This window comes from Bos grunniens, chromosome 9 (assembly GCF_055505025.1).
Source record: "Bos grunniens cultivar Pamir isolate PY7600 chromosome 9, Bosgru_T2T1.0, whole genome shotgun sequence".
Taxonomy (NCBI): Eukaryota; Metazoa; Chordata; class Mammalia; order Artiodactyla; family Bovidae; genus Bos; species Bos grunniens.
Genome location: NC_141173.1, coordinates 19,624,299 through 19,768,477, shown reverse-complemented (window position 1 = coordinate 19,768,477; position 144,179 = coordinate 19,624,299). Strand labels below are relative to the sequence as shown.

General features: G+C 40.7%; 1 protein-coding gene, 3 long non-coding RNA genes, 1 other non-coding gene and 1 pseudogene across 15 annotated transcripts; 2 read left to right on the top strand and 4 right to left on the bottom strand.

Moving 5' to 3' along the window:
* Window positions 1-23,259: 23,259 nt before the first annotated feature.
* Window positions 23,260-34,468, bottom strand: LOC147365651 (uncharacterized). Of its 2 annotated transcripts, XR_015132627.1 has the most exons (3): window positions 34,270-34,468; window positions 30,852-31,158; window positions 23,260-25,479 (listed from the first exon to the last, which is right to left on the bottom strand). It is a non-coding gene; the product is annotated as an uncharacterized LOC147365651 (long non-coding RNA). The 2 variants fall into 2 exon arrangements; XR_015132626.1 differs by lacking the exon at window positions 23,260-25,479 and having other exon boundaries at window positions 27,645-31,158.
* A 145-nt stretch (window positions 34,469-34,613) lies between these two features.
* Window positions 34,614-70,614, top strand: HMGN3 (high mobility group nucleosomal binding domain 3). 9 transcript variants are annotated; one of them, XR_015132624.1, is made up of 7 exons: window positions 34,614-34,754; window positions 58,054-58,104; window positions 63,946-63,975; window positions 67,225-67,275; window positions 69,176-69,583; window positions 69,704-69,803; window positions 70,131-70,614. XR_015132624.1 is itself a non-coding variant. In XM_086316902.1 (7 exons), the coding sequence occupies exons 1-7, from the start codon at window positions 34,740-34,742 to the stop codon at window positions 70,142-70,144; spliced, it is 378 nt and encodes a 125-aa protein (XP_086173028.1). In that variant the 5' UTR covers window positions 34,614-34,739; the 3' UTR covers window positions 70,145-70,614. The 9 variants fall into 9 exon arrangements, 6 of the variants coding, with proteins under 6 accessions (XP_086173028.1, XP_086173030.1, XP_086173031.1 ...); XM_086316902.1 differs by having other exon boundaries at window positions 69,467-69,583; XR_015132623.1 differs by lacking the exon at window positions 69,704-69,803.
* LOC147365650 (uncharacterized) lies at window positions 34,969-36,023 on the top strand. Its single transcript, XR_015132628.1, has 2 exons — window positions 34,969-35,094; window positions 35,609-36,023. It is a non-coding gene; the product is annotated as an uncharacterized LOC147365650 (long non-coding RNA).
* A 27,581-nt stretch (window positions 70,615-98,195) lies between the features above and the next one.
* On the bottom strand, window positions 98,196-99,318 carry LOC147365648 (histone-lysine N-methyltransferase SETMAR pseudogene; annotated as a pseudogene).
* Window positions 99,319-102,663: 3,345 nt separating this feature from the next.
* On the bottom strand, window positions 102,664-143,259 carry LOC147365646 (uncharacterized). 2 transcript variants are annotated; one of them, XR_015132621.1, is made up of 5 exons: window positions 143,114-143,259; window positions 142,620-142,733; window positions 124,075-124,252; window positions 104,920-104,976; window positions 102,664-104,806 (listed from the first exon to the last, which is right to left on the bottom strand). It is a non-coding gene; the product is annotated as an uncharacterized LOC147365646 (long non-coding RNA). The 2 variants fall into 2 exon arrangements; XR_015132622.1 differs by lacking the exons at window positions 102,664-104,806; window positions 104,920-104,976 and adding an exon at window positions 109,158-109,832.
* TRNAR-CCU (transfer RNA arginine (anticodon CCU)) lies at window positions 119,037-119,109 on the bottom strand. The gene has a single exon. It is a non-coding gene; the product is annotated as a tRNA-Arg (tRNA).
* Window positions 143,260-144,179: the final 920 nt, after the last annotated feature.

The following is a 144,179-nucleotide window of genomic DNA, read 5'->3' as shown; positions in this document are numbered from 1 at the left end:
TAAATGCTTTCTCAACACTGTCCTAGACATTGAGAAGAAGTCAAAAGAATTTTACAGTACAACTAAGGGTAATGAGAAGTTTAAGACACATGCAATAAATGACAGTCAACCTAAGACCATAGTAGCAAATCAGATAAATCCTTAAATAGGCCCTTGAAACTGACAAAATTCCTCCTATATCCCTCCAGTCAACGTATGCTCCTGCTCTCCAGTGAGCGGGCCAGCCTTCTGCACTCTCCTTAGGCTCCTGGTCCCGGGCTGCCGCGGCCGCAGTCACAAAGCTCACTTGTGCTCCAGGCACCTCCCCCACCCTCAGTGTGACCTTGACTCCTACCTCACAAGAGAGAAGAAAACACAGAAGCCCTCAGCAACTTCCTCATTCTCCTGAAGCCAAACGTATTAACCCACCCCCTTCCCTTTCACTCCATTCTGATATAGTAAAAGGCCTGCCCCTTCTCAGTGTAAGAGCAATCCTTCCACAGTGTGACGGACCTCTCCTCCTTCCTTCTTTCTCAGAATTCTTAAATAGAGATGCCTATTCTTTCTTACATTTTTCTTCACCATTTCCTCACTCCCTCCATCAGCATTTCCCATCAGAATAAAACCAGAATGGGTTCTTAAACATTTTAAACAATACAAAGTTTTAAATATTTAAAAGTGACTTCTTTTGATGCTAATCAAAATTACAAGGAGCTATCGCCTCACAACGTCATAATGGTCATCATTAAAAAGTCTACAAATAACAAGTGCTGGAAAGGGTGTAGATAAAAGGAAGTACTCCTACAGTGTTGGTGGAATGTAAACTGGTGCAGCCACTATGGAAAACAGTATGGAGGTTCCTTAAAAAACTGAAAGTAGAGTTGCCATATGGTCCTGAAATCCCCCTGCTGGGCATAGATCTGAAAAAAACTCGAATTTGAAAAGATACATGCAGCCCAATGCTCATTATATCACTGTGCACAATTTCACAAGGACATGGAAGCAACCTAAATGTCCATCGACAGAGGAATGGATGAAGATGTGGTACATATACACAATGGAATGTTACTCAGCCATAGAAAAAAATGAAAAAATGCTATTTGTAGAGGTGTGGATGGACCTAGAGATGATCAAACTGAGGTAAGTCAGAATGAGAAAGACAAACATCATATGATATCACTTGTATGTGGAGTCTAAAATATGACACATACGAGCTTATCTACAAAACAGCAACACACTCACAGACAAAGAACAGGTTGTGGTTGCCAAGGGGAAGAAGGGGAAGGGGAGGAATAAAATGGGAGTTTGGGGTTAGCAGATGCAAACTATTATATATAGAATGGATAAATAACAAGGTCCCACTTTATAGCATAGGGAACTATATTCAATATTCTATGATAAACCATAATGGAAAAGAATATGAAAAAGAATGTTTATATATATATATATATTTATGAATATATATATAAGGGCTTCCCTGGTAGCTCAGCTGGTAAAGAATCTGCCTGCAATGCAGGAGACCTGGCTTTGATCCCTGGGCTGGGAAGATCCCCTGGAGGAGGGCATGACAACCCACTCCAGTACTCTTGCCTGGTGAATCCCCATGGACAGAGGAGCCTGGTGGGCTACAGTCCATGGGGTTGCAAAGAGTCAGACACAACTGAGCAAATAAGCACAGCAAATATGTGTGTGTGTGTGTGTGTGTGTATAACTGAATCACTTACTGTACAGCAGAAATTAACATAACATTGTAAGTCAACTATACTTCAGAAAAATAATTAAAAAAAAAAAACTACTCTCAACTCCCACTTCCCCTTAGAGACTGTGCTATCTTTCTCTCCCCCCTTCATAGGCATGTTTTGTAAAAGAGTAGTTCACACCTGCAGTCTCTACCTCCTCAATTTTCATTCACTCATCAACCCAGTATGGCTTCTGCTCCATCACTCTGCCTAAAGGGTTCTTGAATATGTTAATCAATTCTCAGGTGTTTCCAGAGAGCTTCAGTTATCACTTGTGTGAGTGCTGCTCAGTTGTTTCAGTTGTGTCTGACTCTGCAACCCGAAGCCCGCCAGGCTCCTCTATCCACGGGATTCTCCAGGCAAGAATACTGGAGTGGATCACCATGCCCTCCTCCAGGGGATCTTCCCGACCGGAGGATCAAACCTGCATCTAATGCATTGGCATTAAAGGTGGATTCTTCACTCACTAAGCCACCAGGGAAGCCCCTCAATCATCCCTTACATGATACTAATTCAAGCTCTATCTGTGAAAGGTGATCCCAACTCTGAGGCCAGACATGAGTTATAGCTCTACTATTTAATGCTTCTGTACCTCAGAGAAGTGACTGAACCTTTCAATGCCATGATTTCCTCATATTAAAAAAAAAAATGTATATAGGTAATGGCTTTGGTTTTTCCAGTAGTCATGTATGGATGTGAGAGTTGGAATATAAAGAAAGCTGAGTGCCGAAGAATTGATGCTTTTGAACTGTGGTGTTGGAGAAGACTCTTGAGAGTCCCTGGGACTGCAAGGAGATCCAACCAGTCCATCCTAAAGAAAATCAGTCCTGGGTGTTCATTGGAAGGACTGATGTAGTTGAAACTCCAGTACTTTGGCCACCTGATGCAAAGAGCTGACTCATTTGAAAAGACCTTGATGCTGGGAAAGATTGAGGGTAGGAGGAGAAGGGGATGACAGAGAATGAGATGGTTGGATGGCATCACCGACTCAATGGACATGAGTTTGGGTGGACTCCGGGAGTTGGTGGTGGACAGGGAGGCCTGGTGTGCTGTGGTTCATGGGGTCGCAAAGAGTCAGACACGACTGAGCGACTGAACTGAACTGAACTGAACCTCAAGGACCTGTAGGTACTAAATGCATTAATTCTCTCACATGCCTATATAGCCAGATTAGAGCCAAGGAATCACCTTTCTTTTGAACCCTGTACTCACCATATTGAACTGCATACTAGACATTAGTAGTTCAGTGTCTCATAGATACTATATTAGCTTTCTATTGTTTCTGTAATAAAGTACTATAAATTTAGTGATTTAAAAACAACTTAAGTTTATTACCCTATACTTCCAAAGGTTAGTTTGATACAGGCTAAACTCTGGAGGAGGAAATGACAACCCGCTCCAGTTTTCTTGCCTAGAAAATCCCATGGACAGAGAAGCCTGGCAGCTACAGTCCATGGGGTCATAAAGAGACAGACGCAACCAAGCTCACACAGATGTCCAAAATCAAGGTGAAGGTAGGGCTAATTTCCTTTACGGAAGCCCAAGAAGGAAATCTGTTTCCCGGCCTTTTCCAGCTTCCAAAGTCTACCACCTGTATTCCTTGGGTCACGGTCCCCTCTCCATCTGCAAAGCCAGTAACATTGCCGCTCTTTCTCTGACTCTCTTCTGCCTCCTTCTTCACTTATTAAAAAAATTGAGATGTAATTCTATATCATTAAATTCACTATTTTAAAATTGAAAAGTCAGTGGTTGTTAGTATATTTACAAAGTTGTGTAAGTATTACCCTTAATTCCAAAATTTTTCCATCACCTCCAAAAGATGTCCTACTGCTCTCAGCAGAGATTCTTTATTTCTCCCTTCCGCAGCACTGAACACCACTGATTTACTCCGGATTAGTAGTAGCTAATCTATGGATTTGCCTATTATGAATATTTCATATAAATGAAAACATACAATATATGGCTTTTTGGTTCTGGCTTCTTTCACTTAGCTCATCCATGTGGTAGCGTGTATCAGTCTTTTACCATGAACTATAATATTAGCTGTCGGAGAAGGCAATGGCACCCCACTCCAGTACTCTTGCCTGGAAAATCCCATGGATGGAGGAGCCTGGTGGGCTGCAGTCCATGGGGTCACCAAGAGTCGGACACGACTGAGCAACTTCACTTTCACTTTTCCCTTTCATGCATTGGAGAAGGAAATGGCAACCCACTCCAGTGTTCTTGCCTGGAGAATCCCAGGGACGGGGGAGCCTGGTGGGCTGCTGTCTATGGGGTCACACAGAGTCGGACACGACTGAAGTGACTTAGCAGCAGCAGCAGCATAATATTAGCTGTAGTTTTTTCACAGATGCCCTTTACTAGTTGGAGGAAATTCCTTTCTGCCCCTAGTTGGTTTTGTATTTTTGTCACGAAAAATATTTCGGTTAAATGCTTTTGGGTTTTTCTTTGTTTGTTTTTTTTTTTGCTTCTGTTGAAATGATCATGGGAGGTTTTTTCTTCTATGTATATTTCATTGATTCATTTTTGTATATCGAAATAACTTTGGATTCCTAGAATAAATCCCCTTTGGTCATGGTGTATATTCCTTTTTATATGTTGTTGGCTTAGTTTACTAGTGAAGATTCATAAGAGATATTGGTCTGTAATTTTCTTACAATGTTCTTATTTGGCTTTGGTATCAAGGTAATATTGGCCTTATAGAATGAGTTATATAGTGTTCCTTTCTCTTCTATTTTTGGCAAGGGTTGGTGATGGATTGGCGCTAATTATTGTAAAATACTTGGTAGAATTCACAAGTGAAGCCATCTGGTCCTGGGCTTTGCTTTGATGAAAGGTTTACTGATTCAATCACCTTCCTTGTTATAAATCATACATATTTTCTATTTCTGATTGAGTCAGTGTTGGTAATTCATGTCTTCACTTCACACAATGAAATATGGCCATTTCATCTAGATGATCTATGACATGATTATTTATACCATTTCATTATAAGCCTTTTTATTTCTATAAGGTTGGTAATAATGATACCTTTTTTCATTCCCCCTATTAGTAACTGAATCTTCTCTCTTTTTACCATATTTAATCTACCAAAAATTTTGTCAATTTTGTTGATCTCTTCAGAGAACCAATTCTGGTCTGTTTCATTTCCTGTATTATTTTTCTACTCTCTATTTTTATTATTTCACCTTTAATCTTTATTACTTCCACCCTTCTGATTGCTTTGGGTTTAGTTCTTTTTATTTTTTTCTTTTATATCCTAAAGTAGAAGTTTAGGTTATTGATTTGAGATATTCCTTCTTTTGTAAATGTAGATACTTCAAGCTATAAATTTCCTTAGTGTAACAGGGATACAAAGGATTTACTATTTTTGTATCCCATAAGTTTTGGTATTCATTCATATCAAAGTATTTTCTAATTTCCCTTGTGGTTTCTTCTTTGTATCATTGGTTCTTTAGATGTGGGTTGTTTAATTCTCCCATATGTGTGAATTTTCAAATTTTCCTTTTGTTTTTTATTTCCTTCCATTGTGGTTGAAAGGACATATTTTATACGACTTCAATCCTTTTAAATTTATTGAGACTTAATGGCTTAACATATGGTTTATCCTGGTGAACATTTCATGAGTACTTGAGAAGAATGTGTATTATGTTGTTTTTGCGTGGAGTGCTCTACAGATGTCTATTAGATCTAACTGGTTGATAGTGTCAACCAGTTCAAATCTATTTCCTTGCTCACCTTCCATCTACTCAACTATTCATTATGGCAAGTAGGACATTAAAGTCTGACTATCAAAGTGTTATTAAAGTATTAAATTAAAATATTACTGTGTTGACTATTTCCCTGTTTACCTTTGTCAGCTTTTGCTTCATATATATTGAGTTTCTGGGAGGTACATGTATGTTTGCATTTATGATATCTTCCTGGTAGATTGACCTCTTATCACTATAAGATATCCATCTTTGTCTCTAGTAATACTTTTTGTCTTTGAGTCTGTTTTGTATAGTTTTAGTCTCAGTTGATTATTTTTTGCAGTTATCTCTTGTCCACCCTTTTATTTTCAACCTATTTAATATCTGGATCTAAAGGCAGTCTCTTTAGGCAGCATATTGTTGGTTTATATCTTTTAAAAATGTATCTGCCAATCTCTGCCTTTAAATTAGATTAAATGAAAGTATTTAATTTACATAATGCAATTATTGCTAAGATAGAATTTATTGTCTATAGATGTCTAATACTCTATGCATAGTAAAATCTTTCTGTTCTGCTATTTGTTTTCTATATGTCTTGGCATTTCTTAATTCCTCCATTACTGCCTTCTTTTGTGCCAAATAGATATTTTCTAGTGTAGTATTAAAATCTCCTTGTGTACTTATCTTTTACTATATATTTCTGAGTTTTCTTAGTGGTTTTTCTGGGGATTATCATTGATATCTTTTTGGTTTTGTTTGTTTGCTTTTTGTTATTTGCCCATGCTATGCTGCACAGCATGTGAAATCTTAGATCCCCCACCAGGAATTGAACCCATGCCCCCTGAAGTGGAAGCACAGAGGTGTAACCGCTGGACTACTAGGGAAGCCCCTACCATTAATATCTTAAGGTCAGCTAATTAACAACCTTAATTCCACCTGTAACTTTAATTCCTCTTTGCCATGTAACATCATTTATTCATAGGTTCCAGAGGTTTGAATGTGGAAATTTTGAGATCATTAGTCTATCTACCACTGAAAATCAATATATCCAAGACCTTTTCATTAAATGTATGCCCACAAACATATACACTAATAGACTCCACAAAATAAGCAACTAGATGACAAATTCCTGGTGTTCTTCCAATGCTTCCCAATCAAGTGGCTAGCTGAATCACCTATGTTGTTGTGTAAACTAGACCTTCCCCTCGCTCCCTCTTCAATCCTATCATTGAATCCTAGAGATTCCCCATCCCCCAATTTTCTGTATTTCTGCATTTCTACTTTCATCACCATAATCTAAACCATTTTTATTAACTTTTACTTTATTATTATGTTTCAAGAAGACCTTTTAGACATTTTTTCTAATTTTTTCCTATTGTCCCACCCATGAAATGTAAATGCCACAAATATACAGGACAGCTGTGATTTATATATAAAAAGAGTAATTCCAAAGCTTACTCTTTATATTCAGTAGAGGATTAAGAATGGCTAAGAAAAATGTCCAAGTTAAAAGGTCAGAAGGGCTATCATCCAAAAATCAGCAAACCAGAAAGTTTGCAAATAATAAACGCTGTAGAGTGTGGAGAAAAGGGAACCCTCCTACATAGTTGATGGGAATGTAAACTGGTGCAGCCACAATGGAAAACAGTGTGGAGGTTCCTTAAAAAACTCAAACTAGAACTACCAAGTGACCCACCAATCCCACTCATGGACATATTCCCAGAGAAAACCATCATTCAAAAAGACACATGTATCCCAATGTTCATAGCAGCATTATTTTCAATAGTTAGGACATGAAAGCAATGTAAGTGTCCATCAACAGATGAATGAATGAAAAGGATGTGAGATTACACACACACACACACACACACACACACACACAGGGGAATATTCCTCAGTCATAAAAAGGAATGAAATAATGTCATTTGAAGCAACATGGATGGACCTAGAGATTATCATACTAAGTAAAGTCAGTCAGACACTTGATATCACTTACATGTGGAATCTAAAAAAATGAGAAAAATGAACTTATTTACAAAACAGAAATAGACTCACATAGAAAATGAACTTATGGATAATCTCTTATTGTGCCTATTTTATATATTAATCTTTATCATAGGTATGTATGTATAGGAAAAAACTTAGCATATATAGGGCTCAGTACAATCTTAGATTTCAGGTATCCACCGGGGGTGTTGGAATACAGTCCCATCAATAAGGGGGGTGGGGGGTCTACTGTACCTCCTTCTTGCCTCTCCGATCTGTTCTCTCCTCACAGTATAGAATGATTTTCCAAAACATAAACCTTGATCACCCCACCTCCTTCAAGGCTTTCAACAGCCCTCAGAATAAAGCCAAGATGCCTAACACTGCCTATAAATAATTCATGACCTGGTCTTAATTCACGTCAGTCTAACAGCTTCCAAACTTGTCGGCACTTCAGCAACACTGATCTTCATTTCACTGAACCACCCTCTTGCCACAGGGCCTTTGCACATGCTGTGCTGCCTGAAAGACCCTTCTCTGCTTTTTTCACTTATTTAAAGGCTATTTTTTCAAACTTTGTTTAATCATCCCTTCCTCAAGACACCCTTTTCTGTTATCCCCAATTTCATCAAATCTGCCTTTAATAAACTGTGATATCACCATACCCTCCCTTAAGAAGCACTCATCAATTGGTAATTTTATACTTACTTGTAATATAAGTTCTATAGTCTCTACATTTTATGTCTGTTTTTTTTGCCAGTATCTAGCATAAATCTGCCCCATAGTAAATGCTCCATGAACATATTAAATGAATGCATAAATGATAAATTAATTATTTTAATGAACTCAGTAGTTCAAAGAAGTAAAAAAAAAACAAAATCAAGGAAAGCCATACCATAATAGTCAACAAAGTCTTGATGAGGCAAAAGCAAAACTATTATAACAAGTATAAACTATAAAAACAAGCATTATGACTGTAGGCCTTTAGTCTTCATTTAAATTGTATTCCAGAAGTCTTCAAGTCCAATTAAACAACTGTGTTTGGTTGTTGAGTTGCCATATTGTCACCTTAGAATGCTATCATATGTAGTAAATGCTACAACTGTTCCAAATATAATAACTCGTTGATCCTGCACATTGCATCCTGGAGACCTGCAGTGCCTTGCGGACATCATTTGCGAACCACTATCATCACAGCACAACTCAGCAGTCACGGACAACGCTAGCTTTTTTCCAGGGATCTGTGAAAAATGCTGCAGCAGTATTTTGCTTCGCAGTCTTCTGCTGTGTCTGGGCTGACGACTGTGCCCTGGACTACAAGCTCAAGCAGAAGTAGCTCTCACATGCCTTAGGCGGTGAAGACAGCCACTAACCTCCACCCACAGAAAATGACCTCTGTGCCATTTACGGCACAGCATTTAATGCTGTCCACTCTGAGGACAGCACTAATGAAAAGAATGACAGGTTTTAGTTAGAAATTGGGAACTTAGTCCTGCCTCTGTCATTAACCAGTTGCATGACCTTGGAAAATGCATTTGACCTCTTTAGACCTCTGTAGAATGTTAAACCAGATAAACAGTTGAAACATTTTCACTACTGAGCTCGTCTGCTAATAATTTTTAACCATGAACTTTGTGTTCCAAAATATTGTGTCTAGAAAAATCACTTAGTGAACAATAATTAAATGTTTCATTTTCTGTTTTTTGTTTTTTGTTTTTTTTTAATTCTGACAAACCTCTAAGGGGAATTAGAAACAGTGGTGACGCAAAAACGGGTGAAACGGTAAGAGGCACAGGGTAAGGCAGGTAACTGGGCCAGAAGGACATGTCAATTTCATCAGGTAATTAAGCAACAATTTGATGTCCTGTTTTTATGGAAGAAAGACCTATAAAACTGTGCACATTGTGGGGAGGGAAAGCCCAGCAATAGTATGATTGCATTTTGCAATATCGAAAATAGCTCATGACATCCATTAACTACTTTTGTAATTATTTAAAGATCAAAGGCTAGATAGACCTCACTGCACAAGGTGATCCCCGAAGTACCCAGGAAAAGCGTGCTCCAAAATGAAATTTTATTAAATGAGTTTTTGGATCACTGACTTTTGTAATCAACTTAGGGAAAACGTTTTTAGAGGGGGGCAATTTATCCCTTATGCATATAAAACTACATATAAGAAGTCAAAATATTTTAAATTATACAATTCAAGGGGAAATATGTCTTTCTTGCAAATATTCATTTTGTAAATATTTTCTATGAGTGGTGTAAGGGCTTCTCAAGTGGCATAGTTGTTTATGTTTGTTCCTCATGCTTTTGTATGTGAATTGGACTTTCAGAATTAAGTAAAAATACTTTCTCTTTCATTATTTAACTTGACAAAAATTGTGTGATACAATTTTAATGATGTCAAGTGCTGAAAAGAAAAATGTCAACAATCTTGTCATGAATATCCAGCAACTAAATTAAAAGTTATATTTTCATATCAAGCAAAAGTCTAAGGTTAATTTTAAACAGCTTAGGAAAATACAGTCCAAGCAAGAATACTGGAGTGGGTTGCCATTTCCTTTTCCACATTATTTTATAATAACATTAAATGGAGCATAATCTATAAAAGTAGTGAATCACTACATTGTATACCTGAAACTAATGTAATATTACAAATCAACTATATTTCAATAACAAACTTAAATATTAGAAAACATTAAGTTAATGGGGGAAGGGATAGTTAGGGAGTTTGGGATGGACATGTACAAACTGCTATATTGAAAATGAATAACCAATAAAGACCTACTATATAGCACATGGCGGAGAAGGCAATGGCAACTCACTCAGTACTCTTGCCTGGAAAATCCATGGACAGAGGAGCCTGGTAGGCTGCAGTCCATGGGGTCGCTAAGAGTCGGACACGACTGAGCAACTTCACTTTCACTTTTCACTTTCATGCATTGAAGAAGGAAATGGCAACCCACTCCAGTGTTCTTGCCTGGAGAATCCCAGGGGCAGTGGAGCCTGGTGGGCTGCCGTCTATGGGGTCGCACAGAGTCCGACACGACTGAAGTGACTTAGCAGCAGCAGCAGCATATAGCACGTGGAACTGTGCTCAATGTTAGGTGGCAGCCTGGATGAGAGGGGAGTTTGGGAGAGAATAGATACATATACATGTATATGGATGAGTCTCTTCACTCTTCACCTGAAGCCGTCACAACATTGTATGTTAGTCAGCTATACCCCAATACAAAATAAAAAGTTTAAAAAAAAGTTTACTAAATAATTAAGAAATAATTTTTCAATAGCGCTTTTTTTTTGCTAGAAAAATAACACTTTTGGGTGATTTAAAAAATATTCAGTTACATTGCTCTTATCATTATGTACATAGAATATATATTATTACATATATATATATATATATATATATACACACACACACATACATACACACACACACACACATATGTATGGGCTTCCCGGGTGGCACAGGGGTAAAAAATTTACTTGCCAATGCAGGAGATGCAGGAGATGTGGGTTCAGTCCCTGGGTTGAGAAGATCCCCTGGAGAAGGGAATGACTACCCGCTCCAGTATTCTGGCCTGGAGAATCCCAGGGACAGAGGAGCCTAGCAGGCTACAGCCCATGGGGTTACAGAGAGTCAGACACAACTGAGCCACTGAGCATACACATGCACACACACACATGTACACACAGACACACACATATATATACACACACATATGTATACATTACATATACATATTTAGGATCTGTCCCCTCTATGGAATTTAGTTTGTTTAAACTTCTTTGCACTCAACAACCATTTATCTTTTTAAAATGATTTTCTTAGTTTATCTAAATTTTTTCTCTTTAAAGATGAAAGTGATTTTTGTCACAACTTTCAACATCCTATCTGGAGCAAAATGCCATTTATTTTAATTTTGCCAGGGAAAAGGGGAAAAAAATAAATGGTATCCAGGGATTTTATGTTCAATTTAAGCCTTTAAGGCAGGAGGGGCATGCCAGCATCTGAGGTGAGGATTACTTCTCCAGGCTAGTAACACACTAGGAAGGTTACTCTGAAAGGGGTCTTGGGACATGGAAGTATCCAAAATGAAATATTTATAAATGGGTTACAGAGGGAGGGGATATGTGTATACATATAGCTGGTTCCCAGATGGCGCTAGTGGTAAAGAACCTGTCTGCCAATGCAGGTTCTTTATAAGAGATGCAGGTTCAATCCAAGGGTCAGGAAGGTCCCCTGGAGAAGAAAATGGCAACCCACGTGAATACTCTTGCCTGGGAAATCCCATGGATGGAGGATCCTGGAAAGCTACAGTCCACAAGGTCACAAAGAGTCAGATACAACTGAAGCAATTTAGCACACATGCATAGATGATTCACCTTGTTGTACAGCACAAACTAATACAACATTGTAAAGCAATTATGAAAAGTGAAAGTGAAAGTAACTCAATCTTGTCCGACTCTTTGTGACCAGGCCAGAATACTGGAGTGGGTAGCCTTTCCCTTCTCCAGGGGATCTTCCCAACCCAGGGATTGAACCCAGGTCTCCCACATTGCAGGTGGATTCTTTACCAGCTCAGCCACAAGGGGAACCCAAGAATACTAGAGTGGGGTAGCCTATCCCTTCTCCAGAGGATCTTCCCAACCCAGGAATTGAACCAGGGTCTCCTGCATTGGAGGCAGATTATAGCCCAATAAAAATATTAAATGAAATAATAAATGAAAAAAAATGGGTTACAACACTGGGAACCACAGTGATGCTCAGACTGTGGGGCAAAAGATCTTCAAATCCTTCTTACATAAAGTCACTTGATCCTCAGCTTATAACTACCATTTCCCATGGTTTCCTCTTAGAGCAGACATGAAGCCTTTTGAGAGCCTTTTCTCTTTGGTCTAGTAAGAGATGTTGGTCGAAAGAGTGTAAAATGTCAGAGTAGATTAAAGATCTCAAAAGGGGTTTCTAATGTCCCTACTGGGTGGCCCTGAGTGGAGCACAGGTTATAAAGGCCCAGAGTTAGGGAGGAGACTTGGGAAGTGGTGTGATCATTTCCCTGAAGTGATGCATTCTTGTACTCCAAGTAAAGAAAGTGATGAGTTAACTGAAAACTGAGTTTAAAAAACTCTGAATAGGAAAAAAATACATAATCGTTTTGCCATATAAATAAGATTTGATTTATTTATAACCTCATTCACACTAAAGCTTTAAAAATTTTGTCGGGAACTGTTGGGGGCCAGAGTGAGGTACTCCGCCCATGGCAAAGGTCATGAGGAAGGAGGCTCGACATACGCAAAGGCGGGATCGAGCCTCAGGAGTCCCCCTGGAAATTCTCGAGCATCTACCCCCATAACCAGAGCCTGCCTACTTTACTACTTTGTGCTCTCACCTACACCTGTGACTTTATGGGGGGCTGTCCCCCACCACCTCTTTCGGAGAAGGAGTTAACTTAGAGCTCCTGTTAATAATAAGTCCTGGGCGTGATAGGAGTGTTTCAACCTACAAACTCCTCTGAAGGTTCTCTAGCCTACCTGACAGGCTTGTCCAGCCACATGTGATTGCTCACAGCCTCCCAACCATGAGAGGCACGAGATGCTTTAAACCTTCTAAAAACAGGTTCCTTAGAAAAGTTAGAAACCTATTAGTATAAGTATAATGGGCTGATTAGAAATTGTGTTGGTGAAGGGTTTTTCATTTGTTGAGCCAATGTTTGTTGCTAAGTCTCCATATCCCCTGCCCTTACACACATTAATGAATATATAGAAGAAATAAGTATTAACCTTTGGTATTAATCACGTTAGACCTTAGGCTAAGTAAATTCTTTCCTTAACTAAAACCCACTACACCCTCACCCTATAGGAATGTAACTTTATTTGAGTGACGTCTGTTTTAAGAATAATCACCCTTGGAGAAAAAAGTGTTCTGGTTGACTGACCACTGTCACAAGGAGAGGGTCATAAATTGTCAGCAGGCCTCCTGGCCAGAAGATGATGTAACACCCCTAAGACCTCTGTATACATTTGTATGAAGCACCTGACTTTAATAAAAGTCAGGACTGCTGACCCTGCGTGACTTTTGCATAACATCTCAGTGTATAAAAGTAGACCATGGAAAATAAAGAATTGGGATCAGTTCCTCGAAATACTGGTCTCCCCATGTCGCTCTCTCTCTCACTCTGGCTGAGTCTCCATCTGGAGCGCGGAACCCGCCATGCTTACTAATTATGCCTGGGCTTCTAAGATCCGACCGGGGAGGCCTCAGTGTCTCCTCTCCTTCGGGAGAACGGAAGGACGCCTGCGGCCTACGTAAGTGGTGCAAACTTCTTGTCTTGAAGTTTTATTGGTCTCCTGCGTAAACCAAGCTACTCAGCCTCTTTTCTCCACTGAATTTTCCTACTGAGCTATCCTCATTCTATTACTCTTTACATCTCTAATTAATATCTAATTGAAGCTATTGTATCCTGACCCTCGCCGACACCGTCCCCGCTTCGAATACCCTGGATCAGCCAGGGCTGGACCCCGGCAGGGAACCACTGTTCATTTCTCAAAGCTTCCCTTCAAGACCAGTGGCATAAGTAAAGTTCTACAAGCTCCTATCCCCAATACTTTAGGAAACGGAAGCCGAATGAAACTCCCATTTTGTTTAGGGTCCAAAATACAAAAAGTCCTTCTCAGTTCAGTCCCTCAGTCATGTCCAACTCTTATGATCCCATGGAATACAGCACGCCAGGCTTCCCTGTCCATCACCAACTCCCAGAGCTTGCTCAAACTCATGTCCATTGAACTGGTGATGCCATCCAACCATCTTGTCTTCTGTCGTCCCCTTCTCCTGCCTTCAATTTTTCCCTGCATCAGGGTCTTTTCAAATGAGTCAGTTCTTTGTTCGCATCAGGTGGCCCAAGTATTGGAGCTTCAGCTTCAGCATCAGTCCTTCCAATGAATATTCAGGACTAATTTCCTTTAGGATTGACTGGCTTGATCTCCTTGCAGTCCAAGGGACTCTGAAGAGTCTTCTCTAACACCACAGTTCAAAAGCATCAATTCTTTGGCACTCAGCTCTATATGGTCCAACTCTCACATCCATACATGACTACTGGAAAAACCATAGCTTTGATTAGACGGACCTTTGTTGGTAAGCTAATGTCTCTGCTTTTTAATATGCTGTCTAGATTTGTCATAGCTTTCCTTTCAAGGAGCCAGCATCTTTTAATTTCATGGCTGCAGTCACCATCGGCAGTGATTTTGGAGCCCAAGAAAATAAAGTCTATCACTGTTTCCATTGTTTCCCCATCTATTTGCCATGAAGTGATGGGACAGGATGCCATGATCTTCGTTTTTTGAATGTTGAGTTTTAAATCAGGTTTTAAAAAAAATCACCCTCCTTTTTCACTTTCATCAAGAGGCTCTTTAGTTCCTCTTTGCTCTTTGCCATAAGGGTGGTGTCATCAGCATATCTGAGGTTATTGATATTTCTCCTGGCAATCTTGATTACAGCTTGTGCTTCATCTAGCCTGGCATTTCACATGATGTACTCTGCATATAAGTTAAATAAGCAGGGTGACAATATACAGCCTTGATATACTCCTTTCACAATTTGGAACCAGTCCACTGTTCCATGTCTGATTCTAACTGTTGTTTCTTGATCTGCATACAGATTTCTCAGGAGGCAGCTAAGGTGCTCTGGTATTCCCATCTCTTGAAGAATTGTCCACAGTTTGTTGTGATCCACACTGTTAAAGGCTTTAGCGTAGTCAATGAAGCAGAAGAGATGTTTTTCTGGAATTCTCTTGCTTTTTTATGATCCAGTGGATGTTGGCAACTTGATCCCTGTTTCCTCTGCCTCTTCTAAATCCAGTTTGAACATCTGGAAGTTCTTGGTTCATGTACTGTTGAAGCCTGGCTTGGAGAATTTTGAGCATTACTTTGCTAGTGTGTGAGATGAGCACAATTGTAAGGTAGTTTGAACATTCTTTGGCATTGCCTTTCTTTGGGATTGGAATGAAATTGACCTTTCCCAGTCCTGTGGCCACTGCTGAGTTTTCCAAATTTCCTGGCATAATGAGTGCAGCACTTTAACAGCATCATCTTTGGGGATTTGAAATAGCTCAGCTGGAATTCCATCACCTCCACTAGCTTTGTTCGGAGTGATGCTTTCTAAGGCCTACTTGACTTTGCACTCCAGGATGTGTGGCTCTGAGTGATCACACCATCATTGTTATCTGCATCATTGAGGTCTTTTTATATAGTTCTCTGTATTCTTGCCACCTCTTCTTAATATCTTCTGCTTCTGTTAGGTCCATACCGTTTCTGTCCTTTATTGTGCCCATCTTTGCATGAAATTCCTGTGAGATCTCTAGTCTTTAGTATTCTATTGTTTTCCTCTATTTCTTTGCATTGATCACTGAGGAAGGCTTTCTTGTTTCTCCTTGCTATTCTTTGGAACTCTACATCCAGATGGATTTATCTTTCCTTTTCTCCTTTGACTTTCACTTCTCTTTCCTCAGCTCTTTGTAAGGCCTCCTCAGACAACCATTTTGCCTTTTTGCATTTTTTCTTCTTGGGAATGGTTTTGATCACTGCCTATGGGCTTCCCTAATAGCTCAGTTAATAAAGAATCCACCTGCAGTGCAGGAGAAAGTGAAAGTCGCTCGGTTGCATCCAACTCTTTGCGACCCCATGGAATTCTCCAGGCCAGAATACTGGAGTGGGTAGCCTTTCCCTTCTCCAGGGGATCTTTCTGACTCAGGGATCGAACCCAGGTCTCCCACATTGCAGGCGGATTCTTTACCAGCTGAGCCACAAGGGAAGCCCAAGAATACTGGTGGGTAGCCTATTCCTTCTTCAGCGGATCTTCCCAACCCAGGAATCAAACTGGGGTCTCCTGCACTGCAGGCAGATTCTTTACCAACTGAGCTACCAGGGAAGGACCCACTCCAGTATTCTGGCCTGGAGAATTCCATGAACTGTATAGTCCATGGGGTCGCAAAGAGTCAGACACGACTGAGCGACTTTCACTGTCCCTTTCTTTCACTTTCCTGTAAAATGTTATGCATCTCAGTCCATAGTTCTTCAGGCACTCTGTGTATCAGATCTAATCCCTTGAATCCCTTGGAATTTGTCACTTCCACTGTATAATCATAAGGGATTTGATTTAGGTCATATCTGAATATCTAGTGGTTTTCCCTACTTTCTTCAATTTAAGTTTGAATTTTGCAATAAGGAGCTCATGATCTGAGCTACAGATCATGTTTTTGCTGACTGTATAGAGCTTTTCCATCTTTGGCTGCAACAAATATAATCAATCTGTTTTTAGTATTGAGCATCTGGTGATGTCCATGTGTAGAGTCATCTCTTGTGTTGTTGGAAGAGGGTGTTTGCTATGACCAGTTCCTTCTCTTGGCAAAACTGTTAGCCTTTGCCCTGCTTCATTTTGTACTCCAAGGCCAAACTTGCCTGTTACTACAGGTATCACAACTAGGCGTTCTTTTTTGCTTTGGCTCAGCCTCTTCATTCTTTCTGGAGGTATTTCTCCACAGCATATTGGGCACCTATCAACCTGGGGAGTTAATTTTTCAGTGTTCTATCTTTTTGTCTTTTCATACTTTTCATGGGGTTCTCAAGGGAAGAACGCTGAAGTGGTTTACCATTCCCTTCTCCAGTGGACTACGTTTTGTCAGAACCCTCCACCATGACTCGTCCATCTTGGGTGGCCCTACACAGCATGGCTTATAGTTGAATTGAATTAGACAAGGCTGTGATCCAAGTGATCAATTTGGTTAGTTTTCTATAATTGTGGTTTCCATTCTGTTTTCCCTCTGATGAATAAGGATAAGAGGCCTGTGAAAGCTTCCTCATGGGAGGGACTGGCAGTGAGGGAAAGTGGGCCTTTGATGGGCGGGGTCATGCTCAGTAAATCTTTAATCACATTTTCTGTTAATGGGTGGGGCTGTGTTCCCACCCATAATTTTGGCCTGAGGCCAAACTACGGTAGGGGTAATGGCAGTAACAGGGACCTCCTTAAGAAGGGCTTATGCCAGGATGGTTGTATTCAGTGCCTCTGACCCCACTGCAGGCCACTGCTGACCCACACCTCTGCTGGGGACTCCTGGACACTCACAGGCAAGTCTGGCTCAGTCTCTTGTGGGATCACTGTTCCTTTCTCCTGGGTCCTGGTACACACAAAATTTTGCTTGTGCCCTCCAAGAGTGTTTCCCCAGTGCTGTGGAAGTTCTGTAACAAATCCCACTGGCCTTCAAAGTCAAATCCCCTGGTGGTTCTCAGGACTTTTGCCAGATCCCTGGTTGGGAAATCACTGTGGACCATAGAACTTCTGCAACAGTGGAAGAACTTTGGTACAACTCTTCTCCAGTTTGCGGGTTGTCTACTCAACCACTCTATGGTGGGTAACACTGTGTGACCCAGGTCTGCTGCAGCCAGAGCCCCTGTCCCCGTGGCAGGCCACTGCTGTCCCATGCCTCTGTAGGAGACACTCAAACACTCAAAGGCAGGTCTGGTTCAGTCTCTTGTGGGGTCCCTAGGTCCTGGAGTGCACTACGTTTGAGCCCTCTGAGCATTTCTGGACAGTATGGAGTTTGATTCTAAACGTGATTTTGCCCCTTGTACTGTCTTATTGGGGCTTCTCCTTTGCCATTGGACATGGGGTATCTTTTTTTGGTGGAATCCAATGTTCTCCTGTCAATGGTTGTACAGTGGTTAGTTGTAATTTTGGAGTTCTCACAGGAGAAGAGTGCACATCCTTCTACTCCGCCATCTTGAATCGATTACAAAAGTCCTTCTGAACTTAACCCAAGTGTTCAAGGCTTTCTCCATCATTGAGAGAAGCCAAAAGCTTGTTATACTGTATCTAGTATTACATGGTTGGACCTGATATTAAGGAACTCTCCTGGCATCTGGTCCCCTTGGCAGTCAGAATGATGTATTTGTGTGACAGTTGGCCACGGTGAAGGTCACTGTGGCTCTTATACCTCAGTTTTGGAGAACTTTGTAAACTAGGAAGCACACTGTCTAGCTTCCATGAGGTCAACAATTAAAGCAAAACCCATCAGGGTCTTTGGGAAGCTGCCAGGCACAGCCCAACACCTCTGTTTCCTTATGCCCAATGAATTAATAATCTTAAGGTTTGAAGAATAATCTTAGTAGTAGTTTAGTGGCTAAGTCATGTCTAACTCTTGGGACTCCATGTACTGTAGCCTGCCAGGCTCCTCTGTCCATGGAATTCTCTAGGCAAGAATACTGGAGAAGGTTGTCATTTCCTTCTTCAGGGGATCTTCCTGACCCAGGGATTGAACCTGGGTCTCCTGCATTGCAGGCAGGTTCTTTATCCACTGAGCTACAAGGGTAGCCCTAAAGAATAATCTTGAGGCTTAATAATTATATCTAGACACATCTGGCTATTGTTAATTGCCAATGGAATCAACTGAAAGTAAATAAATGCCTATCAAGCATTTGGGAGAAATAGATTGTCAAAGAAAGAGCAAACTTAGAAAACCTCAAACTGTTTAATCTGCAGAGCAATCCTTGGGCACTCAAACCCATGCCAAGAAGAGGTGGGATACCAGTTTATTGTTGTTGTTGTTCACTCACTAAGTCATGTCTGACTCTTGTGACACCATGGACTTCAACACACAGGCTTCCCTGTCCTACACTATTTCCCAAAATTTGCCAAAGTTCATGTCTGTTGAGTCTATGATGCCATCCAACCATCTTATCCTCTGTTGCCACTTCTCCTCCTGTTCTCTATCTTTCCCAGCATCAGGGTCTTTTCCAGTGAGTCAGTTCTTTGCATCAGATGGCCAAAGTATTGGAGCTTCAGCATCAGTTCTTCCAATGAATATTCAGGGCTGATTTCCTAAGGAAATCAACTGGTTTGATCTCCTTGCTGTTCAAGAGACTCTCAAGAGTCTTCTCCAGCACCGCAATTCAAAAGCCGCAGTTCCTTCCTGCTCAGCCTTCTTAATAGTCCAACACTCACATCCATACACGACTAGTGGAAAGACCATAGCTTTGACTATACAGCCCTTTGTCAGCAAAATGATGTCTTTGCTTTTATACTGAAGTTTAGCGGCTTTCAAATGGTATGAGCTCTTCAATGCCCACATAATGTTGGCCCTGGAAGACGTAGCACAAGGAAGACCTTTTCCGAGGGCAGAGTCAGGAAGTACGTAGAGAAAGTGGGCATGGGAGAGCCTTCTGGATATGAGACTTTGCCATCAAGGCTGCCAGATGAATTAGTCAAAGAACTTAGGTGCTAGAGAATGAGCCCTGTCTACCAGTAGGTGTTCGGGAAGCAGGTAACTTGGCTACATCCAGACTTGATGGAGAGGACTGAATAGCTCTGGGAGTCTTGGACTTTGAGCTGACAATGTAAATGGAAGAGATGGATGGAATTTGAGAGGTTTCTCCTAGAAGGTGAATCTGTTTTGTGTGTGAAGAAAAGACTGGACACGGCTGTTTGGGTGGCCCAAAGAGGGCATTGTGGCTGAGAAGCCAGTGTGTTCAATATCTATTGTTGCTGTAACAAAGTACCATAAGTTTACTGGCTAAAGACAAGGAGATTATGATCCTACAGTCAGGTCAGAAGTCCAACATGTCTTGCCACTGCACTAAGGTTAAGGTGTTCCTTTTGAAGGCTCTGGGGGAAAATCTATTCCCTTGGTTTTTCCAGTTTCTAGAGGCCACCTCCATTCCCTAGCTCATGGTATCCTTCTTCTTCAAAGCCTGTATGGACTTTCTGACCTGCCTTCTAACCACAGCCAGGAAAAGTTCTCTGCCTCTTTTTTAAAACAATAATTTTACTTACTTATTTATTTTTTGACAGTGTTGGGTCTTCATTGCTGCAAGGGCTTTTCTCTAGTTGTGGCGAGCAGGGCTATCGTCTAGGTGCTGTGCGCGGGCGTCTCATTGCAGTGGCTTCTCTCGTTGCAGAGCATGGGCTCTAGGGCAGTCTGGCTTCGCTGGTTGTGGCATGTGGGCTCAGTAGCTATGGCTCCCACGCTCTAGAGCACAGGCTCAGTAGTTACGGCACACAGGCTTAGCTGCTCCGTGGCATGTGGGATCGTCTTGGATCAGGGATAGAACCCGTGTCTCCTGCATTGGCAGGCAGACTCTTTACCATTGGGCCAACAGGGAAGCCCAAGTTCTCCATTTTTAAGAGTCTATGTGATTATATTGGGCCCACTTGGATGATCCAGGAGAATCTCCGCATCTTAAGGTTCCTACTGAAACGTCATTTCTCCATAAACAGTAACATATGCACAGGAACACCCTGAGAACTAGGATGTGGGTATCTTTGGGGGATAATTATTCTGTCTACCACAGGCATAATACCTCAATATCTATTTTCCACTTCTTCAGAAGTAAGACCCCCATGTTATTACCAAAGGCATGGAATATCACTGCCCAGAGCAGAGATCATGTTGCCCAGTTTCCTCTGCTATGTTTGACATGACTGAATTCTACCATGTGATGGAAGTGGAAGTGATATGTGCAACTTCTGGAAGCTGCCTTAAAGAGAGAGGGCGTGTCTTTCCCTTTCTTTTTATCCTTTCTGCTGGCCAAAACGCACACGAGGAATGAAGCTGGATCAGGCATTGTGGAATATGACAGAGAAGGTGCATAATGAGGATGACAGAGTCATGGGAGACTGCGTCCCAATGGATTGTGAGCTATCACATTGACCCTATGTCATTAATGCAAGTGGCGGGGAGGTGGGGGGGGGGGGTGGGGGGGGTGGGGGCGGGGAGGAATTAACATCTATCTTCTTAGCTTCTCTTATCAGGCGGTTTGGATGCTCAATCAAACCTGCTCCCATCAAATACACAGGATGCAAAACCTGCCAAACCAAAGTATAGGAAACGAGATAAATGAAAAGGAAATGAGAAAAAGGGATTTGAAATTTCTCCAGGCTTCGGCCAGCTGAAGAAAAAGTCATGAGTATGAAAAAAACAAAACAAAACCTCCAGAGGAAAGTGTAACTGAAGAGATACAACAGAAGAACAGGGTTCAAATGAAGTTACATTGGGGGGACCTCTGATCAATGTCTCTCTCTGCAAACTTTGCAGGAGTTAAATTTTCATTTTAAAAGTTAAAACCTTATCAGTTTTCACGGGGGGAAAAAGGACCCCAAGATCTTAGTGCCTTAAAACAACAAAGGCTTATTTCTTGTTCACTGCACATGTTCAATGTGGGCCAGCATGGAGCACCACTCATTTTAATAACTCAGGGACTCAGGCTGAGAAACGCTCATCTTAACATGTGCCTTTTTGCTTGTCACAGTAGGAAAAGGGGCTCTTAAAAATGGTGCTCAGCAAATCAGCACTATTCGCAACAGTCAAGAGGTGGAAGCAACCCAAACACCCATTGATGGATGGATGAATAAACAAAATGCGAGAGACACACACCATGGAATACTATTCATCCTTTAAAAGGGAAGCTATCTTGTCACATGCAACAATGTGGTGAACCATGAGAACACTGTGCTAAGTAAAAGAAGCAGTCACAAAAGACGAATACTGTACGCTTGATTCCAGTTACGTGAGTTAGCCAGAGCAGTCAAATTTATAGAGAGGGAAAGCAGAATGGTGGCTATATGCGCCTGAAAGGAAGGGAGGATGAGGAGTCGCTGTTTAATGGGCATAGAGTTTCAGTTTTGCAAGATGGAAAAGTTCTTGAGACCTGTTTTACAGACATTCCCATGAGTATGCTTCACACTACAGACATGTACACTTCAAAACGGCTACGATGGTAAACTATACACTACCGGGTGTTTAACCACAACTTAAAAAATGTTGCTTAGGAAAGGTGTGGCTTCTGTTCACAGTTAATTAGCAAAGTCAAGGCTGTATATTATTACCCCGCTTATTTAACTTACATGCAGAGTACATCATGAGAAACGCTGGACTGGAAGAAGCACAAGCTGGAATCAAGATTGCCGGGAGAAATATCAATAACCTCAGATATGCAGATGACACCACCCTTATGGCAGAAAGTGAAGAGGAACTAAAAAGCCTCTTGATGAAAGTGAAAGTGGAGAGTGAAAAAGTTGGCTTAAAGCTCAACATTCAGAAAATGAAGATCATGGCATCTGGTCCCATCACTTCATGGGAAATAGATGGGGAAACAGTGTCAGACTTTATTTTTTGGGGCTCCAAAATCACTGCAGATGGTGACTGCAGCCATGAAATTAAAAGACACCTACTCCTTGGAAGGAAAGTTATGACCAACCTAGATAGCATATTCAAAAGTAGAGACATTACTTTGCCAACAAAGGTTCGTCTAGTCAAAGCTATGGTTTTTCCTGTGGTATGGATGGATGTGAGAGTTGGACTGTGAAGAAGGCTGAGCGCCGAAGAATTGATGCTTTTGAACTGTGGTGTTGGAGAAGACTCTTGAGAGTCCCTTGGACTGCAAGGAGATCCAACCAGTCCATTCTGAAGGAGATCAGCCCTGGGATTTCTTTGGAAGGAATGATGCTGAAGCTGAAACTCCAGTACTTTGGCCACCTCATGCGAAGAGTTGACTCATTGGAAAAGACTCTGATGCTGGGAGGGATTGGGGGCAGGAGGAGAAGGGGACGACAGAGGATGAGATGGCTGGATGGCATCACTGACTCGATGGACGTGGGTCTGGGTGAACTCCAGGAGTTGGCGATGGACAGTGCGTGTCCATCGTGTGCTGCGATTCATGGGGTCTTGAAGAGTCGGACACGACTGAGCGACTGAACTGAACTGAACTGAACTGAAAGTTACAGTAGCTGCGCCTGACTTTAACAGTAGGGGGAGGGGCAGTATAAACCTATCATGGGCCCATTAGCAGTAACGCAAATCCATTTGGTGAAGTTATTTTTAAAATAATTTTATTTATTTTTGGCTGTGCTGGATCTTCGTTGCTTCACAGGCTCTTCTCTAGTTACAGCAAGTGGGGGCTACTCTGGTGGCGTGCACGGCTTCTCCTGTGGCACTCAGCAGCTGCAGCTTCAGTTGTCTACAGTACAGGCTCAATAGTTCTGGCACATGGGCTTAGTTGCTCCGAAGCATGTGGGATCTTCCTGGACCAGAGATCGAACCTATATCTCCTGCATTGGCAGGCAGATTCTTTACTACTGAGCGACCAGGGAAGCACTGGTGAACAGTATTAATTATTATCACAAGCTCTTCTTCTGGGTATGAAATAATTCTTCTACCCTCCTTCCTGCATGTAAGATGCATTCATTCACTCGCTTTCCAGGAAGTCCCAGTGATGACATCAAGCTCAAAGCCCAGGGTCTCTGGGTGATGCCTGGGAGTTTGTATCAGAGAGGAACGTGCAACCAGCCTCTCACAGGGCCAAGTGCAGCTCCTCTTGATGCACAGACCCAAGCCTCCCCTAACACACACACACACACAGACACACACACACACAGACTCCAGTGGTAGAGCAGGATCAGGATAACTGTAATAAGCTTTACTGACACTCCCCTCGTGGTCCAGCGGCTAAGAGAACTAGATCCTGTGTGCCACTACCAAGACCTGGTGCAGCCAAATAAACAAACGATGTTTCAAAAACTCAAAGTAAAAATAAGAAAGATGGAAAACACACGGCAGTCACTGGCCTATGACAATCCGGATATTAGTCTGCACCGAAGGTGTAGGACCCCCCGGCAGGGTGAGGAACTTTCCCTGAAGAGGCTTCATTTGAGTTTCCTAGGAGGGAGTCCCCTGTCTGTGGATCTCCATGGGGCCTTGGATTTTCCTTTTGGGAGGCTCTTCCCTTTCCATAATTCTTCTTCTTGGCCTTGTCTGAAGTAGGTATTGAAAAATACAGTCAGCCCTCCATACCTGGGGGTTCCGCATCCGAGGGCTACAGGTACCACACCATTTTATACAAGGGATTTGATCATGTGGAGTTTGGTATCCACAGGAGTTGTGGAACCAGTCGCCCAGTGGATACCCAGGGTCAACGATTTTATCTATTGTAGAGGTTGAGCTGTCTTGTCAGCATACTTCTTACCCATTTTGATAGGAATCAAGGATCATTTTAAGTTTCAAGAAGCTCCAACTGCCTTTAATCCAAGTTGGTGCCTCTTTTAACAGTAAAACTGATTTTCAGATTAAACCTTGTTTGACTTCTTAGCCCCATGTTTCCTTTCTAGACATATTTCTTTGCCATATTTCCCTGCTCTCTCTCCCTCTTTCTCCGCCTCCCTCCCTAATTGTGGGTTGCTTGAGCTCAGCAGTGAGAGCAGTATCTCTTCCCCTGAACCGTGTTTAAGTCATGGCCATTTGGTCCAACGGAAGGGGATATCAGCCACCTCGCCCTAATCCATGTTCACTGTTCTGATCCTCACTGCAAAGCTGGGTTTTAATAGACTTCATGGCTCAAAGTATCAGTTTTATCTTTTATTGTTTGGGTTGAGAAGCCGTTGCCTTTCCAACCTTGTAAGTCCTTGAATTTGCAAACTCTCTTATCTCTTTTATGCATCTTTACCAAAACTGACCAATCTTCTCCTCATATCTCTTTCTTGCAATATCTTGTCACATGCAGTCAATAGCAAGCAAATAAACAGTAACAATAATAATTTGCTTTCAGTCTCTTCCCTAAAGTTAGGTATGCCTTCTACTTTCCAGTTGACTGCTGGCAACACTTTACCAACTTTTTGCCCACTAGAGAACATGGATTTCTAGGGATTTCTGTGGTGGCCCAGTGGTTAGTACTCCATGCATTGACTGCAGGGGGCAAGGGAAAAACTTATTTAAAAAAAAAAAAAAAACATGGATAGATTTTCAGTCCTTCAAGAATAGTTACCTTGATTCCTTTGACCAGTGGTTAAGCCAAATGCCACGTAATTTAGGATTTATTATTAAAGCAGCAGCTCACTCTTCCAAATTCTGTCACTTCAGGATAAGATAATCCCATGGTGACAAACTTACCCCCCAATATCAACAGCTTAAATAAGAGGTTTCTTTTCTATTGTGTCCCATGTCCATTGGAGGGGCCTTGAGAAGATTCTGCTCAAGGTGGTCACTCAGGGACACACATGGCCAGTCTTCGTCTCGACAACTGCTCCCTTAAGCCGAGATCTGGGGGAGAGAGGGCGCCTCTTAGAGCTGGCAATATTTGGTAAGCAGCAATCCGCCTGCCAGAGCAGGAGGTGCAAGTGACATGGGTTCGATCCCTGGGTCAGGAAGATCCCTTGGAGTGGGAAACGGCACCCCACTCCAGTATTCTTGCCTGGGAAATCCCACGGACAGAGGAGCCTGGAGGGCTACAGTCCACGGAGTCACAAAAAAATCGGAACACGACTGAGCACACATACACAAGAATAGGAGCTCTACAGCTCAGAGTTCAGATGCAGGGAACAGAACCCACTGTATCTAATTCAAGGAGGAAGAGAGAGATTCAAAAATTCAGTGGTTCGTGGACAAGTGGAGCAATAAAGAAATAGATTGTAGGCTGAGCTTTCAGAAAAGTCTCCCAAAGTCACACCCCAGAACCAGGTCATCAACGGAGCTGTGTCTCCCCTGCAATCAGGAGTCCACTAGCATCAGGACTCCTTGAGGATGAAAACTCTCTCTCTCCGTCAGGAAACCAGCATTGCCACTAGTTCCAGACCACACCACACCTGGCACCATCTAGGTCCACAGGCTGGGTGCCAGGAAGCCCGCCTCTCAGAACCCACAGAACTGGTGCCTGGTATCTCTGCTGATACTGTCACAAGACAAGAGAAAGTAGCAGACAGGACAGACAGACACAAGCGTGGCCTTCTTGTCTCGACTTTCTAAATCCAAGCTAGTGCATCTGATTGGCCAGATTCAAAGCATACCCAGAACCCAAGCTGCAGTGGGCTCTGGAATCTGGTTTTTAGACTCTAGCATCTATACGCATGGAGGCCCACTGCAGCGAAGATGAGATTGTTAGGCAACACATCCATCCTTTACGACTCAGCAGCAGGCCACAGGTAGGGCAGCAAGTGCTATAGCAACAATAAAGCTTGTTTATAATTTTCACATACCCCCAGGCCCCACCTACTTTAATTTTAAGAGGTTTACACTGAACATCCAAAGTCAGGCCCTTAGGGATTCTGGAAAAATTAAAAAAATTTTTGTGTTATCTTTTACAATCTATGGGGGAAGATAATATACTTTAAAAAAAAAAAACAGATTTTTGCTTTGACCTAATGTCTTTATTGAATTTGTTACAATATTGCTTCTATTTTTGTTCTGGCTTTTTGGGCATGTGGGATCTTATCTCCCCAACAAAAGATCAAACTGCTGTCCTCCTCCCATCATTGGAAGGCAAAGTCCTAACGACTGGGCCAGGGAAGACCTGATAATACAGTTTCATCAAACACAATATGTTAAGGACTGTGCTTCAGGCTTTTATGCATTCTCATAGTTTAGTCTCCAATTCTGACACCAATTCTATGAGGTTGTGTATCAGTGAGGGATTGTGTTTAGCTGTATGTCACAGGCACCCAGCTATAGCGGCTTGAACAAGCAAAGTGCGAATTTTCCATATGTAATAAGCAGTCTCTATGTGTGTATGCTCAGTCATGTCTGACTCTTTGGCATCCTGTGGACTATATAGCCCACCAGGCTCCTCTGTCCATGGGATTATCCCAGGCAAGAATACTGGAGTGCGTTGCCATTTCCTACTCCAGGGGATCTTCCTGATGCAGAGATTGAACCCTCATCTCCCATGTCTCCTGCATTGGTGGATTCTTTACCACTGAGTCACTTGGGAAGTCCCAGTAAGCAGTCTGCAGGAGAGCAAGCCAGGACTAATACAGAGTGCTAGCTGCCTTTCTTTTCTTTAGTTCTAAACTGGCTCTGATCCTCACGGACATAAGACCACCTCCAGACATTACTAGCAACTTCCAGAATGGAAAGGGGAGGTTCAAAGGCAGAAGGCAGCAGTGGGGCTAGGTCCACCCAGTTACAGGTGGTGTTTACACTACAACCTCTTGACTTCCCCACACATCTCATTTCCAAAACAGTGTTACATAGCAACCTCTCTCTTCTGGAGAACTGGGGGACTAAAGGTTTTGTTTTGGTGACAGCTATTACCAAAATCAGAATTCTGTTAGTAGGAAAGAAAACCACTTTGAATATTGGGCAGGTAACTGGTAGTGTCCGGCTCAGATAAACATTATTTTCATTCTACCACAAGGAAACCAGGGTTCAAAGAGGTTGAGTAACATGATCATAGCTCAATGACTTGGGAATTCAAGCTCTGTAAGTGCAAATTCAGGGCTTTCTGATAAGAATTTATTTATTTGGCAGGAGGAATTTTTTTTATTGAAGTATAGTAAATCCGATGGACAGAGAAGCCTGGCAGGCTATAGTCCATGGGATCGAAAAAGAGTCGCACACGACTTAATGACTGAACAATTAACATAGTTAATTTACAATGTTGTGTTAGTTTCAAGTGTACAGCAAAGTGATTCAGTTGTACATATACATACATATTTTCTTTTTCAGATTATTTTCCATTATGCTTTATTACAAGATACTGAGAATAGTTCCCTGTGCTGTACAGTGGGACCTTGTTGTTTACTTATTTTATATTTAGTAGGGTATATCTGTTAATCTCAAACTCCTGATTTATCTATCCCCTCCCCCACAGTTTCTTTGGTAACTATGTTTCCCATGTCTGTGAAAGAATTTACTTTTAAAATAGTTAAATCAAAAATATTTTGACCTATTAAGGGATAAACTGAATTATTCAGAAAACAAACAAACAAAAAAGAAAAAATTTGCTAAAAATTCTGGAGAAGTGAAAGTAGGAATGAGAAAGGATGAGATTTTTGGTGGGAATAGCACAATCTCATACTTAAACAATAAAAACAACAATGATAAAAACCCTCCATGCTTAAAAGCAACCTTAAAGATTATGGCACATTTTCAGGCTAGTTTCCCACTGTGGGTAAAAAAATTCATTGCCTTGTGGCTAGAACTCATTCTGACCTGGCAAAGTCATTTTATTGCCTCTATTAACTCTAACCTAATGCCTGAGAATTAGAGCAGCTCTTAACCAAGCTAGGAGAAGGCAATGGCACCCCACTCCAGTATTCTTGCCTGGAAAATCCCATGGATGGAGGAGCCTGGAAGGCTGCAGTCCATGGGGTCACTGAGAGTCGGACACGACTGAGTGACTTCACTTTCACTTTCACTTTCATGCTTTGGAGAAGGAAATGGCAACCCACTCCAGTGTTCTTGCCTGGAGAATCCCAGGGATGGGGCAGCCTGGTGGGCTGCCGTCTCTGGGGTCGCACAGAGTCGGACACGACTGAAGTGACTTAGTAGTAGTAGTAGTAGTAGTATAACCAAGCTAACCTGAAGACCATCTCCAGTTGCTCTATGGTGTTTTCCAGAATGATTCATTTGAGTCTCATTTCCCTAAACCTAGATATTTTTATTTCTTGGATGGTGTTTTTGTTTTGTTTTTGCTACCATTGAGGAAAGGAAATGGTTTGATCTGCCCTAAAAGACGGGGGCCCTGTGAGTAGTGATGGGGGTGGAGCTATTGGATGTTTTGTACAAGCTCGCAAGGATATTGAGATTTAAAGAAAATGCAGAAGACATCAGAAATGGGTACCAAGATCCCAGCTGGGAGGGCAGAGGTGGGTCTGTTTGAGAGTGCATTGCCCTGGCCATAGTTTGCAAGAATGTGCAACACAAGGGACTTCCCTGGCAGCCCAGGGGGTAAGACTCTGCAATTGCAATGCAGGAGGACGCGGGCTGGATCCTTGGTTGGGAACCAAGATCCTGCACGCTTCACAGTGAGGCCAAAACAATAAATAAATAAAAATTAAAAGACACCAATTAAAAAAAAAAGTACAACTCTGCCTGGGAGCCTGACAACAACCCCTAGCTGGCCTTGGGCACCTGGCAGGCTGTGGCTTCTGCCTTAAAGGGATAAGATGTGTCCTGACTTGACTGTGTCCTTGCCTTGAACCTTGGGATTCCCCACTTTCACCACCTTGAACTTGGCTGGCTTCTGGCACAGGACACGTGGACAATCCAAGCCGAAAGGGACGGCTGAACAAATGCAGCCCAATCCTTGGTTCTAGTTACAGAGCATGGCTAATTTCTGCCCAAATAGTCTTTGGAGAACTACAAAGAGCAAATTAATTACACTCCTGTGAGTTTAAGCAGCAGCAAGAAGAAGAAGGAGAGGTAAATAACACAGAGATTGAACCTGAAAAGGACTGGGGGGTGGGGGGAGGTTGGGAAAACTGTGTAAACCACATTTGTTGAAGGCTGAGAAAACAAAAAGGGGGTTACTGTTGGAAGATCACAGAACACCCTGGGCCTCCTCGTTAATGCAGTTACAAGGTGTGCTTGTCCAGATGCTGAAATAATAGAGCCTTGGAGGCATGGCTTGTGGGGTTTTGCTAAGGTTGGGTACCCTTTCAGGGTGCGAGGCCACGGAATTTAACCTTGCCAGAGGCTGAGGAGCTGCCTGGGAAGCTGGGATGAGATGCTTTTCTAAGATCTCAAGGTGGGACGTTTTTACTCTCCTTGCAACTAGAGAAGAAAGTAGGTAGTGCCTGGCAAAACTGGAACTGAGCAGGGATGAAGCCCGAGCACAAGATGAGGTCTGGCAGGGAAACTTTCGCCCACAGAATGAAGGTCCTACTTTGGAAGTGTGTTAATTTTAGAGGCTTTCACAGATATACAGTCTAAGTACCAGCATTCAGGCCCAGACTAGAATTCTCAAATTCTAGTATAAAAAACAATACAAGAAGCTTGTTTGAAACGTACGTTCCCAAATCCAGCCATAAAAGATTCTGATTCAGTAAACTGGGGTTAGAGTGACGGAACCCCACAGACGTCACAAAGAACTCCCAACTCTTTGTGACCCAGGAACTGTTGCCCACCAGGCTCCTCTGTCCCTGGAATTTTCCAGGCAAGAATATTGGAGCAGGTTGCCCTTTCCTACTCCAGGGGATCGAGCTTGAGTCTCTTGCACCTCCGGCATTGGCAGGCGGGTTCTTTACCACTGCATCACCTGGGAAGCTATGGACTGTTCTAGTTACTTTCTAAAAACTGTGGTCTCTTCAAAAAAAAGCACTCAGTCCAATTAGAGACCTGACTGATAACAATACCACCACCACCAACAAAGGAGTACTCTTTTGCCACCTCTTGTTCATTTACTTCTGGAATTCTTTGGCCTATTTACTGAAGAACAGTAACTTATCCAGGAATTAGAGATGTCAGGAGCAACAAAATATGATTCTGCTTCTGATTTCTCCACAGCTGCCATTACTTCGAGCAAAACCTGCCTGTGCCTGCCTGAAAGAGGGAAGGAAGGACAGAAAAAGGAGGTGACCCCTCCCTTTCAAATTTTGTTTCCAAGACTTGAAGATGAAGCATCTTTCCTCCAGAGGAAGAAATTGCTGGAGCCCCCAGAACCACAAGATTCATTAGGGCTAAGATTGTTCACTCACTCAGCTGTGCCCAGCTCTTTGCGACCCCATGGACTGCAGCAGGCCAGGCTTCCCTGTCCTTCACCATCTCCCGGAGTTTGCTCAAACTCATGTCCATTGAGTCAGTGATGCCATTGAACCATCTCATCCTCTGTCATCCCCTTCTCCTTCTCCCTTTAATCCTTCCCAGCATCAGGGTCTTTTCCAATGAGTTGGCTCTTCACATCAGGTGGCCCAAGTGTTGGAGCTTCAGCTTCAGCATGAGTCCTTCCAATGAATATTTATTAGGGCTGTGCAGTAGCTTCAAGGTTTTTCACCAAGACCCCTCCTAAAAATAAATTTCAAGTCACAACCTAGAACACACACACACAGACACACTCCACATGTATGTATCTAAGTGTGACATGTGTTTATGTGGAAACATGGAAAATGGAAACACTTTCTAAAACATGACTTGCCTTTATCATGTGACATACAGTCTAGTATTTTCTACTTTTCACTTTCATGCATTGGAGAAGGAAATGGCAACCCACTCCAGTGTTCTTGCCTGGAGAATCCCAGGGACGGGGAGCCTGGTGGGCTGCCGTCTCTAGGGTCGCACAGAGTCGGACACAACTGAAGAGACTTAGCAGCAGCAGCAGCAGCAGCCCTTTTTTCTTTTCCCTTCTCCCTCCCCTATCTTCTTTAATCACAGTCATGGTACCACATATGGTTTCACCTTGGTGTTTGAAAAGTGCTGGGGTCCATGTAAGATTCCAACCATTATGGGAAGGAAAGAAGGGGAAAGGAGCTGGAATTGGAAAAGAGGTCTGTTCACTCATTTTTCCTTCTTCCTCCGGCAGTAACCCCCTTCATTTATCCTTTGTCTATCTTGGCTAAAACAGCATCCACAGCCTACAGAGAAGACTTTACAGTCTTAGAGGTTGATTGGTCAAGGAATTTACTGATAAACCAAGGAGTCTCTTCTTACCAGGTTGGCCTTCTCACTGTCTTGCAGAGGGCATACTCACTTCTGCTTGGCTGTCTTTACCTCCTAATCTGGAATCGCAGCTACCTGCAAAATTATCCTCCTTGCCTGCCTCCTCACCCCTAGGTCTGCCAGTGAAGCCTATTGAAGGCACAGGGTGAGCCTTCCTTCCCTAACATCCTGCTCAGGCAGGTACAAGGGCCTTCAAAGTAAAAAGAACCAATGCTGTTATTTATTTTTACAACTAAAGCCATTATTCTCATCACTTGGAAATGAATTCTGGGGCTCAAAGGACCCAAGGTCCCCACAATCAACCCTCTTTATCCAATTAGCAATGCTCATTTTCATTGAATGGCTATCCACTCCAGTATTCGGGCTTGGAGAATTCCATAAACCAGTTCCACTATTTAATTATATGCAGTAAAAACAGTCACAATTGTGTTTGCTGTTGTTGGTTGAGTGGTTAGTCTTGACAAACATCAGCTAAAGCAGCCAACTTCATGAATCACTTTTCATCACAGAGGGGGAAAAAGAAATCACTCCAGTCCCACCTTTGTTGTGACATCATTTTATCTCCATAAAGAAAAACAATTCAAGCCAGATTTCAAGAGCTACTCAGCATCCTTCCCACACATACCTTATTTTAAAATGTTTTCATTGGGTTAAAATGCACTTTGCAAGGACTTCCCTGACAGTACAGTGGATAAGACTCTGTGCTTCCAATGCAGAGCTTGATCCCTGGTCAGGGAACTGAGACCCTACATGCTGTGTGGTTCGGCCAAAACAAAAATTTTTAACTGAAAAAATAAAAATAAAAAGCACTTTGCAAGTTAACTGTCTTTCAAAACAATTTCATTATAAATTACTTGCCATGGTAAAATTATAAACAAATTTCATCCAGTGCTGAAGCAAAGAACTGGTTTTATCTCAGTTCTTTTGAGTGTATCGTGATCCACTGAACACCCGAAAATAAGGAGTCTATCAAAAACAATTGGGATCATGTCAAAAGTATACAAGTAGTAATTTGAAAAAAGTCTCTCACATTGGAGCAATATGAGTATCAAAAAAAGTAATAATGGCTACAGGTTGAAGCATGCCAAAAAAATATCCATGCCCAAAAATCCATGTGTTCCTAAAGATATTACAAAAAAGAAAGTCATTGATCACTTCTGTAGTTTTCTAGGATACTAATTCATTATTGTGAAAATTAACAAAGAAAAATGTCAAGCATTAAAATTAATTACTTGATGATGCTATTTAATATATATTTGTAGCCTTTGTGTAACTAAAGTGGATTTGGCCATATTTGTAGTGTAAGGTCTCATTAGTGTTTTCCTATAATGTGAACTTTTGCCTTCCAACATGATTATAAAACTGTGTAATTTTGCTTTAAAAATTTTCATGTAAGTGGAATTATTCAGTATGGTCTTTTATACTTGCCTCTTTCACAAAGCATTTTGTTTTTGACATTCATCCAGGTAGGAATATTTTATTCCTCTTCATCAAGTTGAGTAGTATTCTATTGTATATAGTTACTAAAGTTTGTTTAACCATTCACCAGTGCTTTTCCTGTATCTGTTGAAAAACTGTTTTTTCTTTCCTTTATTCTATTAATAAAGAATACTACTTTATTATTATAATACTACTATTTATTATTCAAAGAATAACTACTTTGATTGACTTTCAGATGTTAAACCAATTTTGCATTCCCAGGATAAACTTCACTGGTCATGAAGGCTTATCCTCTTAAATGTTGCTGGATTTGACTTCCTAAAAAGAACTTTTTTTAATTGAGGTAAAGCTGATGTAGAAAATTATATAGATTCCAAGTATTCAACATAAAGGTGATTCACAATTTTTAAAATTTACATTTCATTTACAGTTATTTAATTTACTAAAATATTATTCAAGATTTCATGTCTGTGTTTATGAAGGAAACTGATCTCTAGTTCTCTCTACTTTTGAGGTTTTATCACTGGTTATGGTATCTGGATAAGAATAATTTCATAAAATAAATCCAGAGTGTTTATTTTATATTAAAATACTTTCTATTTTATTTTATATATTTTATATTTAATCCAGGCATCCATTGGATGCCTTGCAAAACTTTGAGAAACATTAAATTGTGCATATTTGAATTGTCATTTAAATATGTTTCAAAAAATAAAATAATCTTATCTGATCTTGTTCAGTCTTTTCTAATTTCCATAGTAAACACACCCTATTCACCTTCAAGCTTAGTTTGCTGGTGACTGAATTTGTAAGCAATATGAAATCAGATTTTAGGAAATTATTCCTAAGCAGTTTTAGGGTTTACTGTCACTAGAAATCTAGAAGGGGAAACTGAGACCCTTAGAGACTGCCAGACTGTCTCAGAGCAGAGTACCTTCCCACTTTCAAAGCTCTGCACCACACAGCACTCATTACAAGCTTTTACAGGAAACACAAAATGCTTGCCGCGTATACATTTACCTTATAAAGTTAATGTGTCCATCCTTACTCTTTTTCCTTCTTACGAAGGCCCACACTTCCTACTGATAACGATCCAAATAGGGAGCAACAAAACAATGAAACTCCAGGATCCCGTGGCTTGCGGGGGTTACTAGTTGAACTGGGCATGCTCAGTCGCCAGGCAGATTTTTCGGTGAAGTGGAAACTACAACAGCGCGTACCGTGCGCGCGGAGGTGGGCGTGCCCTCGTGGAATTTAGAACGTTGCCGCAGCCAATGGGGCCTCGCGGCCGGCTGCCGGGGCTCCCTATTGGAGGAGCGGGGAGACCAGCGAGTAGAGGGCCCCTGGAGGGAGCCGCCGAGGTTGAGGTCCCGGAGGCCGGGCTACGCCAAGACCTGCGCGTGAGCAGCTGCGGCGGCGGCAGCATCCAGCGGCGGTGCCAGTAGTTCCAGCCCGTTGCTTTACTTTTAAGCTGCACGAATACAGTCATTATGCCGAAGAGAAAGGTAAGTCTTACCCCCAAAAGATTTCAAAGGCCTTCAGACTGTGAGAAGAGCAGATCTTGCCATTGCTATGGATGGCGCGGAATGCACTCGGTAGTAACTCGGGGGCGGCGATTCTCTTTGCTCCTTCAGGCTTGTTTTCAGGTGCCTGTTGCAGATCTTGCTGCCTCCCTCTGTCCTCATTGATCTCTGGATGTTACTTTCTTTGCGGCGACGCGACTTCCTTTCTTTTCGAACTCATTCTAGCCGGAATGGTTTCTACCTCGAACAAGACGCAAAAGCGCTTTGCACCCCCCCCGCTTCCAGAAAGGGAGTTTTCTGTTTCCAAAACTGCCAGATTGAGGTTAGTGTGCAGGAAAAAGCAGCGAGACCGGGGGCGGGGGGAGCGGGCGGAGGGGAGGAGTAACAAGTAACACGCACAGGGAGATCGAAAATGAATCCAGTAAGTCGGGCAGATGTCGGGGTTATTCCCTTGTGGGCCATGCCCACGCCGGTGCGCCGCGAAGGCGCTCAGGCCACGGGAGAGGGAAAGCCATGTTTTAACATAGTGCTCACCCCGCTGCCGCCCCCGCTGCAGACCCGTATGTACCCAGTCCAGTGTCGGGCAGGGCCGGGCGGCTGGACCTGCGTGCAGTTGGCGGCGGGGACTCGCGGAGTTGGCCCTGCGCAGGAACGGGACGCCGCCGGGGGCGCGCGCAACTGTGTTTGCAAAGGGCAGGGGTCACCGGGTCCGATTCGGCGACCCAAACCCACACTCGGTCCGGGAAGGCGGGCTCCGCGTGCTCTCGCACCCCTGGGTGCGGAGGGGGGACCTGGGGTCCCTCCTGCAGGACTATTATGTGTCCCCTTCCGCGCAGGCCCGGGACACCCAAGTGACTCGCACCGGGGACGCACGTTTCCCTTTGAGTCCGGCTGCGACTTGTCATTGTCCCAGGGAAGCGAGGGAAGGCTTTCTTTCACCCCGAGGAGAAACTGCAGTGTGGCGGCTGTTGCTGAGAAAATACTTTGCACCCTCCCACCGCCTGGCCTCGCGTGTCCAACAGTGTTAAGCAGTGAGGATATTAAATTGGAAGCAAAAAGGCAAATAGTATGTTGCTGTATCAGTTAAAGATGGTGGAATGATTTGTGTTTGTAAGTGATCTCATTTTCAAAATCTTGAAGCTTTAAAAATACAGAGGCTTTTGACTTTTTATCTGTCTTTAGAAGTTGATGGAAAACTTGTCTCCTCCATTTGGAAAAATAAATATTATAATTAAAAGTTTAAAAAAAAAATCTAAGAGTTTATTGTGCACATACTATATGCCTCATACTGTGGGCGGAGTTTGATTTAACGTCTTATTTGAACCTCAGAACTCCTTGAGAGATGGTGGTACTGCCATTGAACTGGGGCTTTAAGACAGGAATTACCTAAGGGTGTCAGCTACCAATAACTAGTACCAAAGGTTTAATTAGATGCTGTAGGTAAAGGCCTTACTTCCAGACATTGTTTACTCATTCTCTTTATTTACTCACTCATGGGCGGTGAAGAGGAATTTGAAATGCAAAGAAACGCCCAGCCTGAGAAGATGGATGAGTACTAATACTTCGGATTCATTAGTTAAACTTAATTATTATGAAAGTACGGTTTTTCCAGTACTACAATGAGGACATTAGAATGATGCCACCATTTTCGGCATTTTATCTTTGGTTTAATGATGAGGTTGGGAATTCTAGTAGAGTCACCAAGAACTGGGTTCCAGAGTGAGTTGATATCATCTCCATTCTGGGAATTATTAACAAATGTAGACAAATAGATTGTACAAATTCTTTATTATAAGAGATCCTCATGTGCTGGAATCCTGTTGTCCAGGAGTCAGAGTTAGTGAAACCATTACTCTTCACTTTTTCTCACTGCCCTCCTCTCTCAAGGGAACAGAAGGGAAGAACAGAAGAACAGTAGAGAAACTGGCTTTTGATTATTGTTTTATTTCCCTAGAAAGCAGAGAAGAAGCTAGCCAGGCATCCTGGGACCAAGGGCCGACCTGTGTGTTGGCACCTGTGTGTCAGTCTTCTTCCGAGATAGGAAACCTCTCCTCGATTAATAGAAATTCTTTTCATTTATACATACGGCTCAAAGACCTGGGTTGTTACTTGGATAGGAGCAACCACAAATTAAACGTGGCTCCCATGGCCATTGTGTTCACCAGGCAAACCTTGATGCCGCCCCATAGAACCCCGGAACTGCCTCATGGAGCCCTGGGGTTCCCTGAAACTTACATAGGAAACTATAGTCATTAGATAAAGCCTGCCTAGGTGCAGAGAAGAGAACTAGAGACAATCTGTGCTGTGCTCTTCGAGATCTGTAAAGCTGGGGTATCTGCCAAAGCATTTACATACTACTCCGTGGTATTTTTCTTAGCTAAAGCACTGCCTGTTTTACATTGTAAGTTTTCAAAGTGCCCTCACAATACTTTTTTTTTTTTTTTAACCTTCTTGGCCCCTGTTTTTCAACTTTTTCCAGAAATCAAGAAATGTTATTTAATGAGCACTGTTGAGGCTGCAGAGGAAGAAATGGCACTAACAAAGTCAGTAGAAGCATCTGGAACCCTAGTACTGCTTGAATGCCATAGGAATACAAAGTTTGCCCTCATGGAGCTTATGTTTAATTTGATGAGTAATGGGCACAAAACAATTAAATAATATTAAACCTGTATACAGGTCCCAGAATATATAGTATAGATTCCAAAAACTGTAGGATAGATAAGGAAAGAGGTTGAATTGGGGCCAGTCTTGAAAGTGTATGTGTGTGGGGGAGACTCATATATACAAAGAAAAAAAATCAGTCATTTTGTGTTTTCAGGCATTTGAATAGCCTCTTCTGATTGTATCTAACATGACCCGGCCTCATGTATATGCCTTAAAGGCCATAGTGTCCACATTAATATAAAACGTTTTTATGGCATTTCTTTTTTTAAAATACAATTATTAAAAAAATTTTTTATCGTTATAAAGGTTATGTTCCATTTACAGTTAATGCAAAATATTATTTGTAGTCCCTGTGTTGTGCAGTACCTCCTGAGCCTCTCTTACCTTTATGAGTTTTCTCTGTATCTTTGTATGGTAGTCATAGCTACATGAAAGCAAGTGGTTTTTGGAACTGCAGTAGTATTTTTCGATGAGTATAGCACTCAGGAGTAACGGGTTCTTCAGTTAGTGTTACATGTGTTCCTGAGTCAGTGAGATTTAAATAAAGTTGTGTTTCCTGTATTCATTACCTGATGGGTAGGGAGTGACCACCCACTAATAGTGGATGGAGCAGCAGGGAAAATGGTAGTGTTCCTGGACTCAGGTGGTGGTGGGACAGTGAGTGACTGAGTTCTAGACTGTTCCGGGCAGACATCCACGAATGCCTGATCACGTTGAATGCAGTGATCACGTTGTTAGGGAATGACCTGATGGTCTCCAAAGAGGCCTCAGCCAGTGAGCCCTCTAGCCATGGTCCTGGCATGACTAGCAGCAGCGGGCACGTTTTCACATCCTTCTTTTTATTTTTCCAGTTCCTCATCACTGGAACTACTGGAAAAGTCAGGTGTATCACATGTGAAGTTTTCTCTGATGAGACAATTTCCCAGGAGTTTGGGGGTCAGCACTAGTCCATCCTTACCCTAAAGGTTTAAGGCAGAAAAGTCCGTTTGCCTCCAGCTTGGAAAGGCCTAGTAACGCTGGTCTTGGAACAGGGGATGCTTACCTAACAATACTCAAGGTTTCTGATTAATCTTTCAAAAGGAGATTGCGTATTATAACATCAGAGACAGACTCTGTAAATGAAAATACGGATAAATTTGACTACATGAAAATGAATATGTCATATGGCAAAGAAAAAGAAAACCCTGTTAACAAAACTTTAAAACTAATGAAAAACTGGGAAAAAATATGTCTACCACATACCACTGAAAAAAGCATGCTACTTTAAAAAAGATGAAAAGATGTCCTTATGAAATAGATGTATATCCTTTAAAGAAAATAACAAACCCAATACATGGAAATGTTTAGTTTAACTAGAAGTCAAATACATGTATATTATTAAGAATAATGAGATGTGAATTTTTTAAAAGTCTGTTTTTTTAAAAAAAGATTGATTGTGTCACTGTGCAGTGCTGAGTGACACTGACACTTGAGCAACTCTCAAGCAATATGGATGGGGCTGTAATTTCCTTAAAAAAAAAAAAAGCTTTATTGAGGTATGATGTACTTACCATAGAGTCCATTTATCTATACAAAGTATACAAATCAGTGACTTTTAATACATTTATAGAGTTGTATAACATTTCTGTAGTCCAGTTTTAAACCACTTCCATCACTCCAGAAAGGTCTTCTCCATGGTTTGCAGATAGTCCCTACTCCCCCCCAGTCCTAGGCAACCACTGATTACTATCTCTATAGATTTGCTTTTTCTGGAAATTTTATATAAAAGGAATCAAACAATATGTAGTCTAATTGTGTCTGGTTTTTCTCACTCAGCACAGTGATTTTGAGGTCCATCCACAGAGTAGCTTGTATCCATACTCCATTCTTTTTTATTGCCTAATAGTAGTCCGTTGTATGAATTTTCGACTTTCTGTTTATCCTTTCACAGGTCAATAGACATCTGAATTGTTTTCATTTTGAATTGTTTTAAGTAATGCTGTCATGAATATTTATATGTAAGTCCTTGCATGGACATATTTTCATTTTCTCTTGGGAAGTTTCCAAAGGGTGGAACTGACAGGTGATATGAAAGTCTGTCCTTAATGTTTTAAGAAACTTCCAAACTGATTTTGATGGTAATTGTATCATCAGTGCATGAGGGTTCCAGTTTTCTCTGTATCTGTGCTCATAGCTAATTGTTGGGGTTTTTTGGTTATAGCTTTTTAATTAGCCTAATTTACATTTCTGTAATAAGTAATGATGATGAGCATCTTTTCATGTGTTTACTAGCATAATAGATACCTTAGGTGAAATGTCTATTCAAATGTTTTGCCCATTTTTAAATTGGATTTTCGTCTTATTATTGATTTGTAAGAGTTCTTTATATATTTAGATACAAGTCCTTTATCATAAATGATTTATAGATCTTTCCTTCCAGTCTGTGGCTTTTTAAAAAATGTTGTCTTGATGTCTTTGGAAGAACAAAAGTTTTTTTAATTTTGATGAAATCCGTTTAATATCCTGTCCAATAAATCTTTGCCTAATCTAAGGTCACAGATATTTACTTCGAGAAGTTTTATAATTTTAGTTCTGATATTTAGGTCTATGATCCATTTTGAGTTAAATTTGTAAATAGTGTGAGATAAGGGTTTCAGTTTTATATTATTTTTGTTTTGGTATATGTGGATATCTACTTATCACAGCACCAGTTGTTAAAAAGACCATCCTTTTTCACTGAATTGCCTAGGCACCTTTGTTGAAAATCAGTTCATCATAAATGTAAAGGTTGGATGTCTGTGCTCTTGAATTGTGTTCATAATCTATATATTTATTCATATATTAATACCACATTATTTTGATTTCTATGGTATAGTAAGATTTGATACTGGTAATGTCAGTCTCTCACTATATTCTTTTTCAAAATTGTTTTGGCTTTCATACAAGTTTTTGAATCAGATTGTAAATTCCTACAAGCATGCCTGGCATGATTTTGATAGGGCTTGAATTGAATCTCTAAATTGGTTTGGGCTTCCCCGGTGGCTCAGCGGTAAAGAATCTGCCTGCAGTGCAGGAGATGCAGGAGACATGGGTTCTATCCCTGGGTTGGGAAGATATCTTGGAGGAGGAAATGGCAACCGACTCCAGTATTCTTGCCTGGAAAATCCCATGGACAGAGACTGGCGGGTTACAGTCCATATGGTCAGAAAGAGTCAGACACAACTGAAGCGACTGAGCATGCACACGTGCCATTTTGAGCTATCCAGTCTGAATGTGAAAGGGCCTGACACATAGTATGCCATCCATAAATACTTGCTGAGTTTAATTGAGTTGATACTTAAATGAAACCTATATTTGAGTAAAGGCTCCAAAACGTCAGGGTTATACATTTTATTCAGCCCTTCACTCACTTCATGTGAAATAAACATTTATCAAGCATCATGTTAATGCAGAGTACCATCACCTTGGGGAAGTAAGTGAATTATTGACATTACAAACTCTTTCTGAAATGAATGAGTAAAGGCCCTTGTTTTTAAGGCTCTTTCAGTCTGAGAGGGTAAGTAATATAAATATGACAGTATTTATAATTCATGGCAAGAAATGATAATGAGCCACAAGAAAAACCATGAGTTCTAAACATTCAAAAGTTTGGCCAGACTGCATGTCCAAAGAAAAAACACTGACAAAAAGTTGTTTGGTTAAAAGGGTTGGGGGTTACTTTGTTTTTTTTTTTTTTTTATCTTAAGGGGATCATTGCTAGTTTGTTAATAGAGGTGGTCTGTGAAGTCTTGCTTTCTTTGAAGTAGAAGAAACGTAAATTCAAGGCCTGTTATATTAATAGCCGTTGAGGTTAGATTGTGCACAGTAGGTGCCCTCATTAGTGAAGATTCTGTGACTTCCTGGTCCCATGCTTTTCTTGTAACCACCCTCTGATGTTTAAAAGTGAGGACCATGTTTCTAAATTGACATATATTATTTGATTACCTAATTTTGAATTAATTTTGTAGTCCTTCTAATTTCACTTGACCATGAAGTGTTTGATGGCTCTGGCCTTTTTTTTAATTCCCACCACAGCACTTAGCACAGGTACTATAACTGTTGAACGAGTGCATGAATGAATCGTTTTCAAAAAAAGAAAGTAGTAACTTGAATTACTTCACATCTTTGTTGGGGAGATCGTCCAGTTTGACCTGGCTTTACTGTTTACTAGCTGTATGTTTTAGGGTAGGTTGCTTAACTCTGTAAGCCTCTCAGGTCTCTGAGACTCATCTGCAAAACTGGGCTAAAAATATATTCTACCTTGTTGGGTTATTGCAGACATTAAATGAGATGATGAATGCAAAGTTCTTAGCACAGGGCCAGCATGTGTGAAACAGTCAGTAGATGTTCCATATTGCGAGACAGGTATTTTTTTTTTAATGAATGTGTAGTTGATTTATAGTGTTCTGTTAATTTCTGCTATATAGCAAAGTGATTCAGTTTTATGTGCATATATCTATCTTTACACATAGAAATATATATATATTTTTTTCCATTGTGGTTTATCATAGGATACTGAATGATAATTTTTAATTGTTAAGAGAATTGCAGTGAAATAATAGCCTTGTAGTAATCCAGCTTTCATTTTACAGGAGGACCAGTGGCACATAGATCGCACCTGTATGTCCAATTAACTGCAATTATAGGAGTCGGTGTTCAACAACCAGATAACAAATGTGGTGTTTTTAAGAGAACACAGGCTTTCATCTGGTGCATTTTTACATGGTTGATTTTTCTCACAGAAAAAATTATGCTTAAAAATATCGCCATATAACATTAAAATTCCCTTGGCAAATCAGTTATCAGGTGATCCACTTCTCCTACATTTTTTTCCCCTAGACCACTGCCTTTGTTTACACCAAGTTTAAATATATTCCACTTTCCTGCAGGTTACACTTTGGAAATGGCGACTGACATAAACACCATTTAAGCTGTCTGCTTTCAGAGTACCTAGTGTGTTGAAATATGATATTAGTCTCCTGAGTAATTTCAAAATCAGTGTTGAAGATAACAAACCAAATCAAAATGTTGAATTTTTCCCCCCACTGGCTGCTCATTTATTGTGCATTTCACTGCCTTCTTAGAAGAGTTCAATTGAATCATGTATTGGTCCTTGGTCAAGGTGTTTATTGAGTCCAGTATTTTTATATCTTGTGGGCATATCCAGAAAACAGGGCCATTTAGATCTGCCCAAAGCAAATGCTTGTTCAGTCACAGAAAGTAAATGATATGCATAATCAGAAGTAGGGAAGAAGAGGAAAAAGGTTTTAAATCTCAAAATTGGTTCCAAAATTTAATATTTCAAGAGAAACTTACCAGTAACAACATATGCATATATTTATTACCATTAAAAGTTAAATAGCTGCCATTTATTGAATGCCTGGCTGAGCTTTGTGCTTTATAGTCATTAGGCACCTTCTTTTAAATAGAAATATGTGAAGTTGTTAGAAATAAACCTGGGTGGGAAGCATTATGGAGTAATTTCATATTATTTCATTTTATTCTCCCTGCAGTTCTGCAAGGCTGGCCTCGTCTCACAGAGTATGATATTGACAGCCACAATAAATAACATTTAGGTAGCTTTCTATGACTCAGGCACTGTTCCCAGCACTTTGCATTAATAACCTGAATCATCTAAGCACCCGGTCAGGTGTGTTCTCCACAATGACATCTTCAGAGGTAGGGGGTGGCCGAGACGGGTCTGCTTCCAGACCATGGAGCCTGCAGCTGGTCTCAGCCCCAGACACAGTGAGAAAACGGGGACTTAGTCAGATGAAGGCATTTCCCCTGGTCACACAGCTGGAAGTGACAGAACTAGGAATTCCACCCCAGCCCTCAAGCATTTTGGCCTAACTGTGACGCCACAGTACTTCCCGTACACGTTCATTTCTAGTAATCTCAGGTGGTGGTCGTTGTTCAGTTTCTAAGTCGTGTCCGACTCTTTGCGACTGCATGGACTGCAGCGTGACAGGTTTCCCTGCCCTTCACTAGCTCCCGGAGTTTGCTTAAATTCATGTCCATTGAGTCGGTGATAGGTATTTAAATAAAGGCGCCCACTGAATGAAACAAGAAGGACTCAAGCTATGTAAATATGTGTGTCCATCTGTTTAAAATGTTGTCTTTATTAAGATATAGGCTGATGCCATTGCTCCTAGGCACCAGTCAGAGGAAGTTACTCCACAAGTCATTATTATCTGTGATTGCAGCCTAAGGCTGCCCTCAGGGTCCAGACCTCTGGCTTCTGAAAGATGCCCATTATCATGAAGCCTTCTGGGTATTTCAGAAACTAATGGACTGCAGGCTCCTATGCAAGGTATTTATGTGAAGTTTCCATCCCTAAGTTTTGGCATCTTCGAGTATTGAAAGTCTAAAACTTCATATTTTCTCTAATTCCACCATCAACTGGTGGATTTACTATTTCCAAGATATATTGTCTTTGTTGTTATATTTCAGATAACAGGGATATTCACCTGTCACCAGAAACATGTAAATACACTTGCATCAGTTTCAGTTCAGTCCCTCAGTCGTGTCCGACTCTTTGTGACCCCATGGACTGCAGCACGCCAGGCTTCGCTGTCCATCACCAACTCCCAGAGCTTGCTCAAACCCATGTCCATCGAGTCAGTGATGCCATCCAACCATCTCATCCTCTCTCGTCCCCTTCTCCTCCCGCCTTCAATCTTTCCTGGCTTCAGGGTCTTTTGCAAAGTATAGTTTACAACTATACTACAGTTAAAAAAAAAAATACTGGCCTCACGATATGGAACATCCATTGACTGTTTAAGAACTTTGCATTCATCATCTCATTTAATGTCTCCAGTAACCCAACATGGTAGAATATATTTTTAGCCCAGTTTTGCAGATGAGGAATCTGAGTCTCAGAGACCTGAGAGCCCCATGAACACTTGCATATTACACAGTACTATTGACACGTTGTAATACGTGTATGAAGCCTCCATTGCTTAGGCACTGGATTTAAAAAACAAGCAGGTGCTTTTGTGTTTGGTATTCATCAAATAAAGAATGAAAGCCTCATAGCTTGGAAAAGCTGTTGGACCTAGAACAGAACGGATTTTTATTTCAGAGTTCTGGACTACCAGCTGATTAATGTGTAATTACAAAAGTTATTTTTAAAAGGTATGAAGTGACATTGTTTTAAAATTGTATCTTTATTATTTTGATCCCATCCAAAGATAAATACAAAGTTTACCCCAAAAGGTGGTTTTTTTTTTTTCTTTTCTATCTTTCTCTTTTTGGGTATAAACTGTGGCTTTTTACAATACTGGACACAATTAGTTAAATTCTACTTTGTGGGAAGTTGCTGTGAGTCCTAGACCCAGTGTATGTGGGAGGTTAATACACCAAAGACTTAAGTGTGAAGCTTGAAAGACTTCTGACCTTCCATATATATGGCGTAGAATACATTTCTGAACTGTATCTTTTATGTCTACTTTTCATTGCTTTCCTTTATCTCTTCTTTTATTTACAGTTTTTAATTTTACTGTTCCCCCTCTTAATGGTCACACGTCTCCCCGACTCTTTAATGGGGCCAAGTCGCTTGACCTCTTTGAGCCTCTTTTCTTCATCTGTAAAATGGGAATATTGAGACAGTCCCTGTGTATCTCAGTGCTGTTGAGATGATCAAATACAGCAACAAGTTGAATGTACATAGAAAAACATTAAGTGCTATGAAAATGATAGAAATGATTTGGTGTTTTGTCTTTACTTTTAATAGTAAGATAAAAGTACTTGTAGCCATGTATATGAACATTTAAAAACCTAGAATAGTAAATTTATATGCCTCTTAACATGTAATATTTTCATTTTTTCAGAATTATCTTGTTTTATTTTATGATAGGTTTAGTCTTTTTAAAATTTTTATTTATTTATTTGCAGTATAGGTTATGTTTCAGTATAGTTGATTCACAATATTGTGTTAGTTACAGGTATCCAGCAAGGTGATTCACTTATACATGTACATATATCTATTCTTTTTCAGATTCTTTTCTTATATAGCTTATTACAAAATATTGAATAAAGTTCCTTGTGCTAGACAGTAGGTCCTTGTTGTTTATCTGTTTTATTAATGTATATAGTAGTGTGTATATGTTAATCCCAAACTCCTAATTCATCCCACCCTCACCTTTCCCCTTTGTTTACTGTAAATTTGTTTCTGAGTCTGTTTCTGTTTTGTAAATAAGTTCATTTGTATCATTTTTACAGATTCCACATATAAATGATGTCATACAATATTTTTCTCTGATATTTCACTTAGTGTAATAATCTCTATCGATGTTTCTGCAAATGTCATTGTCCATTCTTTTTATGGTTGAGAAATATTCCATTGTATATTTCTGTACCACATCTTCTTTTTTTTAAGTCTTTATTTATTTGGCTCTGCGGGTCTTAGTTGTGACATGCAGGATTTCCAGTTAGGGCCTGTGAACTCTTGGTTGCAGTGCGTGGGATCTAGTTCCCCAGACCAGTAATCAAATCTGGGCCCCCTGCACTGGGAGAGAGGAATCTTAGCCACTGGACACTAGGGAAGTCCCCACATATTTATCCATTCAAATGGACATTTAGTTCCTTAAAAAACTAAAAGCAGAGCTACCATATGATCTGGCAGTCCCACTCTTGGTCATATGTCCAGAGAAAACCGTAATTTGGGAAGATACATACACCCGATTGTTCACTGCAAATAGCCAGAACTTGGAAGCAATTAACATGTCATATTTCTAATGGGAAATTGTTTCTTGTTATTCTAAAAGTTAAGTCGCTCAGTCATGTCTGACTCTTTGCTACCCCATGGACTGTCGCCTACCAGGCTCCTCCGTCCATGGGATTTTCCAGGCAAGAGTACTGGAATGGGTTGCCATTGCGTTCTCCATGTTATTCTGAGGCCCACAAATGAGACGGAGAAGGCAATGGCGCCCCACTCCAGTACTCTTGCCTGGCAAATCCCATGGACGGAGGGGCCTGGTAGGCTGCAGCCCATGGGGTCGCTAAGAGTCGGACACGACTGAGTGACTTCACTTTCACTTTTCACTTACATGCACTGGAGAAGGAACTGGCAACCCACTCCAGTGTTCTTGCCTGGAGAATCCCAGGGATGGGGGAGCCTGTTGGGCTGCCGTCTATGGGGTCTCACAGAGTCGGATATGACTGAAGCGACTTAACAGCAGCAGCAGCACAAATGAGGCAGAGGAGGAAACACTCCATTACATATTATGTGCTGCTTGCTCAGGTCTACGGGTTAAGATACTTCCCAGACTGGAACCCTTCTGCTGCCCTAAAGTCCCAGATATGCACCCAGTTTTGAATCTAGCAAAGCCAGAAGAAAGCACTTAGAGCCTGTAGTGGATGAGAGGATGAACTCTGAGCCTGTCCCCCTGGTCAGAATCCCAGCTCTTACACTTACCAGCGAGATTACCAGCTGTGTTGTCTCGGGCAAGTTACCTAAACCTCTCTGGCTTCAGTTCCTGATTCATACAGTGGATATGATGCTCTTTACCCACCTCACAGGATTGTGGTGAAGGAGATTTTAACTCATTTAGATCACTGCCTCGCACGTGAGTGCAGTATAGTCCGTGTTTGTTGAGATGATGATGGTTGCTCTGGGTCTCTTCTCGTATCCCTTCCAAGGCTTCAGTACCTGACCTGTGATATACACTCCATAGTGTGATTAGTATATATTTGAGTATCTTACTAAGTCAGGAGAGTGAAATCTTTGGATCCAGCCTCTTGGTCTTCCTCATGAAGAAACTCAGGCCCAGGGACATAAGATACAAGCCAGGTTGGGGTCAGGCTTCCAGCCTCAGCCAGGAGCTTCCTGCACCATCCCATTCACCCAACATGGGAAGAGGTGACTCTCCCGAAAAAGGCAGCTCAGACCAAAGAGCTGCGTAAAATTTTTAAGTTATTTTGTATTAATGATATATTTCCATTTTTAAATTATGTACATTCATACAAAGAAAATTTTGCTGAGCGTACTTAAACACAGCTTTTTCTTTGCCTTCCGCTATCTTTTGTAATGGAATCCATGAGATACTTTCCTTAAAAGTATCCCTCAGAAAAGAGAGAATTGCTGTTTATTTCAGTTCATCGAGAGTCTTTTTAAAGCAGAGTGCTTACTCCATTACTTTTATCGTGAACAACAAGATTTTATTTTGGGAAGACATACTAGCCTCGTGGCCTTAACAAGCTATTTGGGTTTATAGAAGTTGATGAAATTAATAGACATAAGCCAAGGAGGAAGTAAGAAAGAAATTTGACATTGGTTTCATTATTAACGAAGGTCATTTGCATGTGACCTCTCATCCCCAGATACTGGATTTTTTAAGGGTTATTTTAACAAGCAAGGCAGTATTGGACTTCCCTGGTGGCTGGACTTCCCTGGTGGCTCAGACAGTAAGCGTCTGCCTACAGTGCAGGAGACCCAGGTTCAATCCGTGGGTTGGGAAGATCTGGAGAAGGAAATGGCCGTATTGGAAGATCTCAAACACACACTTAGAGAATGAATGAAAAACTGCCATGCTGATGTTAAACAGTGGTCCTTATGGCTTTGAATAAAATTTTCAGAGTCTGTTTCGTATGTCAAATACGTGCATGTTTGAGTTTAAGGGAAATATGTGTTATTTGGAAAACTTCATGAGAATTTCACAGACAGTGCCCTTATTTGTGGACGGAAATTAATGCTGCCTTAAATAATTTAATTATGTGTCAATTTTAGCAGAAGAGTGAAAACTTAGTTATAGACACATTTCAGTCTTTCTCTGGGTGGGTTATTTGGATTTTTGTCCTTAAGTGTCCTCTTTGCTAACCAGCTCACTATTGGAGTGCTTTATTTTCTCCAGCTTTAGATTTGTAACAGAAAATGTAAATTAGTTTTAAAAGAAAATGTTTAAAAATTAATTTTAAAAGAGAAATGGTACTAATTTAAACATACTGACCAGCGAGTTGAATAAGAGTCCGCTCAAAGTAATACATTCCCTAGATGAAAAGAAGTGATTGTTTATTTGCAGTTATATCTGCTCCCAACTTTCCTGCATCAGCATAGATAATCCAGCAGTTGAATCTGGATTTGTTCTATGGCAGCTGGCTAATGGTTACTTGAATTGTGTACACACTATACGATCTCAGTGAATCACTTAAGTTAGAAAACAACCCTTGTCACTTAATGTCTTGGAAGGAAAACTCCGAGAGCCTGCACTTACCCGTGAAGACTATTTGGAACTTTAACACAAGGTCCAGCACTCGTTGCTAAGAATCCCGAGCTCTTGTCTTTCTTCCACAGCGGAAAAAGATGGCACCAGGAGGTACTATACTTCCCAGCTTCCTGCCACACCCTCAGTATTTTTCTCAGAAGTGACAAATTTGGAGGCTAGGACCATCCAGCGCTGTTTCCAAGCAGCTGTTGAGGGGCATACTGATTCTCTCATCTTTGCAGATACCTTCCTGAGTTTGGAGAGAGAAAGCTGGGCTGATGGTCCCCGTTAGAGCCCCTGAGTAAAGTAGTAACTGCTGTTTATTCAACGAGAATCTCAATACGTGGGCATTTGTTCTGTTGATTCCTATGGATGGTCTGCAGAATGAAAATTCCAAATTTCATTTCCTTCGCTTCCCAAGAAGGACTCCTCGTCCTGTTGCAGTCTTAAGGAAGTATGATTTTGTCCCCTTCGGTACATTTTCGTGTCCTCAGATGCAGGACTCTGGCATCTTTGTAAGATGGGAGAGTGGAGACGGTGAAGTTGGTCAGCTGCTGAAGGAACTCTGGCTTCCTTCACCAGCTCTCCTCCCACGCCCGCTCAAGAGGACAGTTCTGAATTCATGTTTCTAATGATCTTGGCTTCCCATCTTGCCCGACTCCAGATTCCTTCATATCAGCACAAATGAAATGACTATGAATTATGTTTTGGCCAGAAGAGGAAGAGGTGGTGTCTGCCCAGACTTGTAAGAAACACAAGAAACACTAATAGTTGTGGAATTTGTGTTGGCAGATGTGGCACTGCCACCTGGGCTTTACTTCCACCCTTCTTCCCCCTGAATATTGGTAATACTTTGGGAGTTTTAAATACAAAGAAATTCAGGAAATAATATAACATGCCTATTTACCCATCATTCAGAATTCACACATTTGACCATTTTTTATCCTCTTTGCTTCAGATCTTTCTAAGAATAAAATGTTATAAAGTTTAAGTTCAAAACACCCCCTTGGTTCCCTTCCCTTGTGAACCTTCCTGAAGATAACCTTGATCATGAATTGATTGTATATCTTTGCAGGTCATGATTTTAGATGTTCATGATGTGTATGTTATATATAAATCCATAATATTGATTTGTGCATGTTTTGAAATTTACAAGTAATCACATATTGCATGCTATTTCTTTTGTTATTTGACATTATAATGAATGAGTGTAATTTGTTTAGGTATATTATGATAACTAATATATGTGGACTTTTTCTAATGACTTATTTTGTGGTTTCTATTTATCATGTGTTTTCCTCTTTTCTTTCCTGTCTTTGATGTGTAAAATTTGCTTTATTTCACCCCTCCTGATTTTTTAAGTGTATAGATTCTTTTTTATTTTCTTAAAAAACATAATGCCTGTCTTTAAATTTTTATTTTAGTATGATCTTAAATGATTCTATGTCTGTATAATCCTCCAGAACAAAACCAGGACCCTCCCATGCTGGAGATGGGGATGCTGTGTTCCCCCTCCTCTCATCTTTTATGGTTGTTATTGTCTAGACCTGTGCCACCCAGGATGGCAGCCACTAACTACACGAGGCTGTTAGCCACTGAGAAAGAATGAGCCAAGTTTAAAAATTTTAATTTCATCAATTTAAATTTAAAAGCTGATATTCGATTCAGTTATTAGAAGGTTTTAAACATGTTTGCAACAACCTGGATATGTGAAAATACAATAAAGTTTATGACCTCTAAATATGGGTCAGGTATTCCTTATTGACTACGCCAAAGCCTTTGACTGTGTGGATCACAATAAACTGTGGAAAATTCTGAAAGAGATGGGAATACCAGACCACCTGCCTCTTGAGAAACCGATATGCAGGTCAGGAAGCAACAGTTAGAACTGGACATGGAACAACAGGCTGGTTCCAAATAGGAAAAGGAGTCTGTCAAGGCTGTATATTGTCACCCTGCTTATTTAACTTCTATGCAGAGTACATCATGAGAAATGCTGGGCTGGAAGAGGCACAAGCTGGAATCAAGATTGCTGGGAGAAATATCAATAACCTCAGATATGCAGATGACACCACCCTTATGGCAGAAAGTGAAGAGGAACTAAAGAGCCTCTTGATGAAAGTGAAAGAGGAGAGTGAAAAAGTAGGCTTAAAGCTCAACATTCAGAAAACGAAGATCATGGCATCTGGTCCCATCACTTGATGGGAAATAGATGGGGAAACAGTGGAAACAGCGTCAGACTTTATTTTTTGGGGCTCCAAAATCACTGCACATGGTGACTGCAGCCATGAAATTAAAAGACGCTTATTTACTCCTTGGAAGAAAAGTTATGACCAACCTAGATAGCATATTGAAAAGCAGAGACATTACTTTGCCAACAAAGGTCCGTCTAGTCGAGGCTATGGTTTTTCCTGTGGTCATGTATGGATGTGAGAGTTGGACTGTGAAGAAAGCTGAGCACCAAAGAGTTGATGATTTTGAAGTGTGGTGTTGGAGAAGACTCTTGAGAGTCCCTGGGACTGCAAGGAGATCCAACCATTCCATCCTGAAGATCAGCCCTGGGTGTTCTTTGGAGAGAATGATGCTAAAGCTGAAGCTCCAGTACTTTGGCCACCTCGTGTGAAGAGTTGACTCATTGGAAAAGACTCTGATGCTGGGAGGGATTGGGGGCAGGAGGAGAAGGGGACGACAGAGGATGAGATGACTAGATGGTATCACCGACTCGATGGACGTGGGTTTGAGTGAACTCCGGGAGTTGGTGATGGATAGGGAGGCCTGGCGTGCTGCAATTCATGGGGTCGCAAAGAGTTGGGCATGACTGATCGACTGAACTGAATGAACTGATTCCTAGTGAAAACTTGGCATTTGAGTGGAAGTGTGCTGTAAATGTAAAATACATGCCAGGATTTGAAGATTTAGTGTGAAGAACGTTTGTCACATACCTGATTAATAATTTGAATCTTGATAGCATGTTGAAATGATAACGTTTTAGGTATCTTCAGCTAAATGAAATATATTATCAAAATTAGTTTCACCTTTGTCTTTTTACTTTCTTCATGTGGCTATTCAAAAATCTAAAATTACATTTTATAATTTTATAGGGCAACACTAGTTTATGACTTCTATTGAGATATTTTAAACACACGTGAAATAGATATTAGTATCTACAATTAATAGATTTGCCAATATATTTTATACTTTTTTCTTATACGTTTTTCTTTCATCTCAATTCTCTTTTCTTATTGCTGAATTTGATCCTTTAGTTTTAGATCCTTGTTGAAAAAAAGACTCTGTTGGCAGTAAACTCTCTTAGTATTTATGACATATCTTCATTTTACCTTTCCTCTTGAATGATAGCTGGGTGTAAAATTTTAGGCTGACACTTTTCCTCAACTCCTGAACATTTCTCTGGAGTTTGCTGTTTACAGATTCTGGTGAGAAGTTAATTCTTTGAAAATAATCCATCTCTTAATTCTGGAAACTTTTAATGACTTTCTTCATTTTCTTTGACTTTCTGTAGTTTTATTATGTCTCATTGTATATGTTTGCTTTGTTTTGTTTCCAGTTTGTTCCTTGGTGTGAGTTTTTCATCTGGAGACTCATGACTTCAGTTTGGGAAAATTCTCACCCATTATGCCTTTGCCTTCCTACCAGCGTCTCTGATCTCTGCTTCTGCAAGTCTGTTAAACGTATGTGGATCCTTGCAGTTAACCACCATGTCTCCTAACCTGTCTTTCATACTGTTTATCTCCTTATTGCTGTTTGTTGCATTCTGGGCTAGTTCCTCAGCACTCCATGACAATTCATTATTTCTTCTGCTGTACCTGGTCTAGACTTTACGTTTTGAGTTCTTTTTAATTTCAAGGAGCCTGCTTTCATTTTCAGAATTTGGCAGTTTTAAAAAGTTCAACTACCTGTTGATTTTTGCCGTACACAGTTTGTGCTCTCGGGTGAGTCTCCTTTTCCATTGGGTTACCAGGTGTTCAGTGATCCAGGTGCCTGCTGACTTGCGCCATCCACTTGGGTACTGAAGGAGCCTCAGATATGTGAAGAGCTTTTTTGTTAGACCGTGGTTCTCTGCCTTCTTGGCCATTCTGCGTTCGAAGTAGATTAGCGTGAGTCTGCCCTGTCTAGAGAAGGCAATGGCAACCCACTCCAGTACTCCTGCCTGGAAAATCCCATGGGCGGAGGAACCTGGTAGGCTGCAGTCCATGGGGTCTCGAAGAGTCGGACACAACTGAGCGACTTCACTTTCACTTTTCACTTTCATGCATTGGAGAAGGCAATGGCAACCCACTCCAGTGTTCTTGCCTGGAGAATCCCAGGGATGGGGGAGCTTGGTGGGCTGCCGTCTGTGGGGTCACACAGAGTCGGACACAACTGAAGCGACTTAGCAGCAGCAGCAGCAACCCTGTCTAGGGGAGTGGGCAAGAACCTGTCTGCCTTGGAACCCCCTGCATCCTCTCTCACTCACTTCATTCTTCCCTTCTGCTCACAAGGTGGTTGAAGTATATCTGAGATCATCTATGTACACCCCCAAGCCTTATTTCTCCCTTTTCTTCGTTTTTATTCCTCAAAATCTCGGATGAAAGCTTCAGGCTTCTCTTTTGATTCCTTTATACCATGACCTCCTGCTCTCTCCAGCCTCGTGGCTAAGTGTTAGCAGTGTGTGATAAGACAGTCTGAAGGTGGTAGGTCTTTCTGAAATTGTATACCTGTTATTCTGTGTAACAGAAGCAGATGACAAGGTTGCAGGGAATCTGGATGTAAGGAATTGCGTTAAACCTCAAGGCTCTATTGAATTTAATATATCATATTTGATAATTTACAGACTCATTAAGACAAATATGCCTTAGTAGATACGGCTCAGTCACAAATATGGAAGTCTAGAATTTCAGGATTAAAAGGTGGTTCTTTATTTTACTTCTATACTCAAATAAAAATTGTTACTACAAAGCCTTTGACTGTGTGGATCACAATAAACTGTGGAAAATTCTGAAAGAGATGGGAATACCAGACCGCCTGACCTGCCTCTTGAGAAACCTATATGCAGGTTAGGAAGCAACAGTTAGAACTGGACATGGAACAACAGACTGATTCCAAATAGGAAAAGGAGTACGTCAAGGCTGTATATTGTCACCTTGCTTATTTAACTTCTATGCAGAGTACATCATGAGAAACACTGGGCTGGAAGAAACACAAGCTGGAATCAAAGATTGCTGGGAGAAATATCAATAACCTCAGATATGCAGATGACACCACCCTTATGGCAGAAAGTGAAAAGGAACTAAAAAGCCTCTTGATGAAAGTGAAAGTGGAGAGTAGGCTTAAAGCTCAACATTTAGAAAACTAAGATCATGGCATCTGGTCCCATCACTTGATGGGAAATAGATGGGGAAACAGTGGAAACAGTGTCAGACTTTATTTTGGGGGGCTGCAAAATCACTGCACATGGTGACTGCAGCCATGAAATTAAAAAACGCTTACTCCTTGGAAGAGAAGTTATGACCAACCTAGATAGCATATTGAAAACCAGAGACATTACTTTGCCAACAAAGGTCCGTCTAGTCGAGGCTGTGGTTTTTCCAGTGGTCATGTATGGATGTGAGAGTTGGACTGTGAAGAAGGCTGAGCACTGAAGAATTGATGCTTTTGAAGTGTGGTGTTGGAGAAGACTCTTGAGAGTCCCTTGGACTGCAAGGAGATCCAACCAGTCCATTCTAAAGGAGATCAGCCCTGGGTGTTCTTTGTAAGGACTGATGCTAAAGCTGAAACTCCAGTACTTTGGCCACCTCATGAGAAGAGTTGACTCACTGGAAAAGACTCTGATGCTGGGAGGGATTAGGGGCAGAAGGAGAAGGGGATGACAGAGGATGAGATGGCTGGATGGCATCGCCGACTCGATGGACGTGAGTTTGAGTGAACTCTGGGAGATGGTGATGGACAGGGAGGCCTGGCGTGCTGCGATTCATGGGGTCACAGAGTTGGACACGACTGAGCAACTGAACTGACTGACTGAAGGTCTTATATGTTTTGTTGTATAACGTCTGTATAGCCATTCAGTCTATGAAATGCTCTCCCCAGTATCTCGCTTGATTGTAAACGTGACCCTTTGAGTTAGGTGTCACTATCATTGATCAGAGAAAGAGACGGAGTCGCATGATCAGGTCACTGTCCCAGATCACACGGCTCTGAGCTAGGGAGCCAAGAGTGAAGTGGTGTCTGGACCTGCATGTGTGCCGCAGAACCCCACTGATCCCAGGGTGAAGATCATTTGGGTTGTTCCTGCCTACCAGTTTGCTATGTGCTTGTTTATAGAGTGATCTCGTAGAGTAGTTGCCAGACAAACCAGCTTTTCTACATTTGTCTCTCTTCCCGTTTCCAGTCTTAGGCTCATTCATTCATCTGGAAGAATTAACATATTCAGTTATACCTGCCTTCTTTTGGGGGGTGCGGGGGTTGTTTCCAAGTTTCTCTTTTTCAATAATTTGCATCCAATACGAACAATATTAGGTCAGTTTAGAGAGTGATCAGTCATATTGCTGTCACAAATCCACTGGCGGGAAGCATATTGAACATAATGTCGTTAATATCAGTCTAAGGAAAAAAATTTGTGGATGATACCAGTTTAAGAAAAAAAAAAAATTTTAATGTCATTTAATGTCAGTAGAAGCTGTGTGGAGACTTCCCTGGAAGTCCAGTGGTTAAGACTCAGCGCTTACAATGCAGGGAGGGTAGATTCAATCCCTGGTCAAGAAACTTAACATCCCACATGGCCAAAAAACAAATTAGTAGTAGCTGTGTGCTGCTTCTTTAAAAGCCTGTCAGTTCCAGGTAGAGGGTAGCCCAGATCAGATCTGGGCCGATAAGTAAGTGTGGCCTGATAAGTAAGAATGAGAGCCCAGCACTTCAGACAACACAGCGTCTGGTTTGTGGCCAGAAGGGTCACAGTGGTAACTGGGGAAATGGACAAAGCCAAATGGCTCACCTTTTAGATTATCCGAGATTTTTCTGTCTCTAACTCAGCCACCTGATACAGCACAAGATCTATGAGCCAGACATTCCTGTGCCAGAGAGTGGGGAGAGAAAAGAGAAGCTCTGTTTTCCTTGATAGAGAGGATTCCATGGATGAGGGGAAAAATAGTTGCTTGATGGGGAAACAGGAGAGAACTCCATGGATCTGGGAGGTTCTGAAGAGAGAGAAATCCGTAGACTGGGTAACAGGCAGTCCCAGGGAAGAAGAGGCTTACTGTGTTGTTTGCATAGAAGAAAAGCTTTTGTCTTTCTCAAAGACTTTATCTATTTCTGACCTGACTTTTACATATTACTTTATCATCTAAGCATTTATTTATTAATATTTTTTGGCCGCACTGTGCAGCTCACATGATCTTAGTTCCCCTACCTGAGATTGAACGCAGCCCCTCAGCAGTGAAAGTGTGGAGTCCTAACCACTGGTCTGCCAGGGATTTTCCTGTAACCTAAGTGTTTAAATTTAATCTTACTTTATGTGGACTTTCCATATGTTCACATAGCTTAACTATTTTTAATCCCATAACATTAATAATTACATTGTTTATCTAAACATTTGTCTGTTATTTACTGATCCTGTGAGTCGTTTCCAGTTACTTCATATTAGAAAGAGTACAAACAAAACGGTATTTTTACAAAGCTTCTTGTTGCTTTCTCTGAGTCTTGGTTCCAGTTTCCAAAATCAGAATTACTCTGTCATTACATGATTAGTCCTCTGTGTCTTTTTTATATTGCCAGATTGTTCTTTGAAAATATATTGATTTACAGTGTCACTAACACCAGCAAACAGTGGGTTTGAGGAGTATTTAAATGTTTTTCTCATTTTATCAGACTAGGCATTACCACATAGCTGTTTTCTTTTCTAAGCCATGCTGCTACTGCTGCTAAGTCGCTTCAGTCGTGTCCGACTCTGTGCGACCCCATAGACGGCAGCCCAGCAGGCTTCCCCGTCCCTGGGATTCTCCAGGCAAGAACACTGGAGTGGGTTGCCATTTCCTTCTCCGGTGCATGAAAGTGAAAAGTGAAAGGGAAGTCACTCAGTCATGTCCGACTGTTAGCCACCCCATGGACTGCAGCCCAGCAGGCTCCTCTGTCCATGGATTTTCTAGGCAAGAGTACTGGAGTGGGGTGCCATTGCCTTCTCCATTCCTAAGCCATGCATTGTATCAAATGTCAGTTTGCTATTTGTATTTTTTTTGTCCTGGGAACTCTATTCCTGTGTGTGTGTTAGTTGCTCAGTTGTGTCCGACTCTTTGTGACCCTATGGAGTGTAGCCCCACCAGGCTTCTCTGTCCATGGAATTCTCCAGACAAGAGTACTGAAGTGGGTAGCCCTTCCATTCTCCAGGACATCTTCCCGACCCAAGGACCAAATCTGGTTCTCCTACATTATAAGCAGATTCTTTACTGTCTGAGCCACTCCTCTATTCCTGCGTGCTTGTCCGATGAGTCACTTCAGTTGTGTCCAACTCTTTGCGACCCTATGGACCGTAGCCCGCTAGGCTCCTCTGTCCATGGGATTCTCCAGGCAAGAATACTGGAGTGGGTAGCCGTTCCCTTCTGCAGGGGTTCTTCCCCACCCAGGGATTGAACCCACCTCTCTTAAGTCTCCTGCACTGGGAGGCAGGTTCTTTACTACTAGCGCCACTTGGGAAACCCACTCTATTCCTGTGTTGTGTCAAATAGTTTTAATTTTCTGATTATTATTGTTTTCATCTTGTTTATTGTATAGCCAATAAAAATATATTGACATAATTGATTTGCCTTATAAATCTAAGTGTATTTATGGAGTCTGGAAAGGAGTCAGGTTTGCGCTATCACAAGAGTGGGCAGATGCTGCCTGGGGGGATGGATCAAACTCTGGAAAGAAATCAGCTAGGGTGGCTGGGTGCTGGGCCATTCCGCTGGGGCCGGGAGTGTGGGAGAGACCCTGGAGTTACTGATGGAAAAATGGGAATTCATGATAAATGTGTCAGGTCTTATCAGGAAATGGGCTAGAATCAAAGCTAGGCGAGTATGGGGTGAAAATAACAGTTTTGCCCTTGGCCTGGGCTTTTCCTGCTCTCATCTTAGGGAACAAAGTGACTATTGGCTCCCTGTTCTTTTCCCCCGGTGGCAAGAGAAATCAATGAAAATTGCTTCAAGTGAATGTACATTGAGAACAGGGGCTCAGATCAGTTCTTGCAACAATTCTGGTTTAATATTAGAGCAGTTATGCAGATAAATGCTCTGTGTGTGTGTGTGTGTGTGTGTAAAACGTATCCTTTTACAAATTTTCTTTTCCCTGGAGATTATCATTGGCTTATGTGGTCTTTTAATATGCATTTTCCAACTTAAATACAATTCACCCAAATATTTTCTTTTTAGTCTCCAGAGAATACAGAGGGGAAGGATGGATCCAAAGTAACTAAACAGGAGGTAAGTGTATCTTTGACATCCCGTATTTAATCATTAACTGGAACTTCTAGTGTTGTTACGACTGTCTGCGTCTGAATGACTCCTCTTCTAAACCGGATTGCTGAGACTATGTAAACCAGAGACAGACCTGTGGCTGTGTCACTGCCCTGGGCCTGGGCAGGTTTCAGTCAGGGGCACTCAGGAGGTGTTTTCCACTTACTGTGTTTATGTTTCTGCTTGTGAGTACTGCTGTCTGTTAAAGCAGATACTGAGAATTCCTCCTGGGCAAAGAGTGAGATAATAGGTAAATTCATCAAGGAGAACAAAGTGTGCCTTTCACAGTAAGGAAATGAAAGACTGTTGATTTAATAAATTCTCCACTCCAGTGAGTGAACTATAAATTACCGTTTGGGTTCTGAGTATTTGCCTAAAAGCGGTCGTCTTCTAAAGTCAAAAATTACAAAAGATACGTAAAATGTCAGGATTTTAAAGTTTTTTATTTTTAACCAGGAAAATTCTTAGGGTTTGGGATAATTAGATAATAAGTCAAAGAAGCTCTGTGTGAAAATACAGAAAACTCCAAAAGGCTAGGAACTTGGAAGAGATACTTGCATTTGACCTTCCATGGCAATATCATGAACTTCTAAAAGGAGATGAGCTAGAAAAGTAGCAAATGAGATGGTTACTGTGATGACAGCCATTCCCTTTTGCACAGAGCTTTACAGTGTGTGGAAACACTGCAGCTCTTAACCCTTGAACTTATAAACTAAAAGGGGTCACGAGAGAGACGAAAACAATATCTAGTTACAGATTCTTTGATTGGGTGACTCATATTGTGTTAATAATTCAGAGGTTGTCATGAGAGCAAAACCCCTACACATGATTTGTAAAAGGAAGTTTGTTCGGCCGAATGGAAAATCTTCAACAGAATCTGTAAAGAAATAATTCAAAAGCAGAACAAACAGAACTGCTTATAGCCGAGTCCCCGCCATGCATTTACCCAGTTTTCAGTGTCTAGCAGAGCTTGGGAGGTAAAACTGGCAATCCAAGGTCAAGTCACTAAACAAATGGTAGAAACAAACAAAAAAATGTTATACCAAAGTTTCAGCGCTTGAGTTTTCTGGAAAATGGTGAAATGTAATCTGTAGGACAGTTGACTAAGTGTAATACGCCTTAATGTTTTTAGGTTTGGGCACAAATGCATTTGGGTTTCTCCTTGGGGACTGCTATTTAAATTGATCTGTCAGAAAACCTAGAAACCATTACGTACAACAGATCATGGATAGTGAAAACATCTTTTCCCTCCTTTCAACACTAAAAGCAAGCTGATTAGAATATATGAACAAGATTTTTGCTCATACAGTTGTCTTATGCATATTCTTTTAGCCTCAGAATTTTTATTACTTACATTTTTACATTATTATTTTTAATGTTCTATTTGATTGCATGTATTATCTTACTGCTATCAGAAATCTTTCCTAGAAAAGACTCTTCCTATCATTTAAATCAGGACCAGATTAAAACTTATGATTTGTCTTCAGGACACCAACACAATTGTTTAAAAAGTGAAAAGGTTGGTTAATTAGAAGTGCTTTGGGATAAGAACTATTTGATCATATATTGATTGATTTTCCCCGCTGAATTGATGGGGTTTTCTAGTTATGTCACTGAGTATGCCCAGCCTAGTCTACATTCAATAAATATCAGTTACAAAGGAGGATCCCCTTTTAAAAATCTTCTCCACGGTATTTGAAGGGCATAGTGCAGAGTATAGTATCTGGACAATAGATGACCAAAGTGATAGGCTACCGTTATTACACTGGGCAGATTTTCACCTCCATTGTTTGAGCTGACCCTTAATTTAACCCTGGAATAAGGGGAGAGAGCACTTCGGGATTTCCATAGAGATAGTTGGCCATGCACAGAGCCGACTCATTGGAAAAGACCCTAATACTGGGGGAGATTGAGGGCAGGTGGGGAAGGGGGTGACAGAGGATGAGATGGCTGAATGGCATCACTGACTCAGTGGACATGAGTTTGAGCAGACTCTGGGAGATGGTGAAGAATAGGGAAGCCTGATATGCTGGAGTCCAGGGGGTTGCGAAGAGTCAGACACGACTGACTTAACGACTGAACAACAGCAACAGCATTCCGACCAAAGCAACCACAAGACGTATGGAACACTTGAATGCACCAGGCTGTGCAGATTGCATAGTGAACAAAGGAGCAAAAGTCTCTCTGCCTTCATGGAGCTTCCGCTGTAGAAGGGAGAAAGAGAGAGAAAATAAAATGATCAGAAGTCTGCTATGAAGAAAAAGCAATCAGAGGGAGTAATTTATGTCAGAGAAGCACTGTTTTGGTCAACAGAGGCACGAGTTGTTATCCCCATATAACAAGAGCGGAAAAGGTTCTCAGAGAAATAACATACTTTTCCTTCAGGTGTCACACCTTGTCAGTTGCAGCACCAGGAAAGCCGTCTGAGTCTTCTGACTCAAAATCCCCTGTCCTCATGCCCCTTTTGGGGTCATTGTAAATCTGGTCATGGGACTTCGTGGTGGTCCAGTGGTTAAGACTCTGCACTCCCAGTGCCGGAGGCCCGGGTTCAATCTCTGGTCAGGAAGCTATATAAGATCCCGCGTGCCACACGTCATGGCCCACCCCCCCCAAAAAAAAAAGAATCTGGTCACCCAGTGCCTTTTCTCTGTCTTCTCCGTCCTCCAGTCAAGACCCTGATACGCATCCTGCTCCACTTCTCAATTCTGCAAAGAAGGGAAATTCGACCTAGCTCTTCATTTGTTTATGAAAGTTAAAAGCAACTTGACTTGTGGGCTTTGCTTGGAAGTGCATGGTGAAGCACAGAAGCATTAAGAAGTCTCATAAAAGTAAATATACTTCTCAGTTCCACTGGAATGGCGTATATGTTTTGAGCAGTATTCAGCTAAGTCCAGTGATTCTGCTTGTCTCCAGCTCTCCCAGGGAATTCTGTCATATTGAGATCAGACTTCTGTGTTGCTTTTGCAGGACATTAAAAACTCCATATCTTTCGTAGTAGCCCTCACGATAATTTTGTCCAGCCTAGGGAGTTTATCAGGTGATCAGTCAATGCCTACTGAATAATTCCATTTTGTCCAGCACCTGTGTACCGCAGTAACAAACCCTCACGTTTTTTCTATAACTCTTAACGACCCATCATTCTAAAAGCCTTCCTTTTTTCCCCTGAGAACTGCTCTTTTGGCCACTTTTCCTGCGGATTCACAATCAACAAACGGAAAGACCTTTTTTTTTAATTGACGTGTAGTTGATTTACCATATTGTGTTTCAGGCACATAACAAAATGATTTGGTGATACACATATATGTATACATCTATATTCTTTTTTAAAATTCTTTCCACTGTATTACAAGATATTGAATATAGTTCCCTGTGCTATATAGTAAAGCCTTGTTTATTGAGAGAAATTCTTATCTTTTTTTTTAAATCTTATCTTTTATTTTACATCTTATCTTTTTTTAAAATAGTAGTTCTGCCCCACAATGTGAGTCTCAAATGAATACTTTGAATTCTAGTGTTTGAAAGAAGGGAGAAGAGCAGCCTGGTCTACTTTATATCCAGTAAATACAGTCCGGTCATTTGTAGGAAGATTTGTGAAATGTGATGAAACTTTCCAGGAAGGTATACACACTTGGTGCAAAGTCAGTACTACTGACTGTGAGCGAAAGTTTGTTTCAGCCTCCCCTCTCTGCAGTGAGAAAGAGCATCCCTTAGGATGGTTTAAGAGAAGAATATTTAAGAGAAGTTGTTGTTTGTTTTTTTTTTTTTTTCCTTCCCTGACATAGAAAGAAGAGCTGGTAAATTTTAGGCAGGAAGTCATAAAATCATTTTACTGTAAAATATATGCTTTTTAGATATGGCTCCATTTAGATAGCCTAGAAAGGCAGACTTTGTTTTGCATGCGTTCTGTAGGCTTTTTATTTTGAAACTCTTGTACTGGACCTGAATTATGAAAAGGTAGTGAGTCATTTGGATGGGAACAGCTGGCAGGCCAGTGCCCTGTTGGAATGCCTCTGGAAATCCCAGGGTGGGAGTGGGGGTGTGACATCACTCTGCCTCTTCGTGTGTTCCCCTCTTGCCTGGAGAGGGAGGGAGCAGAGAACCATCGAGTTGGGAAATTTTTCACAGGATCTGGCTTACCTTCAATGAGCTCTTACTCAGAACAGCTCGTTGGTTGATAGGGAGGCAGTTGTAAATAATGGTTAACCTGTTGGCCCCTTTTCAGGCTCCAAACTGGATCCTAAGTAACTAGTGGCCTTGGCACCGCTCCCTGCGAGTTCACTCTTGCTGTGCGTGTCTGTTGCTCACCCCGTCCAGTCACTTCCGTGTTTGCTGAGGGCCCCCGCGAGGCATCAGAGCTACAGAAGTGCTAGAGAAGATGGTTCCGTGCAGAAGGGTTACAGACGAGGGGCGGGAGGGAAGACCCGCATTGTGTGTCGCGCTGTGCACCCCCTGACCCTGTGCAGCGACATGTCTGCACGGTCTTCTGACTCGACACTTCTGCCCACCCACCTGAAGTCCAGCTCTGAGCTGTGCACGCGAACCCAGGGTTAAAATTATTCCTGGAGGCTCTGGCCCTTCATTTCCTTCTGTAGTTTAAAGAAAGACAGCTTTAGCTTCCTCTGGCTATTTTCAGCAAGAAAATTCTTCGATGTGGAGATGGCAAGAAACACTCCAAGGCCCTTTGGCCTTGACCAGCTCACCCAGACTGACTTGAGAATTCCATGATTCCTTGGAATTGTGAGCCAGGTTTCTGCTGATCATTTGCACTGACCGTCAAAAAGATTATTTGAGACCTTTAAGTTACTGTCATGAGGCAGAGTCCGAATAAGGCAGCAAATTAGAGAAAAGCTTGAGTTCCTTTTTTTTTTTATGAGTGTACTTGCATATCTACTATATGTTAGGTGATACACTGTTCTAGATGGACCGAAGAGAACGGGAGGAGTATTTGCTCCTGGAACACTTATAAAGAAAGGAAGTTGTACTTGTAGAAAGTGAAATCCCTTGAGGCTCTGTCTTTGGTGGGTGAGGAGCAGAGTATCAGTTGTATGTGCGTTTTTCTGAAATATGTAGAACATTTCTGCTCTTAGTAATTTTCTTTACCATCTCCTTTGCTGTGAAGTTGCACCATCCTTGAGGAAAAAGATTTCCTTGAAAAATTCTAATCTCAACAGGTCCTCTAAATTTGTAAACTTCCAAATGAAAAGAGCTTTTTACTCTATTTAAATCTTTCAGCGATGTGCATTTCATAGATCAATCATTGTGTTTATTTTGTTACAGGTAAAAGGAAGCTGTGGTTGTTAACTGCCTAAGATTTGTAGTCCTTCTCTTTTCTAACATAGTAACCAGGGAGGGGACTCCTATTTCGGTTTCCGCACAATTATATAAGTCTCTTTTTGTGTAAATTTTTAAGCTTCGGTTCCATTCGTGAGGAATGCGAGTCAGACTGGACTGGTTCTGAAGTAGCGCCTCAGTGCCCCCGCGGCCCATTTTATCACACAGTAGATGGTGCTTTGGGTTGCAGCCTAAACGCATCTCCCCGGCCTTGCCCACGGTGCCCTCCCCTGTGAGAGGCCGTTTCTTTGAACACTGCACCTGCATCTCTTTACAGACACTTCTGGAATGTTCCAGTGCTCAGGGCACTTGGGGTATGTTTAACTGTGCTCACCGGGGGTTGAGGTGGGGGATTAATGGGACTCATGCGTACTATTCTGTCAACAAAGTAAGACAGTAAGAATGAACTTTTTAAAAAATCAGCTTGATTGTGCAAAATCACGAAGAATTATGTTTTGTGTTTCTTTTCCTTTGTAGCCCACCAGACGGTCTGCCAGGTTGTCAGCGGTGAGTACTTTGGCCCCCACTGTTGTTAGCTCTTACGAACACACACTCCTCCTATCCACGGCAGCAGAATGAAGACTAAGGTGGTGTTTCCCTCGAGCTTTGTTTAATTTCCTTTTTGGAAATTACCTGGGTCAGGATTTCGAGCAGGTTTGACAAGTGTTGCCAAGCAATTCACTTAATCAAATACGCTGGTAAAGAAAGGTGGCCAGCCCAGCGAGCAAGCATACGAAGCCCAGGAAGTTGTTTGATATGGCTGGAGCCGTGTGATGTAGAGTGACGTTATTAGCAAAGCCCTCATCTCCTATTCTGTACCTAATGTACCAAAGGAGACAAGAAGTCTTGATTCTCTCTCCATGAGAAAGAGAAAATCCATACCTTAGTCAGAATGTTCTGGAAGTCCTCTGAATCCATAGGCTGTAGCCTCACTTCAGAAGCAGAGAATCTTTTAAAAAAAAAAAGGAACCATTTCCAGTCTGCCACCTGGGGTCTCCCTCTCCAGGCCAAGCCCAAGGAAGGGTCGTGGGTTAAGAGCATTGAAGCTTGGATGGGCAGTGATCAAGCCTTACAAGACTGTGCCCCAGCCTTCCTCACCCTGCCATGCTCCTGGCTGAATCCGGTGCTCCTTCCGCCCAGCCTGTTCGTGTGCCCGGCCTCCTCCTGCCAAGACCAGTCAGCCCAGCTCTCTGGAGGGGGACGTGCGCTGCCCACTGAGATGCAGGGGGAAAGGCATTGACCTCTTGGCTCACAGCCCATACTAGATGGCACTGGGACCTTCAAGGGAGCCTGGCTTTCTTCTCAGCCCACACCTGTGCCTGGCACAATGCAGGGAATCCAAGCCAAAATGGATATTGGAAACTTCACAAATTAAAAAAATATATATCAGTTTCTGGCTTTTCTTCTCAATATATTTTTGCTAAACTTGTTTCACAAATTTAAAAGAAAAGGAAAGAAAAAGGTATTGGAACCATTCTCAAGTTCGGAAGTATGGGTTTAGGTTGGGTTGAGCCAGTGTTCCACATGTGTGCGTGGAAGTCACTTCAGGTGTGTCTGACTCTTTGCGACCCCATGGACTGCAGCCCACCAGGCTCCTCTGTCCATAGGTGCTCCAGACAAGAACATTGGAGTAGGTTGCCATTTTCTTCTGCAAGGGATCTTCCTGACCCAAGGATCACGTCTCCTGTGTCTCCTGCGTTGGTAGGCAGGTTCTTCACTACTAGCGCCACATGAGGCCCAAGCTAAGAAGCAGCATCAGAGTCACCTGGAAGGTTAAGACCTGGGCGGTGTGTTTGTGTGTGTACATAGTTAATCCAGATTTTGCTACAAATACCAACACAATACACCAACACAAAAGATGTTACACTTGTCCGGTGGTGTGATTTTCACTGTGGTTGAAAAGCTGTGTCTTAACTCTTTTAGATTTTCCTGTAGATTATGCTGAAAGCCATTGTATTGCATGGATGTCTAGCCTATCAAGGGGGGGCAGACCTTTAAGTCAAAAACCAAAAAATAAAACAAGGCCTCTGTTGAGCACCAGGGTCCAGCAATATAATATCTTCCACTGACAGTATGGCCCGCGGTGCTGACGCAGAGCCTCGGAAGCCGGTGGGATTACAGACTACAAAAACATCACCATTTCCTGTCCCATTGAAACACCAATGCTGAGTTTAGGGGGAAAAGGTCCGTCTTGCTGTAAATTGAGAAAACAAGGACATGTTAGTACAGTGTATCAAAGCCTGAAGTAAAATGTTTTATATCCTGAAAATTTAGGAGCTATGCAAGCTGATATATTTGGGGAGCAAATTTATGGTGGTCAGAGGATTAAGGAAAACAGCCCCTGCCTTTCAAGCTCAATTTCCTTTTCTTATTTGAGAGGTTATGTCCGACGACCAGTCTTCCGGAATTGAAGTGATTATAATTTCAGTTTATGACCTTGATGGAAAGGGCCAGATTCGGCATGGCCCTGGACGCCTGGAGGCACTGGGGGAACGTGTGTTTCTCCATGGGGGGAGGGGATGGGGTGGGGGCGTGGAGGAGGTACTCTGGGCAGTGTTTTCTATTTAAAAACCATGCTCCCTGGTGCCAGGAGAGAGGTATAATTTTTTCCTAGCTCCATGAGCGAGAGAAATATTTGCCCTAAGATAGCTTTAGAAAAACCACAGGTTTAAACTGCCCCCGTGTCTCTTTGTACCCATCTCAGGTCCTTAGGAAGCAGCCAGGCTGAAGCCTTGTGTGGAGGGACCTGGGGCCACAGGGCAGGGGGCCACTGCTCCCAGGAGTGGGGAGAAACACACAAGGCCAGAAAAAAAAGAAGTCGCCTGGTGGGCCCTTTGGCTAGTAAGGTCTGTGAAAGATCTTGGAACTCTGGGAGCTAACAGTATACCTTGTGAGCTTCCCAGGTAGCGCTAGTGGTAAAGAACCTGCCTGCCAGTACAGGAGATATAAGAGACACAGGTTCGATCCCTGGGTCGGGAAGATCCCCTGGAGGAGGGCGCAGCAACCCACTCCAGTATTCTTGCCTGGAGAATTCCACGAACAGAGGAGTCTGGTGGGCTACAGTCCATAAGGTCACAAAGAGTCGGACACGGCTGAAGTGACTGAACACACACACACACGGTGAGCACTGCCTCATCATAATTGTGTTCCTAATAACAGACTCTAGGGAGCCCAGGGTCTGGGTGGCCAGGAGATTCTGTTCACCTTGAACTGGCCTTGGAAGAGAAAAGTAGGAAGAAGCTCAAGCTCAGACAGGCATTTGAAACCCGCATCAGAGGTGGGAGAATTTGGAACTGGTTTTGGAATACTTCATGGGCAGCTCTCTTCATTCCCAGATGGGCTTCGCCTGTGATGGTGCTAGGATTTCTAGACTGTTTGGAAGGCCGGTGTGAACCAAATTCACAGAGTCATTTGGCCGAGGGCCTGAGTCGTTCCTCTTGCTGCATTGCTGTGATAAAAGGAAATAAAGAGACATCAGACAGAAGCTTAAACGTGTTCCCAGAGAGTTGTTCTGGCCCAGGGAATAGTGAATTGACTTCCGGATCTCACCTTTCGTCGACTTGAGAACCCAGGATGAAAAAAATAGTCATGAAATGCGGAGGTCTTTTTGCTGGTGCTGAAAATAGGACATTTTTTTCTTTTGAAATGAACATCATAGTCAAAATGGACTGTTGTCTTTGGCGGTCTTGTTGCTGTTTCTTTTGGTGCTGAGGGTTGTCTTTTTCAGTATTTGTATAACTTCATTTATCTTTGCAGAAACCTGCTCCCCCCAAACCTGAACCTAAACCAAGAAAAACATCTGCTAAGGTAAGAGGTGCTCCCTCCCCCGCTTTGGCTTTTTCAACAGTGAATGAATTATAATTCCATATCCCAAGAGTCATCCGAGGAAAGATCACATTTAATGATTCAGGCTCAGTGCCTGGACTAGAAAACTCACCCGAGCTGGAGACAGGCTTTCTCAAAAAGCAGAGAGCACAGTTTTTACACTTTGCTGGGAGTCTGTTTTCCGTTTGGTCCATACAGCAAAGGAAGTCAGAGCATATGCTACTCTGAGAAGCCTCATGTCCAAGGTGGAGTTTGGTAGCTGCCTCATGAGACACACAGTTCAGATGGTTCTCTGGAACAGTGAGCCTGGGCCTGCTGCCAACAGCTGGTGGAGGACTTGTGAGGGGCTTCTGGCTTCCCAGAACTGGTCTTAGGAGGCCAGTCTGCTGACTAATAATTAATCAATACTACCGAAAAATTAAGGCTTCTTTGTAGCTCAGACAATAAAGAGTCTGCCTGCAATGCAGGTAAGTGTAGGTGAAAGGCGCTCAGTCATGTCTGACTCTTTGTGACCCCAAGGACTATTCAGTCCATGGAATTCTCCAGGCCAGAATACTGGAGTCGGTAGCCTTTCCCTTCTCCAGGGGATCTTCCCAACCCAGGGATCTAACCCAGGCCGCCTGCATTACAGGTGGATTCTTTATCAGCTGAGCCACCAGGGAAACAGGAGACCTGGGTTTGATCCCTGGGTCAGGAAGATCCCCTGGAGAAGGAAATGGCAGCCCACTTGAGTATTCTTGCCTGGAGAATCCCATGGACAGAGGATCCTGGCAGGCAACACCCCTCAGGGTCGCAAAGAGTCGGACATGACTGAGCGACTAACACACAGTAATAAACACACAGCAAATAATGAATACAAGCAGTTACATAGCCCTTGTCCTGTGTGCGTGTGTGCTCAGTCGCTTCAGTCATGTCCGACTCTTTGTGACCCCATGAACTGTAGCCTGCCAGACTCCTCTGTCCATGGGGATTCTCCAGGCAAGAATACTGGAGTGGATTGCCATTTGCTTCTCCAAGGGATCCTCCCAGCCCGGGGATTGAATCCACATTCTCCTCCAGCTCCTGCATTGCGGGCAGATTCTTTACCCACTGAGTCACCTGGATAGCCTCTTGTCCTATGTCAGACCCTCATCCTATGCGTGGGCCTTCCTGGTGGCTCAGCGGGTAAAGAATCCGCTTGCAATGCAGGAGGCCTGGGTTCGATCCCTGGGGTTGGGAAGATCCCCTGGAGAAGGGAAAGGCTACTCGATCCAGTATTCTAGCCTGGAGAATTCCATGGACTGTGTAGTCCATGGGGTCACAAAGAGTCAGACACGACTGAGCGCCTTTCACTTTCATCCTATACATAGACACTCACATCAGTCCTACTAAGGTAGGGATACATATTCTGTTTGGCAGATGAGGAAATTGCAGTGCAGAATTATCGGGGGTAGGAAGTTTACCCCCAAACGGCTTTTGTTTACTCTGCCCTTCAGAGCGTCATCCCTTGTTGCGTGTGCATTGTTTGAAATGATGTATATTGAGGCGTGAAAAGGCGATTGTGAAGCAGAAGTTATTTTTGTGGCTTTGGTCTTTTTTTGGTGGGGGGACGGGGGTGTGGTCACACTTCATGGCCTGTGCGATCTGGAATCTTAGTTCCCAAACCAGGGATGGAACCTGGGCCCCGTGCTTTGGGAGCACATTAGAGTCTTAACCACTGGACCACCAGGGCAGAGTCTTAACCACTGGACCACCAGGGCAGTCCTGGCTTGGTCTTAAAATCAGGAATTTTTCTTCCTCTGGGCCTTCCTTCTCAAGGGCTCTCCCAGCTTCTAGCCCCAGGTCCTCAAGTGCAGCGCTTGCTCTCGCTGGGTCTGCCCTGACTTCACTGTGTCCCCTGCAGCTGCTCTCCCCACGGCAGGACCGCTTCTCACTGTATCAAGAGAGGATGCCCGCCAGAAACACACTTGAGGAGAAGTCAAAGTCCAATGGATTTCCTGAGTTGCCTGTTACATTTTCACGGGAGCCTCCATGTAACCCACTCAAAGCTCAGCAGAACCGGGCTCCCGGTTTCCCCTGAGAGCCACCCCTTGTTTGTGCTTCCCCTTGTGTTTGGATGGAGGCTGGCTAAATGTACACAACCTCCCACCCTGTCTCACGCACTCTGTCTCCCTGTGCTTTGATCCTCTGTTAGAAAGAACCGGCAGCAAAGGTTAGCAAAGGTGTTAAAGGGAAGAAGGAGGAGAAGCAGGAAGCTGGAAAGGAAGGTACCGCAGCACCGTCTGAAAATGGTGACACTAAAACTGAAGAGGTACTTGCCCCAAACACCTCCCGCTGATTGAATCAGTGTCTTGAAAGCAATTGCTGGATCCTTCAGCCAGCGACCGCACGTTCATAATGTGTCTCTTTATTGCCTGTAATGTGATTGCAGATCCACATCTCTCGCTCAACTGTTAGTGTCTCAGCCTCCAGAGGTACCCCACCCAGCACACTATCAGTAAAGGGGCAGATTGAAACAGTGAGAGTTAAGGGTACAGTAGCCGTTTCTGCACGTTTGCAGTGACTAGCATCAGATAGTGGTGTGGTGTTCTCTTTCTTTAATCGTGAACTGCGGGAGCCCCGCAGGCAAAGCTTTTGTGGTCGTTTGCAAAGCAGAAAGCAACAAATGCAGCCAAGTGTTTGTGTCATATATCCCTGCCTTGTCTGTTTTTACACCCAGAGTTGAACTCGGTTTTGCAGTAGAGCCGCTAAAAACAGATGTTCCAAACTGTGCATGTTGCTCGGGTGGAGTCGTCTTTGGCTTATGGTAGTTTTAATAGTAACTCTTGTCTTTTTTGTCTTCCTTTCTTTTTTCACAGGCACAGAAAACTGAATCTGTAGCTAACGAGGGAGAATGAATGGTCATGAAAATTGGGGTTGATTTTATGTACCTCTTGGGACAACTTTTAAAAGCTATTTTTACCGAGTATTTTGTAAATGCTAATTTTTTAGGACTCTACTAGTTGGCATACAAAAATATATAAGGATGGACATTTTACCTTCTCATAGTCGTGCTTTTTGGAAATTTCCATCATCCTTGAGTAAAATAAATACCAGTTTAATATTGGAAGCTGTCTGTAAAATTGATTTCAGTATTCCATGCACTCGCTTTAAAAATTTAGTCCTGTGCATCCTGTGGTGCTTTTACTGTGCGTATTTGGATTTTTTCATGCCGTTTTTCTAGAGCAATAATCAGTGGTGCTTTTGTACCGAGGTTTTATGTGATTTTAATGAAACATGGATAGTTGTGGCCACCTGCTGATTATTTGTGGTTTAAAATAAAAGGTTTTCCTGCCTGCAAAATACCTGCCTCTTAGTAGTGTCTTTGCTAAATTTAGGCATTGTTTTATTTTCTTGCTGCAGAAGATGGAAAGAATTTGTACAGTCTGTCTCATGATGGTCCCTCTAATAATTCATATAGGGTTGTTTCTTAATTTTATGGCCTTTAAAAATGTTATTTTAATAGAATCATCTATGAGTGCCAGTGTAGAATTATTTCTAATAACCTTTATACCAGAAGTGGCCAGCAATAGTCAACCATATAATAAAACTTAATGCAACATTATTTTGTTGAAATCCTTATAAATAGAATGGCATTCTGCTAAACCAGAACTAGTGAAAAACCATAAACTCAGCCTCATCCTTGAAAATGTTCCCAGTTTCAAAATAATACTAAGTTGTGCTGTGTTGTGCCAAGTTGCTTCAGTCGTGTCCAACTCTGTGACCCTATGGACGATAGCCCACCAGGCTCCTCTGTCCCTGTGGATTCTCCAGGCAAGAACACTGGAATGGGTTGTCATTTTCTGGTCCAGGGGATCTTCCTAACACAGGAATGGAACCCACGTCACTTAGATATCCTATATCGACAGGCAGGCTCTTTACCAGTAGTGCCACCTGAGAAGCCAATACTAAGTTACATTCATATTAAAATACTTTCCCATTTGTTGAGAATTTCACAGTTTCGAATGCTCTTTTCCCAAGTGACCACTTTTGGGAAAGATGTTGGCTTAGGTAGTATTAGAGCACTCTGTAGGCTAAGAAGTAGGAGAGTATGTGACCTACTCCACGCCCTTGGGAAAGAGAACAATCCGGACATGAACCTGGTCTTTTGAATAGCATCCGTCTGAGTCTGCTCAAGCTGCTGTAGCAAAATACCACTGACTGGGTGGCTTATAAACAGCAGAAATCTCTTTCTCACAGTTCTGGAGGCTGGAAGTCTGAGGTCAAGTGCCAGCAGGATCGAGTGAGGCCCGCTCAGATCTGAGACTTCTCACTGTGTCCACACATGGGGCAAGGGGCTGGGGATCTCTCTTTTAGAAGCACTGATGCCATTCATAGGGGCTCCAGCCTCATGAGTTAAGCCTCACCTCCTACTGCCAGCATCTTTGAGAGTTGGAATTTCAGCATAGGAACTTTGGGAGGACACAAGCATTCGGGCCATAGCAATGTCTTTTTGTTTCTGGAAGGATGTGCAGAAGAGCTGTTTTCTAAATGCAAATTTGTTTGTTTGCATTCCTGAGAAGTTGGGTAAATGCATGAACACCCCAGAAAAGCTGAAATCTGCGGATTCTTCTTAGATGAAGAAATGGAGAATAGTTATTGCCTGTGCTGCTCTGGGACTCTTGCACAAAGGCTGTTGTTCCTAGGGCTTTCCATGCTTTTCTCTTATCAACAAAAACAAGCTCCCTCCTCAGAATTTACACCTGTGTCATTGTCCCAAGTTTGGCATTAATCTCCTGCAGATAGGAACTGTATTATATGGAGGATAATCTCATATATAGTTTATTTGGTTTCTGATTATGAAATGTACCTTGACTGATGAGTGTTAGATATGCCAAGAACTTTTACCCCAAAGGAAAATAGCTGGTATCCTATGATCACTTGACAAAAATATTTTCATCATGCAGTTAATACACAGTTGAAGTATATTTCTGGCTAGCTTCCAGTTCCGAAGTAAAGTATAAACTTCATAGGTTTACATTTAATTTCTAAAGTGCTGCTGGTGATCTTTTTAAAAATAACATTACAAAGATATATAAAGTCAAACTCCTCCTTTCCCCCTTCATATCTCCCAGAGATAGTCACTGTCCCATCATTGTCTCTGTTTTACTGTGTATATGTGCAGATACAAGCACTTGTGTGCGCATGTGTACATATGTGCATATAATTTTAAAAGGAGTCATACTACACATTCTATTTTGAATTTAATTCAACCAATAAATTGTATTGGATACAAAGATTATCTCTAACAGTGCAGTATCGCCAGTAATACTGCAGTAAACATTCTTGTACACAAAGTTTTGCCTACTTACATATTTCAACTCAAATAATTTCCTAGAAGTGGAATGTCTGAATCAAATGGAATATACATTCCATGTTCTCACCATTGCCGAAAAAGTGGTCCCTATCCACTTCCATCAACAGCATATAAATGCCATTTCTTCCTGCATTTGTCAACACCCTTATTTTGGTTAGTCTCATAAATGAAAAATATGCTGTACTGTTTTAATTTTTAAACTTATTACTAGTAAAACAGCTTTTCCTATGTTTAACATCACTTTAATGTCTTCTATGAATTGTGATATTTTTCTCTTGGGAAATCAGTGTGTTTTAAATCCTTATTTGCCATGGCCACTGCTTTCATTACTTTTTATTCAAACACACAAAGATCAGGGGTTCTGTAGGCCATTGGTATACGTCTCTTAAAGTTAATGGGTATTATTACTGCCACACTGACAAAGCAAGGGAATACTATAGAGCAGACAGCTACCAAAATAACACAGGAAGCCTGCGTTGCTCCCCAAGAACTTGAAGACCTAAGGATATGCTGCCAAGGGTATGAGTGCGCTGCCAGCAGATGCAATGAAGGTTTGGGAATCCCATCCACTGCCACATTGCTTACCCCTTCAGTGAACGTACACAAGTTAGAAAAATATGTGTTCTCCAAAATGCTCGTCTGCTTGTGTTCTGCTGTGCGGTGCTCAGTTGTGTCCAGCTCTTTGCCACCCCACAGACTCTCACCAGGCTCCCCTGTCCATGGGATTTCCCAGGAAAGAATACTGGCGTGGGTCACCAGTTCCTAGTCCAGGGAAAATGGCAACCCATTTTCCCAGCCAAGAGTGCTGGAGTGGGTTGCCATTTCCCGATCTAGGTATAGAACCTGTGTCTCTTGCATCTCCTGCACTGGCAGGCGGATTCTTTAGCACTGAGCCACCTGGAAAGCCCACTTGTCTGCCTAACCTGCTGGAAAATCATAACTCTTTGGATCCACAGTGACTTTGAGTCAAATGGCATGGCCTTAAGGTTGAGCGGTGCACTGCTTGTCCAGTCGTAAGTGGTAGTCCTAAAATTCTCCCTGAGGCCAGCCCATGGATTGTAGTGGAATAAGTGGGCTTTGAGAAGCAAGTGGCTCTGTAATTCTCATTTTTATGTTCTGTGAAAAGATCGTGTGAACTGAAAAGTCAAGATACATCAGATACATCAGCCCGACAGCAGGTGAACTGTTTTATAACATCTTTGGTGGACGTTAAAATGATTAAGGAGTTTGAAACAGGTTTATGAAACGGAAGTTTTTTTCCTTCCTCAAATTTTAGGAGATGTTTTTCTCAGCTAGAGCTACAAATGCTGTCCTTCAGGTTTCCAATCGCAGCAGATACAAGGAGGCCATCTCAATTTTTAGCTGTCACCTATGCTAATGTATCTCTTTGAATGCCTCTCTCTTAATTGTGAGCTCTGAACTTTTATTATTTTCTATTATTTTATCCAGAACACTGACATAAAATATCTTTCAATAATTATAATGATTAAGATAATAATTATAAGTAGCCACAATTTATTTACTACCCTGTAATAAGCACTTTTCATAAATTAATTTGGGAGAAAATTTGTGAATTCTTTAAATATATTAATATGATGCTCCTATGCCTCAGTAAAAATGAGCCTTTTTATCCAGTGCCAAGTAGAGGTTCAGGCTCTTTTAAAACTGCAAAGGGAATATGGGATTATACATCTGTCTCCTGTATGAGAAGAGAAGGTGAAAGCCGGTTTTAGGATTATATTTATGAGTAAGCTTCATGACCTTGGTTAGGCAGTAGTTTCTTAAGTATGAAATCCAAAGCACAGCAACCAAATAAAAAACTAGATAAATTGTACATCAGAATTTAAAACGTCAAGAAAGTAAAGGTATAATCCACAGAATGGGTGAAAATTTTTACAAATAATAAATCTGATAAGTACCTATTATCCAGAACATATAATAAAAATTTAAAACCCAACAATAAACAATTTTAAAATTTCAAATGGGCAAAGGATTTGAATAGACACTTCTCCAGCAATATGTATCAATAGCCAAGATTTAAATGAAGGAATGCTCAAAATAATTAGGGAAATGCAAGACAAACTCATAAGGAGACAATACAGTCACTAGGATAACTTTTAAAAAATTGAAGTGTTGGAGAGCACCTGGTGAAATTGAAGCCTTCATTTGTTGCTGGTGGGAACGTAAAATGGTGCAGCATCTTTGGGGAACAGTTTGGAAGCTCCTCAGAAAGTGGAAGAGTTACCAAATGACCCAGGAGTTCTGTATATACCCAAGAAAACTGAAAGCATATTCACTCAAAAACTGATGCATGATATGTTTATAGCAGTATTTTTTATTTTCCCCAAAGTGGAAGCAGTGTAGATGTCCATTCACTGATGAATGAATGAACAAAATGTGCCTCACGGTGGAATATTATTCAACCATGTAAAAGGATGAGGTACTGATACATACTGTCACAAGGATGAACCTTGAAAACATCCGCTCAGTGGAAGAAGGCTGTCACAAAAAAACAGTTATATGATTTCATGCCTGCCAAATGTCCAAATTGACAAATTTATAATGACAGAAAATAGACTCATGGTAGGTGGTGGGAGGGGAGAGTGGGAACTGACTGATAATGGGAACAGTTTCCTTCGGGGGAGATAATGAAAAGGTTCTGGAATTTTAAAATGGTTGTACATCCTTGTAACTGTACTAAAATCCACTGACTGTACACCATTAAAAATGACATTTATGAAGCTACTAAAAGCACAGGACTTAAGGAGGTCACCATTGCTCACCTTTGTGAAGCCAGCCAGGTCATTTAACTTCTGCTCAGTTTCTCATCCCTAAAATAGAGATCATATCTGTTCGACAAAGCTGTTAGTGGTGAATGAGATAGTTTCTATGAAATCAGGTAATGCAGTGCCTAAAATGCAGTGGATTTTCCATAAATGCCAACTGAATGGAAATTGGATGAATACGAATGGGCCTTGTAGGTGTGGGCTGGTGCATATGTCAGGTATGTCTGTCATAGGTGGTCAGTCTCGGTGTGCGAAAGGAAAAACTGTACTTCGTGTCAAAGGCAATATAATACTGGTTAAACTTGTAAACTCTGAAACCAGACTGCCTAGGTTGAAATCCTGTCTTTATTTCTTACTCTCCGTATAATCATGGACAGGTTACTTAGTCTGTCTATACTCTGCATATCTTAGAGTTCCTGTCTATAAATGAGGATAAAAATAGTACCCTTGATTGGGTGTTAAAAGTGTGAAATGATACAAAATAGATGTTCAGGAAGTATTAGGAGTCAAACCATGCAGCAGGTGAGATGTTAGTCCCTGGGGCACAGTGACCATTGTCTCTTTCACCTTTGTGACATATGTAAAGGCAGAGTAAATACTTGGTGAACTCAGTGTGGTCTTCAATAAACAAGAGAAGAATCAAGCTCAGGATGTTATCATTGCTCTATGTGTCTCCAAATTAAGCTAATTGGACAGTGTAACCCAAACATATAAACCACAATTCAGGCTCATATTCCTTGGAATTAGTGCAAAAATTAAATCATCTTTATTTTGTGTGAAAGTCGCTCAGTCATGACCCCATGGACTATACAGTCCACAGAATTCTCCAGGCCAGAATACTGGAGTGGGTAGCCTTTCCCTTCTCCAGGAGATCTTCCCAACCCAAGGATCGAACCCATGTTTCCCACATTGCAAGTGGATTCTTTACCAGCTGAGCCACCAGGGAAGCCCAAGAATACTGGAGTGGGTAGCCTATCCCTTCTCCAGCAGATCTTCCCGACCCAGGAATTGAACTGGGGTCTCCTGAGTTGCAGGAGGGTTGTTTGTATTTAAACTAAAGCCTTTTAAAATCCAGTTTGGGACTTCCCAGGTGACGCTAATGGTAAAGAACCTGTCTGCCAATGCAGGAGACATAGGAGACATGGGTTCAATCTCTGGGTTGGGGAGATCCCCTGGAGGAGGGCATGGCATCCCACTCCAGTGTCCTTGCCTGGAGAATCCCATGGACAGAGGAGCCTGGCAGGCTACAGTCCTTGGGGTTGCAAAGAGTCAGACACGACTGAAGCAACTTAGCATGCACGCACGCAGGCACATCATAGCTTTAAGAACATCGTTTTTGGTTGTGGTACTATTCTTGGGACAATACTAGTTTGACCTGTGTGCTCACATTTTCTTTTTTAATTTAGACCCAACTTCACTTTTCTACAAAAATTACACCATGTTCTGTGTAATATCTTTCTTTCTAGATTACAAATTGCTTAATAATTTAACAGGAAATATTCACATAGAGATAAATAGACCTAGGTTGATGGGTCTCATTGAGTTGCTTGAAGCCAGGTTATCAACTCTGAAGACGGGAAGAACCCCTGAGATCATCTTACTCCCTTCCAAGGAGGTTTAAATCCCCTTTACAACATGACAAAGAGTTTCTTAGACTTACTGAGTTCCTTCAGTCTTGACATTATCACTCAAACAGCTCTATTACAAAGTACTTTCTTATTGTTGAGCTAAGAACTGTATCCTTGTGGGTACCTGCTCAGTCGCTTCAGCTGTATCTGACTCTTTGCAATACTTTGGATTGTAGCCTGCCAGGCTCCGTCCGTGGGATTCTCTAGGCAAAAACACTGGAGTGAGTTGCTATGCCCTTCTCCAGGGGATCTTCCTGACCCAAAGATCGAACCCACCTCCCTTAAGTCTCCTGCATTGCAGGCGGATTCTTTACCCACTGAGCCACCTGGGAAGCCCTATCCTTGTACCTGCCAACTATTGATGTCAGGTCTCCCAGGATCAGGGACGTACAGAACTAACATTCTTCATCCAGTGACCCTTCAAGTGTCTGAAGACACCTATTACATCCCCTTGGAAACACTTTGGTTTCTCAAACTCCTCTATAAAGATAGGAGGAAAGATCTCTTTTTAAAATATAATGTACTTAAATTAGTCTTATAAATTCACACTGATTGAGAAATGAGAGCAGAACATTTTTAAAACATTCACATTAAACTGTTAAGAACAGAAATTGGCAGTCCAGGTTCGATGCAGGATACAGGAAGCTTGGGGCTGGTGCACTGGGATGACCCAGAGGGATGGTATGGGGAGGGAGGTGGGAGAAGGGTTCAGGACGGGGAACATGTGTACACCCGTGGCGGATGCATGTTGATGTATTGCAAAACCAGTACAATATTGTAAAGTAAAAAAAAATAATAATAATAAATTTTTTTAAATAAAAATAAAACAATCGCATTAGGCCTAACTGTATGAAATGCCTATCCTATTTTCTCTTTGGACCTTCAGAAACAGCGATTTCACATGATTCAACTGATCCTTTTCCTCAGTCTTTCTCCTTTGTGGAAATTTGATTTAGTGTGTCTTCTGTGAATTCATCCTGATTTGTAATACATATGTTTTCAGGACAAAGGACATATCAGGGTTGCACCAAAGTCTGTCTTCCACATTCATCTATTCATCAAAAACATACTGAACAGCTAAATGCTGGGCATTTTGCAAGGTATTAGGGATGCAGTATTGAGAAGGTCATTGTCCTGCTGTTACGGAGCTCAGAGTCTAGTGGGGAAGCTAACATTATTAGTTACTTAGTAACACAAATGTGTATTTATAAAAGCCATTACTGAATCCTAACCTTTTCCACTGTAAAACCTTCATATAATTACTCTAATGGATTTCATTTTGAGAGCAGATTTTAGTCACAAACAAACATACATAAAACTAAGTAAGTTAATTTACTGAATAGCACTTTAAAATATTATTTACCTGGTTGCTGTAGAGTGCCTGTGAAAAATGACTTCTTGGACTTGGAATAAATGTTTAGCTGTATTTCCAGGAAATAATTGATCTTGAATAATACTTCTTGTGGCTCTGCCACTATTGTCTTTTTGGGTTGGAAGACTCCAGCCCATCCCACCCAACGACTTGTGGAACTGGAGTGATTTGAAAGGCAAAACGGAATCTGGGGAGAATAGAGGATGGAAGGAAGGAAACAGAGGTGGAGCTGACCTGTATGGGTACCTTTATTTTTAGAGCCAAGTCTCCTTTGAATTCCAAAAGAATTGCTTTTTTACCTGTGAAATCTTTAAGGTCTTTTCATAGTATAAAATAGTATAAAATCTTTAAGGTCTTTTCATACTATAAAAATTTACCTTATCCTGATTTAGTAGCGTCTAAATCAGGATAAGGTAAATTTTTATAGTATTCATTCTTTTTGGTTGAATTTAGCTTGAATAATTGGTAATGAACAGTGCTCTTAAAAACTGGTTTATTTAACATATACAAAGCCCCCAAGAACTACATTTAACCAGCAGTTGCTGAGCTGCTGCTGTGTTCTGAGCACTTTGCTAAAGAATTGATAACAACCCAAGAAGAGATGTAATCTGGGGCTTCATTCTTACTAGTCCAGACAGACCTTTGGCCATATACACTTCTAGGTTTTTTGTTTTCCTTTTTTTTTTTTTACAGTGAGTTGAATAATGATTAATCAAATTGTGTAAAATCTTCAGTTGATCAGTAGCTGTTGAGTGGCTGCAATGTCCCCATGACGGCAAGAAAGAATTGGACACTTGACTGATCTTCAGTCACAATGCGTTGCTTTGGCCTTTTGCATTCTTAGAGCACCTTCTTGACCTATATTTTATACTGATTCCATTCTGTCTGATACTATAATACCATAAAAGACTCCAGTGTAAAAAAATCAACCATTATATATGTGTGCTGCTGCTGCTGCTGCTGCTAAGTTGCTTCACTCGTGTCCGACTCTGTGCGACCCCATAGACAGCAGCCCACCAGGCTCCCCCATGCCTGGGATTCTCCAGGCAAGAACACTGGAGTGGGTTGCCATTTCCATCTCCAATGCATGAAAGTGAAAAGTGAAAGTGAAGTCGCTCAATTCAGTCTAAAAAAGACTCTAGGAGACCAGAGCAGGGAACCATTTTGAGTAGCTGTGGAAGGATTATGGTGTATTATGCACATATGCTCCTGATGTTTGAAGGAGGTCTGGACGAGTCTTGAGAGTAGCAGGAGAACTTGTCAGATGGGGAACAACCTTTATAAGGCTAGAAGGAAGTACGTGGAGTCACATCTGGAGTAGGTTCATCTCCTAAAACCATATTTTGGGTACCTGAGCAAAAATAGATTCACTGTTTCCTGCTTCCATTTTTTTCTGCAAAATGATAGGTTGGGTTTGATTAATGGCTTTTAAAACCATTTTTCAAAGTAATGCATGCTAAGTCGCTTCAGTTGTGTCTGACTCTTTGCAACCCCATGGACTGTAGCCTGCCAGGCTATGTTTTTGGAATTCTGCAGGCAAGAATGCTGGAGTGGGTTGCCATGCCCTGAACTAGGGGATCTTCCCGACACAGGGGTCAAACCCGCATCTCCTATGGATCCTGCATTGCAGGTGGATTCTTTACCACTGAGCCACCAGGGAGCAGTAGGATACCGATAATTCTTTGGGGATGGTGTGAGGGAGGTGGACCCAGCCCGAGGCTGTCACCTCACCTCTTTGGGCAGCTCCTAAGGCTCACTGGGTGAGCCCACGGGACACGATTTGAAGACTGATGAACCAGGGGAATCCTAAAGGCCTGAGTGACAGTTTGACTCCTCCCGGCTATCAGTGTGCATAGACGTGCAGGAAAATGGAAAAGTACCGTGACTGGAGGAGAGGGTTGCTGGTGGGAAGCAGAGAGAATTGGAGCTGGGCCTGGCACACAGTAGGCACTAAGGAAATGGCATGTCAGTGTCCGTGGGAATGTACTGTCGTAGGCTGCGAATGGGCTGTCCACATGGTCAGAGAGGCCTTGAATTGTCACCAGCAGCTTAGCTTTGAAACATGGAGCCACCCTAGATTCTTCCACGGGGGATTGACAAAATGAACATGGTATGCAGGGAAAAGGAGCCCGGTAATGAACTGGATTCCTCACTTAACTCCTATTTTCCTTTAATTAGAATGTAGTCTGGATATTGCATACTAGGGAACTATAGTTAGTTTTCTAAGGTAAAATATAGTATTGTAGTTATTCTTAGGTAATGTGTGGTGTGCTGCAGTTTTTTGTTTTTGTTTTTTAGGGGTGAAAGCATGTGAGAGCTGCAACTTATTTTCAAACAATTCAGATATAGAAATATACCTATATCTCTACATCTGAATTGTTTGAAAATAAGTAATGTATATAGTATATAGAGTGTATATAGTATATATATGGGGCTTCCCAGGTGGCACTAGTGGTAAAAAATCTGCCCGCCAATGCAGGAGACCTAAGAAACCATTTCAATCCCTGGGTCAGAAAGATCCCCCAGAGTGGAAAGTGGCAGAGGAGGAGGACAGAGGAGCCTGGAAGGCTGCAGTCCATGAGGCTGTGAAGAATCAGACACAACTGAGCACATAGTATACATATAATGTATCTTTATACATACAATGTTTATGTACACATAATAATGTATATACTATATGAATATATATAATGTGTGTATAATATATATGAATATATAATGCATGTATATACAATGTTTATTATATGTATTCACCCATTCGTACACATATATTTATCTACATGGATACTACAAATATGGCAAAATGTTAATTTTTGGATCGAGTGGTGGGAATACAGGTTCTCCTTACACTGTAATATAATCATACCCATTAGGACAGTACTTAATCTGTGCCAGTAAAGAATCTGGCCTATGTCTTTAGCTTCTGAGGGGTAACCTTTAAACCTTTGAAATAGTACTCTCGCCTGGAAAATCCCATGGTTGGAGGAGCCTGGTAGGCTGCAGTCCATGGGGTCGCTAAAAGTCAGACATGACTGAGCGACTTCACTTTCACTTTTCACTTTCATGCATTGGAGAGGGAAATGGCAACCCACTCCAGTGTTCTTGCCTGGAGAATCCCAGGGACGGGGGAGCCTGGTGGGCTGCCGTCTATGGGGTTGCACAGAGTCGGACACGACTGAAGCGACTTAGCAGCAGCAGCAGCAGCAGTAGCAGCAGTTGATACTAGTGTCTTTGATATTCAGGGTGAGCCCCCGGGCCACGTGGTTTCAGTCCAGTTTGGGGGTGGGGAGAATGGAAACCAAGTTCAACCACAAGGGCAATCAATCATCAAACATGCCTCTATAATGAAACCCCAGTAAAACCTCTGCACATCAAAGCCCTGGTGAACACCCCAGGCTTGTAATCCTCCCTGTGAATTGTCAAGCAGCAGTGCCAGGACTTGAACACTTCCTGAGGACAATGGAAGCTCTGCCTTTGGAACCCTCCTAGGCTCTTCCCTGTGTGGCTCTCCCTTTAGCAGGTTCTAATGTGTATCCTTTATCATAAACTATAACCATGCGTGTAATTGCCTTCAGTGAGCTCTGTGAGTCCTCTCAGGTTTATCCCATTAGCAAATCTGGGGGTGGCTTTGAGAACCCCCAAACCTACAGTGTTCAGGGGTGAGGTTGGGGTCAGAAGTGAAGATTGTTTTGGGGACTGTGTCCTTAGATTTTGCAGTTTGGCTACCCAGGGCTCAGGCCTCCTACGTTATACTTGTGTATGAATATTTAATACTCCTAACATGAGCATTAGTGAGTTGTGAAGGGGCCTTCTATTTGCCTGTCTTACAAACTAGAAAAATTTAGGAACAGATAACTAACTCCCTTGCCCAAGGTTATGCGGTGAGTAAACGGTGGAACTAGCATTTAACCCTTGCCAGGCTGCACCAGAGCTTGTACCTCTTGCTAATAAGGAAGCAAGCTCATCTCAGGGAAATAAGTGAATAGAATTCCAGAGTAGGTAGGTCCAGGTTAGATCCTGTCTCCTCCATTCTCTAACTACAGTTCTGTACAATAATAATGGACCTTTTGGATAAAGACCCTAAGGCATAATAAGACAGCAAGCCCTGAAAGAAAGATTCAGTGATGTTTAATACTACACACTTTGTTTGCTAAGGTCATTAAGTGGACTAATTAATTTTGTAAAGAAGTCCAAGAGTTCTAACAGAATGGGCTTTCTCATAAACTTCTCCCTTGTCCAAGTAACGAGACCTCCACATTCTCTAACCATCTTGGTTAACAGGAGGCTTGCTATAAAATGTCAGTGGCATGGAAAAAATGCTTTAAAGAGAGAGCAGTCCCACACCTCTCTCTACTAATTGATAGTTGACAATAATCCAAATCAGAATGGCATGCTCTTCAGAATTCAAAAATAAGGGTGGTAAAAATTTCAATACCCTAAAGAAAGTATATGAGGGAAGAAGATTTAACAAGTGAAGCTCCCGAACGCTCTTCTTTTGCAGGAAAGGTTTAATTGTAACAGGCCACAAATGTCACAATTTTGCCAGCACGTTGGTAATTTTGTAAACCCAACTAGCTGAATGTGCGTTAAATTTTAATCAAATCGTCACAAAAGCTTCCAGATAGATGGTACTGTATAGATGCAAGCAAAAAAATGTGAATGACCCTCTGCAGTAGTCATGAAGTTGGGCATTTGCTCTTTGAATGTGTGCACTGATGCGTGAGCAACGTCCTGACGCAGGTTGTGAGGGTACTGTTCTTCCCTGGCCACCCCCCAAAAAGCCGGAGGTAAGCAATTCACTAGTGGGGGGAAAACTCGGCAATGCCAAGAGCACAGTAAAACAAGAGAAATCCAAGAGATTAAATCTCTCTGCTTTATTCGGCTAACGTGATCCTGCTGGCTGAATGAATCTCTAAGAGTTTTTAGTTTGGGCTCTTCCATGGACTTCCTAAAGTGGCTTATATTTCACCTAAGACAAAACGAAACAAAAAAATCCCTGCAACTTCAAACATTGTGGTTTGAGATAATGCTTTGCTCTGATCTCATTTTCCAGTTTTTTTTCAATGATTACAAAAAGTCATTTTCCAATTTTCTCAATGACTAAAAACTTGGTTTCAAATTTTCCGTTTTCCAAATTGTAGTCATTTTCCAATTTTTTTCAATGATTAAAAAAAAAAATAATTGGTTCCAAAGTGTTACTAGGCACAGTCCTAAAACCTTATGTAGGGGGAAAAAAAAAGAAGCAGAAACAAAAAAAGAAAAGGAAGAAAGAGAGAAAGGAACCACCACCAAAGGAAATAGGAAATGGTATTTACGTGTTTCCTCATCCATTAAATAAGAATAAAAGTGCTGATCTCATAGGGCTGTTATGAGGATTAAATGAATTAATATTTTTTTAAGTGCTTAGAAAAAGTGCTGGTGATGTGGAAAACTATATAACTTCATTTAATAAAAATGTTTAAACACAAGTGAAAGAAACTCTGTAGGCACCAGTGGAATGAAGTGACCGTCAGAGAAGCTGCCTTTGTTTTCCGTAGAAGTGATTAAGTACCACGAGGCAGTTCTAGAGGCAGAGAGAATTGAGGTGCAGCGGGAGAAATGTGTTTCCAGCAATTCTTAGCTACGTGCGTTATTTCTGGGTTTATTTTCATAATATGAGTTTTTGATTCCTGCATACTTTGAAGTTTGCCTCAGGGAAAAAGTTGAATTGGGACTCTTTGTGACCAGAATCTTTTGGCCTGGCAGGTTGGCGCCTTCAACTGGTTCTCATGCCAAGCCTGGGAGATTCTGTTCCCATTCCAAAAGCTGACAGGAGCTTCCTTGCAAATTTTTCTGAAAGAAATGAATGAGACTAAACTCCAACAGATTTCTGCCTTTATGGACCCTTAACTAGCCTAATTAGCTTGGTGAATTAGCAGTGCGAAGGCCAGAATACACAGTGCAGTGGGCCCAGCCCTGGGGGTGGAGACTCAGGAGGCTCCCTGATCACGAAGCACGAACCGTCCTGCAGCTGGCCAGGGATGCTCACAAAAGGCTGCAGTGAGAAGACTGCAGAAAAGCTGCTGCCATCTTTTGGCTGAGTCCACAGGAATGTGGATTTTGAACTTTGAACCATGCAAAATTATATTTATACCCAGAAAAGACTTCGTAATGCCAATCCTGGCGAGCGTAAGATATTACATCATTTACACTTTGGGACATAAACAAAGAGAATTTTAAGGTCGTTTTCAGTAGCTCTTTTCCATCTCCAAAGGGAGAGAGGGGAAGACTGAAAATGGAAAATGGCATTAAACTGTGGCAGGAGGGATCCAAGTCTAATACAAAAAAGAACCTTCAGGCCTTCAGTTGAATAGTTGTGTTCAACTGTATGGGACCCACCCACTGTGTATAACAAATATTTGTTAACATTCCTTTTACTGTCCTGAGCTAAAGTTCACAGACAATATACCATGCCTACAGGCATTCAGAAGTTAACGTCATTGGTGGGATTGTAAATTGGTGCAGCCTCTATGGAAGTAGTATGGAGGTTCCTCAAGAAATTTAAACGTGAACTACCATATGATCCTGCAATTCTACTTTTGAGTATTTATTTGAAGGAAATGAAAACAGTATCTTGAAAAGATATATGTTCATTGCAGCATTATTTACAATAGCCGAGATATGGAAACAACCACTGATGGATGAATGGATAAAGAAGATGAGGTATATTAAAATGGAATACTATTTAGCCATAAAAAAGAGTGAAAGCTTGTCATTTGTTGACATGGATGGATTTGGAGGGCATTATGCTACGTGAAATAAGTCAGACAGAGAAAGACAAATACCACATGATCTCACTTATATATGGAATCTAAAAAACAAGACAAGTAAAAACAACAAGAAAAACCAAGATCGTAGATAGAACAGCTTGGGGCTTCCAGGGTAAGGGTGATTTGGGAACAGGTCAAGGGGTCAAAAAGTATAGTCTACTAGCCAGCTATAAAAAGAAAGTAAGTCTTGGGAATATAGAGTACAGCTTTTGTGTTGCATATTTGAAAGAGAGTAGATCATAAAAGTCCTCATTACCAGAAAAATGTCTGTGATATTATGGTGGAAGGACACTAACTAGACTTACTGTGGTCATCATATAACATTGGATACAAATATAGAATCATTATGTTGTGTACCTGAAACTAATATTGTATGTCAATTAGACCTGTTTAAAAAAAAAAAAAAAACCTTGGTAGACTGCTCTAACTGTAAAATAAAGAATGATGTAAATCAAAGTCATTTATGATGACCTATGTATTTCAATATGTAAATGTTTGGGTGTGAGTTCACAAGAAGATATAATAAACTATAGATAGATGTATAAAATAAGGTCATATCTAAGAAAAGTAAGACATATTCAGTGAGTTATCAGCTTATTTCCTTTACACTTGAGACTTTAAAATAGGAGATAAATATGTTTATTTCTAAGCTTGGAATCACAGCAATGCAACAGCTGCAGTGGCATCAGAGATTCAGACGCTACAAATGGCGTTGCTCTTGGTGATGTGATTTCCTGAATGGTGCACAATGCTTGTTAAAGTTTTCAAACTAAGCACAACGGTTGCTGCTGCGGCTGCTGCTAAGTCGCTTCAGTCGTGTCCGACTGTGCAACCCCATAGACGGCAGCCCAACCAGGCTTCCCTGTCTCTGGGATTCTCCAGGCAAGAACACTGGAGTGGGTTGCCGTTTCCTTCTCCAATCCATGAAAAGTAAAAAGTGAAAGTGAAGTCGCTCAGTTGTGTCCGACTCTTAGCAACCCCATGGACTGCAGCCTACCAGGCTCCTCCATCCATGGATTTTCCAGGCAAGAGTACTGGAGTGGGGTGCCATTGCCTTCTCCGAGCACAATGGTTAAAACTGTACAAAAAGCAGTCAGAATACTCAGTGTGTAGATGTCAAACCAGAGTTAAGATTCTAGGCTCAGAAACTTATAAACAGGATTTTTTTTTAAATCCTTGACTTTATACGTGAAAGCCCAGGTGGACACGTGAAATTCATGAGAGATGCAGAAACAATGTGACGTTGTACAGGACTGTTCACACGTGGCGGAATGTCTGGCATCCCTGGTTCCTGCTCAGGAAGTGCCAGTCCTCCTCTGGGGACCACCCGCACTCTCCTCCCGACTCTGGCCATTGTGACAACTAATGTCTCCATACCCTCTGAAGCAGAGTACAACCCATGGTAAGATGTACTGCTCTGAAACCCCAGTCACCTCCCCCGTGAAGTCAGGGTGAGAGGTCAGGCCCCAAGGGGTGAGATCTGTGCTCTTCCTTGGGAGTAGGATGGAATGAGAGGTTTGAGATCACAGATAAACTTCCTTCTCTATGTTTTTCCATTCTGTCTTAAAAATTTTAATTTACAGTAGGTCCCCTACATATGAACGAGTTCCATTCTGATCATTTTAATTACACACTATATATAATAATATGTTGTAGGTTATTCAAATAATTTGTAATCATAAATATTATCTATTGACTTTCAAATAGGGAAAATAAATTTTCAGAACATGTGTATAGCAGACATTACACTTAAGCTATTCTCATATAGTGTTTTAGAATTTACAAGTGAGTGTACACAGACATTGTATCATGTGACCCTTGCAAAAGTTTTGAGAGGGATATCGTGAGTGTCATTCTCATGTAAAAGATAGGAAATGGGAACACAGATAAGTGACAGCCCAAGACCACATGATTGTAAAATAGCCAAGACAGGACTAGAGCCCAGGATGTTTGCTTTCTTAGGCTGTTTTTAACCTTGCTTTGATAGCTGAAGTGTCATGGGACTATTCTGCTTAGATTCCCTTCTAACAAAAACTTCTTTGAGGTCCCCATTCCCATGGCACCTTCTTCCTGAAACCTTTGGTGATCCTCCCCACGCAGGTCTTTTCTCTGAGCTTCAGTGCATCCATCTTGACACTCATCACAGTAACTCATAAGGTGTCTTTTTCACACTGCCCTAAGTCTTTTTCACACTTCCTCCTCTTTCTGTCTGCAAACGCCAGAAGGTCATCAGCTGGAAGTTGTGGCATCTCTGTGCTGGGTATCAGTTGGAAGTTGTGGCATCATCTGTGCCCAGCTACACAGACCAGGACAGAACACCTTCCCTCCTTCCAAGCCCCCAGCTGGTAAACCTATGAATGTGTGATATACTCTCTGAAATGGAGACAGGACCAATGACTTCAGTAGGACAGCTACACAGAGACCAATGTCTTCTCAGATTTGGCTGCTTTGCACTTCAAACTTGCAAGATTACACAAATCAGACCGAAAGAGACTAACCTGATTCACAAAATCATGAAGATCCTGCTAGGGGACTGAAGTTAAGAGGAGGCCATTAACAGTCTTTTCTTATAAGAACAACGATGGAACATGAGTTTTGGTGAATGGAAGTGATTTATAAGTAAGGCTAACTGGACAAGTTTACTTTAATCAAGGTGGGAAATGGTAACTGTATGAATGGACATTTTTTCTGGAACAATATTGAGTAGTTTTATTTACTTATTATTATTTTATTTTGGCTGCACTGGGTCTTTGTGGTGGCATGCAGGCTCTCTAGTTGCTGCATGTGGGCTTAGTTGCTCCACGGCATGTGGGATCTTAGTTCCCTGACCAGGGATCAAACCCACGTCCTCTACATTGGGAGGCGGATTCTTAACCACTGGACCACCAGGGAAGTCCCCTTTAGTAGTTTTAATAATGGAGAAAATATCATTGGCTTTTTAGATGGTCAAGGAGAAAGAGGGAGAGGAACAATGAAAGTGATCAGGTTAGCAGCAATATGGTGAGAACAAGGAGTGGGATTTAGCACTAAATTAGTAATGGACATGGACTTAAAGGGGGTTGATGAAGTTATCAAGTGCTGTTGAGAAATTATGAAGGAAAAGAAAAGAGACAGTTTTGTAGGGGGTGAGTGATTCTTTCATTGCCCAGTTGGGTAAGAAGTAATGTGATGAATACCTAGTATCCATAGTGCATACTGAAGTATAGTGCATAGTGCATAACATATACTATGTACATAACATATAACATGTTATCCCCATGAAAGACAGGTTACACCATAAATGCCATTGAAAAGTACTTGAATTGCCAGCTTTTCTTTTTCAACCTAAGAAGGAAAACATCCTCATTAACTTTGATAAATAACCACAGTTATAAATAAATAACTGTGAAGGGATAGCCTATTCCTGAAACCAAAGAATAGGCTCTTGATTTTTATCACTTGCTATACACCAGACACGACTAAGTGACTGAGCACACACACGTTAACCCGTTAACCCTCTGAAGGCTTGTATGAGCCAAGATCAATACCTCCTGCAAGCACCTCCTTCCCATGAAAAGACCAGATTTGATGTATGTGATTGGATTAAAACTTGGGGGAAAAGTAAAACTGTCTTTATTCACAAACAACAGGATACTGTATATAGAAAATCCTAAGGGAAACACACACACACACAAACTGTTAGAACTAAGGAGAAAAAAATAAACTCAACAAGATCTTAGGATGCAAGATCAATATACAAAAATCAATTGTATCTCTACGTACTAACAATGAATAATACAATTATGTTCTAAAACTGGGACTTTTGCAATGGTTGCAAAACTTGATAAACTAACCCCCTAAAAATCATTTTTCACTTAAAATGAATATATTTTATGGTATGTAAATTATTCCTCAATAGTTTTTTTTTTAATTGGGAGATGTCAAAAATCAATAAAAGGTTTTTTGTTTTTTTTTCATAAAAAGAGGATTTACTCATTATCTATTCCTGATTTCTATGTTGTAGTCTCTTGTGTCAAATACTCTAGCCTTGAGGGGTGGAGCCTGGCCTGGGGTATTTCTACGTCACACCTGGAGTGAAAGTTGAGGTTTGAAGCATCATAAACTTCAGCACTGAAACCAGTGGGCAGGACTTGTTTGTTTGGCAAGGCACTTATGAGCCTGATCACACACACACACACAAAATCAAGGACAGTTCTGAGGGATTAGGATCGGTATTCCCTGGGGTTGGATTGCACCCTAATGGGACAAGAGGCCCTGGTTGTTTGGAAGGAAATCATATCCTCGACTTCTAAGACACAGTCAGCCGTTTATACTGGAAGAAAAGCTATGACAAACCTAGACAGTATATTAAAAACCAGAGACATCACTTTACTGACAAAGGTCTGTATAGCCAAAGCTATGGTTTTTCCAGCAGTCATACACAGTTATGAGAGTTGGACCATAAAGAAGGCTGAGCGCCAAAGAATTGACACTTTCAAATTGTGGTGCTGGAGAAGACTCTTGAGAGTCTCTTGGAGAGCAAGGAGATCAAATTAGTCAATCCTAAAGGAAATCAACCCTGAATGTTCATTGGAAGGACTGATACTGTAGCTGAAGCTCCAATACTTCGGCCACTTAATGCAAAGAGCCAACTCACTGGAAAAGACCTTGATGCTGGGAAAGATTGAGGGCAGGAAGAGAAGAGGGCGACAGAGGACGAGATGGTTGGATGGCATCACTGACTCACTGGACATGAATTTGAGCAAACTTCAGGAGATAGTGAAGGACAGGGAAGCCTGGCATGCTGCAGTCCATGGGCTCACAGAGTTGGACATGACTGAGCGACTGAACACCAGCAAGGGTCCTGACTTTGACAGTCAAAGTGAATAGAACACACAACTCTCAACACTTGACTCTTTACAACTCCGAACATCTTTGCACACCAAGTTGAAAACACAGTCCTGAGCACCTACAAATGATCCTTGCAAAAAGTGTAAATGGCACCATTCCTACCAATGGCCCTCTGCTTTAGGCTTTTCAAAGCCCTACACACTTATAATTCAAATCACGTTTGTAAACATAAAACATTCCTAGGAACAACTGTAAGAATATTTAATACTTTCATGAAGAATGTGTAGTTCCTGTTTAGAAATATCATGAAAACCATCAGTGGAGTAAAGTTACATTCTGGGCTCAGAGACAAAGTTTTTAGATACAATCTCTCATTCTTTGGTGATTAAAAGAAACAGGTGCTCAACAAAAAATTCTGTTTTTCTTTTAATGCAACAATGCAATTCATGAACTGATTCTATGGCATTAGGCCTATATTTAAGCTTGGTTTTGTTCTAATTTTTTTGTATTTGAGAACTATTGAGAGACTTACGATAAATACACTAATTCTTTGTTATCAGTCATATTTTAGGAGTACTATGTTAGCCAAATACTCTGGTTCAAAGAGAGTTGACTATTTGCAAAGAATAATAATAATAATTGTATATAGATAGATAGATAGATAGATAGATAGATAGATATGTATGTACTAGGCCTTGACAAACTTGTCCTAATATTGTGGAAATGTTTCAGGAAGGGGGACCCCTTCCAGGGCCCGAAACTGGGCTCTTATCTAACACTCGGAAATGAATTGTCCAAGGAGACACACGTGCTGACAAAGCAAGAGATTTTATTGGGAAAGGGCACCCGGGTGGAGAGCAGTAGGGTAAGGGAACCCAGGAGAACTGCTCTGCCACATGGTTTGCAGTCTTGGGTTTTATGGTGATGGGATTAGTTTCCGGGTTGTCTTTAGCCAATCATTCTGACTCAGAGTCCTTCCTGGCAGTGCACGCCTTGTTCAGCCAAGATGGATGCCAGCGAGAAGGATTCTGGGAGGTGGTCAGACATGTGCTGTCTCCTTTTGACCTTTCCTGAACTCTAACTCTTCCGGTTGGTGGTGGCTTATTAATTCCGTGTTCCTTACCAGGACATCCTGGTCGTAAAACAACGCATTCAAATTGTTACTATGGTGCCTGGCCAGGGTGGGCGGTTTCAGTCAGTGTGCCTCCCTGACAGAAAGATATTTTACTGAGGAAACTAACATCTAGTCTGGGGTCACAAGGAGCAGCTCATAGATTTTCTGTGCCAGGTACTTTGCTGAGCATTTTGTTGACATTATGAACTTTAATCTTCATAATAAATCTAAGCAAGAACTTACTCTTATTTTACAAATAAAGAAACATGAATTTAGGAATAATTCTTATCCAAAACTGTTAATAAAAGTTGTAGAAAGAATCTCACCAGAGTCTACCTGGTTCTAAAGTGTATGCTTTTTCTCTTTTATGCGACATCTTGCAATTCTTATTTTTTGAGAAAGGATATAAGATTGTCAACATGTCAAGTTCAGCAACGTTGTCAGTGTGAATGGTTATACAATGTCCAAGAAAAGCTAATTGACTATACTCTCTTTTACCAAAAAAGTATCAGCATCATTATTATCATTGATAACAAACATTTGCTATTCCCCACAAAAGTCACACAACTTCTTTTAATGATATTGAACTGTGAAAATTCCTCAAACATGGCAAGTCAATAGCCATTTTGGACTTAAAAAATGAGCTCAATAAGAAGAGCAGCAAAAGGAAACAATTCTTAAAGCTTTAATGCAAAGCATTCACTAAAAATGTAATTTATGAAAAAGGCTACTGAATGAACTTCAGGATGAAGTAATGAATGTTAAATTAGGCTTTTTAAATCTCAAAGGAAGTTGCAGAGTAACCACATACCATACTGTTATATTTCAAATTTTCTTCTCTTATGTAGCATTTGTTTTAAGAATAGTCCATTATTCATCTTTAATGGGCATCCAAAATTAAACAAATTGATTTTAAAAGAGGGTTTTAATAAAATGCATCCGTTCCTGATACATTTCTGTCTCCAACAGTGTCCTTACAGAGTCCAAGAGCTTAAGAGTAATTTGGGATTGTTTGCAATCATCTATGTGATGGACTTAGCACAGGGCCAAATAGCTTTTCCTGAATTCGTGTGTAAAAGGCAAATTGACTGTGTGTGACTGAACTTCACTTTATTTGCTGCTAGATGATACACAGCTAGAGCAGGCAGAGGGTCTTTTTCCAAGGCAGACCTTTTTCCAAGGAAGCCACACAGATGGCCAACCTGCACATGAAAAGATGCTCAACGTCGTTAATCATCTGGGAAATGCAAATCAAAAACCACAGTGAGATATGACCTCACACTTGTCAGAATGGCTATTATCAAAACGACTGAAATAACAAGTGTTGGTGAGGCTGCAAACAAATAGAACACTGTGCACTGTTGGTGGGGTTGTAAATTGGTATGCCCACTGCAGAAACAGTATAGAGGTGTTTCAAAAAATAAAAGTAGAATCACTGGACTAATACAATCCAGCAATTCCACTTCTTGGTATTTACCTGAAGAAAACAAAACCACCAGCTCAAGAAGATTCATGCACCCCTATGTTCATTGCAGTATTATTTATGATAAAGATGTGGAAGCAACCTAAGTGTCTAACTACAGAAGAATGGATAAAGATGTGATACACACAGACAATGGAATATTAGCCATAAAAAGAATGAAAGCTTTCCATTTGAGACAACATGGATAGATCTATATGGTATTACGCTAAGAGAAATAAGTCAGAGAAAGACAAACACCGTATGATCTGACTTACATGTTGAATCTAAAAAATAATATAAACAAAAGAAAATGAAAACAAACTTAAAGATATAGAGAACAAACTGGTGGTTGCCACAGGTTGTGGGACTGGGTGAAATATGTGAAGTGAATTAAGAGGTACAAACTTCCAATCAGAAAATATATGTTATGAGATATTATACATGATAAGAAATAGCATCAATGATATTATAATAAAATTGTGTGGGAACAGATGGTTATTAGATTTATCATGGTGATCATTTTGTAATATATTTAAATATTGAATCACTATATATTGTATACCTGAAGCTAACATAATGTTGTAGGTCAACTATATTTCGATTTTTAAATTAAAAAATATCCCAACAAGGTGAATCAAGGAAGAGTGAGTCTTCTAGTAAATGTCCTTTTCCCCTTTATAATATGAAATAAAATCCACTTACACAGGTATTTCTAGAAAAGCTCTTGGATTTTACTTATTCATAATTGATTTGGGTAGTAGTAGATGTTACTGAGATGATGTTTCAGCCTGTAGAACAAGGAATATATAGGGGCCCAACCTCAGATGAGTCCCCATTAATTACTAAATTCAAACCCAAATCTCAGAATTTATTGCTGAAAGGTGATAGGGAACCTCTCTGAGAGACAATGAAATCAGACCTCCAGAGAGCAATAGAAAATAGCTTTCATACACTTAGCCAAGAGAGACATTATCAAGTCTTTACCAAACCCATTTTACTTTCTTTCCTCTTGGGCCCCTTAGCAGTTAGGCTGTGGCCATGTGAGTTCTGGCCAGTGGAAATGAAGAGGTAACAGTGGCTAACCTAAACTCTCTGCTACAGATCTTAACAAAGGCAAAGCTCAGTCAAGGAAATCTAGCCTCTGGACAAAGCCAGACCAAGTTGGATTTGTAGGAGAGTACGGAAAAGGGTGTTAGTCTTCAGATAGCTAATTTTCATGACTTCCCATCAACATTGGACTCTTCTCAAAAATTCATTTAAGAGTTGCCATTCCCAGACTTCCCTGGCGGTCCAGTGGTTAAGAATCTGCTGTCAATGCAGGGGACATGGGTTCCCCTGGTCCCATGGCTTCCCTATCCCTGGTCCAGGAAGATCCCAGGTGATGCAGAGCAATTAAGCCCGCTAACCACAACTATTAAGCCTGCGTGCTCTAGAACCCATGCTCTGCAACAAGAGAAGCCACCACAGTGAGAAGCCCAAGCGCTGAAACTAGAGAGGAGCTCCCACTCAATGTAACTAAAGAAAGCCCGCTCACAGCAAGGAAGACCCAGCACAGCCAAAAATAAATAAGTAAATAAGAAGAGGTGCCAGTTCTCTTTGCTTTGCTTCTGCTTCTCCAGTGAGGGCAGCAAAGCTGAATACAGTGTTGGTGAAGGTAAAAAAAGGACTAAAATGAAATCAGAGAAAAGGGACCCTACTTAAAATTGCTGGACTCCTTTGATAGTTCCACCCCTGGAAAAGTACACCCTTCTATATGCTGAAGTCAGATCGCTGGGATCAGCCCTCCCCCAACCACCTTGAGGGGAAGCAAGCTGTGTAGAAGGGCAGCAGAGAAGAAGACTCATGCTCGCTGTTCTGGGGACCACCTGGCCATCACTGAGACACACGCTGGTGACAATCCCCTTCTGTGTACCAACAAATATGAATAGGCTGAACCAGATTTCACCTCCCTAAGAAGAAAACTCTAAAGCCTTTTAAAAGCACCATTTATATACAATTGCAAATATGTTTATTGTGGATCACTTTTAGCTGTTCATTAAACCAAATCCCCTGGGGCCATTTTATGCCTATGCTTTGGAAATTAGTCCTTGTTACTTTATGTAATTGAAAACAATAAAGCTAAGTGCCTGTTATACTCTTCTGTAATTTGAAACAGGGATGCCCAACCTCCTATCTCCAGGCCCCTTGATGGCCTCAGAGGTAATGAGGGGAATCTGTGCATTATTTTCATGATAGCAGAAAACCTTTCAGAAATGGGAAATTTAACTTAAAGCTGTATGAGCTATCTGTTTTGTCAAGTTTCAGTCTTTTGACTGAGATTACATCAGTCTAGGACAGTAATTTATTGTCTCAGAGAATAACTGATTGATGATTGATTATCTCAGGCTATTTGGAAACCCTGAAGTACAGCCATTTAATGTTTTTGATTAAAATAAATGGGTTAATCACCAATAAAGCTTTCAAATTTTAAGAAATAAGCTCTATGTAGAAAAAATTATCAGTTTAAGCATCTATCCACCAAATGGAAATATTATAATAATCCAAATGTCCATGAATAAATTAAATATGATATAGCTCTACAATGGAATACTATTCAGCCATAAAAAGAATGAAATACTGATATGAACATGATATGATACAACATACTGATATGATACAACATACTGATATGATACAACATGAACGAACCTCAAAGAACCATTATGTTTAGTGAAAGAAGCTAGTCACAAAAGACCATATATTGTATGATTCCATTTATCTTGAAATGTGCATTAGACGTAAATCTTTCAAGACAGAAAATAGATTCATGGTTACCTGGGCTGGGATGGAGGAGAATGAGAAGTGTCTGTTAGTAGATATGAGATTTCTTCTTGAAGTGAAGAAAGATTTTGCTGATGGTTGCACAACTTGGTATAGGATATATTAAATCATTTAATAATACACTTAAATGGGTGAATTTTATGGTGTATAAATTGTATCTCATAAAAGCTATTAACATTTGTCAGAATCATAAATTAAACTCCATAACTTTCCATTTAACTTTACACCAAATTTGTCTGAATTAATGGAATCTTGCAGCCTGAGTGTAAAGTTGGGTTCTTGAGAAAGAACGACAAAAGCAAACAATAGCTGTATGTCTTGCTTTGGGGGAAAAATGCTGGGCCCTCAGCCATGTCTCCCCACACTCTCAGAACCTCTCCTGCACCCTGTTTCTTACTCTTGGCGAGAGGCTGTGAGACAAGCCTGCGGTTCAGGAACTGCTTGTCCTCACCCAAACAGTGCTCCACCCCCATAAAGGACCCAGGGCTTCGTAAATCTCTTCCACGCAGAGAACAAGGGCCAGGGCCCTTCAACCACACTGAGACCAATCCTCCTTCTTGAAAACTTCTGGTTTTCTCCCTGAAGCCAGTTTTATCTGGCACTAGATTTGCACCTGTGAAACTTTTTCATTTCACCCTTTGAAGCATTTAATAAAGTTCTACCAAAGTCATCAAGATACACGACAGCACTCTCCTAAAGATGTCATAAGTCGATTGTGAAAATTTCAGAAAATATTTGAAACTACAAAGAAAAAAAGATACAGCCATTACCTAATAACAACCTTAAAAAAAAAAAAAACATGTTAGCATGTTTCTCTCTAAAATTATATACATCATTTTCTTTACCTAGTGGAGAGCACACTGTAAATTCATTTTTGTGGATTTAGGAATCATGTAACTAGTCACCTTGTAGGCAGTAACTGCTGAAAAGCCTGGCGTCAAATGTACAAAGCCTTACAACATTCGTGCTATGGACAAAACTCACTCCCAGCTTAATTTTATGCTTTTCTATTCAGATTTCTTCTGTCCTACTTTCCATCTTCTCTTATTTCTATATTTAATCTTGTTTTATTATATGTATTTTTATAAAACATTCTAAAGGCTTTCCAAAATAAATAGTTTTTCCATCATAACTATTTCAAGTGTACTTTTTCAGTAGTGTTAAATATATTCACATTGTAATCTTGCAAAACTGAAACTCTAGACCCATTGAATAACGCCCATTCCCTGCTCTCTCTGTCCTCTGGTGATCACCATTCTACTTTCTGTCTATGAATTTGATTACCCTAGATACTTCATACACTTCCCCGGTGGTTCAGCAGTTAAAAATCTGCCTGCAATGCAGGAGACCAGGGTTTGATCCCTGGGTCAGGAAGATTCCCTGGAAGAGGGCATGGCAACTCACTCCAGTATTCTTGGCTGGGAAATCCCATGGACAGAAGAGCCTGGAAGGCTACAGTCCATAACATCACAAAGAGCTGGACACAACTTAGCACGCACACATGCAAATATCTCTTATAAATGGAATGATACTGTATTTGTCTTTTTTGTGACTGATGCTATTGTAAAGAATTGCTTTCTTAATTCCTTTTCAGATTGTTCATTGTTCATGTATAGAAATGCAACTGATTTTTGTGTCGATTTTTATATCCAAAAACTTTGCTGAATTTGTTCATTGGTCCTAATTTGTTTTGTGTCTGGACTCTAGGTTTTTCTATGCAAAAGATCATGTCATTTGCAAACAGAAATAATTTTTTCTTTCCTGATTTAGATGCAGTAAACATCTTTTAAAATAATAGTTGTTTTCTTGTTTGAGATATAGTTGATCTATCATATTGTATTTGTTTTAGATGTACAATGTAATGATTTGAAACATGTATATACTGTGAAATAATTGCCACAACACAGATTTGGTTAACATCCATCACCTCTCCTAAGTACACATTTTTTCTTATAATGAGAACTTTTAAGATCAACTATCTTTATAACAGTTTTCAAGAATACAATACAGTATTGTTAGTCACCATGTTGTAGATTACATCCCTAGAACTTATTTATATAACTGAAACATTATACCTTGTAACCACCTTCACGCGTCTTCCCAACTCCAGCCTCATGCTTCTGGCAGTCACCTATTTGTTCTCTGTGTCGATTAGGTTGATACAAAAGTAATTGCAGTTTTATATCATGAATTTTAAATCATTATATCTAAGCTCAAAAATATCTTTATTAATCAAAATAGGAACCATTACAACCAACACAGTTTTGCCAACAAGAAATAGCATAAAATCCTGTAGCATAAAAATCCGTTTTTTGGGAATCAGTGAAATCTTGGAAAGCATTTTCTGCCTCCTGCTGGGTGTGGAAGTGTTTTCCCCGCAAAAAGTTGTTGAAATGCTTGAAGAAGTGGTAACTGGTTGGCAAGAGGTCAGGTAAAAATGGTGGATGAGGCAAAACTTCGTAGTCTAATTCGTTCAACTTTAAAAAATATATATATATTTATTTTTAATTGATCAATGATTGCTTTACAATATTGGCTTTATTTCTGCCATACATCAACATGAATAGCCGTGTGTGTGTTACTCGCTCAGTCGTGTCCCACTCTTTGTGACCCTGTGGACTGTAGCCGGCCAGGCTCCTCTGTCTGTGGAATTCTCCAGGCAAGAACCCTGGGGTAGGTTGCCATTCCCTTCTGCAGAGGATCTTCCCGACCCCGGGACTGAACCTGGTCTTCCATATTGCAGGCGGCTTTTTCACCATCTGAGCCACCAGGCAAGTGACATAGGTGTACATGTGTCCCCACCCCCTTGGACCTCCCTCCCACCTCCCACCCTTTCCCACCCCTCTAGGTTGTTACAGAGACCCAGTTTCAGTTCCCTCAGTCATGCAACAAATGTCCACTGGCTATCCATTTTACATATGGTAGTGAATATGCTTCCATGCTACTGTCTTCGTTCAACTTTTGAAGAGTTGGTTGTGTGACATGTGGTAGGGCACTGTCATGGAGAATTGGCCCTTTCTGTTGACCATAGCAGCTGTATGTGGTGCAATTTTCGGTGCATCACATTGATTTGTTGAGCATACTTTTCAGAGGTAATGGCTTCACCAGGATTCAGAAAGCAGTTGTGGATCAGACAGGCAGCAGACCACCAAACAGTGACCGTGACCTTTTTGGGGGGCAAGTTTGGCTTTGGGAAGTGCTTTGGAGCTTCTTCTTGGTCCAACCACTGAGCTGGTTGTCGTCGGTTATCGTATAAAATCCACTTTTCGTTGCTCATCACAGTCCAATCAAGAAATTGTTCATTATTGTTGCTAGAATAAGAGAAGATGACACTTCAAAACGATGATTTTTTTTTTATTTGCAGTTGCTCAGGGGGCACCCACTTACCAAGCTTTTTCACCTTTCCAATATGCTTCAAATGCTGAGTGACCATAGAATGGTTGATGTTGAGTTCCTCAGCAACTTCCCACGTAGTTGTAAGAAGACCAGCTTTGAAGATTGCTCTTAATTTGCCGTTGTCAACTTCCAGTGGCAGGTCACTAACACACCTCACCTTCAAGGCTCTCCTCTCCTTTGCAAAACCTCTTGAACCACCACTGCACTGTACATTCAGTAGCAGTCCTAGGCCAAATGCATTGTCAGTGTTGCGTGTTGTCTCTGCTGCTTTACGACCCATTTTTAGCTCAAGTAAAAAAATCGCTCAAATTTGCTTTTTGTCTGCCATCATTTTCATAGTCTAAAATAAATATTAATGTAAAATAAGCAGCAAGTAATAAGTCATTAGCAAAAAACATGAAGTGATAAATGTGTATTACAATGATGTATAACATTTACTGAGAACATACTCCAATATCAAATGACAAATTTCAACAATGCAAAAACCACAATTACATTTACACTAACATGAGTTTTTTTTAGATTCCACATATAAGTGAGATCATACAATATTCATCTTTGTCTATCTAACTTATTTCACTTAGCATAATACTGTCTAGATCCATCAATGTTGAAAATTACATGATTTCCCTCTTTTATGACTGTATAATATTCCATTATATATATATATCACATTTTATTTATCCATTTATCCATAGATGAACACTTATTTTGTTTCTGTATCTTGGCTATTGTAAATAATACTGCAACGAACTTGCAAATGCAGATATTTTTTCAAGATAGTGATTTCTTTTCCTTCAGATGTACAGCTAGAAGTGGAATTGCTGATCACGTGGTGGTTCTGTTTTTAAGTTTAGGGGGAAAATTCATGCCGTTTTCTACAGTTGCTATTCCAATTTCCCTTTTCATGAACAGTGCACAGTGCTACCTTTCCTCCACATCCTCGCCAGATAAAGGTCTTTATTTTTTTGATAAAGCCTTTCTAACAGGTGTGAGATGCTGTCTCATTGTGGTTTTGATTTGCATTTCCCCGAAGATTATTGCTTTCCCCTTTTCACATACCTATTGGTCATTTTGTATGTCTTCTTTGGGAAAATGTCTATTCAGTTTTTCTGCCCAGCAAATATTAAAAATATTTTGTAACCATTTGTAATGACCACATATGAGTCTATCATCCAGAACTGCCATAACTGACATGGACATTTCTCATTCCTCTATTGTTGGATATTTAGATTGTTTTAAATTTGTATTATAAAGAACAATATTCCAATGCATATTTTTATGTATAGTTCTTTGGTCATATTTAATATTATTTCCTATGAAAGAGTTTAGACATGGCACCACTGAGTTAAAGATTATGAATATTAAGACTTTTGACACATCTTTTCTCATTTCTAAAAAATTATAACTTAAAAAATATTTTTTCTCTTCTATAATTTCATCATTTTTATTGAAGTATAGTTGAATAACAATGTTGTAAATTAAAAAATAATGAAATAACATTTGAGATACATTATATCTATCTTCTGAAAATTTACATTACATATCATGTTTTAAAATGGTATGAAATATATCACATATGTGGCTTAAAATATACTAATACATGAATTACATTTTTTATAATGTTGAGGTCTTTTTAAGTTTATTTTTAATTGGAGGATAATTGCTTTACAATATTGTGTTAGTATCTACCATACACCAACATGAATCAGCCATAGGTATACACATGTGTCCCCTGTCTCTTGAACCTCCTTCCCACCTCTCCCCACATCCCACCCCTCTAGGCTGTCACAGAGCACTGAATTTGAGCTCATTTCATCTGATGATGGACAGCTAGGGTACTTCCATGCCCTAACTATTATAAACAGTGTTATAATGAACATAGGGATTCATGTGTCTTTTTCAATTTTGGTTTCCTCAGGGTATATGCCCGGTAATGGGATTGTTGGATCATATAGTAGTTTTATTCCTAGTTTTTCAAGGAATCTCCACACAGTTCCATAGTGACTATATCAATTTACACTCCCACCAACCGTGCAAGGGTTCCCTTTTCTCCACATCCTCTCCAGCCCTTATTGTTTGTAGAATTTTTGATGATGGCCACTCTGAACAATGTGAGATGATATTTCATTGTATTTTAAATGTATATTTCTCTAAGAATGGGCAATGTTGCGCATCTTTTCATGTGTTTATTAGCCATTCATATGCCTTCTTTGGAGAAATGTCTGTTTAGGTCTTCTGCCCACTTTTTGGTTGGGTTATTTTTCTGATATTGAGCTGCATGAGCTGCTTGTATATTTTAGCAATTAATCTTTTGTCAGTTGTTTTATTTGCTATTATTTTCTCCCACTCTGAGGGCTGTCTTTTTACCTTATTTATAGGTTTCTTGTCTGTGCAGAAGTTTTTAAGTTTATTTAGGTCTCATTAGCTTAGTTTTGTTTTTATTTCCATTATTCCATCAGGAGATGGGTCCAAGAGGCTCTTGCTGTGATTTATGTCAAGGAGTGTGCTGCCTATGTTTTCCTCTAGGAGCTTTATAGTTTCCTGCATTGCATTTAAGTCTTTAATCCATTTTGAGTTTATTTTTGTGCATGGTATTAGAAGGTGTTCCAATTTCATTCCTTCACATGTAGCTGTCCAGTTTTCTTAGGACCACTTATTGAAGAGGCGGTCTTTTCTCCATTGTAAATTCTTCCCTCCTTTGTCAAAGATAAGGTGCGCATAAGAGCATGGGTTTATCTCTGGGCTTTATATCTTGTTCTGTTGCTCTATATTCCTGTTTTTGTGCCACTACCATACTGTCTTGATGACTTGTAGCTTTGTAGTACAGTCTGAAGTCAGGTTAATTCCTCCAGCTCCATTTTTCTTTCTCAAGATTGCTTTGGCTGTTCAGGGTCTTTTGAATTTCTATGCAAATTGTGAAATGTTTTGCTCTAGTGCTGTGAAAAATACCATTGGTAGTTTGATGGGGATTGCATTGAACCGGTAGATTGCTTTGGGTAGTATAGTCATTTTCACAATATTGATTCTTTCCATCCAAGAACATGGTATATCTCTCCATCTGTTTGTGTGGCCTTTGACTTCTTTTATCAGTGTCTTATAGTTTTCTGCATACAGGTCTTTTGCCTCTTTAGGTAGGTTTATATCTAGGTATTTTATTCTTTTTGTTGCAATGGTGAATGAGACTTAATTTTTAATCACCTTAATTTTTATTTCTGATTTTTCATTGTTACTGCATAGGAATGCAAGTGATTTCTGCATATTATTTTTATATCCTATGACTTTACTATATTCATAGATTCAGTTCAGTTCTTTCACTCACTGTGTATAATATCATGTCATTTGCAAACAGTGAGAGTTTTACTTCTTTTCCAATCTGGATTCCCTTTATTCCTTTTCTTCTCTGATTGTTGTGGCTAGGACTTCCAAAACTATGTTGAATAATAGTGCTGAGAGTGGGCACTCTTGTCTTATTCCTGATCTTAGATGAAATGCTTTCAGTTTTTCATCCCTGAGAATGTTTGCTATGGGTTTGTTATATAAGTCCTTTATTATGTTGAGGTATGATCCTTCCTCAGGATTGATTGAGATTATCATATGGCTTTTATCTTTCAGTTTGTTAGTATGGTGTATCACACTGATTGATTTATGTATATTGAAGAATCCTTGTATCCTTGTTTCCCTGAGATAAAGCCCACTTAATCACAATGTGTGATGTTTTTAATGTGTTGTTGGATTCTGTTTTCTAGAATTTTGTTGAGTATTTTTGCATCTATGTTCATCAGTGATGTTGGTCTATAATTTTCTCTCTCTCTCTCTTTTTTTTTTTTTTGCAGCATCTTTGTCTGGTTTTGGTATCAGGGTGATAGTGCCCTCATAGAATGTGTTCTTAAGTCTTCCTTCCTCTGCAATTTTATGAAAGAGTTTTCGAGCAGTATAGGTGTTAGCTCTTCTCTAAACTTTTGGTAAAATTCACCTGTGGAGCCATCTAGCCCTGGGCTTTTGTTTGTTTAATGTTGAGCTCTTTTGTTGACTTTTACATTCCTTTCCAAATCCAGCCCGTCCTTGTTGGGGTACCAGACAGCCAGTACTGCAAGTTGGGTTCCAAGGGGTCAGATAGGGGTGGAGTAGCTTCAACGGCACCCAACTCCAGTACTCTTGCCTGGAAGATCCCATGGACCGAGGAGCCTGGTAGGCTCCAGTCCATGGGGTCACTAAGAGTCGGGCACGACTGAGCAACTTCACTTTCACTTTTCACTTTCGTGCATTGGAGAAAGAAATGGCAACCCACTCCAGTATTCTTGCCTGGAGAATCCCAGGGACAGAGGAGCCTAGTGGGCTGCTGTCTATGGGGTCGCACAGAGTTTGACATGACTGAAGTGACTTAGCAGCAGCAGCAGCAGCAGCTTCCTCTACTTGTACCAGGTAGGAAGCAACCATGGAGTTGGTTTTAAACAAAGGTCTAGGGGGCAAAGGCAAGGCAAGGCAGAGAGTGATTTTTCTGAGGAAATGTAGAACTAGCCTGAAAGGCCTGAGGTAATTTGGATTTAAAATGCATAGCTGTGGCTTCAATAAGGCTGGTATAGCAGCTGGGGGGCGATTGGAGAGAGGGGATATTTGGGGTTGTCCCAATGATTGGGAGCGTAGTGCTGGCATTTAGCGGGTAAGGGCAGGAAAGACTAGAGGTATCACATGGCTTGAGACTCTTCTCTCAAAGTAATTTTTCAGACCCTAATGTCAGTAACTCTCCCAGTGACACACACTGGGCTAGTTTTGTGTTGATATATCTAAACTCCAAGGGCCACTCTGTATTCTGTTCCTTTTGCCATTAAGGATCATAAAATCATAAAGTAGCTCTTTACTGTACAGTGGAAATGAACACATTGTAAATCAATTATATTCCAATAGATTTTTTAAAATGTACATTTCAATGATGATGGGTTGAGAATAAAAGGAGAAAATTTATATTTATTAAAAACCTATTATGTACTGCATAATTTTATTAGTTTCCTATGGTTGCTGTGACAGACTACCCTAAATTAGGTGGCTTAGAATAACAGACCTCTCTCACAGTTATGGAGGTCAGACCTCTGAAATCAGGGTGCCAGCTTTTGGAGGAGCTGTATTCCTGCCACAAGCTCTAGGGGAGGATGCGGCCCCTGCTCTTCCAGCGTCTGGCAGCTGCCAGCTTCCCTTGACTTGGGCTCCTTTCCTCCAGTCTCTGACCCCAGTGGCTTCCTCCTCTTCTCTCATCTCACTCTTTTATAAGGACACTCGTCATTGGATTTTGGATCCACCTGTCCAAGCCAGAATGACCTTCTAATCTCAAAGTCCTTAGCTAAATGTCAAAGGCCCTTTTCTCAAACATTTACAGACTTTGAGGATTAGAATGTGGCCATCTATGGGGCTTCCCAGGTGGCTCAGTGGTTAAGAATCCACTTGTTAATGCAGGAGACACAGGAGCCATGGGTTCGGTCCCTGGGTTAGGAAGATCCCCTGGAGGAAGAAATGGCCACCCACTCCAGTATTCTTGCCTGGAAAATTCCATGGGCAGAAGAGCCTGGCAGGCTGCAGGTCAAGGAGTTGCAGAGTCAGACATGACTGCGCGCCTGAGCATGTGTGCAGGCACACACACGTGGATATCTTTGTGGAGTGGTGAGGCATCTTTCAGCCACTACACTTTATTCCAGAATTGCGTTAAATTTTCCAGCAGTCTTGTGATGGGGGGACATCATTAGCTCTTGCTGATAAATGAATAAGATGAAATTAAGAAAGAATAAATACTTGGCGTAGGTGTCCTGGTGCCTTCCAGAGCCGAGATTCACCCTGAAGCTCCTGCCACCTGGATGCATTGTTGATAGGCTCCGCCTGGTGCCTGGTCAGTTACAGGGCGCTGTCCTTACTAATGCAAAGGTAGCAGCCGTGTTCACAGGTGACCCTGTACACTCCACTGATCTTGCCCTAAAAGAAGTAAAAGTTCTCCACTAAAAGAGCATTCCACTTAATATAAGAATAAAACACAGTCGAGCAATTAAATGTATTCTAGAACAATTCCAAATAGGTATCCGACTAACCTAAATTTAGACATTCATGCCATGTTCCAAAAGTGCCTTTTTCCATTTTCTTATCCCCTGAAAAGAAAAAGACACATTTCTTCAGCCCAGTTTAATTTATCCTTTCAACATTTGTTGAGTACCTACTATAATTTATGGTCTAACCTCCCATGAAATCCTTCTTCCCCTATTATGGACATTTTAATTTTAGTGTAAGAATACATTTGAACTCACATGAAAAAAGGTATAAAGATATTCTGGCAGTTTCTACATCCTGAATTATTTTTTAATCTACTTTATGGAGTATTAACTTTTTGTTTTACTCTTTTCCTTTGCTTAAATTTAGGATGTTTTAAATAGCGTTAAGATTTTACATAACTGCAACTGGTTAGTTCTAAAAATTGTTTTTCTTTAAATAAAGCTTATTTTTACAATTTAGATTTAGGAGAGGTTTGTAACGGGTTCAGGGTTCACATTCAAATCAGGTCCATCAAAGCAATTATAAAATAAAGAGAATATCATGATGTTTTCAAAGATAGCTTGTCCTTCTATCAAGGATGAGTTTTTCGACAGATATACATTCCAATGCCTCAGGATTGAAACATCTTACGTATTCAAAAAATTGTAATTTAGAACCATAGCACCTTTTAGGGAAGGGATAGATTTCTTGAAAGGCTTGTGTGTTTAAGGAAATAACATATTTAATGAACGCACACACACAAATAACATCTGTTATCACTGATTAGGGAAATTTAGTGGAACTGCAAAAATTGAAATGACATTAATTTGTCCACACTGGAGAGGATCTGCAGAAGAGACCCATGTTTAGATGCTTTAAAATGTAAATAGTGCCCATCAGGGAGCATAGCCTTACTTCACATAATGGGTTTTCAGATAAACAAGTAGGGGGAGTTTGCACTAATTCTATAGGGGCATAATTAAAAATAATTAGAAAACAAACCCTACGTATTTTATAAAATGACTTCAAGAAAAGAGATTTTGCATTTTCAGAGTGTGGTAAGCATGTAGCACAGGCTTGGGGTCTGAGGTCCCCAGTGACACAAGCTTCCTTCCTTGTGCAAACCTGCCAATACACTTTTCAAAAAAGAAAAGAAGAAAACATTTACAAAGGATAGTCTCCAGGGGTGAGAAGGTATGCCTTTAATGATTCAGACCTTGGCAACCATCAATAAGTATGCTAGTGAAAGGCAACAAAGAGTATAATACATATATTGCAAATCCAGGAGAATACTACTGTAGATAGACAGATGGATGGACAGATAGATAACTCGTGGTGAAATGAAAAAGTAGGCAGAATGACCACTGCTCTAGGTTTTGCTATAACGACAAATAATAGCCAAATCTCAGTGCAACTGCAACTATTCATTTCTTGTTCACATTACATGAGGGCTGTAGGTCCACTGGACTTGTGCTGAATTTGGCTGCACCCTATGTGTCTTATTCTGGGACCTAAGTAGAAAGAGCAGCTGCTATCTGGGGCTTGCAGTACTCATAGTGGAAGGCAGAAGTTGAGAGGTAGAGCCGAACCACACTAGAGCGTCATAATTTTCTGCTAAAACATAGTGCGTTTCTCCTTTGCTCATCTTCTGTTGGCCAAAGCAAGTCCGAAGTGCAAGACTTTGCAAACTTTGAGAAAGTTTGTTGCATTACAAGGAAGTGTGGCTAAAGTGGAAAGGAATGAAAAGTTGTGAACAAATAAATATTTATCACACCTAACATGTAGAAAACAGCACAATAATATGACCAATACATTTATTTTAAAGAAAACATTATGATTATTAAACACTTAGGGAATTCCAACAGAAAACTCCAGTCAGTGGTGGACTCAAGTTTTATGGGGCTTAAATACATGCAATTTTTGTGATCCTCTTTAGAAAATGTGATCAAATACTCCTATTTCAAAACTAGAGACCCTGAAGTTTAATTATCTTCATGATAAATTCAATTTTGCCTTCAGAATATATGTTAGAAAAACTCTGATTCTATTCATCAGTAAAATTGTAGCAAAATATATATTGCTGTTGTTCAATTGCTCATTCATGTCTGACATTTTGCGACCCCATGGACTGCAGCCCCACAGGTTTCCCTGTCCTTCACTGTCTCCTGGGATGTACTAAAACTTGCATCATCCACTTTAAAACTTTTATTGGCACCAATTCTTTAAAGATAAAATACTCTAGTTTTTAATAGGCAAATGGTCATTTATTAATTTAGATTTAATATAATAAAATAATCTCTGTCTTCCTGAGGCCATAGAGGTCACAGACTTAAGGGAAGAATTCCCTAGAGGACTGCATCTGAAGAAAACCATTTTTGTTCATTCAAGGAATCCAATTGGTTGTCATTGTTAAATATATTATGACCCATGATGACCCCGGAAGATAGCTAATGTGAAGACCCAAGATTTTTACTAAAATTAATTGGTCTTTTTTCAGCCTACACAAAAAGTAATTTATTTCTTATAAATTTTCTGCACTCCCCAATATTGTTGAGAATAATGAAGGAATGGTATGATTTTCAAGCCAGGTAAGTTAAAACTGAACAATAAGAAGAGAATAAGGTTGACACATATTGAAATGTATGGTGGTGATCCCAGATCCATCAGTAGGTTAAGACCTAAGGATAATGTGAAAGATGGAGGTTAGAAAGAACACCTCCCAAGTCTGCATCACTCTACTCTTCACTGGGGGTGGTAGGCAATGTCCCCCCTCAGTGTCCAAATCTTCAGAACCTGTGAATATGTTAGGGACCTTGCAAATATGGTTCGGATCCAGACAGTTGGATGGCATCACCAACTCGATGGACATGAGTTTGAGTAAGCTCTGAGAATTGGTGATGGACAGGGAAGCCTAGTGCGCTGCAGCCCATGAGGTTGCAAAAAGTCAAGACACGACTGAGCGACTGAACTGAACTGATCAAGATGACATGCTTAGTCACTCATTTGTGTCTGACTCTGTGATTCCATGGACTATAGAGTCTGCCAGGCTCCTCTGTCCATGAAATTCTCCAGGCAAGAATACTGGAGTGGGTAGCCATTCCCTTCTCCAGGGGATCTTCCTGACCCAGGGATCAAAACCAGGGCTCCTGCATTGCAGGGGGTCTCCTGCATTGCAGGTGGATTCTTTACCCACTAAGCCACCAGGGAAGCCCAGGGAATATCCAGATGGGCCTCATCTAATGACAGAACTCCTTCAAAGCAGAAACCCTTTTCCAGCTGTGCTAGGAGAAAGAGATGTGATGACCAGAGGGTCAGTAAGACTTGGGAGAGAGACTCAACCTGCAGCGCTGACCTCTAAAAGCAAACACAGCCTTGCTGACACGTTGATTTTAGTCCAGCGAGATTCTTACCAGACTTCTGACCTACAGAAGGTCAAAAGTCCCATAAATGTACAGTAAGTGTGTTTCTTTAAGCCACAGATTTTGTTGCAATTTGTTACTGTAGCCGTAAAACACAAAAACACTTGGTGAAGCAGGGAAGTGACACACGCAGATGGTGCCCTCCATTTCCTGGTGTGAATGCTCCAGAGAGCTCAAATCCCCCAAATCTTAGCTCCCAGGTTTCTGGGTTCTCCCAAGTACATACGCCACCACTCTGCTATGGACCACCACTCAGGCGTGTTTTCCAAGCCAGAAATCTCTTCTAGTTTATCTCCTCCAGTTTCCTCAGTTTGTGTTTGGGAAGTGACATTTCAGATCCTCTTAGTCTGATTATTCTGTGTGAGACAAAGTGGGAAAATACACTTTGGCAACCCCGTGGGTCACATTCTTCAGTGTGATCAAGCTGTTTGTAGTGGATCAGGGCAATGTTTGGGAAGGACATTCATTTTCCATTGGTACAGTGTTTGACAATTTGGATTGTTCATGCTGCTGAAACAGAGAGCAGAGAACGTTAAGTGCTTCTGTGGTCCAGGAAATACTTGAACTGTTTGATGGCATTCTGATTAAATCCACTGAAACTTTGAGGCAACGCATGTCTGTATTCTTTTTGTTTGCTTTCTGCTGGACATACTTCTGTGCAAAGCAAGTTATCTGTCTCACTCCAAAGGGGATACACAGGAAAAAACCTTAGCGGAAACTTTAATTAAAAACAAAGGCCAGAGTGAGTCATTTGGGAGAATTAGGAAAAAATATAGAATAGATGCAAAGGTAAAGAATGGGCTGATTCTGAAGCATTGTTTAAAATAGTTTGAATGAAAATGGTCATTGACTGGAGGTAAAAAAAACAGTCACACATAAGCTATAATGAATGGTTTACTTTGCACACAAAATAGGCTGAAAAAAGGATTCAAGCAGCAGTGAAGGTGTGTTAAATAAATGGGCTAACTCTATTGAGAAACAAGTGAATTCCTCCTGGAGAAAGACACTGAAATAATAAAGCCATTTGCCAAATAATGAACCAGAATGATGAGCTTTGTAGTCATTGGCATTATACAGTTGCTATATAATATTTTAATATACCTTAATACATACTCGTTTTCAACATCAAAGGATTTAATAATGCTGAAAGAAGTGTTTAGCATCCTCACAGAGCTTAATTTCTGGATTTCAGCTGTGCATCACTGAACAAACAGAATGTAATATTAATGGAGCTCTGCTTTGCCCAGGATATTGACTATTTATAATATTACATTCATTAAAAAGAAGCACCAGTTTACTGATACAATTTAAATACTAGTGGTTGGAAAAAGAGAAGGTTATTTGTGTTCCTAAATGAGAGACATTTATTCACGCCAACTTTCTTTCCACTATAATGGAAGTGGGAGCGACAAGAATATGTTGTGTATTTCCCCTGGAGAAACACTAAGTGTAACACAGAGCTCTGGACTTGGTACCGGGACACCTGGGTTTCAGTCCCTGTTGCTCTGGTTCTGGCACTGACAACACTTGGATGCCTCCTAGAGCAGGCTCTGTACCTGAAAAACAGAGATAATGTTACCTGTTTTTGTCTGATTCACAAAATGAGGTAACATGGTATACTGCAAGGTAAAAGTGCTTTGCAAATTTTAAAGGGTCCTATCCATTAGGGTCCTTACATTAGGCTAAAAAATATATAAAAAATAGTATTTAAATCATTGAAATACCAATTCAGAATAAATATAAATTGTTATAACACTTGGTAGAGTTTTTTAAATATTTAATTTTATGATAGTTTCATGATTCTGGCCTTACCATCAACTTAGGCTGTGTTCATTTGTAGTGATGTTAACTATACAAGAATATCTGGAAAATAAATATTGTCTTCTCCGTAGTTTTGCCTAGAGTTAGGCTTTTCCCTTTGTTTTGAGTTCTCTTATATTGGTTGTTGACAGTCAAATCGTATATCCATAAAGGTGTAAGAATAAATGCTAAATTCATTGATTTACTGACCCAGGAAAATTGATCATATATTATGTGCCTAGCACTGTACAAGGTACTATTTAGTAAACTCGCAAAATGAGCAGTTTTATTTTTTTCCTCTTCTAAATTGACTCACTCTTTGTCTGAATTAATCAAATCAACCAGTAGGTTTTGGGTTTCCTGTAGACACAGCTTAAATGTCACTTTCTTTCTTCAAACTGCTATTTTGAGAACTGGTGATGTGTAGGTGGAAAACACTTTACTATTTAGAAATAGAGTACTATACAGTAAGTCTTATTAGACTGTATAGACTTACAAACAAGTTTTTTTCACTTTGTAGGTTTCATTTAACTTTTTATTATGGAACATTTTAAATGTGCATAAGCATATGATGCAAGAAATCCTCATATACCTAACCAAGGTTCAACAATTAATGATTCATGGTCAATCTTGGTTCACTTCTACCCTCATTCAACCCTTCCCTACCCCATATTATTCTGGATCAAACATCAGTGATCATGTAATTTAATCCTTATATTTTTCAGTATATATTTCTAAAAGATAAGGATTCACACCCCCTACCCCAAAATAACCACTATAGCATTAGTAGTAGTGTTGCTCATTTGTGTCTGACTCTTTGCAACCCCACAGATTGCACCTTGCCAGGCTCCTCTGTCCATGGGATTCTCCAGGCAAGAATGCTGGAGTAGGTAGCCATTCCCTTCTCTAGAGGATCTTCCCCGACCCAGGAATCAAATCTGGGTCTCCTGTATTGCAAGCAGGTTCTTTTACCATATTAGCTACAGGGAAGTCCCTGCTGCTGCTGCTGCTAAGTCGCTTCAGTCGTGTCCGACTCTGTGCGACCCCATAGACTGCAGCCCACCAGGCTCCCCGGTCCCTGGGATTCTCCAGGCAAGAACACTGGAGTGGGTTGCCATTTCCTTCTCCAATGCATGAAAGTGAAAAGTGAAAGTGAAGTCGCTCAGTCATGTCCGACTCCCAGCGACCCCATGGACTGCAGCCTACCAGGCTCCTCTGTCTGTGGGATTTTCCAGGCAAGAGTACTGGAGTGGGGTGCCATTGCCTTCTCCAAGGGAAGTCCCTACTAGTGCATTATTACAGCCAAAATAAAATGAACAAAACTCCTTAATAGTATCAAACATTCAGTGTGTATTCCAATTTCAACTATTTTTTAATATTATGATTTTTGCAGTTTGTTTCATTTAGTATTCAAATAAGGGCCACACATTGCAATTTGTCGAAATGCCTCTTAATTCTATTTTAATCTTCAACTCTCTCTTTTTTCTACCCCTTGCAAATTATTTGTTTGCAAGAAATAATTTGAATAACTGGGTCATTTGTCCCATGGTCTTTCCTACAGCCTAGATATTACTGAGTGCAATCTGTTGTATAGTTTAATTTGTTTTTCAGTCTTATGTGTTTCCTGAATATTAGTAGTTAAAAATATATCTGCATGTAACATCTTTTTTTTAAATAAACTTTTTATTTTAGAATAGTTTGGTATACAGAAAAATGTGAAGACAGTACAAAAAGTTCACACCCAGTTTCCCCTATGATTAACATCTGAAATTAGCATGATACATTTGTTGTAATTAATAAACAAATATTGATACACTATGATTATCTAAAATCCATGCTTTATTCAGATGCTCTTAGTGCTTGTCTAATGTCCTTTCTCTGTTCCAGGACCCCATTTAGGAAACCGTGTTGCATTGAGCTGTCGTATCTCCTTGGCCGCCTCTTGACTATGACAGTTTATCAGACCTTCCTTGTTTTTGATGACCTTAACAGTGTTGAGGAGTACCAGGGAGGCGTTCTGTAAAATGTCCCCTAATTGGGATGTCTCATTAAACTGGGATTTAAGAGTTTTGGGGAGGAAGAGTACAGAAGTAAAGTGCCATTTTCATCAAAGGTGCATCCTATACACATGTTTTATCACTGTTGATAATAACCTTGGTCACCTGGCTGAGGCTGTGTTTTTCAGGCTTCTCCATTATAAACCTACTCTTGTTATCCCCTCTTTCCCTATAGTACCCTTGCGAAGGAACGCTGTTTCTGAAGCCCCTATTCACAGTGGAGATTTAGTCTGCATCTTTTTTAGGTGGAGTAACTACATATATTATTTAAAATCCTTCTTAATTTTTCTATTTATTGAATATATAATCATTTAATCATGTGTTTATATCAGTATGGACTCATGGTTATTTATTTTATACTTTTGGTTATAATCCAAAACTATGTTGTTTACTTTGTTGCTCAAAATATTCCAGCTTTGGTCTTCAGGTGGTTTATTTGTCAGACCCCCGCCATTGTGTGTTGGAGGGAGGAGGCAGGGTGTATGTTTTAAATACTTCCTTACTTTCTGGTACACAAGATACCCCAAGCTCATTAGGAATATTCCCTGCCTCCATCCTGCTGCTGCTGCTGCTGCTAAGTTGCTTCAGTTGTGTCTGACTCTGTGCGACCCCATAGACAGCAGCCCAATAGGCTCCCCCGTCCCTGGGATTCTCCAGGCAAGAACACTGGAGTGAGTTGCCATTTCCTTCTCCAATGCATGAAAGTGAAAAGTGAAAGTGAAGTCACTCAGTCTTGTCCGACCCTCAGCGACCCCATGGACTGCAGCCTAACCAGGCTCCTCCATCCATGGGATTTTCCAGGCAAGAGTACTGGAGTGGGGTGCCATTGCCTTCTCCTGCTTCCATCCTAGAATCAGTCATTTCTCCTGGTTTCTTCTATTGGAAAATTAAAGATCTGGGCACCAAGTTTAAAAAAATATTTTAAAACCATTCTTTTGCTTCCATTTAGTTGGTTTTGAAAACTTTGGATTATTTTTGTTACAGTTTTATTGTAAGTTTTTGATACTTTATAGTTCAATTTTGGAGAAGGCAATGGCACCCCACTCCAGTACTCTTGCCTAGAAAATCCCATGGACGGAGGGCCTGGTGGGCTGCAGTCCATGGGGTCTCGAAGAGTCGGACACAACTGAGTGACTTCACTTTCACTTTTCACTTTCATGCATTGGAGAAGGAAATGGCAACCCACTCCAGTGTTCTTGCCTGGAGAATCCCAGGGACGGGGGAGCCTTGTGGGCTGCCGTCTATGGGGTCGCACAGAGTCAGACATGACTGAAGCGACTTAGCAGCAGTTCCAATTTGCAAAAGTCATTTTTAGTCAAAAATTTCTGCCTATATTGAATATGGAGCCTTTTATTTTAAGCAAGTAATTTGCATGGTTTTGTTTCTATGTATGTGTTTATTAAACTCAGAGTCTGAAAACATTAATTTTTCTACATTGTGCCCATTCAATCAGTTTGAATGGCTATTTCGTTAAGTGATGCTAAGTGTATGGGACCTTTGACTGTTTTTAAAAAAATTTTTAGTGAATCAACTAAATATTTTGACATCTTATAATTACAAAGTATCTAAAGAAAGTAGATAAATAAGCAAATATCATAAGGAGTGATTATGTTTAGCTCTGTGAAAATCATCCAGTTAAAAATTCATGAATGTTTAACTTCTATGGTAGACTTTTCTGCATAACTAGGTAAATCAGTAGCAAAAATTTTCACTGTAAAATTTATGAAATGCTTCTTAAGAAAATAAACTGTGGACATTTTTGTACCTTATACCAGAAGAATAAAAGAAAACATTGTCAAGGAGTGTCATTTCTATACAAAATATACTAGCTACATTTTTTCATTTATTGGTTAGAGGTGTCTTTATATAATTTATTTTTTAAAGCTAGGCTTATAAAAGTTATCAGGATTCCAAAGGCAGGCTACCCTAGCAAAAAACTTACCAACTATCTACAGGAGGCAAGTCTTCTCTGTAAAATGAGTTGTAGAGATAAATTGGTTCATATAGATAAAGTGAAAGTGTTAGTAATTCAGTCGCGTCCAGCTCTTTGCAATCCCATGGACTATAGCCTGCCAGGCCCCAGAATTCTCCAGGCAAGAATACCAGAGTGGGTAGCCATTCCCTTCTCTAGAGGATCTTCCCAACCCAGGGATTGAACCCACTGTCTCCTGCATTGCAGGCAGATTCTTCACTGTCTGGGCCACCAGAGAAGCCTCATACATGGAAAGTACTTTACATATACATCTACAAGTATGTGTGATATATGGTATATCTACACAATAGGCATACATGTGTTTTAAATATTTACGTATGTGTGCTGTGCATGCTAAGTGCTTCAGTCATGTTCAACTCTCTGTGAAACTATGGACTGTAGCCCACAGGGCTCCTCTGTCCATGGGGTTTTCCAGGCAAGAATACTGGAGTGGGTTGTATGTCCTCCTCTAGGGGGTCTTCCCAATCCAGGTATCCAACCTGCACATCTTCTGTCTCCTGCATTGCCAGGTATGTTCTTTACCATACCTGGGCTCCACCCAGGAAGCCCCATACATATATGTGTGTGTGTGTGTGTATACACAATATGTAAATCCTAGCCCTGGTGGCTCAGAAGGCAAAGAATCCTCCTGTAATGCGGGAGACCTGGGTTTGATCCCTGGGTTGGGAAGATCCCCTGGAGTAGGGTATGGCAACCCACTGCAGTATTCTTGCCTGGAGAATCCCTGGACAGAGGAGCATGATGGGCTATAGTCCATGGGGTCACCAAGAGTTAGACATGACTGAGCAACAAAGCACAGCACAGCCCATCCAAATGTTCAATAACAGCAATCCTGTAGTTAATATGCTTTCTCTAAATCAATATTGTAAGGGTATTGTTGAGTTTTTCTCTTTTGCATTTCTTAGTGTGTGACCTTTGCTCATTCTGCCCAAGGCATTAGGGTTATGTTATATCTGGAATGCAAAAATAGAGGCTTTCAATTTACAGCTTTTCATATCCAAAGCAGGAATGCAAAGCAGGGGTTTTGAATCTGCAGGAAGAAAATAATCCTAAAATCCAGGTTTTGTCAAAAGACTCTGCAAGTTTCCAAATTGTTTTAGCTCCATGTTGACTTTGTCCATGGCAATTATCAAATGCCTGGGATAGACGGGATTCAGGACAAGACTTAAGGGAAGATCTCATAGTTTGCCAGCCACAGAGAATTTAGACTATCTCTTTTGTCCTGGGGAAGATTTGCAGCAAGAGGAGAGAGACAGAGATGACAAGACAGACCCACTCCCAACCATCGCTTTGCAGGCAGAAGCTGCTCCAGAAGGGAAGGTGCTTTAAAGATGCTAAAGACCCTTAGAAGCAGAAGGCCTTTGCTTTGCTCCCTCTGTGGGACTCTGGGAGGAGACATGGGATGACAGTGGCACCCACATCAGTGTCTGGTGTAAAGAAGTTATCTAGACCTTTTGGGTCTGGACTCACGGCTCCTCTGGCCTGCGTGTGGCCTGGGCTGTGTGTGGCGAGCAAGGGATCCAGGAGTGAGTGTGTGTCCTGGTGGGGAAAACAGAGACCCAGAAAGGCCCAGTGCACCAATAGGATTCATGGTGAGGCATAGAGGCAAATGGTCCACTGGTGTGTCCACACGGTGACTCACAGGGCAAATGTGACCATCAGCAACCCGCTGTCACACGTCCAGGGACCAGACCAGGCATTCAGCTGAAGAGAGCAGGGAGGGTCCATGGAGGTCACCATCTGAATCCTCACCACTGCTCCCCTCACCTCCACCCTCCTTCCATGACATCATGACTGTGTCTTGGAGCTAAGGAAGTAGAAGAGAAAGTTCTTAAATAATTAGCATTTTCCCCAAAGAAACTGAGTAAACCACCCAAATTCAGTTACAGTGAATCTGTAAATTACAAACCCACTCACTATCAGAACCAGACAAGCAGTAGGCACAGCACAGCCCTGGGCCAGGAGGCCAGCACATAGACAAGAGGCCAAGCCGCCAAGTAGAAGAAACCAGAAGATGAGACCAGCGGATTCAGCTCAGAAGTTGTGAAAGGGAAGCCAAGTGGTTGCAGAGGATCAGGTCTGAGCATGACCTCCCCTGAGGAAATAGGGACTACAGTCTCCAGGAATGACAACAGCCTAGGACTACCTGATGTTTTCCTTAATTGGGTGTATGACACAAAAGGTTGTATATCTAAAAGCAGTTTCACCTGGAAGTATACATTGAGTATGACTATTAGTAGTTTGGAGAGAGAGCCTTGAATTAAAATTAAGAAGCATATGTCAGAGTTGAGAAATACAGAAAGGATAAATCATAAACGTAAGTGAAATCAGGATCATTCATTCATGAGAAAACTTTTCTCAAAATTTCAAATTGAGGAAAGAGAGCCTTTGCAAGAATCTGGGGGAAAAAAATTGCTTCAGGAATTCTAAAAGGCCAGGTCGCCACAAATATAAATGGATTCATATTTATGGTACCTAGGAGATGCCATGTTCTTTGTCAGGTAATAAAGGAGCCCTTGCTAACTATCCATAGGAACGCAGACACATAGACGGACTTTTAAAACGAGCACACAACTGATAAACCTATTTGCAGGGCAGCAATGGAGGGGCAGATGTAGAGAACAGACTTATAGACATAGGTGGGGGGAGGAAGGAGAGACAGAGGAAAGGAGAGAGAAACTTGGAAGCATGTACACTACTATATGTAAAATAGATAACCAAGGGAAATTTGTTGTATAACTCAGGCAACTCAAACCTGGCTCTGTAGCAATCTAGGTGGGTGTGAAGGGGTGGGAGGTGGGAGGGAGGTATGAGATGGAGGGGACATACATACACCTATGACTGACTCATGTTGATGTATGGCAGAACCGAACACAATATTGTAAAGCAATTGTCTTTCAATTAAAAATAAATAAATTTATAGAAAACGCACAATAAAGGGGTGGTATGGGAGCATAAAGAAAGGACATGGGGGGTGCATTTTTTACCCTGACCCTGCCAGCATGTGTCTTGCTGATCAAACATTTCCTTAATACATATTCATGGAGGGCCTGCAATGTGGGAGGTTGTCCTGGAGAACATAGAAATGAATGGAGGGGGAGATGTTGCCAGAGGGGCTTCTTGGTAAAAGCAGTATCTAAATTGAGACCATCACTTCATGGCAAATAGATGGGGAAACAGTGGAAAGTGACAGATATTTTTTTGGGCTCCAAAATCACTGCAGATGGTGACTGCAGCCAAGAAATTAATAGACGCTTATTCCTTGGAAGGAAAGTTATGACCAACCTAGACAGCATATTAAAAAGAAGAGACATTACTTTGCCAACAAAGGTCCGTCTAGTCAAGGCTATGGTTTTTCCAGTAGTCATTTTGAATGTGAGAGTTGGACTATAAAGAAAGCTGAGTGCCGAAGAATTGATACTTTTGAACTGTGGTGTTGGAGAAGACTTTTGAAAGTCCCTTGGACTGCAAGGCAATCCAACCAGTCCATCCTAAAGGAGATCAGTCCTGAGTGTTCATTGGAAGGACTGATGTTGAAGCTGAAACTCCAGTAGTTTAGCCACCTGATGTGAAGAACTGACTCATTGGAAAAGACCCCGATGCTGGGAAAGATTGAAGGCAGGAGGAGAAGGGGATGACAGAGGATGAGATAGTTGGATGGCATCACCGACTCAATGGACATGAGTTTGAGTAAACTCCGGGAGTTGGGGATGGATAGGGAGGCCTGGCATGCTGCGGTCCATGGGGTCACAAAGTTGTGTCATCGGACACAACTGAGCAACTGAACTGAACTGAAATTGAGACTTGAAGGAATGCACAGGTGAATCAGAGGGTGAAGGTGATCCAAGTCAAGGAAACAGCATGGCCAAGGACCTGGAAGGGAAGAGGGTTGCTCGCTGGGGAATCTGCACAAGCTTGAGGCACCCTGAGGATGCGCAGAAAGGAGAGGTGGGGATGTGGCAGAGTGAGCAGAGACCCCCCGGTGACTGGGGACTCAGACTGAGGGAGCCGGGGAAGAGGGTGGATGCAAGAGCTCTTCAGCAAGTGCAAGTGACAGGGCTTGGGACTGAGTGGACTCGGGGCAGGTGAAGAGGAGCTCAGAACCAGTCCAGCTTTGTGGCTTGAGCAACGGGTCGTGTGGTTTACCTGGAGAAGCAACCCCAGAGACAGAGCGAACAGGTGAGCAAGGCAAAGGCACACCGAGTTCAGCTGGCACTCGCTGAGTTTGAAATTCCTGGGAGAAATCCAAACGGAGCCCTGCAGAAACAGCTGGCTCCTTGGATCTGGGGTTCTAAAATGAGATCTGGGCTCGAGATGCCAATTTGACAGTGGTCAGTGTAATTTAAGATGCCCGACTATTGAAAAACAGTGACCGTGTCCTGTTCTTTGCCTCAATAGAGCTGTGGAAAATGGTCTTTATTTTTCAAATTGCACACCTTAAAAACAAAGTTTCAAAGTATAGTGTGACCTAGGAATATCATTCTTAATATTAAGTAGGTACTCAGTAATTGAAAAAAAAGTCAGCTTACTGATTTCAAATGTTAGGTGCTTTTTGATATGACATATTTTCTAACAAAATCATTAAATGCATGTTTACTTTAAATTATATATTATTCATTGTAATCTTACAATTAAAATGCTTTAATTTCTCTAATTTCTTATTAATGTTAATGGAACCGGGATATAGATATTTTTCGAGCCAGAAATCAAGTTTGAATCATTTCTTACAGAATTCAGTCCTTTTGTGAGGTCATTTCATTTATTAATATTTCTGATGTTTTATTGGGATATAATTGGCATATAACATTGTGCAATTTTAAGGTGTATGTGAGTTTATTTCTTTTTAAACAAATTTTAGTTTTTGATTAATTTGGCTGCAGTGTGTCTTAGTTGCTGCATATGGGATCTAGTTCCCTGACCAGGGATCGAACCTGGGCCCCCTGCATTAGGAGCTCAGCGTCTTAACCACTGAACCACCAAGGAAGTCCAGAGGTTATTTCTTTACAGAGTAGCTTCATCCAGGCATACATAGTACCAAAATTTTGAGTCTTTCATTGTCAATAAATTGGGAAAATACTAGCATGGAACAACCTTGATTGGTATGATTGGGGCCTTATTTATAGCTATACAGTAAACTGGCCACAAACCCAGTAAGCTGCAGTACACTGGCAATGTCTTTGATTTTAAAAACCTAATCATTGTTCCCTTCTCCATAGAACCAGGTGGGCTGAAGATCAGACTGCCAGGCTTGAGCCCTGCCTGACCATGAGGCGCTGCATGCACAATCATGCCCTTTGCCCAAGGCTGACATTGCTTGACTGTGAGCCCAGTGTCTACAAGGTCAAGCCCTTACTAAAGCCCTGGACAACATGCCCTGTGTTCACTGTGGGTTTTTTATTTGATGCAAATGGAATAGTTGGGCTAGACAGAGAGCCAACTTATGTAAATGTCTTAAGAAGACAATTGTCTTGCCATGTATGAGTTTTTGTTTTATCATACTGTTACAAAACTTCCAAGGGAATTGTGACATACGCTAAGCACTTGAAATCTGTTTGCCAATCTAATGCATCCAGAATTCCTGTCTGCCATACATATTCATAGCTTGGCATAGTCCCAGAGGGTGAGAATTCTATATCAAAGCTGGCGTGTTTGTCACTTGTGAAAGGTGAGTTTGGGCAACTATTATATGAGAATGGCATGAAAATACTATTTGGAGTTTCAACTTTAAATCCAAATATCAGAGAAACTTTAAAATTGTTAAACTTTGTACAATAGGCAAAATTTACCCTTCTAGATCTACCAGCTGTATTCATTACTGTTGTTGTTCAGTCGCTCAGTCGTGTCCGACTCTTTGTGACCCCATGGACTGTAGCACTCCAGGCTTCCCTGTCCTTCACCATCTCCTGGAGCTTGCTCAAACTCAAGACCATTGAATCAGTGATGCCATTCAAGCATCTCGCCCTCTGCCGTCCCCTTCTCCACCTGCCTTCAATCTTTCCAACATCAGGGTCTTTTCCAATGAGTTGGCTCTTCTCATCAAGTGGCCAAAGTATTTAAAAACCAGGAGAAAGTCCCAAAAGAAAGAAAAGGTGGGGTTTAGTGACATCTAGAAAATGCGGCTCACTTACCAGAAAAGAGATATTTTATTTTTACTTTCTTACGTTAGCGGGGGACAATTGTTTGCTTGCTTTTTAGTTTATTTATTAAAATAGAGTATGAAAAAGATGTAGAAATCTATCAGCTTACATTTTTGGAATAATGATAAGACAGAACCTTTGCAAAGCTGTAATCATGTAGATATACATTTAATTAATCACACAGCATTCATTGGGCTTTTCCTAGGAGTAGACTGACTACTGAAAAAAAAAATCTATGAAGGAAACAGAAGGCAAGGCTTATGTGGTCAACACTTTTTACACCTAAAACAATTTTTTGATTTAAATCTGACTTTCCTGATGCATTTATTCAGATATGGGTATAGATGGTTAATGTGAAATGTAACTCTGAAGTCACCTATATGAACATAGACTGCCAGACAGTTAAATACTGTTCTTGAATGAATTTTTTAGCCTGAAATTTCCATGTGGCTAAATATCCAAGGGCTTCCCTTGCAGCTCAGTCAGTAAAGAATCTGCCTGCAGTGCAGAAGACCCGGGTTAGATCCCTGAGTTGGGAAGATCCCATGGAGAAGGAAATGGCAACCCACTCCAGTATATTTGCTTGGAAAGTCTCATGGACAGAAGAGCCTGGTGGTCTGCAATCCATGGTGTCACAAAGAGTCGGGCACGACTGAGAGACTAACACTTACTTACTTATCTATGTGGCAGCTAGTTGATCAAATATCATATTAATACATATTTACTAAAGGCCTACTATGTGCTCAGTTATTCTAGAGGATACAGAGAAATCCTCTAGAACATTGTCCCTATCTAGGGAGCCTTTGTATTACAGCAAGATAATATCAGGGCTTCCCTGGTGGCTCAGGGGTAAAGAATCTGCCTGCCAATGCAGGAAACCCAGGTTCAATCCTTGGGTTGGGAAGATCCCTTGGAGTAGTAATTGGCAGCCCATTCCAGTATTCCTGCCTGGAAAATCCCATGGACCTAGGAGCGTGCCAGGCTACAGTACATAGGTTTGCAAAAAAAGTCAGGCATGACTTAGTGACTAAACAACAAAAACAAGAACAAGATAATAACAATGTTACATGAATAACAGTCATTTACCATTCAGGCAAGGTGTGATGAAGGTCAAATAGACTGAAAAGAGTGAATATCCTGAAAGTTCAATGGAAGAAAAGGTATCTACAGGTTGTGAGAGTCTAGAAAGAAATCTGAAAGAAAAAGTTCAGGCTTTATAGTAAAGATTTTCATTATTTAGTGGAACATAATTATACAAAGACCAAAGAGTTACTTATTTCTTACCTGAGCTGTACGACTCTGTTGGGCTATTGTGTATGCCATGCTGTTTAATTTTTGATGATTTTAATTTCTAAATTCTTTCAGTTACCAGTGAAAACCCAACAAAACAATACTTGTCACATGACTATATATCTCCAGATAATGAATCTATATAAACTTATAGTTATAAAAACAAGTGGTACTAACAAAAGACTCTATAATGAATAAGAAGTTATATAACTGTTAATGATAATGTTATAGCTTAAATCTGAGTGGGAAAAGGTGACCAGTTTTTCTACAATTGTACATTGATATATTTTCCTTAAGATTTTCTTCACAGTCACAAGATTTTGTTTCTTACTTAGAAATTAGTATAACCAGAGTCACTGCTTTTCATTCAAAATAACCACACTTTTCAATTTTCAAAAGAAGTTTTTCTAACCCCAAAAGATCCAGATAGATCAGATTTTTCCCAGTGTTTTCCTAGCCAAGTGTTAATTTCTGGCCAAAGATTCTGTCATAAAGGCTAACTTTGGGGAGATTTAGCCTTAGGGTAAAAAAGAAGCAATATAAAGAATATAATAGTGTAATTTAAAGAAGACTATTATAGCTATGGGTACTAATTTATTCTTTTAAACTGCCTTAGAATTAAGAATTGGTCTAAAGCAGACAAACCCAACAAGGTTTGTATTGGATGGTTGTTCAGCTGTTATGTATGTGCAGAGAAGTGACATACCATAGGGGTTAAATGCCCAGACCCCAGACCCTAGAGTTCAACTTGCCTGGCCTCAAATCCCAAACTCATTGAATTTTTAGAACATTACCTTGGGAAGATTGCTTCAACTCTTATCATTTTCTCAACTGTAAAACAGGAATAATAACAGTACCTGTCCAAAAATAAACTGGTACATGAAAAGCACTTAAAATTATCCCTAGCAAAGAACAATCACAAGTGTCAATCGTTGAGTATCATTCAGTTTTCATGTACTGATAACTGTAGGTATACTGTTTTGTTTCTATTTTTACTTTCTGTCTAAAACCTCTTTTCTTTCCTCTCCTCTGCCATCCTCACTCCCATCTCCTAGATCATTTGTCTTTCATTTGCATCGCCTAACACGGCACCGTGTCTTCACAAAGGTGCCCAGTAAAGGCTGAATGAATGAATGAATGAACCAGATTTCTAGTTCTTGTTTCAGTCTCCTCAGCACCATCCCCAGACCCCGATGCTCTCTTGTATTGGAGAGGGAGCCGTCCTTCTTGCTCCCATAAGCCCTTATGAACACCCAGTAACTACAGTGAACACTGTAGGCTTGGTTGATCTGTATGACACTCTTTTCCCTTTACATTTCTTCAAATTCGCAAGTTCTTATTTCTTATTTAGGAGTTATTTGAGCCAGAATCTGTGAGCTTCTTGAGAGTAGTAGCTCTCATCTGCATCACCTGCTGCTGCTGCTAAGTCGCTTCAGTCGTGTTCGACTCTGTGTGACCCCGTAGACGGCAGCCCACCAGGCTCCCCTGTCCCTGGGATTCTCCAGGCAAGAACACTGGAGTGGGTTGCCATTTCCTTCTCCAATGCGTGAAAGTGAAAAGTGAAAGTGAAGTCACTCAGTCGTGTCCAACTCTTCGAGACCCCATGGACTGCAGCCCACCAGGCTCCTCCATCCATGGGATTTTCCAGGCAAGAGTACTGGAGTGGTATCACCTGATGCTTGGCAAATGATTGATTGAATGAGTGGATGAATGAATGATTGGACTCATTCCAACTCCTCAGCAGAGCCCTGATAGTCTCTGACCACCTGTCAACTTCCAGGGATTGTAAGCACAGGTCCCTGGCTCCTCTGAAGAGTGGCCTGACCCTGGAAAAGGCTGGTAGGAATCAATAGCAGAGAACTCTGCCTGCTACCATCTGACCACTGAATGAATGCAGTCGCTGGGACTTCCTGTACCCTAATACCTTCGTTTTACAAATGAAGAAGCGAAACCCTCAAAAAGCTTCAACCCCCAACAAGGACCTACTGTGTAGCACATGAAACTCTGCTCAATGTTATGTGGCAGCCTCCATAGGAGGGGAGTTTGGGGGAGAATGGAGACATATATATGCATGGCTGAGTCCCTTTGCTGTTCACCTAAAACTATCATAACATTGTTAATTGGATATACCCCAGTACAAAATCAAAAGTTTAATAAATAAAAAATCAAAATTTAAAAAATTTCTAGATGTCAAGATCTCCTAGCATATTAGAGAAGCAATTGGAAATAAGTTTAGGTCTCCTGGCTTGTACTCTATACATATTCAAGTGCAAAGAGATTTTGCATAAGAGATTTGCATACTCCGTGGAAAGCTTAGGAAGAAGGAGTTAATGGAGAAGGGAAATTGGATAAACAGGAAATACTCTTGTTTATCTTATTTGTTATTCTTAACAAGTCAGTGCTAGTTACAATATCCTCCTATATGAATGTTTTAGCTATTAATGATCAAAGCCATATATAGAGCAATTATAAATAAATGTCTTGGTTTTAGAATCTTAAAACATGTACTGCTTTTGCCTACCTTGAATCTTCTCTCCTTTTTTGGTGACCACATCTAGGTGTCCGTTTTGGGGGGTATGTAGCTGCTAGCCTTCTTCATGGTCACTTCAGGGAAGAGGTCCAGATCGCCCCAGTCAAGGTGTGGCCTTGTGAACTTCGCTAAGCAGATCAGACTCTCTCCCAGGAATGTAGATCCTTAGCTGAGAGACAATGAGAAAAGGGCAAACACACATTCATTCCAATAAGCTTTCTATGGACCATTTTGGATTCCTCCAAAGCTGTGGATTCTCTGGATAATCTATGGATTTCTCCTACCTGGATCCTTGGAACTGTTCTAGGGTCTGTCCTCACCAGGGTGGCTTATCAGCTTTATCTTTGATTCTATATGCTGACCCATATCCTTCCAACAAATTTCTTTACTGTTGAAGTGGTAGAGTTTGTTTGCAACTAAACTCTACTGGCGGTTGGACTGCAAGTTGGTTTGTCTACAAAGCAAGCTAGCAGAAAAAGAAAGAAATGTGGAAAAGGTGTGTGTGTGTGTGTGTGTACTACTAAGTATATAACTGCACAAGAGAAAAAGACTTTGTGCTACTATATATACCAAGTGGAGACAGGCCAACTATGATTTTACCATGGAAATGTGTCTGAAGATGGCCTTGAATTTTAATTACTCAATTTTCCTTGCATGTTTAAAGTTGTCATACTCTTTTACAAAAACATATTATGCAGTATTACAGGTTTCTTTCTATAGTTTACATTTTAAATTTAGGTTCTTTGTTAACTGACATATATTTCCCTTACAATTTAATATTGTAAAGAAATTACCTTATTTATATAATAATAGTAAAACAGTAAAACATATCAAATTCATAAATTAGAGAAAATAATATGTAATTGTACTTAATTTATTCATGTTTATGACATTAAGCTACAAATCCATTGCACTTTATGAATACATAGATATATGCAAAATTCTGTGTAAATCTTATGTTAATTATTTCACCATGAACTATGGCTGTTCTTTAATTTTTAATTCCACTTAATAAGCTAGAAAGTTCACTAAAGGTGTTCATGTAAAAAAAATTATGAAAATTCTCTAAGAATTAACCTACAAGAATAATCATCTATGCTCTCTATGAAAAATGATTTTTTTTTTTTTTGAAAAGTGTGACACAGGTCTTCAATAAATAACACTGGGGAATTTTTACCATCTCTCCTTTTGGTTGTGAAATTTTAAGACGTGTAATCTATTAACTATTTCTAGGGTGACCATATTTTGCAAACAGAATGTTACATCAAGCACTGGAAATAATTCTGAAGCAGTATTTATAATGGTAGGAAAAAATTACCTACAAATTCACCAAGTATTTATAATGCTTATAATACACATTTATATAATATATATATACATACATCCTAAAATTTTTCTAATGGTTAAAATGTCAGCCTCTCTTGGCAAACTCTGGATATTAAAAAAATGCTTACAAGTCAATACTAGCTTTTATTTCTTCCTCAATACAGGAGCTTCATACATAATATTTACAACTCAGCAGAAAGATTAAAGAGACATGGCGCTGATATTAATACCATCTCCCTCTCCTTTATTTAAGGTTAGTTTCCATTGCCTTTCACACCCTGACCTGTAGAACAAGCTGAAATAACAGTTGTCAGCAAGGGTTTACTTTGAGGTTGTATGTGCAATATTGCTTAGCAAACATTCTCTGCTAGCACTTAGTAAAATGGTTTGGTGAGTTGGCTGAATCTTTAAGAAGACAGTCCTGGTTCCCTTGAAATCTGTGCTTAGTAATTTTGTGAAAACTACTAGAAATGTGTGTGTGTGTGTGTGTGTTCCATTTAATCACCTGCTTGGTGTTGCTCTTTTGTGCGTTTTCAACTGACAGTGGACCTTAAAAAAACTACTTTCTTATTGTTTGTGAGATAGAAATCTTTACTTTTAAACATAAAACATATTTTTAAGATTTTGAAAAAATATACAACAACAAACTATGAATTCATGGCTACACTGGTGGAAAAATGTTTTAGGGAAAGAAGGAACAATGGTCAGGAAGAGGAGAAAAGGAAAGATTTTTACTTTTAACTCAGGATTTTTTTCTTTTTTTTTTTTTTTGGTTTTTCAGTAATTTCTTTTTTTGCATTTCTTGTTTTAAACTGAAGTATAGATGATATACAATGTTATATTCGTTTCAGGTGTAGAACATAGTGATTTGGCATTTATACATATTATGAACAGATCACAATAGTCGAGTAACCATCTGTCACCATACAAATTACAATAATGTTGACTTTTTTCCCTATGCTGTACATTACATACTTATTTATTTTATAATTGGAAGTTTGTTCACCTTAATCCCCTTCACCCTTTTTACCCACACCCACTCCCCTTTATTCTGGCAATAAGCAGTTTGTTCTTTATATGGGTCTGTTTCTGTTTTGTTTTGTTTGTTTATTGGTTTCTTTAGATTCTACACATAAGTGAGAATATACAGTATTTGTCTTTGTGTAACTTATTTCACTTAGCGTAATACCATCTAGACCCACATTGTCACAACTGACAGTATTTTGTTCTTTCTGTGGCTGAGTAATATTCCCTTCTATATGAATCTCATATCTTCTTCATCCATTCGTCTATTTGTAGACACTTAGGTTGCTTCCATATCTTGGCTGTTGTAAATAACGCTGCAGTAAGCATAGGAGGCTGGAGAAGGAAATGGCAACCCACTCCAGTATTCTTGCCTGGGAGAATCCCATGGACAGAGGAGCCTGGCAGGCTACAGTCCATGGGGTCAAAAGAGTCAGACTTGACTTAGCGATTAAACCACCACCACCAAACATAGGAAGCTTATGTGGTTTTGAATTGGTGTTTTTGTCTTCTTTGGATAAATACTCAAAAGAGGAATTGCTGGATTATGTGGTAGTTCTATTTTTAATCTTTTGAGGAACCTACGTACTGTTTTTCACAGTGGTTACACCAGTTTATATCCCCACCAATAGTGTTCAAGGGTTTCCTTTTCTCCACTTTCTTGCCGGTCTTTGTTATTTCTTATGTCTGATAATAGCCATTCTAAGAGGTGTGAGGTGATAGCACACTGTTGCTTCAGTTTGCATTTCCTAAATGATTAATGATGTTGGAACATATTTTCATGCATCTATTACTCACCTGTAAGTCTTCTTTGGAATAATATCTATCAGATCCTCTGCCCATTTTTAAACTGAATTGTTGATTTTATTTTTTAATACTGAGATGTATATTTTGGATATCAACCCTTTATCAAATGCACCATCATTTGCAAATATTTTTCCCATTAAGACTGTTGTCTCTTCATTTTGTTGATGATTTCCTTTCATGTGCAAAAGCTTTTTAGTCTGAGGTAGTCCCATTTGTTGTATTTTTGCTTTTGTTGCCTTTATCTAAGCAGACATGTTCCCCCCAATTATGGCTAAGATCAATGTCAAAGTTTTTTTTCTATTTTCTTCTAGAAGTTTTATGATTTCAAGGTCTTACATTTAAGTCTTTAATCTATGAGTTTATTTTGTATATGGTGTAAGAAAACTGGCCTGGGAGCATGGTGTGGGGCTCAGACCCTGCCCTCCTTGGGGAGAACCTCTGTGGTTGGGATAGCCTACCTGCTTATGGGTTACCACACCAGAAGGGGAGCTCCTGACTCAATCTCATCTCCACCCCTCCTACTTATCCCATTGTGGTTCTTTCTTTATACTTTTTGTTGTGGGACAGCAAAACACAGGATCTTCATTGCAGAGTGTGGGATCTTTATTTGTGTCATGCAAACTCTTAGTTGTGGCACATGGGATCTAGTTCCCTGGCCAGGGATGGAACCTGGATCCCTTGCATTGACAATGTGCCATCTCAGCCAATGGACCTCCAGGGAAGTCCCTCAAGATACACTCAATGTTGGCTTACATGGGTAGGACAGAATTGGAGGTGGTCATGTTAGCTGTTGAATAATAGCATTATAATAATAGCTCAGGGATGGAAAAGAAGTGAAAGAGAGCTGCTCTAAGAAAGTGTCATGTGGGGGCTTTGAGTAGAAGGTTGAGATGACTGATTGCACTTTGAAGAGATCAGGAAATCTCTTGAAAGATATAAGTGAAAGAAAAATATATTGGACAGGTTTCAATCTAATTTGAAGAGCTGCATATTTTCAATCCTACAGTGCTTTGGGTTTAGGGGTGATCCTTTAGGGCCAGTGATTTGGAGGCAGCTTTGAAAGAGCTGCAATGGCAGAAGGCAATGGCAACCCACTCCAGTACTCTTGCCTGGAAAATCCCATGGGCGGAGGAGCCTGGTAGGCTGCAGTCCATGCGGTCGCTAAGAGTTGGACATGACTGAGCGACTTCACTTGCACTTTGAAAGAGCTGCCAGGGTACTCAGTGATCTTTAATTGCTATTCATCCTTAGGTCTTTAGGTCTAAAGATCCCAGCAATTTCCTAGGTGGAAATAGGAGGGTGGAGGGAAGGAAAAGTTTTGAGTCTCATGGAAGTTTACTTTCCTGGCAGCTCAAAAGTTACTCTTTGGTGAGCTCTGCTTATTGATTCATTTATTCAAACTTTTTCATTGAAGACCTATTTTTGTGAATAGGTGAGAACTAAGGGTGTGGGATCTAGTTCTTTAGACATATGGGATCTAGTTCCCTGCCCAAATCAAACTGAGGCCCCTTGCAGTGGGAGTGTGCAGACTTAGCCAGCGGACCACCAGGGAAGTCCCTCGCTTCCATTCTCGATTACAGCGCTGATTTTGTAACAGGAGACTCAAGTTCCATCCCTGGGTTAGGAAGATCCCCTGGAGTAGGAATAGCAGTCCACTCCAGTATTCTTGCCTGGAGAATTCCATGGACAGAGGCACGTGGTGGCTATAAAGAGGGCTATAAAGAGTTGGACACTACTGAGTGACTGAGTGTGCACATTGCCTATCTTTTCTACTGCTCCTTTTCTGCATTCCAGTCATTGTATCGGTCTTCTCTTCACTTCCAAAACAGGCTACAGTCATCATCTTTTTCCCTGAGATGATTTTTTCTCTCTACTCTCCATTTAGACAATATCTACATACACTTTAGGTTTCAAATTAAATATCTTTTTAAATGAGTTGTCCCCAGATTCATAAGCCAGAAGAGATTCCCTTCTTATATGTTCTATCATCATAATTTAATTTGTTTTATTGCATTTATTTGTTGAATGTATCTTCTCTGTAAGTACTATGAGGGCAGGGACAGGGGTCTTGGCTTCTTCACTCCTGTCCTCTCAGCTCCCTAAGCTGTACCCCAGGAATCTACAGGCTTCTAAGTCTCTTTACATTCCCTACCAAAGCCAAGGGATTCTCTGCCTAGTCTGGAAGCAGCTGAGAAAACTTCTCTTCTGACACTTTCTACCTTCTTCCAAATATTTTGTCTTTGCCAAGGCCAATGTTTGTAACTCAGAAGCAAAGAATTGATCCATTTGTTCTCTGCATTCTGCTGTTTCAACCTTCTGCAGAGACAATGGCAGAGAAGTATGGAGTATAGGAATGTGTATGAGGAGAAGGGGACCACTCAAATATTATCTCCACCTCATATCCATAGCCAACACCTGCCCCAGAGATGACACCTTTTCCCCATGACTTCTGGATCCTGTGCTGCACTGCCTAGAGTCCCCTTCCATGACTAAAGGTCTTATTCTCTGGGGAGCCTAGGAATTTTGCATGCTGACAGCTATTAGCTTGGAGCTTTCTTTGGGAATTGCCCTCAGCTATAGAGAGCCTCCTAGCCTAGGTTCAAACCTCTTCCCTTCGATATCTTATATCCAGTATAAAGGGTGGCTCAATCTCCTAACCTAATCTCATCAGTTGGCTGAAGTCTTGTGATTACAGCCCACCTTTTTAGTCCCATGCAGCCTCCTTACCTTTCCCCATTGGTGTCAATCCCAAGACTCATTCCCGATAAATTTTCTGCACACAAATCTCTATCTCAGAGTCTACTTCCTGGAGGTCTTATCCTGCAACAGTTATATCTGCGATTATATGTATTTTTCATCCATCTACCTCTCAATTCCAAACACCTAAAAGTGGGGAGGGGGAGGAGTTTAGATTGCTTGGAATCTTGCTTCAAACAAGTCATGTAGGGAAAGAATTATAGCTTATTTCTGTTGATTTTAGATTTGGGATACAGTCAGTGGGATACTATTGCAAGGAATGGAAAAGAGGAGGGAGAAAAAATTTTTCATATTTACTCTTCCTAGATTGCATTGAGGAGGATTTTATGTAGATAAATTGGGAGAACTTGTAGAATTAAAAGTAAGAAAGGAGTATAAGAGAAAGTTTGGAGAAGGAAATGGCAACCCATTCCAGTGTTCTTGCCTGGAAAATCCCAGGGACGGCGGAGCCTGGTGGGCTGCTGTCTATGGGGTCACAAAGAATAGGACACGACTGAAGCGACTTAGCAGCAGCAGCAGCATAAGAGAAAGTTGCTGATGATTTTTAAAGTACAAATTGTAAAATCCTATCAGATCATATCAGTCGCTCAGTCGTGTCCGACTCTTTGCGACCCCATGAGTCGCAGCATGCCAGGCCTCCCTGTTCATCACCAACTCCCGGAGTTCACTCAGACTCAAGTCCATCGAGTCAGTGATGCCATCCAGCCATCTCATCCTCTGTCGTCCCCTTCTCCTCCTGCCCCCAATCCCTCCCAGCATCAGACTCTTTTCCAGTGAGTCAACTCTTTGCATGAGGTGGCCAAAGTACTGGAGTTTCAGCTTTAGCATCATTCCTTCCAAAGAAATCCCAGGGCTGATCTCCTTCAGGATGGACTGGTTGGATCTCCTTGCAGTCCAAGGGACTCTCAAGAGTCTTCTCCAACACCACAGTTCAAAAGCATCAATTCTTCGGTGCTCGGCCTTCTTCACGGCCTTCTTCACAGTCCAACTCTCACATCCATACATGACCACAGGAAAAACCATAGCCTTGACTAGACGAAAAAATTCTCTAAAAACCAAAATGACATGTGTCATCTTGAAGAGTAGAGCTGATGTATATATGCAGATTGGGAAATCCCATATACCAAGACAGTTAGTGTTAACTGCTTTTCCCTAGAAAACTGAAGAAAATCAAGTTGAAGAAAAGGTAAGACTATAAGAGACAACATTTGTTGTGTTTTTTAGCGCAAAGGAATAATAATAATTTTATTTTTCCCTGAGAGTTGGAAGGATCTTAGAAGTCATGAAGTCCTGGCCAGTGCAGTAATATCTTCTGGGAGTTATTGTACTTTTGCTTAGAACACACAAATATAATATTAATTTTATATTTTATTATTTTGAATAATAATAAATAATCTTTGCTAAATATTAATAATCTTTGCCAAATATTAACTTGAGGCTACAGGCACTACATTGCTTTTTCTTATTCCTCAACTGTGTTAATATTGATGCTTTTACCATCTTCTGTTTAATCTTGCCCCTGGGATCTATTACATTTAGTTAGCACAGAGTGTCTAAAGGAGACACATTGATTTGCTTTGGTTTGTCCTCAAATTCATACTACACTTATACATACTACATCCATGTTCGTGATTGTTCAGGTTTTCCCTCGTTGCTAAAAAACTACAAAACAGAGGTGGACAGTGTTCAAGTGATGTAGTATAATAACTGTCCTAAGCATTGCCTCATTCTGGATGGATTATGCTACCAGAATGCATCTGTAATTTGTTTCCCTATGTGTAAGTACATGTGTACAAGGACAGGGGAATGTCTCCTTTGCCACATGGGTTTTTTTTGTTTTTTTTTTTTTGCCTCTTTATGAACATAGAGCTATTTTTTTCAGAACATGGAAATTAAAGCAAAGTAATAATCATTGTCACCTTTTTAAGTGGTTCCTATATTCTAGGCACCACGCTGAGTGCTTTACATACATTTGGCTCACTTTGAAGGCTCACAACCCTCTGAGGTAGGTAGCTAATACCCATATTTTACAAATTAAAAAACCCTGAGTCCTCAGAGAGGTTTAAGTAATTTGCCTAAATTTGCATGGCTACAAAGTTATCATAAGTCATAGCTGATTTTTTTTTTTAGCCACTCTTTTCAAAACTTTTTTTGAAAAGAAAATTCAAAGATTTTCACTTCAGGTCTTGACTGACTTCTCGCAAAACAACTTCTGTGCCCGTAACTTTCCCTCTGTGTTTAAGTAACTCAATTCCACAGCTTTACTTTCTTTCCACATAAAAATGCCCCGCACTCCTTCCCTCAGCGTACTGTCTTCCCTTCCCCCAGCCATCTCGCTACTCAGCACTTTAGCTCTTTGTTATCTCCTAGACCTCGCTAACTGGATGACTAGCTGCCAAATAAAATCACAGGAGGAAAAGATAAAGCATCTCATCTTTCTCTCTTAAGCCTTTGCTCTCTTCCACTTCCTTGTCAGTGAGTGTTCCAGTTCTCCAGTTTCCCCAGGCAGGCCCAGTGCTAAAAATAGCCCACCCTGCCTGATGGCGCTGGTGGCATTTCCTGGGGCAGAAGAGGCCGAGTAAAAACAACTGGTGAGCCGAGATGATCAGACTGAAGCAGTCAGGGGACACCCCGCCCGCACCCACTGCTGAAATCCTGAGACTTGGGCAGGAACTGGTTCATCGTCGCTCTTGGAAGGATCAGATCAAAAGGAATTAGTGTGTTTCCTCTTCTTAGATGAGAGGGGCGTAACTTTTCATTGTTTCAAGGGCATAAAACAAGTGTAATCATAGAAATATAATTCAAGCCTGTCTGTCCACTCTACTGTTGTTTCAACTAAGTAGAGAAGTTTGATGAGAAGTAAATGTTAATTGAACTGTTAATGTTTAAGAAACCTAAGTAAACTCATTGCTGACTTTTTCTCATACATACATACATACATAATGTTTTGGGGGCCATCCCTCGTGGCCCAGTGGTTAAGACTCTTCGCTTCCACTATAGAGGGTGCAGGTTAAATCCCTGGCCAGGGAACTAAGATCCCACGTGCCGAGAGATGTGGCCAAACTAAGATTAAAAAATAATAATGCTATATATATTTAGGGCCTTCCTTGGTAGTTCAGAGGGTTAAGAATCTGCCTGCAATGCAGGAGACTCTGGTTCGATCCCTGGGTTGGGAAGATCCCCTGGAGAGAGGAATGGCAATCCACTCCAGTGTTTTTGCCTGGAGAATCCCATGGACAGAGGAGCCTGGCAGGCTATAGTTCATGGTGTCTCAAAGAGTCGGACACGACTGAGCAGCTTTCACTTTCCCTTTTAAGGAAGATTCCATTTTAAAAAAAGACTTCCTGCCAGGACAAAGATGGAAATGAAATGATTAAAAAAAAAAAAAATCTGTGTAGATCCATACTCTCTCCAGCTGTTATTATGAGATACATTTTTTCCACAAAAAAATAGCTTTATCATTTTTTTCTGATTGAAGTAATAATATATGTTTACTTCTAAAATTCAATCTGATACTAAAGAAGAAATTAAAAATTACACAAAATCCTGCACACTGAGAAAACCAAATTTTGTGACAATCCTTTTATGCACACACACCTAGGCCTAAGCCCATGAATTCATTTCCCTCCCCACAGGGACTCAGAAAGGTGGCCAGCTGGGTCCAATGAAGTGTAAGAAGAAACTTGCTGTGGTTTTTTTCTTTACTGTAAGCATGGACAATAGGAAAAAAATCGACACTTTTTCTCCCAGCCATTGTCAAGTATAGATGACACTTTTAGAAAAACTGCTGTAGCCACCATAATACCGGCCTCTAGAAAGCCAATGGAAAAAAAGAAGGCAAGGATAGGAGAATCACAGAAAATGATTCTGAGGAAGACACTGAGTTGAGGCACTATAACTCTGGACTTCCCAGCATGTGAGCCTATAAATTCCCTTATTGCTTGTATGACTTGAATTTTTCGAAACTTGAAGCTGAATGCATCCTAACTAACAAAGATATAATATGCCCTAAGAAAAAGTTTAATATTTATGTAAGGTCAATCCTGTATTTTCTTAATAATTTCTGGCTTACTAATTAACTTTTAAAAGTGTCTTCAATATGTAATATGAAGACATATATGTATATATGAAGACAATATGTATATGTATATATGACTGAGCAAGCGAGCTAAGCTGCTTCAGTCATGTCTGAGTCTTTGCAACCCCATGGACTATAGCCCACCAGGCTCCTCTGTCCATGGGATTTTCCAGGCAAGAACACAAGTGGGTTGCCATGCCCTCCTCAGGGGATTTTGCCAACCCAAGGACTGAACCCATGTCTCTCATGTCTCCTGTGTTGGCAGGCAGGTTCTTTACCACTAGTGCCACCTGGGAAGCCCTGACATATATATGTATAAAAAACATCTACTTCTGCTTCATTGACTATGCTAAAGCCTTTGACTGTGTGGATCACAACAAACTGTGGGAAATTCTTAAAAAGACAGGAATACCAGATCACCTTACCTGCCTCCTGAGAAATCTGTATGCAGGTCACGAAACAACAGTTAGAACCGGACATGGAACAACAGACTGGTTTCAAATTAGGAAAGGAGTATGTCGAGGCTGTATATTGTCACATTGCTTATTTAACTTCTATGCAGAGTACATCGTGTGAAATGCTGGAATGGATGAAGAACAAGCTGGAATCAAGATTGCGGGGGGAAAGATCAATAACCTCATATGCAGATGACACCACCCCTATGGCAGAAAGCAAAGAGGAACTAAAGAGCCTCTTGATGAAAGTGAAAGAGGAGAGTGAAAAAGCTGGTTTAAAACTCGACATTCAAAAAACTGAGATCGTGGCATCTGACTCATCACTTCATGGCCAAATAGATGGGGAAACAATGGAAACAGTGACAGACTTTATTTTCTTGGGTTCCAAAATCACTGCAGATGGTGACTACAGCCATGAAGTTAAAAGATGCTTGCTCCTTGGAAGGAAAGCTATGACAAACCTAGACAGCATATTAAAAAAGCAGCAACATTACTTTGCCAACAAAGGTCCATCTAGTCAAAGCTATGGTTTTTCCAGTAGTCATGTATGGATGTAAGAATTGGACCATAAAGAAAGTTGAGCGCTGAAGAATTGATACTTTCCAACTGTGGTGTTGGAAAAGACTCTTGAGAGTCCCTTGGGCAGCAAGGAGATCAAACCGGTCAGTACTAAAGGAAATCAGTCCTGAATATTCACTGGAAAGACTGATGCTGAAGCTCCAGTACTTTGGCCACTTGATGTGAACTGACTCATTGGAAAAGACCTTGATGCTGAGAAAGACTGAAGGCAGGAGGAGAAGGAGGTGGCAGAGGATAAGATGGTTGGATGGCGTCACCAACTCAATGGATGTGAGTTGGAGCAAGCTCCTGGAGTTGGTGATGGACAAGGAAGCCTGGTGTGCTTCAGTCCATGGCATCGCAGAGTCAGGACTGAGCAACTGAACTGAACTCATGTACATATATCTATGGACATACATATATATATGGTCTATATTTTAATCTTTTTAAACCTTTGTTTATTAAAAAATTTTTTAAACTTTTATGACTAATGCAATGTCTTTACATGTTCTGTCACAGCGGTCCCCAACCTTTTTTGTGCCAGGGACCAGTTTCATGGAAGGGTTTTCCACAGACTGGTATGTGGGGGGTGGTTTCAGGATGATTCAAGGACAGTACTTTTATTGTATATTTTATTTCTATTATTATTACATCAGCCCCACCTCAGATCATCAGGCATTAGATCCCAGAGATTGGGGAGCCCTGTTCTATCACATCAACCCTGCCAAAGATGGCTTGATCTCGGACTTCTAGCCTCCAGAACTGTGAGAAAATAATTTCTTCTGTTTAAACTTCCCAGTCTGTGGTACTTCACTATGGCAACCCTGGCAAACTAATATATCCACTCTCACCCTCAAGCTCAAGAAATCAAGGATCTATACAGTATCATTATAACTTTGACCTTGCTTGAACTTTATAAAAATATTGATAGAAGCACACAGTATGTAACATTTAGCATTTGACTGTTCTTGCTTATAATGTTTTTGAGATTCATCCATGTTGTTGCTGTATTCATGTTTCATTCTTTTTAATGATGAAGAGTTTTCCATAGTATGAATAAATCACAGTGTCTTTATTCATCTTTCAGTGGATGTGGCTATTATAAAATAATGCTTCTGTGAACACTGATGTATGTTCACGTGTGGACATATTTCACTTAGAAAAATACATAGAAGTGGGATTGCTAGATTCTATGATAAATATACTATTAATCTTATGAAATACTGCAAATCTGCTTTCAGAAGTTGGTATCTGTGTCATTTTGCATTCCCATAGGAAGACATAAGAATTACGGTTGTTTCTCATTCTTGTAAACACTAGATGTTTATCAGATATTTTATCTTTATTCTAGTGGGTATGTTGTGACATGTGATTGTGATTTTGATTTGAATCTTTCTGATGAATTGTAATATCAACCATCTTTCATATGCTTATTTGCCAGCCTTGTATCTTGTATTGTGCAGTGTTCAGATTGTGCACCCTTTTTAGATTAGGTTGTTCATTTTCTTATTGATTAGTTTTGAAATTTCTTTATATATTCCATATACAGTTTCTTTAAGAAGGATGGCATTTTTCTTTCTTTCTTTCTTTTTTACAAATGAGTTGGAGAGTACACAGCTGGAAATAGAAATACTACTTATGAGGTAAATGCAGTGATCAAATTAAAATATCTTCTATCTGTCTAAGAAAATGGTTAAAGAGATGAAAAGACATGAATTGGTTTGAGGGATCTTATTAACAATAGGCAAAATCAAAAGGATTTAGTGATTGGAAATGTGGTCAAGTGGGAGAAATAATTGTTGAGGATACTTTTTAAAAAGTATTCATTTATTTTTATTTTTGGCTGTGCTGGGTCTTCATTGCTGCACAGGCTTTTCTGTATTTGCAGAGAACAGGGGCTCCTCTCCAGGTACAGTGCCTGGGCTTCTCATTGTGATGTCTTCTCTTGTTCTGGAGCAGAGGCTTCAGTAGTTTGGACACATGGCTTAGCTGTTCCGTGGCATCTGGGATTTTCCTGAACCAGGGATTGACCCATGGTGGATATTATACCCACCCATTGAGGAATTTAATGTAAAAATTTGGATGGTAGCACCCAAGCACTAACCATGAGCATGCCTGTTTCAGGAGTGGTTGATGGATAGCATATGTTTTTGGACATATGGACTTGGTATGTTAGTGAAAATGTGAAATGGGCACTTGAATAGGTATGCCTGAAGCTCAGGTAAGAAGTGGGCATAAAATTCTGAGAACTATTGACATATAAGAGTAAATAAAGCTTTGATGAGAAGAAAAAAAACTAATGCAGTGTTTTTATGTATCATGTGAGGTAGTGATCCAACTGTAATTTTTTTCAAATGAATATCTAATTATTCTGCTTACTAACATAAAGTGTGCTCATTTGCTAAACCATTCTCTCCCCATTGAAGTGAAATACCACCCTTTTCCTATGCGGTGCTCCTATATATTCTGCAATTTTTGTTTTGTTCTGCTAATCAGTTAGTCTGTCCCTATGCTAATAACCAACACTTTTGATTATGCTGACTTTATAACATTTTAATATCTGGCAAGGAATCTCATCATCATTTTTCATGTTTGTACATTTCTTAGCTTCTCATGGACATTTATTCTTCCATATAAAATGTAAGATAATTCAATTTTCTAAGACCATAGAGATTTTAATTGAAAATTCATTAAATATGTCACAATATGGGCAGAATTGACATATTTGTAAAATTAAATCTTCCCTTGCAAGAACCAGGTATGTTTTTCCATTTGTTCAGCCTTGATACAGCCCTTTAATAAAATTCTATGGTTCTTTTTAATAGGCTTTGTAGCTTTCTTATTAAATTTATTTCAAAATATTTTAAAAATGTTGTATTATTGTACATGGCTTCTTTTTCCATTTCTAATTCTATCTGATTATTTCTAGTAAAGAACCACTATTGCTTTTGAAATATTGTGTCTACAGGTTTGTTACCAAATTCCCTTATAATAGTTTTAAAATAGATAGAAATTGGTTTTATATAAGTAGCATTTATCATATTTAGGTGATTTTCTTTTATTTCTATTTTGATTGGAGTTTTAGTAGAAATGACTACTGATTTTAACCTAATGCCTTTTCAGCATCTATTTGAATCATTTTAATCCATTAATATACTGGTGTAATGGGCTTCATTGATGTCTCAGATGGAAGTTATGTTATTTTAAGAACTCTCTTACTGAAAGAGTTCCTGACAGGAAACTATCTTTTCATCTTGGCAGTACTAGCTCATCACTGACACACTACTGGACTTTATTTGCTAGTTTTTTATTAATAATTTTGCATCTGTATTCTTAAGTGACACCACCCTTATGGCAGAAAGTGAAGAGGAACTCAAAAGCCTCTTGATGAAAGTGAAAGTGGAGAGTGAAAAAGTTGGCTTAAAGCTCAATATTCAGAAAACGAAGATCATGGCATCCGGTCCCATCACTTCATGGCAAATAGATGGGGAAACAGTGGAAACAGTGTCAGACTTTATTTTTCTAGGCTCCAAAATCACTACAGATGGTGACTGCAGCCATGAAATTAAAAGACGCTTACTCTTTGGAAGGAAAGTTATGACCAGCCTAGATAGCATATTCAAAAGCAGAGACATTACTTTGCCAACGAAGGTCCGTCTAGTCAAGGCTATGGTTTTTCCTGTGGTCATGTATGGATGTGAGAGTTGGACTGTGAAGAAGGCTGAGCACTGAAGAATTGATGCTTTTGAACTGTGGTGTTGGAGAAGACTCTTGAGAGTCCCTTGGACTGCAAGGAGATCCAACCAGTCCATTCTGAAGGAGATCAGCCCTGTGATTTCTTTGGAAGGAATGATGCTAAAGCTGAAACTCCAGTACTTTGGCCACCTCATGCAAAGAGTTGACTCATTGGAAAAGACTCTGATGCTGGGAGGGATTGGGGGCAGGAGGAGAAGGGGACGACAGAGGATGAGATGGCTGGATGGCATCACTGACTCGATGGACGTGAGTCTGAGTGAACTCCAGGAGTTGGTGATGGACAGGGAGGCCTGGCGTGCTGCGATTCATGGGGTAGCAAAGAGTCAGACACGACTGAGCGACTGATCTGATCTGATCTGATCTGACCTTTACTGTTAACATTATGCCAGGTTCATAAAATATATTAACAAGCTTAGTATAATTTTCTATGATTTGGAATGGTTTAAACAACGTTGAAACTACTTATTCTTCAAATATTTTAAATGTGATAAATGTACTTACGTTTAACTTACATGATAAAAGAGCACGACGGTGAGCTCTAGGTTACACCTGAGAATGCTACTGCTGCTGCTGCTAAGTCACTTCAGTCGTGTCCGACTCTGTGCGACCCCATAGACGGCAGCCCACCAGGCTCCCCCGTCCCTGGGATTCTCCAGGCAAGAACACTGGAGTGGGTTGCCATTTCCTTCTCCAATGCAGGAAAGTGAAAGGTGAAAGTGAAGTCGCTCAGTCGTACACTCTAATGACAGTACAGATGGTCGACGTAGAAAAGAAAATGGATGTGTTAAGTTATATGAAAACCCAAAGTAACTTAACCCCCATCTCTTAGCCCATGATAATGGCTCAGGGTGTGTATTCTTCCATTTCTCCTCAGAAAACTTCTTACGTTTTCTTCCTCCGAAGTGTGCACTTAATGATTCTGCTGAGAAAAAAAAAAAAACTTTTCCCATATGACTTTGCAACTCTTCATTCATGAATATCCACAGAATTTGCTTCATTTCCCTTCATTTTCTTTTCCTCCTCACTGCATTAACTAAAACGTGGCTTTTTCTTTCTCTTTTCGTTTTTTTTGTTTTGTTTTGTTTTGCCTGAGCTGTGTAGCAGGTGGGACCTAAGTTCCCTGGCCAGGGATGGAACCTGTGCCCTCTGCAGCGGAAGTGTAGAGTCCTAACCACTGGAAAGCCAGGGAAGTCCAAAACTTGGCTTTTACTTGATAAAAGTTCCTGAAAACTTTTTTTTTCATATTCATATATACACATATTCTTTTTCAGACCCTTTTCTAATACAGGTTACTACAAGATATTGAATATAGTTCCCTGTGCTATACAGTAGGTCCTTATTGGTTACCTATTTTATACATAATATATATATTTTAATTCCAGACTCCTAATTTATCCCTTCCCCGACCTTTCCTCTTTGGTAACCATAAATTTCTTTTCTACGTCTGTGAATCTATTTCTGTTTTGTAAATAAGTTCATTTATATCATCTTCTTAGATTCCACATATAAGCAATATCATATGGTGCTTGTCTCTACGTGACTTACTTCATATGATAATCTCTACTTCCATCCATGTTGCTGCAATGGCATTATTTCTTTCCTTTTTATGGGTGAGTTTGGGGTCCCAAAGACTTGGACACAACTTGGTGACTAAACAACAACAACAACAACAAATATTTCCTTGTGTGTGTGTACCACATCTTCTTTTTGCATTCCTCTGTCGGTGGACACTTAGGTCATTTCCATGACTGTTGTAAATAGTGCTGCAATGATCATTGGGGTGCATGCATCTTTTTGAATTAGAGTTTTCTCTAAATAGATGCCCAGGAGTGGAATTTCTGGATCATACAGTAACTCTAGTTTTAGTTTTTTAAGGAACCTCTGTCCTATTCACCACGGTGGCTGCACCAATTTTTATCTTCCCATCAACAGTGTAGGAGTGTTGCCTTTTCTCCACACCCTCTGCAGCAAAGGTTCTGAAAACTCTTGAAAGCAGAGGTTGTCATTCTCTTTTGCTCTCTGTCTCAGCAACAAGTTATAGGGGTGGACAGTATTCCTAAACTACTAAGTTAAAAGTCTTGAAGGTCATGCCACAGTTTGCCATTCTCCTCCCCTCACGGTCATTATCTTATGATGTCACGGCATCAACCGAGGACGGACGTCACACTAGCTCACAATCTTCTTTGTGTCTCCTCAGCATCTTGAGAACACACAGTGCTTACATTCACCAAGTCTCTCTTTCTTCAATTTCTTAACCCCATTTCTATCCACAGTGCTCATCTCCTTACACCTCAATACCCATTTCCATGGCTGCATAATTTCCGTGTGTGTTAGTCGCTCAGTCGTGTCCAACCCTTTGCGACCCCAAGGACTGCAGCCCTCCAGGCTTCTCTGTCCATGGGATTTTCCAGGCAAGAATACTGGAGTGGGTTGCCATTTCCTTCTTCAGCATAATTTCTACCACTATATTAATAACAGGGGCTTCCCTGGTGGCTCAGATGGTAAAGCGTCTTCCTGCAATGCGGGGGACCCGGGTTCGATTCCTGGGTCGGAAAGATACCCTGGAGAAGGCAATGGCACCCCACTCCAGCACTCTTGCCTGGAAAATCCCATGGACAGAGGAGCCTGATAGGGTACAGTCCATGGGGTTGCAAAGAGTCAGACACGACTGAGCGACTTCACTTTCACACTTATAGAGTACTTTATGCCAAGCACTACTCTAAGAGCTTTATGTATATTGGCTCATTCAGTTATAACAAAAATCCTTCAGTGGAGCTTAAAATGTGCTATGAGGAGACTGAGGCACAGGAAAAAAACGTGGCTAACTTGGTTAATATCATATATCCCTAGTAAAGGACAGAGCAGCTATTGAGTCCCAAACAACTTTCTCTTAGCCATTATATTACACTACCATCTCTATAATAACTTCATGTCTTTTACCCAGTTCTATACCGATAGTCCAGATTAACTTTCCCTTTAACCTACTAAATGTCCAGATTTTTTTTTTTTAAGAATCCTTTGCTCTATCAGCCTCCTTCTGACTTCACTTTCTTCCTTCCTGTTTGCCTCCAGTGCTGTTGTCATTCACTTCAACTTTACTTTCTCAAGCCTCCCTAGTTTTTTAAAGATCTCTTCTTCATACCATAACTTTTTTCCCAAGCCCTCGTATAAGCTTAATTGCTTGTTTTTACTCTCAAGTTGGCAATCAATCATTGCTGTATGAAACGACAAACGCATGTTGGCTGACTCCTCGCTATAAATGCAAAAGCCACAGACCCAGTTGAGCACTTCCTCTGCTCTGCAATTCTTTCCCTTCTATCTGCCTGATTCTCTTTCCTATTCTGTAGAGTAACTGTCCCCTCAGCAACTGCTCAATCATTTTATTTCCCTCAGTCTTGCCACTCACCTCCTCAGCAGAAGACTTAATTTCAAATATCATAGGAATGTAGTGGCCATTATGAATAAACTGTTTTAACTTCTCCTTTGCGACCTCAAAATCATTCTACACTTTGTGCCCCCCGCCCCACTAAACTTTCCTACATGTTTCAGAGGAAGAAGTAGCTCCATTTCTCTCCATTTCTCTTAACTTATAACCTTGAATCCATTCTCTGACTCCTTTAAATTATATGCTCATTAAACACTAACTTTTAAATTTGTGTTTCGGTCAGGATCAACTGTACTATGCTGCAGTGACAAAACCCCTAAACTCAATGACTTGATAAAAACATTTTTTTAAATGTATTCTGTCCACCAAACCTACTGTGGGTCTGGGTTACCTTTAGGGCAATTGTCGTTGATATGGTGACTCTTGAATTCAGGCAGCCATAATCTTGTGGTTCCTCATGTCAACAGACGGCCCCCTGGGTTTCCATGACAGGGGAAGAGAGACACTGGAAGAATAACACAGGGGTTTTTCACTGCCAGCCCAGAAGTAACACATTAAACTTCTGTTTACAATATATCGGCCTGACAATTCGTCTGAGCTTGCCTAAAAGCAAAGGAACTGGAAAGGTAGCCTTCCTTGTGCACAGAAAGGAAAAATCTGAAACTAATATGAGAACCATGGAGAACTGTTTCTTTCATCTTTTGTGTTTATCCATCTGTCTCATTTTGCTGAATCTTTTGTCCCTATCACAAGTAGTGCCAAGTCTAAACCATCTTGAAAAGTGCCCACCCACCATTATACCTGCATGCCTTCTCCTTTGTATTCCCAGCATTTCAGCCGCACTGCACTGCCTGATGTCACCCACGTGCCCCTGCATTCACAGACCTCCTTGTCTCTCCTGTGCGATTCCACCATCCACGCATACAGATGCTTCTTCCTGGAACGTGCTTTCTACATCTCTTGCTTCTAGAGTAGCCCTGTTCATTTTTCAGAGCCAGTTCAAATCTTCTTTTCATAGGTCTCCCTAAGTCCTGTAAAGAGAAAGAAGGCTCTCATCTCTGCAGTTTATGAATAACTCTATTTCAACCTGTATCATTGTGTATTGTAATCATTTGCATGATTTCTTGACCTTCCATCTAAACTATGAATAATCATATTTTATTTACCCTGTACTCAGAAACTTGCATGGGCTTCCCTGGTAGCTCAGCTGGTAAGGAATCTGCCTGCAATGTAGGAGATCCTGGTTTGATTCCTGGATCAGGAAGATCCCTGGAGAAGGTGTAGGCTACCCACTCCAGTATTCTTGGGCTTCCCTGGTGGCTCAGACAGTAAAAAAATCTGCCTGCAATGTGGGAGACCTGAGTTTGATCCCTGGGTCGGGAAGATCCCCTGGAGAAGGGAATGGCTACCCACTCCAGTATTCTTGCCTGGAGAATTCCATGGCAGAGGAGCCTGGTGGGCTACAGTCCATGGGGTCACAAAGAGTTGGAGAAGACTGAGAGACTAAGCACAGCACAGCAGAAACTTGCATAGTGGTACCTGGCATGTAGAAGGCTTTCAATAAATGTTTAAATGGCCGAATAAATCAGTAAATACTAAAATTTCTGAAAACTGATACTGGAGGGTGTCTGTTGCAATTTTTGATGTATTATTTATACTAGAATTGTTTCATTTCCAGAGAACATAATAAATAATTATTTTAAAAAATTATTTGATAGCAGAAGTAGAATGAGGCAAAGAATTACTCAGAATATTATAGTGCATCATTTATGCAACATTAAATAAACATAGTGTGACACAAAGTACAGATTAGACAAAGTATCCATTTCAAGGAGCTGAAGTATGTCTCCATATTTATGATACAATGCCTTGCAATAAAGGCTGGGGTACTCTGGTATGTCTCCTATGATTGGTGATAATATTTATAACAGTAATATAAAAGTGAATTTTA

Coding starts and splice junctions, on each gene's coding strand:
- HMGN3 (XM_086316901.1), top strand. Junction 58,105..63,945: donor CCAAAGTAACTAAACAGGAG/GTAAGTGTATCT, acceptor TTTCCTTTGTAG/CCCACCAGACGGTCTGCCAG. Junction 67,276..69,466: donor CAAGAAAAACATCTGCTAAG/GTAAGAGGTGCT, acceptor ATCCTCTGTTAG/AAAGAACCGGCAGCAAAGGT.